Source organism: Peromyscus maniculatus, chromosome 13, assembly GCF_049852395.1.
Source record: "Peromyscus maniculatus bairdii isolate BWxNUB_F1_BW_parent chromosome 13, HU_Pman_BW_mat_3.1, whole genome shotgun sequence".
Classification (NCBI taxonomy): Eukaryota; Metazoa; Chordata; class Mammalia; order Rodentia; family Cricetidae; genus Peromyscus; species Peromyscus maniculatus.
In genome coordinates, this window is record NC_134864.1 from 50,130,022 (window position 1) to 50,274,200 (window position 144,179).

Sequence of the window (144,179 nt, forward strand, 5' to 3'; positions counted from 1 at the left end):
ACAGACCAGCACAGGCCAGCCCAGCGGTGTGGCAAGGCACGTGGGCTTCCCACTTAGCCCGCCTAGCCTTAGCAGGAACTGAGCGGTCCAGAGTGCTTTGCTTCACCTTTCCATACCTCACTATTTTAAATAGATGGACAGCGGTTGGGGTTGTGCTTCCCATGTTATTCTGTGTCTATGACACCAAGATAGACACAGATCCGGGTACATAGCAAACCGTGTGTGTACAGGCCGATTTTGTAACAAGGAGTTAGGAAGGGTACCCCATGTGTTAGATTACAAAACCAAGAACTTAGAAAGACTTTTGATGGTCAGGAAACATGGACACCATGTTAAAAAGTGGCTGAGAACAGAAAGAAAGTCCTATGGTGGGAAAATAATGAGAATGAGATTGTTTTTGCTAACAGCACATGACTTATAGGTTTTTAGCTGGTTATATTTAATGTAAGTTAACCTAAATATACTTGTGAGAATGAAATGAAAATTGCCTTAATAGAAATGCAGTGTCTAACACTGACCCTAAACTAGTGGAAATACATTTGGAATTCCACTTTGTATTCTTTGTAGTTTGAACATTGAAAAGTGAGCACATCTAAAGGAACCAAAATCTGATGGAATAGATGAATATTTTCTCTGAGATTTATTTATTTTTATTTTATGTACATGTGTTTGCCTGAATGTGTGTATATATATGCATGTGTATGTATGTATGTATGTATGTATATGTATGCATCATATGTGTACAGAGCCTGAGGAGACCAGAAAAAGGCATCATAATCTCTGGAACGCAAGATGTTGAGCTCCCATGTGGGTGCTGGGAACTGAACCCAGGTCCTCTGCAAGAGCAACAAGTGCTCTTAACTGCTAAGCCATCTCTCCAGCCCTTAGACACATATCTTAAAAGGATACGTTTGGTTCAAGGAAGAGAAGGCCCTGGGAAGATTTTGTAACTGCCAATATGGTCTTTTGGGGTCATTCAGAAAAGGAAAAGGATATATTGGGGTGAGGAACCTACAGAAGACAGATACACATCCAGTGTGAAGATGTGAGATGTCAGATAGACAGCATCTAAGTCTTAGAATTGACTAAGAAGCTTACTCCAATCAGCTGTGATACCCAAAGTTCTTCCCTTGTAAAGGGGCATCTACTGTTGCTGTCCACTGTTCCCTCACCCTGGGCACTTACCATGCCAATACCGATGCTTCTAGCCTTCTCCCCCACCCCACAATGCTAGAGGAAAAAAAAAAAAAAACATCATCTTGCACATGCTAAACAAATAGTCCAACACTGAGTTCTGCCTCTTAGTTGACTCTTGAGACAGGCTCTTCCTATGTAGCCCACACTGACCTGGAACTTGCTATTCACCCATTTCAACATCCCGTGTGCTGCAAACAGAGGCAGGCACCAGCATGCCTGGTGCAAAGCCAGCTTTTTGAAATTGCTGCAGTTTCTCATCTTCTCACATTTTCAGCTGGGTTTGCTACTTAGCGTCCAGCCTCAGTCTTCCTTCGAGTTATTTGGGTGGCATACAACTCTGTGGATGGCCAACCTTCTCCCTGGCCTTCCTTTCCCTGCAGGAACTGGGACGGGTGAGTTCATCCCGCTCCATCACTTCTTCAGTACCTCCATAGCGAAGGTGTTCTCATAGTTGCCTAGATTTTGTTAGCTCTTAGGGGGAGCGTCCATCCAACACCATCTGGTCTACCTTTGCTGGAGGCACATGGAGCCTTAACGTGGTGTGGAAACACCTCCTAAAAGCCCAGGCTGGGAACATTGAGTTTGAGGGTACTCACTGTAAAAGCCCTGTGGAATCTGACTTGCATCTAGATTTCCACCCAAGAATTTCTTATGATCTTGGCAACTCAGCTATGACTTGTCCATACCCGCTTCTTCTGGTATTTTGCTTGTTTTACAGGGAATCTGCCCTAAGAATCTCCTCAGCGCTGTTACTCTCCTTAGTTTTCATTTAGATCTGTCTTCAACTAACATGTCAGTTCCAAAAGGGGAAGAATCACATTCATCCTTGTAGACCTAATCCCCAAGCCAGTGCTGGACAGGACAGGTTGTCAGTTGCTTCTGAGTAACTGAAATGATATAGCTCTGAATGAGAGAATATGGGCAGTGGCCTTACCAGAAGTGAAAAACCTGTAGTTCAGTGTTCCCTCACTTTAAAAACCAATGACTAAATTCACAGAGGTGAGCTTTTTGTGCTCTAGGGACGTTGATTCACAAAGCAAATTTACAAGGGACTAATTTATATAAAAAAAAATCACAGCGTGATCAGTATTTAATGGGAGTCCTCACTAGAATGATAATGGGAACCTATTATATTTCTTTTCCTCTTTTTCCCTTTATATTTGACTTTTGTCTTTTATTTAAATATGAATAGGTTTTTGTATTAAAGATCTTGTTTTTTTATTGTTATTTATCCACATGAATCTCTGGGAGTAGAAGAAATAATAGGCAAGTATGAACATAAATAAAAATTGATACCATGTGTTTATCCAAGTGTTACCAAGGGCAATCTTGTTTAAGTCAGTCCACTCTGAAAACGAAATCACAGACTAGGAGGTTGCCATGGTAAGGACAAATCAGAAAGGGGAAATTCAAGGTTGCCAAATACTCACTGCAAAACTTCTGAAGTAGATCTCTTTCAAGCCCAAGTGATCTTGAAAGGTCATTTAGTACTAGGACACCTTCCCTCCTGACGATGCGGAAGAAGCTTGTAGTTAACTTTCTTGTGGCTGCCTCCTAGAAGGGTCCATTATCACATGATGTTTTGTAGCGTGGCGATATCAGGATTACAGAGTTTCTCTGTCTGAGTGTATTTGCTGATAGGCTTGTGACATGATTTAGCTTTGAGCCTCCAAAGGTTCACAGGCTAAAGATTGGGTTCTCAGGCTGTAGGGAGCTCTTAAGATAAGGTGGGGCCTTTAGGAAGTGGGGCCCATGAAGGAAATGATATCCCAGGAGAGGTGTGCCCTTGGAGGACACATTGGTACTGGAGACCCTGGTTGTCTCTTTCCCTCTGCTTCCCAGCCGCCAAGAGGTGACAAGCTCTCTTCACATCCCCATCATGATGTACTGTGCTGCCACAGACCCAAAGAGGTGAGGTCCAGCAACCATGGACCAAAGTCTCTAAAAAACCATGGGCCAAAAGAAGCCATTATTCCGGGGCTAGAGAGATGGCTCGGTGATTAAGAGCACTGGCTGCTCTTCCAGAGTACCTGGGTTCAATTCCTAGCACCCACATGGCAGCTCACAACTGTCTGTATATAACTCAAGTTCCAGGGGCTCTGATGCCAATGCACATAAAATAAATATAAATAAATAACATTAAAAGGGATTAATAAAACATAAAAAGAGATAGGCAGAATACTTATAAAAAACCATTGTTCCATTTAAGTTGGTTTTCCTCAGGTAGTTTATCACAATGAAGGGAAGCTGCCACTGAGGAACACCTTATAGAAATATAAAGAGAGGGTAGGTGAACTGGTACATGGCAGCAATCCCAGAACTCAGGAGAATCACACATTTGAGGTAGCCTGGGCTATCTAGTGAGCTTTAGACCAGCCTGAACCATAAAAGGAGGATAGCCTGTCTTTCAAAGCCCAAACAACAACATACATACTGGATACTATATATTAAACATCGTATAGATAGTATTCATACATTCAGAAAAATTAAGCTACCAAATACTAAAATCCCCCAATGCTCAAGGCCCTTATATAAAGTGGTGGAATATTTGCATATAACCTCCACACATCCTCCTGTGTACTTTAAATCATCTCTTGCTTATTCATGATATTAATATGATGTAAATGTTGTGTAAATACTTGTCACACTGCATTGCTTAGAGAATAAAGAAAAACGTTTGTGCATGTTGAGGACAGACTTCTCTGGGTATATGAGTGCCTCTCTGCTGTGTGGTGGGCTGAATCCAGAGCTGCGGAATCCATGTCAAAATCCAAGGTACAGAGATTTTTCTAGAAATCGCAGAACTTCTATATTCTTGAAGTCCATCTGACATCATTTGAAGTGACATTTCCTCTGGCTTATCCAACTTGACAGGAGCTGGCCCAATGTTCAAACACTATTGGAGAAGGAGGAATCTTATTTATTTAAAACTTAGCGTTTTATTGAAAAAGTTAATGAGTTTCATTTATTGTGTGTGTGTGTGCAGTTGTATAATGTACACACATGTATATGTACATATACACAAGTATGTGGAGGTGCTCAGGCATGCACATATGTGTGAGTCCATGTACAGAGAGAGATCAGAGATGGGCATTGTATGTCTTCCTAGATTATTCTCTGCCTTATATAATGAGAAGGGGTCTCTCTCTTGAACCCAAAGCTCACTGCCTTAGCCAGGGTAGTTAGCCAGCTTACCACAGTGATCCCCCACCTCAGCCTCCTGAGCACTGGGGTTACAGGTGGGCTGCAGGGCCCACTGGGTGCCTAAGTGGGTGTCGTGGATCTAAACTCCTGTCCTCAGTCCTGTGGACCAAATATTTCACCCACCGAGTCATCCCTCCAGCCCTAAATTTAATAAATTATTTTCAAAGTAATGTATGTGTTTCTACAGATAGTAGGAAGTTCTCTGTAGGATTACTGTTCTCAAAGCAGTTCCTCTTCCCAAAAGGGTTGTAATGCAATGAGCGTGCAAAAGAATAACCGAACAAAGGAACTGGTTTAAAGTCAGCATTCCTCCAATTGTGAGAACTGGTACTTCAGAAAAACAAAGGGGGCATTCATCTCTGGCACAGGGAGATCGGGTAGCATCACATTTAGATGGCTGGGTGCAGAGAAGACTCTTTCTGGGTGGTACTGCTTTTGGTCTTTGTGAAATGGGACGACCTTGGCTTCCCAAGTCCTGACATCCCAACTTGGATGAAATGTGGGCAAAGAATACTTGTCAAAAAGACAAAATGAAACAACCCTCAGGGTAAAACATGACCACATTTACCTAAAGTAATCCTTGACCATTGTAAAGAGCAAGGAGTGTTGGTTGAGAACTGGGAACAGTCTCAGACAGGCACTGAACCATGATGTCTCCATTGAGACTGCTGGGTAGAGTATCCCAATATTTGCCTGGCTACTCCCAAGAAGAGCAGTAACCACCATTAAAAACTGTGGACTTTTCTACCCATTCAAATAAGCATCCTTGGTAAAGAAAATTCAGGAGAATTCAAATGAGCCACCCGTCAGCAGAAAACTGCTGCTGACATTATTAATCTTCCAAATTACTCAGATCCATCATATACATAAAAACTCATCATCGGGCACTTGTGGAATAGGTATCCTTCACTTAAGAAATGGTCACTGTCAGCAAAGTTTGCAGTACAGAGACTTTCTATCAAATCAATCTTATTTTCCCATTGATTTCCATTACAAAATCCAAGATGCATTCTGCTGTTAACTACCATTAACGGCCTACAAAACCCTTTGGAAATGGCACACTTAAAAGAAAAATGATAATATCCCAATAAAAGTGACATTGATATTTAATATATTAATAATAACATTGTGTTGTATTCAATATGTCACAACAAAAACCATTCAGGGTAAAATATAAAACTGCCTCACATTCACAAAGGGAAACAATTCCTAAAACATGGGAGTTTAATTTATCACTACCTTTATAACTGTCTTGGCATTTCTATCTTCCTACGGCAAAAGTCACATTTTATCGTTTAGAAAAATCTTCTCATTTCCTGCTGGTTTCCTTCTTTAAATCTTTGTTCAGAAACCCTTTAAGGGCCTCCAATACTGTCCCTAGATGAGGAAAATCGGTCTACAAGGTTTAGTCATAGTGCCTTAACCCTGTGGCTGCAGGGATTAACTGAATCTAATAAAGCATAGGGTGGATGTTCCCAGTGCCTTGTTTAATTCCTAAGACAGAGACTACGAATTGTCTAACTACTGTCCAACACTGGTGATATATCTGTGTTTTCCGTATTAATTTCAACTTATATCCTTAGCACAATATGTTAAGTTGGACTGAGTGTTTTACTGAATAGAAGTAGAATTACTGATTGAATTTCAATGACTCTGTTCATTCTTCATTAATGCTTCTATGGTCTAGTTTTTCAAACTAGACAAGTGACTGATGATATTGATTTCCATAGGAATCATGTCATAATGGTGGCATTAAACATCTAAACATAAGGCTTTGGCTGGATATTCTTGACCATGGGCTTTTGCTGAATTTTTGAGTTCCTTACTTTTTCTTCACGGTATATGAAGTTTTGTTAAGCAATAGGTCACTCATGTTGGAGGGAAAAGCAAATTGACTTCCTAGCACACATCTACTACCAGCAATGTACCTAGTCATCCTTTTACCCAATATGTATGATCCAGTCCAATGCAAGCCTCCATATTCTGTGTTGGCTTTGGCATTTTATGTTAAAACATATGTTCTCTTAAACTATTACCCACAGAATTCTGAAACATTAAAAACAGAGGGGTTGGGTTACAGCTTGAAGCAATATCTGTAGGCTATTTGCTAAGAGACCTTGGTTAATTCAACCAAGACCAATTTTTTCTTTTGGCCAAGCATGGTCAGAGTTCTCAACATGTCAGTGTCTCAAGACTGAACGCATATAGAAAGTAAGGTCTACACTAACTAAACTCAGAAGGAATAAGCAGAATTAAAAAAATTTTGTTTTATTAACAATAGCAATCATGATGGTCAGAGTGGCCATTCTCCTTAAGGAGGCACATCTTTTCCCTACAGGCTGAGCAAGTGGGATGCCAAAGTCTAAGTGGAAGGTGAGCATAGAATGAAAACTAAGAGAGAGATTTAATCTCTAGAAATATTACTCTGTGTGTGTGTGGCGGTTTGAAGGAGATATTTCTGAGGCCGTGCTGGAGGAAGTATGTCGCTGGGGCTGTAGCCTGAGAGTTTAAGGCTGCACCATACTTCTGTCCTGTGCTTACAGTTCAGGATGTGAGCTCCCTGTTTTGGTTCCGGCCGTCATGTCTGCCACTTGCTGCCACGTTGTCCTGCCATCATGGACTCCGACTCTCTGGGACCCTGAGCCAAAAGTAAACTCTTCTATACGCGTTCTCGGTCACAGTGTTTTGTCACAGCAACAGAAAAGTAACTAATACAAGAATCCAGAGAAAGCTGACTTTTTCCTTGACTTTGAATCACAGGGACCATTTTCTCCTCTCCTCTCTCTGTCTTCCATTTCAGTCATCAACATTGAAACCTTGTCTTCTCAGTTTTCAATCCACCTCTTGTCGGAGACTCTCGCTTACATGATGAAACCACAGAATGCTGCCTAATTTCACACTTTATTTTAATAAAGAGTGTGAAAGGAAGGAAGTCATGAGAAGTTGAAAGTATTTTTAAAATTTTTATTACAATTATTAATGCATACTAATTAGACACATTAATGAGTTTCACTGTGATAGATGCACGCATGGAAAGTATTTATGAGTGGTAAGACCCTTTGTAAGATGGTCCCTCATTCAAATGGTCCTCATTACCACTCCCCTTCTCCAGGAGGACAAAGACAATATAATGCAAATACATTCAATTCTGTTGCAAAGTGAAACTGCAGCTCTCGCAAGAGGTATGGGGGTTCATAATGCCAATGAAAGTGAGGTCAGGAAAGCCACTGGCAAATGAGGACTGCAGAATTAAACTCAAAATGCAGGTAAAATCAACAGGCAAGGTGACTGTATGGTTGCTGCGGAAAAAGAATACTTCAAAATATGGAAGAACTGAGACCTTCCAAGATAGGCGTGAAGTCGCACATTTTTACAAAATGACCCCCTCTTTGATTATGCCTAATATTAGACCAAGTGACTTAGGAGTTGAGTAGTAGTTCCTCCCTCCCATTGTAAAGTTTTGTGGCCTATGAACTGATAGCAAAAGAGGATGTAGAAGAGAGAGCATGCCGGATTCATCGAATTAAGCAGTTATGTGTGAGATGAGGCTCTTCAGTAGGGAGGACCGGAGGGAAACTGCATTTTTATGCTTAGGGTTGCTGAAGAACGAGCAGCTGTGTGGAGGTCTGACTAGACAGAGGACACATGACCTAACAGTGACAAACTGAGAAAGTAAGCCAGGCTGCTGCTCACAGGACACTCGCAACGTGAGGACCTCATGGAGGACAGTAGGAAGTCACAGGGTGACATCCTTACTTGCTATGGGTCATTTTGGAGGAAAAGAATCCAGTTTTTTTTTTCTTTTTTGCCACAACTGCAGGGGAGTAAGAAGCCAGGGTAACCCAGGGAGGCCTTGCTTCATTTTCAAGCTACTCAGCACAGCACAGTGTCATCCCTTGAGACAGTGTGTGCAGATCCCAGACAAGTGCTTCATTATTTCACAGGCAAAACCAAGTGAATAAAACTGTGATGTGTTATTACTCCATTCCATAATTAGCACAAAGCTGTACCGAAACACACTTTTTTTCTTTTGCTCCATACCACATAGAATAGGTGTCTTAAGACTTTAAGACTTAAGATTTAAATTTTTTTAAATTTCTTTTTTGAGAATTTCACATGTAAGCATGATGTGTTTTGATTAAATATCTCCCCCTTTCTCCCTCCTACAATTTCTCTCCCAACTCCTCACCACCATTCCTTCCTCATTTCATCTTGGTTTTAAAAGCCACAGAGTCCACTTACTGCTACCTGCATTTTAGTTTTAAATAAAATTCCGAACAAACCTTTAATTGAAAAAAAAAAATGTTGCTCCTCAATTCAGTCTCTGTTTTAAGTAGATTTCCCTTGAGGAAGCTCTACCCGGCCTAAGCACAGCAGGGCAAGGCATTCATGTATTAACGAAACTGAACTTACCTGGTGGCAAGGCACACCTTAGGGGCGTCTTCGAGGGATGTGTCTGTATCGGCTACTTCCTCGTCATCACGGTCCAATGCTCACCAACAACTTAAGGGCAGAAACGCTTATTTGGGCTTATGGTGTTGGAGAGCTGAATCCATCACAGCGGGAAGGTAGGAGGAGGGCTCTGTCTGTGGCAGCAGGACCATGAAGAGAGTTGTCACATCCAGTGGACCATGAAGCAAAGGGAGAAGGACCAGACCCAGGCAGTACATTAAAGACCCCACCACTGGCTAACTACTTTAGACAGCCAGGCTTCAACTTTTAAAGGCTCCACAACCTCCAAAACAGTACCATCACCTGGGGAACCAGAAATGCAAAAACACGAGCCTGTGGAGGACATTCAGATTCAAACTGTCTTACCTACATATTCAATTAAGATGTTTTTAAGATTTATTTTATGTGTATGAGTGTTTTGCCTACATGTATGTATGTACACCACTTGTGTGCCTGGTGCCTGCAAGGTTAGAAGAGGGCATCAGATCTCCTGGAAATGGAGTTACAGAGGGTTTTGAGCCACCATGTGGGTGCTGGGAATCAAATCAAGGTCCTCTACAGGAGCAGCAAGCACTCTTAACCACTGAACGACCTCTCCAGCTCTCTCCAGCCTCATGTATAAAAATTTTATTATTTATTAAAATATTCTCATTTCTGAATTCATGGGTTAATATTATTTACTCTTGGGTATTCCCTGTGGTATCACTTCCAAAGTATTTTATTTATTTGTTTTTTTAAAGCAGAGCCTCACCTTGGCAAGGCCGAATACACAGAGGTTCGGCTACCTCTACCTCCCAAATTTTGAAATTAAAGGTATACACCACCACACCTGGCCATTATTATTGGAAATACTATCATCAGTGTTTTCCAAGACAATGTTTACATAGGAGACAGATTTTTGGAGTCAACTTGGAGGGACATCTATATCTGAATTTGCTCCTGGTACTTAATAGACATGAAATAATGAGCAAAATACATAATTCTCTGAACTTCAGTAACTTTAAACAGATCAACACACCACAGAGGTAAAGACCTGACATGAACAACTGTCAGATGTCAGATACTGAAAAGGCATTCAGTATGGGAGTCATTATTATTTTTGTTCCCTTATGATCTTATTGTTGATTATTTTGCATATTGGGATACTTAACATGTGTTCTTGCAATGTGAAACTAAGATTTCTAGGCTATTAAAAAATACCTAACAAAATCCTAATACACCAGGAAGCCCATTGTGAGTTGTCTGTCCGCAGAGTCCAAGAGACTCCCAAAACAATATAGGTTATTTCTGTTGACCTTGGTTGCCTCTTGGAGGTTGATGGTAGGCCCCTATTGCTGAAAACACATTTCAGAGGTTGGACCCAGAGGACTCGAGCTAGATCTCATCTGAAAGACTCCTCCCTGAGGACTAGTTTTCAAAGCACCAGAAAGCACTATGCAAGTGTTCAAGAGAGGGAAGCAACCCTACCTAGCTGGGATGCCTATAGCCACAACAACCACCATGGTGTGGTAACCCTAGTGGCACTCAGCTTGGTGGTAACCAACAGCTTTCTAATTGGACTTAAGGCCCCTTAACAGGAGGAACTCATGCCTGGTACTGGAAACCTAGTCATACCCAGGGCTAGGGGGGTCATGGATCTTTGATGCGAGCCTCTGATTGCTGCTTTATTGGGCCAACTATCCTTACACCCACAGGTGTCAAAGGAATGTCTCTTTTTAATAGACAGATACCATAACAGAAAACCAGAACTGGTCACAACTCAGAGAAGAAGGAATCTTGAGATGCCCAGCCTCAATTGCTATATCTACAACAAAACTCCCGCACTTAAGGCTCAGGAAACATCAAGGAAGAAGAGGCAGAAAGAACGTAAGAGCCAGAGGACCAGGAAATCTGTTGTGAGGTTGTGTCTCCTAGAAATGACAGGGAGCACCACCCATTAAACCTCAAGACTTGAACAAGCACAATACCAAAAGACATGCCAACAGGGAAGGGGAAAAATCTCACAGGGCTCCACCCCGAGACAAAGAATGCTGAGAGAGAGAGAGAGAGAGAGAGAGAGAGAGAGAGAGAGAGAGAGAGATATGTCTCCAGAAATGAGTTTCCTGTTAGTTAGCCAATCCCAACTGGTCAGCTCTAAAATCATATACATATAAGCAACATTAAATGGACTGAGCAGGTTATATTTATATATTTAGACATATATATATATATATGTGTGTATGTATGTATATATAAATGTAACAATAACAAAGAAAAAGAGGCCATGGATTTGAGAGGGAGGGGGAGGGGACATGGGAGGAGTTATAGGGAGGAAAGGGAAGTGAATTTAATAAAAAATAAAAAAAATTAATCTAAATATGATGAATGTTGAAAGCCTCCCTTTTGGAGTACTTTGTTGTATACATCTCTTAGAATGAATTCTTGAATGTCCTATAATACTTTGAAATAGAACTCAAAATGCTATTTGTAAGATTTACTTTGTACAACTTCGTGGAACACGTTTTTGTAGGTTGGGTGTCTGAAAGTTCCATGGAGAAAGCATCAGTGGCAATCCTCCAACCCGCTAGAGCAAATTTTATAAAAACATCTTAACCAAAAACCAAGAAACCCAATGTTTTGCCAAGCAGAGTCTCATGTAGAAGTCTTATACGTCAGGCACTCATGGACTTGAAGCTCTGCCAGGTCACTGCCTGCCTATCTGACCATGGTCCACTTAAATCCTAAGCCTGGAGATCTTCATCTATTAAATCAGAATAATGAGAATCCCTATGTTGGGGTTGTCCTGAAGGTCAAAGGAGATATTATACACATAGAGCATAATGTGTGATAACTATTGACAAAATCTTCAAACTCAAAATTCAAGATATGTTTTGTTCAAAAACAGTAATAAGCTGGGTGTGGTGGAGCACATCTTTAATCCCAGCACTCAGGAGGTAGAGCCAGGCAGATCTCTGAGTTCAAGGCTAGCCTGGTCTACAGAGTGAGTTCTAGGACAGCCAAGGCTACAAAGAGAAACTCTGTCTTGAAAAAACCAAACCAAACCAACAAAACTGGTAATAGTAAAAATACAAAAACTAAATTCCCTTGAGCCTTAAACAGCAAATTATGTGATCTTGCTTTGATGTCTGCCTCCTGTATCCAAGTTCTTTTTCTTCTCTTATTCCTCATGAATATATCTTCTGGCCTAGAGTCTCTCAATGGATTTCTGCCCAAGCCCTACAAACAGATAGTGTTGGAGGAAGAGTGGAGAGTGTGACATCTCCTATCAAATTAATGCAAGGGCTTGCTACCTTGCATTCTTTTTCAAGACCCTGGTCTGTTCCCTATGGAGCCTATTAGCTCAGATACTATTTAATTTCCTTGCTTAAAGTCTGGAGACAGTGACAGCTAACATTTAGTACCTCTAATGGTCACATACTATGCTAGGTGAATTGCAAACAGTATTTTGTCTTTTCTAACAAATCAAGGCAGGGATTTCCATTCTTGCTCCCGTGATGGGTAGGCAGAAGCCTGACTGCCATTTGCTCAAGTCATGCGGCCAATCTGCGTTCTTGCAAACAAGATATCAATTATGCAATTAATTTTGTTACTTTGACCAGTAGAATCTCAGGCACTGAAGGGTAAATAAACCAGCTTTTCTTCAATCTTATAATTTGTTTAATTTCCTTTGGAGAATGGGGAACTTTTGTTTTACAGAACAAAGTCAATATTGTTATCAACGGATGGGAAAGGTATGGAGTCGGTAAAACTGTGTTCTTCCATTGAAGGTACAAGTTTCTTGTCTCTAAGTACCGGATTCTGCAGTCATTCCGAAAGTAGTCCAGCTTTCGGTGTATTTTGGATAAGCTTGTACAACACTAGCCATTTAAGGTCAAGCAATTGGGCAACTCTTAAACACGTGCACTGCGCAGGTTTCCATCTCAGAGTTTGCAGAATCTCGACATCTCTAGAGCCCTGCACCATCCCAGCTCTGTCTGCACGACCCCAGGAAGCTACTGGATAAACCTCGTGTAAGGATCCGCTAGCTAGCTTCCCGCTCCAACCTGCACCCTAATTCTACCCAGGCTCCTTCTATTCTCTTTCACGCACACTCAAGGATGCTGGGCACCAGTTCCCAAGCTAGGTCTATGGCTCGGGTCAGAGGAACCGGAGGGCTGTAGGCGATCGGCGGCGCGCACGGAGACGCGCAGGCCGGGGCGGGGACAGCGTGCGGCGTCGGGGGCGGGCGCAGGCCGCGTCTCGGAGCAGCTCGCCTTTGTTCTCTGCCATTGTGAGGCACTTCCTCTTCTGGCGCTGCATTTCTGCACCCTATGGGGAATTCGGAAGGGGCTTTTGGGGTTTACTTTTGGGTACGTGACGCTGTCCTGAGCTTGGCCTCTCCCTGGCTGCCCTCCTTCCCCATGCTTGGCGGGGAGGCTGAGCGCGGAGAGCCACTTGCCCCCGACGGCTGCGCCACCGCTCAAGCGGCTGCTCCCGCAGGAGGCATCCCAACCCAGCACCGGGGATCGCACCTCCCGATCGGCCACCGCGGCGACCCGTTTCCTCGGATCCGCACGGGGTCCGGGCACCGGCGGCTCGGGAGAGCCCCGCAGCGAGGGTCAGAGGCCAGCGCGCAGCCCGAGCCGGGTCGCTCCGGCGTCCCGGGAGCCAGCGCTACTGTCGCAGCGGCCCTCCCCGGCGCGCTCGAGCTCCCCGGCCGCCCGGCGGCCGCCTCAGCCCCCTTATATAGCCCTCTAAAAATAGCTTGCCTCGCACCGCCTTGTAAGGCAGCAGGGAGATCCGCAGCGCGCCAATCGGAGGCCGCCGTCGGGGCCAGGCCCCGCCCCAGGGCCCGTTCCGAGTGCCGCATTGGTCCTCAGTGACTTCATGAGCCCCCTGTTTACCTTACATGGTCACACGCGGCCTAATGGACGCCCTCCTCCGAGATCCCACGGCTGCGCGCAGAGCCGGGTGGAGGGAGGGAGTTTGGGGAGGGGGGGAAGAGCAGGAGGAGGAGACAAGAGGGGGGGGGGCGGGGGGACTACAAACTAGCGAGGATGGGGTGGGGGGTGGGGAGGGAAGGGAAGGGAAGGGGTGGGGGGGGGGGAGGGAGAGAAGCGATCGCGAGAAAAAAAAAATGCAACCTCCCAAAATAAAGAGCAAAGATTGCATTAGGAGCGAACAGCGCTGCAGATATAGATGGCAGCTTCGTGTCAGTGAGTTTGCGTCCCCCTGCCTGATCCACGAGCTGGAGTGATTAGAGCCCTGGAAGGGAATTGTTACTCCCGTGAAGTCCCCTTTTTCCTGGCAGTCATCTGCACTGTACACGCTGGATCCCTCTCTCCATCCACCCCACTCACTCTCTCCTCTCTTACCTCCTCTCTCTCTCTCTTGCATTGATTTTTTTTTTCCTCTCCTTTTTTTTTTTTTTTTTTTTTTTTTTTAGTTGACTGAAACAAAACAAAACAAAAGGGCCACTGGATGTCTGCCTTCTTGGGGGGTGAGCCAGACAGACTGACAAACAAACAGACCCAGCTGAGCTCGGGGGAGGGTTTCTCCTCCGGTTTTGCCCGGCAGCAGCAGCATGGACGTGTTGGCTAGTTATAGTATATTCCAGGAGCTACAACTTGTCCACGACACCGGCTACTTCTCAGCTTTGCCATCCCTGGAGGAGACCTGGCAGCAGGTACCTGAATGATTTAAATTACTTGTGTAAATCGTGTTGCGGCGGCGGCGGAGACGCAGGGGCTGCGTTGGTGTGGGCTTTGAGTTGAAAATTTTTTTTTCTTATTTTCTTTATTTTCATTTTTTTTTTGTCTGTGTGTTGTTTAAAATGTTTTCTGAAACAATCATTTGCGCTTACCTCCCCACCCACCCCTAGCCCCTTAGTGTGCTGAGCTGAACCGGTCCTAGCTGCCTGCGTTTCTGTCACCAACACACATCCTTGCGCACACGTTGTCGGGCTCACAGTCCCCCAGCAGAGACCTGCTGGCGAACTTCTGGGGTTTAGAGGAGCCGGGTGGGAAGGTGGTTGAGCAATGGTTGACAGGATGCCACGTTCCTAAATTCAGGAGTTCTGACCTTTTGGGTACTTAAATCGGAGTCATCTATTTCAACTGGTGCCGAGGACCGTCAGTTGCGGGGGTGTGGGGGGGGGCGACGGAGTGTTTTCCCCAGTTTTTTTTTAGCGAGTGTCAATAAAGAACAGGAGCTTGATTTTTAGATTAGAAGGTGAGCTGTATGTAGAAAGAGAAGCCAGGTGACAAAAGATGCTTCCTGGCTTAAGTATGTGTACAAGGAAGACGGGAAGATGTAGCTGTCTTAGGCTGACAATGCATTTACATTGTAGGTTCCCCAGCTAACGCCTCCAGAAAGAGCAGCCAATACTGTGTCCTTGTTTTTCTTTTTTGTTTGAGGTGCCTCTCAGGTTAGCACTACCTTGGACAAAGGGTGGTGGTGGTGGTGTGTGCTTCCCTGCTTCTGACTCTGTCTTAGAGGACTAGTTAAGAAACTCCTAGGATGCTGAAGGGTACTGGTGCCCAGTTGGCTTGGCATGGAAGGGAGGTTGAAGCCTGACTGGGGACAAGTTCACTGGGCTTTGGGAAGTGGAATTAAAAAAAAAAAAAAAGTGCTGGTCAGTGGAAAGTGCTGGGTCTGCTGCGGAAGCGGTGGTTTTTCCAGCAGCGATTAGGAGCTGCTGAAGGGACATTCTGCAGGGAAGACGGTGGCAGTGGGGGCGGGGCAGCTGGGGAGAAGGGGACGCGACGGGTGTTTTCAAAACTCCACTATCCGGTGTGCACCCGGTGGAAAGTCCAGGAAGACCGTCCGGATTTGAACGCCCGGAGTGTGAACTTGTACGGTCCATCCAGGAGAAAAACGGCTTGCCCTTGGGGAGGACCGTGTGCCATCCTTGGTGTGCGGCTGGCTGGCTGGCTGGCTGCTCGTGTAACTTCTCTCTGCTCCGTGACAGCAGCTTGTTAAGGCTAATGAACGGCTGAGTTTCCCCTGCCAGGATCCGAAGCAGGATTTGCCAGCTTGAGGCTGGGGTGTCACAGTTGCTGTTTTAGGAAGAGATGTTTAGCTCGTGGTATGGGGGAGCCAGTGGCAAAGGCTCGCTCGCTCGCTCCCTCGCTCGCTCTTCTGACGGTGCCATTGTTACTAGTTGTTCTTGCTTGGCTAGAAGCTGTGAGTTTTCCTCCAGGTATTGGCTTGTGTCTGTGCAGGGCACGGCATTCCGGTCGGAAGACGGCAGCGGATGCTGTCCTTTGCGAAACACACAGCCACCCACCGTGCACACATCATTGCTTGAACGCATCCTTTCCTAACAAGACTAGGTCTCGTGGAGGATCTCACTACATCCCTTTCTTCCTTTTTATTTTGCGAGTGTGGAGTCAGCCAAACTCTTGCCAGAATTTCATCTTTCAAGCAGCCTTCTTTTCACGCTGTCAGCCCATTGGTGTGGAATCAGTTGCATATTAACAACCGTCTAGACTGGTTAGGGAAGGGAATCTGTTGATTTAGTCAGCCTGCCCCAGGCAGCCCTTGTTTGTGACTAACTGTTTAGTGTTGGAGGGAAGAAAGTTGGCTTTATTTGTTACAACGTTCCCTGCAGATGAATCACACAACTTTGTTTTGGTTCAAGTTTTCAAGGTAGTAAAGCCTGCTCCTGGGGTGGGGGTGGGGGGAGTTGGGGTGGGCTCTTTAGAGGAAACCTGCTTTTCTACATCGGCCTAGAGAATCCAGAAGGTACAGCTTCAAGGAAACATCATTGGCTTGACAATTAAGGGATGTATTAGAGCTATTGTTTCCTCAGAAGCCAGCTCTGCTCTTCCTCTTCCCCTCCTCCCCCCTCCTTCCCTCCCTCCTCCCCCTTCTAGAAACCTCTAGCTTAGGTTTTTTTTTTTTTTTTTTTTAATCGCCCGGCAAAGGAATTCTCACCTCCATCCTCTTTCTTATTCCTTGCCTCAACTGTCTCCAACTGCCATCTTAAAACCCTTCTCCAAGTCCACATGGAAACATAACTTGTGGGCAAACACTTGTAAACAAGGTACCACAGCCAGGAGTTCTCTGCTCAGGACTCTATGCACAGCTGCTCTGTATAAAGGTAACCAGGACCTGAGTTCGTGCTGATGACGAAACCTTTAGCCTTTATCTCTTCCTTCCTCCTCTTCCCCATACCCCCCTTGCTTCTGAGTCTGAGGGGTGGTGGTGTAGTGGTGGTTTTATGCAACTGTTAGTTCACAATTAACCAGATGGTGAAATTTTGAGACTCCTTTGCTCAAAACAGCTCAAGAAGGTTGCTACAAAAACCCCAGGCAGGAGGAAGTGTCCCGATGATGCTGTGGGGTAATCAGATTTTAGAGGTCAAATGAGGAATCATTATTAGATGTTGTTCTTAAAGTGAGTAATATACCTGGCCTCGGGGACGTGCGGGGGGAAAATGGAGCTGCTGATAATCTAATTTGGTTTCTAGAGAATGGTTCTGGATGATAAACCCAAGAACATCTATCTGCACATCGGCAAATTGAGGAGGGGCTATTTGTCCACTTTGCTTCGAACTTAGGCTATGGGATAGTTTCCTGTGTCAGTGAGCCTGTGACAAAGACATTGATTGTGACAGATAGGACTATCTTCTGTCACTTTGACATGGATTCTTAGGCAGTGATATTCAACCAGAGTTCCACCTCCCAAAATTGTTGTTGGTGTAATTACAAACCCAAGTGGACATTCCAGCTTAACAGCAGCTCTCCATCTCCGGACCCTCACGGTGTGCTGAAGCACTGGCCCTAATAACATCATTTCTGCCCGTCATGTAACTGTAAATTACACCATGCTTCTGCGCTTCTGTGCTCTGTTATTTTATGGGATTCAGCTGACATGCCTCTGAAGGCTCCCAGCCTTAAGCTCTCTGAAAACTTGCAGGAAATATTTCAAAAGCTGTTTGAACAAAAGTTGAACACAGTCCAGCCTAGGACATCCGGATGCTAGAGTAGGGTTGAGGGTACCATTTGATGGTAAAGCAGGATACATTCATAAGTCACTAGAGGAGTCGGACTCTTTGAACTGGCTGCTGACTCAGAAAATAAGAAGCATTTCATATGACACCTTCATTTTCTTCCAGACTCTGCGGGGACTTAGAATTTTTATAGATTCTTTATTCCCGGCATGCTGTTTCATGAGGACAATCCAAGTAATCACAATGAGTATTCTTTGCACTTAACTTTGCTACATGTCATTGAGAAGCATGGCATGTTTACTTGAAAACTCTTATGGAATTATGCTCATTGTTAATGCTGATTCATAATTGGCAAATGGGGTCAATTTCAGGCCTCCCTTTTGCTTGGAGAAAATTTTCCACTGCTACTGGAAACAAATAAATAAATCATAGAACATTCTTCCCTCCTCCTCCTCCTCCTCCATTCCCTCATTGTTTTAAACTAATGGCATACTTGGCTTCTGTAAGGACTAAAGTGTCCCCATAACTCTGCAATTTCATCTTGGTTTCAGGCGTCCTGAAACACTTTTTATGAGGGCTTTTGGTATGAGGCATCTCTAGGGGGAAAACCTACAGAAATGGTTGCCTTCCAAGAACAGCCTCATGGTACCGGAGCTGGGATTTGGTCTGTGAGCCACGTTGCCGCTGCTGTGTGATCTTGCCTCGCGTGGGCCTGGGCCGCCAGGTGCCCTCTCAAGCAGCAAGACAAAGCAAACTGCAGGATCTGTCCATCCGCAGGTTTGCCACTGTCCCGATTTGCAGAAAACCCTATCATGAATTAGAATTTCTTGGCAACAGCACCACCCTGAGAAATTTGTAGACACAAAGGAGCCTTGGTAACCACGTTAAAAGGATAAAATAGCTGGCTTTTTTTTTTTTTTTTGCTATGTGATTTGTGGTGTTCGTCAGTTATTGTAAATCTATTTCTTTATTTGAAACAGTGTCTTGGTAGAGAGAAAAAAAAAAATCAGGACTGCCCTGATTCTGAAGACTTTCTTTATAAAGATGTAGTCACTAAATACATGTGGCTTTAAAAATGAGAGCACATGCGAATGCCATCAATCACACGCTTCGCCTTTCTGTAATAGATTCATTTTTATGTTCTTTTAATAGACACATCTTCGTGTGGGTTTAGGGACTCACGCACATAGTCTTTCAGTCTACCTGTTTGCAATTTGGTATTTTAAAGTAAGCCACGCTCTCCATGCCGATATTGCTACTACACCTGTCCTTAGTAAGGGAAACGGAACTTACCATTCTTTGTTCTCCATGTATCTCACACCCCTGCTCACCTCCGTGAGGGGAGAGGGATGCTGGGGTCCCATCCATTTAAAAGGCAAAGTAGAAGATACGGAGTGACAGCTTTGCCCTGAGATGATTTATGGATGGGCATATTGGAGACCTTAAGTGTTCCAATGTGGCTCTTCTCTCCCAGCCCCCTGCTAGATAGGAATGCCTTATTGAGGCTAATTTGCTTCTCCACTTAAATGGGGATAGTTTCGAGAGGGTCGGAATGGAGCTTTTAATAGCCATTCTCTGTGACTCTTCAAATTCTCCCTTCAAAGAATTCCCCTTATTTTAGCTGTTAGGGTATAAGCACTACAAGCTTACTTTGTCCAGTCCCGGCTAGCTCATGGTGGTAGGATGCCTGCTCTGATATCGGGTCAGTTAATTGGTAGGTGTTCCTATCAGGAGTCACCTTCACTGGACCTATTACTGGTGAATGTATACAATGCCTCCCTGATGCTAGCTCACTTGTTGGAGTTGGAATTTCCTGAAAGTTTAGGACAGCTCCCCAATTTAACATGAACCACACCAGGATGGAGAGGGCAGAGACTTGGTGTCCTACCAATCTCTTTGTTGTCCTGAATCAGCTAAGTGTTTGCTTTTAGCATAAACAGGTGGAAATGTGTTAGCCAATTCTACCAAGAAAGGAACCAGAACTCTACAGCTACTAACGATACTTAATCATTAATGTGATATATAACACTGACAAGCTGGAAAATAACACTCCTTTCCCTACATTATATGCCCAATTTTAGAACCTCCTCATGAGAAACACATCCTTATTAAATCTCATTTAGGAGTCCCCCAAATAAAATATTGCCATTTTTAAGATGTGTACCCGAGTAGTCTTTCCTGATCCTGCTCTCCAGTTACCTTTACTTCGCAGCGGACTCATTTCTACTGCCTTGGGCCAAAGACCCTGGCTTGTCGTTTGGTGTGAGCCTAAGAGCTTGGTCTGGTAGTCTGCAGTCTGTCTGTCCCACTCTCCGTTACAGGAACTCTGTTTGCCATACCCATTTGTGCGCGTGCTACTGCAGAATCAGCAGCCACCTTGGGGATATGAGTCCCAATTGTCCACCTGCTGGAGATGCAAGGGACCTCCCATTCCAGGGGAAAACCGCTCCTGATTGAGCTGGTGATAGACCCAATGATCCTGTGTGGGATTTTGCTTTTCATAAAATATTCTACATCAAGCCCTATTAAACCTATTCCATGGCAAATATTTCATTTCTTAAGACCTTATTTAAGCAGCCTGTTGTGTTTGAGTCATGAAAAGTTGCATAGGATGCAGATTCCGCCCCACAGCAGCTTCACCCCAGAATGGAACATGTTTAACATTAAATAATGCAGAAAAGGTCGCCATTGTAAAAATGAACTCCTCAGTGCTGTTTTTGAACACTGGTCTGTACCTGTCTCTTTTCACCCATGGACTTGTTTATTTAAGCCAGGCTTGAGATTTGCTCAGCTCTATTGTGGGCAAGCCTTTAGCTCAGGGCATGCTGGGGGCCGGTGAACAACAGTGTGACTTCACATGTTCGTAATGTCCAGGAAATGGCGTCCATGTGTGTGTCATTCGGAAATGACTTGACGTAATTAAAATAATTAATGTAGAGCCACGTGCAATATCTATTTCTGAATATGGATTCATTAACATTTCCTGAGGGTCATCTTGAAAGTCTGGCCTCCAGCTTGTAACAAAGCTAAGAACCTTAAAAAAAAAACCTCATAATTTCAGATCTTGAAAGGGCTTCTGGTTTGCTCACCTCTGAAGTACTAGAGTTGAATCACTGTAGATTGTTGAAGCCAAAGGAGGCATTGAGTTCTTCAGGTTCATGTTAGCTCTGATGACTCCAGAGCCCAGCACTCAGACACTTGGGTACGTTTCAAATAACTGCTTCTGAATATACTTCAGCTCATTTCTTATCCTACCATTCCAAAGAGACACAAAAAACATCTTTCTTTACCTTGGAAACTGGAACAAAAACAAAAGAAAGCAAAACGCGCATGTGCACTCACAAGAACACACACACACACACACACACACACACACACACACACACACACACACACAGGCATTGCCTCAGTCCTAGAACAAACTGTAGAAAATTTTAGGGAAAATTTGTTTAGCTTAATCCTTCTCCCACTCTCAGTAATCTATAGTGATTTTTAAAAATGAAAAACTAGGATCTTTTTTGTGTGTAGGAGAGGCAGGAGCCTCATAGTTATAATGGCATTCTTATAAAAAATAAGTGTTACCATTTAACTATTAACAAATTGGTGGGGAGGGTCATTCAGATACAGGTCCTCAGAGGCCGGATAAAAGACAGACCTGGGGTTGACAGAGACTGTGAAATGGCCCTGTGGCACCTTGCCAGCCAAGGGACTGCGTAAAAGAATCACGTGCTCATGGCCCAGTTCATGACAGTCTTTTCTGAAGTGTTTTCGGTTGTCTGGAAATTTGGACAGATGTGGGGCTGGAACGTTGTCTGACGCTAAACAAAAGATACTGACTGTTCTTTCTAGTAAAGTAGGAAGAGATTCAGTCTCACAAGTGGACTCTGGACATTTGAACAGCTGTTATCTCATTCCAGGGGCCAGGATTCTCTTGATGCCCTGTCGACCCCTTCACCCTCCCTGCTAGTTCTAATGGGAGAAATTCTCTCTTGGAACTCACCTCATGGTTCTCGTTTGCCTTCTGAGAGCTTAGAAGCTGAAGTATCTAACCCACCCCCACCCCCACCCCATAGTTAGAGTCTTCCTTATTTTCTCAGAGCTGTTCTGTTCAGTTCTCTGTCATTCGTGTTTGAATTAGAGTTCTACAAGGGTTTTTAGGTTGTTCACCATTGATTGCCAAAGCTCTGACTTTTCTTCTCCCGTCTTGTCTGTTCCTTTTGTGAATATGGAAACTCTTCTCGTGATCTAGCTTCGAATCACCAGCCATCTTCCACGCCTTTCTGTATCCTCTAAAAGTTCCAGACTGAAAAGTCCTAGGAGTCGGTATATAAAATTAATGTTAAATCTCCTGTTGAGTTGGCTTTGGTGTGTGTTAGTGCTGGCCTTCAACTTTGGGCCCCTTAGGTCCTTGCTCTGGAATTATCTTTGTACCTCAGTCACCTGCTGTGGTCGGCTTTCAAGCTTCTCCTGCCTCCAGATTCCACACAGGATAGGTCTAAGACTGGTAAGTGTCAAGTTGTTGCAAGACCGGGCCCATATAGCATTAGCAGACTCCCCCTGCTCCTAGGAGTAGCAAATGCCATCCAAACGAGATGAGCGGCTTTATCTGCCTTTGCTTGGTTTTTAAATTTAGGGTTCCCCCCCTCCTTTTACCTCATTTCTACTTCTTTCCCCTCCACAATTCTCTTTGTCTAAATTCTGTATCCTTTAACTTTCAGATGAAAGAAACCACCCACCCATCTCCCTTGTCCTTAGTCAATAGCAACTGCTTTACTTTTTTTTTTTTTTATTTACAAATTTGTGTCCAGCTCTTTCTTTCCTCGTGATCTTTTCTTCTTAAGACTATTTTCTACTTCGGTTATATTACTTAAAGCAGACTTGTTCCCTTAATGATGAGTTTGGTAGTTACCCTTTGGTATTGAACCCACTAGGTTTTAGTGAATCCAGTAGAGGTTCCATAGTTACTTGGATGCTTGCTGTGGCTGTGATTCAAGATGTAAGTTTTTTAACAGTGGTTCTCAGTCACACAGACCAAGTAAACAGTGTCCCATTGGAAGGGACTCAGTCAGGCCTCCACATTTGTCAGGCCTCTAGATAACTCCAGTATGTAGCCTCAAACTTGAACCACTGATAGACAGAGGGTTACTTGCAGTCACAAGGGCCTAGTCCTTACATTAGCACCTTTTATTCCTTGTATAATTTGAATGTGAGATTGCCAGATGTTTCCAACAAAGCAGAGCGGAGCTGTTCGGTAGTCCTCATCCAGCTTTGTTGAGATGTTGAGTTTTTGTTAGGAGTAGCTGCCCAAGGGTGGTTCCACCCTTCTTATTTTGTTTTCCCGAACTCGGTATGTTTAAGGCAGTTCTGTCTGGCTCACATTTCCTGTGACCCACCCCGGGTTTGCTTAACCAGGTCAAATTCCATTTCTGGAAGCTTTGAGGTGTTGGGCATTAGTATCCAGTTAAGTGACATTTCAGATCATTTTTCCCTGGTAGGTCCTGCAGTCAGGGTTCTCCACTTAGCTCAGCCTGCTCCGTGGTTTTGAGGGAAGATATGTGTGCATGTAGGCCTGTCAGATGGTACAGAAGGGCATCAGGGACCACTTCTCCATTTTTCTTACTGACCACACTGTTTGAAAGTAGACTCTGTTTTATGAGGGAAAAAAAATTCAAAGGAGCCATCCTTCTAGTAAGAGGAACAAAAATAAACTGCAGAAAAATTACTGCTGAGGACATTTGGGCAAAGAGGCAGCCTCCGGATCCATGGAAGGCTTGGCTACTGAGGTAATGACTGGGCGTGTGGTGATATTCACAAAGAAGCCTTAGAAATGCCTCTTTCTCAAACTGTGATGTTTGCAGAATTGTATCTCCTGTAGCTTTGTCCTTTTATCTATAAACTGTCTTTGAAGGGGTCCGGTTGGCAAGAGAGACCTCCAGGAGAAGCTTAGGGTTCTGAGTTGAAGGGTGCTTTTTGGAAAGCTCAACCCAGCTGTGAAAATGGCAATTAGCCATGGAGCAATTGCCCTGCGAGGGAATGCCCACCTGCTCTTGACCCCACTCACATTCACCTTTCAAGGCCAAATGAGCAGAATTCAATTGAATGGTCATAGTCTTGGGCTTATTTTTGGAGAGGCAGCAGATTTGCTCAATCTACAAAGGAGTGGAAATAGATAGACCTACCCCTGACTTTTGAGCCTTTGTGTTTTGTTCATCTGGAGACCATAGTTCCTGCTCTAGGGGCACAGCTCCTCCTGTGCATTGGAGGTCTTCCATGAGGAGGGTGTACACAAAGCAGTTATCTTGTGATCCATAGGATATCCTGCTCAGTGTCTGACTTGAGTCACAGAATTTTGCATTCAGAAGTTGTTAGCCATTAACTGTAAGTCTTCCCCTGTGACTTGAGATTCTTACCTCTTTAATAATGACCAAGAGATGATTTGTTCCACGGTAAAGAGTTTCACATTTGCTGATGAGCATCTGAACAAACAGATATTGAATTGAAAAGTTCTGAGGGGCTCATGGCCTCTTGTCGTTGACACATTTGTTCTGTAACTAGGAAGCAGGGAAATATTACAGAATTTCCTACTCAGAGGTGAGAACATCGAGGTGGAGATGATTAAGCAAGTTATCTTACTGTGGCTGCGAAGTCAACAGGTTGCAAAAGTGGTGGTAGATACGCTTGTGTCTTTCCTCCTTGCATCTGGTCCCTATTATTATCATAAAAAGCATCAAAATAATTAATACCTAATATATGCCAGGTACTTCCTTTGAGTATATTATACGTATCATTTAATTCTATCTTCTCCACAACTCTGCTTGTCCCACTTTACAGATGGAGTCATTGTGGTAACATCCAGTGGCTTGCCTAAATCACATGCCAGGAAAGTGGCTTGGCAGAATCCAAACCAATGCTTCCAGTTTTTACATGTATACTGACTCTTAGTTTGGTAGGAGGCATGATGGCACAAGTCAAAAGATACAGCTTGGTACCCGTTGACCTGTCACTGGTCTGTGGATCGACAGGTACATCTTGCTTTTTGAACCTTGGTTTTTCTCCTCTCTGCATGTTCCAGGTGCTTCACAAAGGTCTAGTGTTTTGCCCTACACAAATTACATGAAAAGTACAGCTAGAACCTCAAGAAGGTCCCTGCCAACTCCTATTCCTCATCTAGAGTGGAGTTATTGGTTCCTAAGAGCTGGCTCTGTGACCCAGCATAGGGCATATAGCAGTCACTTAGCAAATGCCCTTAGTACTTAGAGCTGGGAAAAGGAATGCATTAGCCCCAGAAACTGGACCCAAGGCGACATCCTTGGAACGTTCTTGGCTTGTTCATGCAGATATCCAGCCTTCCCCCTTTCTTTTGCACCCATCTTATGTGTCACTGACTTCCGAGTTTTTCCCCTGGGTGGGTTCTCCCCTCCCCCTTCTCCTTGGCGCCAGAATTAGGCACATATAACATAATACAGTGCTAGTTACCACACCTCCCGTTTTCAGCTTACCTGATGACTGAGCTTACAGCAGCTTATGAGAGCAAATCAGGTTTTATGAGATCTATAAATATCTCGGATAGGAATTTTATTTCATTTTCCTCCTTCAAATAAGATGTAATGGAAGCACTCACAGACACGAGGAATATTCTTTCTGTGATAAAGTGAGGTGTTTGTGAATAGGCCTCTGAAAAGCAGTCATTTGATAGGGTTGTTCGTGTTGGGAGCTTTCTCTTGGGGAGGGAGCATAGCTACGCATATACTGCCATAAAACTCTTTATGATTTATTATAATCTTTATTATATTTTGGAATTTAAGGTTTGGTTCAGCACCTACAGAGAGGTTGATTTTACAGAAGCCGGCCTGGTGTGTAGACTGCTTTCCTTCCTTCGGTTGATTTTGCAGGTCTTGTTTTCCTAGAGACTAGGAAAGTCCCATTGACCAGTGCAGGTGGTGAGCTCCCTGAAGGCATCCTCAGTTCCCCCTTCCAGCTGACTTCCCTTCTGCTGCCCCTTTCTCTACTTCAAGGGCTGTCCTGGGAAGACGTCAGACCTCTGCAGAGCACCCAGGATGCTGTGTTCGCTTAGATTTAGACTTTCAAAATATATTTAAGCTTCTTCATTTCCTTTAAGGTATATTAACTAATACCCACAAATGGAAAAACTGTTTTTGGGGGCAGGGGGAGGGGTGCTTTGCCTTTCATAGTAGCTGCAAGGAACCGGGAGCCATAGACATTAAATCATGCATTTTATAGTAGATAAACAATGAAGTAGCTAATGTGTGAATATCATTTTCTTATCTGTACAGTGGAAATCATGGGCTTCCTTTGCCATATCATATCCAGAGTCACCTTAGGTATAGATTTAACAGAGGTTTTTTTTTTTGGTTTTGGTTTTTTTGGTATTTGGGTGGAGGGTTGGTTTTGAGGGATATTTTTAATTTAACGCCAGACCAGACCACTAAAGTTATTTTTCTTTTCTTTTTTAGCACAAATTCCCCTTCATCTCATCCCCATTCTCAGTAACTAAATGAGTATAATTTAATTTGTTCTTGAAACAGCAAATCATTTGAACTCAGTATGCACAAACCAGAAGAGGACTTCCCCCCAATGCCATTTATTTATTTTCTGCTGAACTGCGCATCCATGAGTAACACAGTCCCAGGCTTTGTGCTCTGCCACGTACACTTTTTCTTCTGTGTTTCTCCTCGGAAGACGGACTTTTTTTCTCCTCTTCAGTTTCCTAATGCTTACTGTGGAGGTAGAGACAGGCGCTAGATTGTCAGATGCACAGACAGGAAACTGAGGCTACACTGTCTTGAAGCTGTGTCTTATTTGGCTAGCACGCATGTTTCAGTCTTCTTTACACCTTAGATGTTTTGGGACAGGATGGCATCCTGTTTAATTAACCTTGTCTCCGATGTCCCCATTCCCCAACGTTTGTGATCAGCTTGGATTTGAGTTTGACCCCCCAGACTAGCAGCACTCTGGGCCCCTTCACCTCCCAGCAGCTCCTGTTTGGGGGTATCATCCTTGACTTCTCCTTCACTCAGAATCCATTTTAATTCCTGTTTCAATCTCTCCCATCTTGTTGAATGTCTTTCTTTGGGGCTGATTCTATTTTATAAGGCAATTTCCAAATTGCATCTCACTTTTTCCTGGTCACCCAGGTTCTGTTGTAGAGCATGGAAATCTGGGGTGGAAAGGACCATCTGTCTTGCCTCTCCCCCGCCCGGGCTGAACAGTTGCTTCGGCGTTCATCCTTTATTGGTATCCGCAACATTTTCCAACTTGGAAGGAAACTGACTCTGAGTTTCCTGAGCTCTGTAGCCTCTTCTTGTTCTAAGTGGGGGTAAAATGGAATTAAAGAAAAAAAAAGCCGCAAAACAAAACAAACTCCCCAAACTCCTCAACCCCTTCAGTGCTATTTATACCGAAAATTAAAATTAAATGGAATTTATTAAATTAAATTAAAACTCAGAATCCTTTTTCCCCCACCAGACATTGCTTGCTCATTAACAAAAAATGTTTTTGTCAAAACCCTGATGTAGCAACATGTACAAAATTCTGCTGACCGCTCTAGCTGCTGCTGCTGCTGGTGTGTGTGTGTGTGTGTGTGTGTGTGTGTGTGTGTGTGTGTGTAGGCTGACTATGGGGGACTTCAAGAAGTGATGCTCTTTGTGTGAAAAGTCCCGGTATTATAATAAAGTACTTTCTGAGACTCAAGTGCTTTGCACTCTTCCTTCCCTTGGCATTCAGAAATTGCCGGCGAGGCACTTGGCCTTCACTTTTTAGTGCTTTCAGGATGCTGCTCTACATCAGGGGTGCTTAAAGGAATTAGTCTTTTGTGTTGTAATTCCTTATATGACTAAGGGTGTCACCTTTGTTGCCCAGATGGGATTTTTTTTCAGGGTCATTTTTACCCCCTTTAAAGCTCTTCCTTTGACTGACTCAATATGAAGTGTTCCCCTTTCTTTTATCCAGTCTCTAATTATTTATTTTTTCTTTTCTAAATGCCTGATTGCTAAGTGGTGATTCAAGGTCAGTCTCAGTCTCTCTCTCCCTCTCTGTGTGTGTTTGAACAACTTTTCCAATCCAAGTGCCATTTCTATTACTGTGAGAAGGAACTACTATTAGATTGTTTCAGAAAATATTTCTAGCAAGGAAAGGAAAAAAAGAAAGAAGAAAAAAGGAATAGAGACAGACTGGATATGGGCATGAAAGGTGCCTGCAAAACAGAACCAGAATGCAGACTATTTGTTCTACCCAGGATGCGCCTGTTGACTTTGTCCTCCAGCCTTTGTGCCATGATTTTTTTTAAAGGTTAGAACTTCCAGAGCTCTATGCTTTTCATAGGCATCTCTTCTCCTCCCCCTCAATTTGCAAATAACCTGGCTGAGCTCTAGGGGTCATTAAGTCCGAGCCAGGATTGGTCTCTCAAGAATTGTGAGCCCCCTTTGCAATAATGTCAACACATTTGCATGTTGGCTCAATCCGGTGCAAATTCAGCATGGCTTACTTAGGCCAGCGCTTAGCGGAGGGGATGGTGCGCTCTGAGGGGTTTTGTGAGCGGGGTGCTAAATAACGCAGAATCACCTTGGGAGACAGCTTAATTCCCTTTCAGCTTTCTCTTGTCCTTCTAATGCAAGCAAAGCGTTGGAATAGCTCCTGCTTTTAACGTCTCCATCCTTCCCAAATGTGTTCCCTCTTTCCTTTCTTTTGATTATATTGCTAATGCTATTGTTACTATTTTAAATCAAGAAAACGGGTAAGAGATCCAGGGCATCTGGTTGGCAGACATTCGGTTAAAAGTTCATGTTAGTTGTTTTCGTTTTATGATTGTCCCACATTAACGGACATTTTCAATAAAAACTTTTAAAACACTTGCAGCTTTTGTGAGGAATGAGGCTATAGGCAGGTTTGCTGATTTGTTAGAAATGTGTGATGGCGGATGAGACTGAAGTGGTAGTGACGTGGAAAATTTGAGGTATTCAGTCTTGTTGTAAGGATAAACCAAAACAAATCATCCAACTTTTGTTTTCCCATCTGTAGTGCGGTCATTGTCATAACAAGATTACATGGATCCAATGACACATGGATGTGAGCACTTTGTATACCATCATATGGCAGGCCTATACTACTGTTGTCTGGGCTTTGGTAGGGGAGGCTTTGGTTTCAAGCTTTGAACTAATGTTTCTTGCTGATCTCTAAACCACGTTTTTAATCATTAAAGTATGTTGACATATTTAAAAAGCAGCTATGTGTGTATGCGCATGCGTGTGATAGTTTTGTCTGGTAGAAGTAGTGTGCGGGAAGAAAGGCTGGGTTTTGGAGGTGGAAGTGAGAGCGTTGATTCTGAAAGTGGATCTGTGTGGCTAAGTGACTCATTGACACTGTGCTATCACATGGTGTTCCGTGATGGGAAGATGGGGACTTACCTGGATAGGAAGTCCTGGACTTAACTGGGACCTCAGAGGCTGGTTTCCGTGGAAATCTTTTAAGTTTCTTCTGCCCTAGAAGTAAGGCACAGTGACCAATGTGGTGGTATGCCATGTGACCTCTTGTCTCAGTCAAGAGATGACCTTGGTGGGAGTAGCTGAAGGTAGGAAGGAAGCAGAAGCTCTCTGATAGATGGGTCACATTGACCTTGGATAGAATAACTGACTGCAGGTAGGGAAGGACGTTGCGTCCATATTGACTGGGCTGCCAACCCCCTATGAAGCTTTCACTGATGATGCTCATGTCTTTCTGCTGTTCAGGACGGGTCTCATGCTGACAAGGCTTTGGGAGTCCAGTGTCAGTTGCTAAGGACATTCTCAGTCTGTATCCCCAAGCACTGGGACGTGAGGTCACTTCTGGGTCTCGTCTGTGAGAGACTTTCTATCTTCCTGTCCCCAGTGACGTAGCAAGAGTGCTGTATCTGCAGTGGACAGAGCTATGGAAGGGGTTGTCCGTGACTTCTTGGGTAGTTTACAGATTTTCTAGAAGGGCAGGCCTGGGCAGGTGTGAGGTGTGCCTTGGGGACCCCCTTTTATCATGTTAGTCTGGTACCCCAAAGAACGTAACTAATGATAGTGCTCATGGAGAGAGTGATGTCTCTGAGTGGGTCGTTGTTTTTAGCATGGTTTACTTTTTTTTTTGCTCTTCAGAAATCATTTAATACACACCACAGACAAGAAAGCCCACCAATTCTTAATAATCTTTTTAATGAATTTTTTTTTTGTTCATTTTGTATCTTGACCAGTTTACTTCCTCTCGGGTCTCCCCCCCCCCACAATAACCCTTCCCACTTTCATGTCCTATTGCCCTCCCCCGCCACGCCCCCAGTAACTCAGGGAGTTCAGTTTGTGCTGCCTGCGTATACATGCATGTGGGACCGCACACAGGAGCAAAGACAACCTGCCAGGGGCCATACCCCAGAAGAAAACTGACTCTCTCTGCCGTCAATTGCCAATAGCTCCTCAGCTTGGGTTGGGGTGTCTGGTAAACACTTCCCTCCTCCATGCGCTAATGCTGAGTAGCTTGATCTTGAGCAGATCACCACAGCTGCTGTGTGTGCGAGGATTGTGGTCCTGCTATGTCCAGGAGACAGCATTTCAGAACATTTCTCCCCACCCTCCAGCTCTTACAGGCTTTCTTCTCCCTCCCCGTGATATCCCCTGAGTCTGGGGGCGGGGGTGTTGATATTGATGTCCCACTTAGGGCTCTGTACTTGGCTAGCTTGCTTTCTTGGTCTGTCTGTTTGAGTAGACAGACTTCAGGTAGAGTCCAGTGGGGTCTCTGAAGGTCACAGCGCCTGTTAGTCCAGGCTCTAGATTTCCATGAAGAAGAAGAGGTAAAATTGGGCAGGGATAGTCCTCAGCCTCCTGACCCACTTCTGTAGGGATTTGTTGGGGCATACATTTGGCTCAGTTTGCCTAGGGATTTGTTGGGGCATACATTTGGCTCAGTTTGCCACAGGAGCAGTTTATTCTGGGGTCAGGAGTGTAACAGAACACTTAAGCATGCTGCTAGGATTGTGCTACCAATATGATCTTCGGGGAAGTGTGGCCATAAAATGCTTGAGATAAGAGCTGGACAGACTCTTCATCTGAAGAGCTATACCTTTCTGGATAAACTTAAATATTTGTGTATATTCAAGGTGTAGCTTTGATTTTTTTGAGGATTAAAAAGGCTCAACTATTTAAAAATGTTAAATATTTCATATCAAGTAGCAACATTCCGAGCTCATAACTATGACAGTTAACTTCATTTGAAAACAATTTTGTTCTTAAAAAAAAAAAAAAAAAGATAAAATATATCCTAAAATAGTTCAGAAACTAGCTGATGTTGACCCAGGGATCATAGAAATAGCCAGGCCAAGGGTGGTGATGTTTGTATTCAAAATCTTTGCTCTCCTTAAGTAGGTCCCCCTCTCTCCTACATTAGGGCCTTCACTGTGCCTTTCCCCTTAAAGCATGGACCCACTTCACTTTGGAAGACTTTTTATTTTGGAATAATTATAGACTCATGAGAAGTTGCAAAAAAAGAGTACAAAGAGACCTATGTGTCCTTTCCCAGCGTCCTCCAGTGAGACCCACACATCCATCCTAAGGCGGTTTTATTTTGAGGCATTTCTTAGCAGTGTGGGTGAGGCAGGAGAAATACCTAGGAAAGCCATGCCTTTATGAGAAATAAGGGCTGTAGGCTGGGGGGAGGGGGCAGGGGCTGTGCCCTAGCCTCTGCACCTATCAGCTGACAAAATGAAAAACCAAAAAGCCAATCACTTTTCTTCTATAAACAAGAAAAAGAACAAGCAATAAAACTATCTCTTGTGGATGCTGATGCACATAACATTTTAATCTAAAACATAGGAAAACCCTTACTGACAGTTTTGGGGGAAGGGACAAGATGTAGGAGGATCCCAGGAAAGGGAAGCATTGGCTTTTTATAACTTTCTGCTCTGTTCAAATACTTTTGAATACTTCCTGTGGGGGTCATTACTTCTTTAAGTTTTTAAAGAGCAGTCTAGGTAATGGGGTGACGGGACCAACCTGTGCTTGTGTGGGTTTTAAGTCTTACACCTTAGCTTAAACCATAGCAAGATAGTTACCCGGTTTAGTGATTTGGACCATTAAGAGAGCCCCGTAATGGCAACTGCTGCGTTCTCAGCGAGGAAGGGCAGTAAATGGACCTGTCCTCTTCCTATAGACTTCATGGAGTAGACTTCAGGAGCCAGACAGGTGCAAGTCCGATACCAGCTTTGTTATTGACGAAGCTGCATACAGACCCAGCAGGTCCACTCTCAATCCAGCTCCTTATCGCTAACCACTTCCTTGCCCTGGGTTGAGCCCACCAGTGGGCAGATGTAGATCATTGTCCCTGTCCTGCTTGGGCTTCAGGGGGTGAAGCCACTGTGTCTAGGCCCATGCTAGGGGTAGAATAGGGTAGAAGACAGCACTCCGGGACGAGGTAGAGGGTGGATAGGGAAATGACAGGTGGGCCATGCATTGACCTATTGCCTTTTTCTTTTTTCATTTCTTTTGGGCCGCCATGAGTGAAGGGAGTAAAAGGAATTCTGGGAAGCTGAGTTCTCAGGGTGCATTGAAAGAATTTCCTTATGTCAGTGAAGGTCTCATGGAATCATTGGAGATGGGAAAGGCCTCCCGTAAGAGAATGGAGACGAGAAGAAGACAGAGCTTTCCAAGGGCTGTGAAGGGAAAGGTTCAGGAAAGCAAGGGGCACTGGGGGAGAGAAAGGAAGTAGAAAGCAATGCCCACAGACACTGGCCTTGCTCAGGGGCAGGGCTGGAGGGGATATTTCCTCTTAGTATTTGAGAGAGGGGCAGAATGGAGCTAGTTAAAGGGAATGGTTTAGGGAGAAACTTCGCCTGAAAGAAGAAATGGAGGGCAATGAAAGGACTCTTTGCCAGGAGCCTCAGTGGGCAGGTAGTGTAAACGGAGCAGTGAGGAGACAAGAATCCTGCTTCCTAGCCTTTCACTTACCCACCTGCTACTTGCCTGCTCATTGTCACTTTACATCAGAGAGGTTACGCCTAGTCCTGAAGTCAACAGGCCTTGCTAGAAGAGTCCCTCATCCTCCAGCAGAGGGTGGACACGTGAGAATGACCCTACTCATTCATTGGGTGGATGCTTGACAAGAAAGGGGCCACTGCGTGGTCTACAGCTCGCTCTAACTCAGCCTTCCCCTTCCTCAGTCTACAGCTCGCTCTAACTCAGGCTTCCCCTTCCTCAGTCTACAGCTCGCTCTAACTCAGGCTTCCCCTTCCTCAGTCTACAGCTCGCTCTAACTCAGCCTTCCCCTTCCTCAGTCTACAGTTCCCTCTAACTCAGCCTTCCCCTTCCTCAGTCTACAGCTCGCTCTAACTCAGGCTTCCCCTTCCTCAGTCTACAGCTCGCTCTAACTCAGCCTTCCCCTTCCTCAGTCTACAGCTCGCTGTAACTCAGCCTTCCCCTTCCTCAGTCTATAGTTCCCTCTAACTCAGCCTTCCCCTTCCTCAGTCTACAGCTCGCTCTAACTCAGCCTTCCTCTTCCTTTTTGTTCTCTTCCATCCTTCCTCCTACTCTTCCTTCTCTTTCTTCCATGATAGAGGTAAGCTTCACGCTATGTGTGGAGGGTGCTGTAGTGAACCAAAGGGGCCTGGTCCCTGCTCCCACGGAGCTTAGTGTGTAGAAGTGGAAGAAGAAGAGAAGAACAGAAATATGGCGGAGTGAGGTGTCACGGGGATGGGAGGAAAGGAATGGGCTGCCAAGAGGGGATGGTGTTCAGAGACACATCTGACAAAGCCAAGGAATTTTCCTACCCATCTTTCTAAAACTGGTCTCCCAGAACTTTCCCCAGATGTTTATAGTTACTACTCAGAAAGACTCTAAAATGGAACAGATACTTGATAATTCTTGCAATAACTCTCGAGCACCTGCGTTTCATTATTTGGAGTCTCCTGAGGTTGTACAATTCTCTTTCTCTGTATTTCTTTGGAGTTTGCATGTTGCTAAACAAAGATCTTGTCACCCTCCATGTTTTCTGTATGGTGGCCCTTTGTGTCTATTCCAACTATGAGTCGAAACTTTGTAGAAAACAATGGCTGTCACTGAACATGTGCACACATCTTTTTTTTTTTCTTCCATATTTTTCCCCTAAATAACATGGTGTGGTGCAGCAGCTAGTTCCAAAGCATGTCCACTGTAAAAGGTGTTTAGAAACAATCAAGACATTATTTAAAGGGGCCTGCAGATTACATACAAATATCACTCCATTTTAGATCAATGTTTGAGTAGATTTAATGTCTGAGGTAGGGAGGTTATTCTAAAAATTAGCCTCCCTCATTCTAGGGTTGAGTATTGTCCTTAGCATTGAACCACTGTATTGTTATCCTTCCCTTTTGGGGGGGAGGGGAAAATAAAGAAAAAGAAATGTTAAAGGGTGTCCTTATGTGACTTAGTAAATCTTGTCAAACAAAAGGAGTCCCAACCAAGCCCATAAATACAAAAGCAGCAGGTGGTTCATGGTCACCACTGGTGGTAGTTTGTTTCTGAATGTAGATTAAGGTGAGTGTTTCTAGTCCTGAAGTTCTGCTAGAGGCCAGAGTAGCTTGATGCCATTGTTCTCTGTTGACAGATGTGAATGATGTTAATAAGGAGAGCCGGCTGCAGGATTCTGAGTCTACTTGGGCCTTTCTGGGGAGAGAGAGCAATGCTCCTGTAACAGCAGATAGACTGAACGGATATCTGCTTTACAGTAGGGGATGCTCAGACTTCTGTGTAGAGCCAAAAAGCTAGAATCTGAGAAGCTGAAGGAGGCCCTGACTTCATAGAAGTGAGGCATTTGCTTGCCCTGTGTGGAGGAAGGCTGTGGGGATTAATATGCATCCGACAACTCGGTTTGTTTACCTTTTATAACAGTTTGCTGTGTGCAGGCAGTCTCTAGCACTCCCGAGGCTTGGGACAGCACGGATTCTCACATGAAGGCGGAAATGAAGAGTCTTCATTTCACTGGCATTAGGAGCTTTGATGGTGGTTTTGATCTGGTGATGGAGGCGTTTGGATGGGGTCATGAGACCTAACGCAGGGAACAGTGGCTGCTTGGGTGAGAGTCCTGGGCAAAGCGGAAGTGACTCAGGTATGGCCATGCCAGCATCTGGGTGCAGGTTTAGCTTATCGCCTCTGCCCTTTGTCCTGGTGGAAACAAAACAAAACAAAATGGAAAGTGTTTGGTGCTTGAAGGTGACTCAAGTCCAAGTGGAAAATTAGTGACAGTGGGAATTTGTGACTGTAAATGAATGGATGTCATGCTTGTGTGATAGATACACTTCAAACTTTCGCCTTATCCCCGGCATGACTTTTCTCTCCTTGGCATCCAGAGAGCTACCAGGTACTAGCTCTTTGCAGTCTAGACTTTGCTTTGGTGTAGATGTTCTTGGTGCACTGTGACAATACTTGGACCTGGAGAAATTTATTTTTAAGGGAACCCTGGGTTCCTCTGTTCCTCCTTCAGGGCCGCAGCCTCCCTGGCATTGTTAGCTTAAGATGAGGGTAGACGGCATCCTCTCTCGAGGCTGCCAGCCCCTCCCTCCGTCCACCGAGGCGGTGGTGAAGCCCTCTTTCATGATATTGCAGAGTCCATAATGCTGCTGTATTGATTTTGCCAGCTGCAGTCATAGGGAAGCGTGTGGGGGCTGGGCCTGGAGCATGGAGGAGCTGCTTCCAACTCTCTCCAGCCCTGGAGCTTTTGTTATCAGTCTGGGGGCTGCAGACTGGAGCTGGATTTTCAAAGTTCAGGCATGCCTGAGCACTATTCCTGAATGAGGGAGCCTTGCCTCTGGAGCCCTTCCTAGGCGGCCAGCATAAAAGCTGTAGCAAACAGAGCTTTAGCTGCATCACCAGGTGCCCTAGCTAGACCTGATTGCCACCTGCATCTGGAGAGATGGAGAAGGGCCCCCGGGTAGCCGTGCGTGCCCTTGGCTGCCACAGTTGGGTCGGAAACTCCAGACTACAGGAATGGGAGAGGTTTCCTCTTTGCTTAGAAAGCCAGAAAAACATCCACAGCGAGAGGCCACAAAAGAGAAAAACATGCTCAGGCCATGAACCTTTGGTCCAATCTTCGACAAAACCTTTTTGAGGGTTTTGAAGGAACGTGGTTCGATGTAAGAAAAATCTTTTTGTAGGGGACGAGTTTTAATCATTATCTAATTTCAGTGCCCTCTATCTAATTTCAGTGTGTGTGTGTGTGTGTGTGTGTGTGTGTGTGTGTGTTAAACCTAATGGACAGGTCAATGGCTCACTGATAGTTTTTTGGTAGGGAGACTTGCTTAACTCATTGGGGCCTCTGTCTAATTTAGGAACTTTTTAAAAACACTATTTGAGGGTAGGGGGTGTATCTGTATTGATTCCTTACTGTGTTTTGATTCTGTTTTGTGGTTGATTGTGAGTGTGTTTTTTGCTGGGAGTATCAATCTGGAAAAGCAATGGCTAAGAAGGCTTTGTGAGGATACGTTGCTTCAGAAATACCACTTCCCTGAGTTGGTACCAACTATCTAGAGAAGTAGCCAGGACCTTTCAGTGAGTGCCCCGGGAAAGCTGAACCAGAGCAAACTAGCCTGACCTGCAGCTGAAAGCCCTTGGCCTTTGCTGGGCCTTGCTGGTACATTTCTCACTGTTCCTGATCATGTACCAAGTGCCTCAGAAGCCCCTAGATGGGGCATCTTTTCCCAAATACACAGTGTAGCGTTGATGCCTCCAGGCCCTCACTCATGTGGCTTGTACTCCCAGAAGGTCATTGTTCTGTCCCCCACTCTGCCAAAGCTCTCTCATTCCTCAAGGTCTACCTCAAATGTGACTCTGTCACCCCATTTTCACTGACCTCTTCAGGAAGAATGCATGGGTTCCTTTTTCTCGGTTGCCATAGCAACGAATCTATCCCAGGTACTAGTTGCACATAAGGTAGATCACCTTCCCACAAACACAGCCCCAGCTCCATAGCCAGATGTCCTGGCTGGACCTGGCTGGCTGACCAGGAGCAGGAGAAGGGCCATTGGCTGCCATAACCACGTTGCAAACACCAGTATAAGATACCATGGGCAATTTACAGGGAAGCAGTGAGCCACAGAATCCCCGGAAGTCTCCGTCAGGGCCCGATAGAAAGGAGAAATTCAGGAAGTGAGTGGTGAGTTAATTTCAGAGCAGTAAAAGATAGAGTTCCTGCCTCTCAAAGACCCACAATTCAGACAGACACAGGCTGCCATCCTGCCAGGGCCTTCTTTCTCCTATTGAACAGTCCTACCTGTCGGGAGTCTCACTCAGTACCTCACAGTGAGAAATGAACATGGCTGTACTAATCAAAATCTTTAAAATTTTTCATTCAGTTGAAGGAGAATTAATTTTCTCTGCTGAGCCCGCCAGGCTTCAAGAGATAGCTCCAAACCTTCAGACACAGGTAGCCCTAGTTAGTTCTGGTGGGTCACAAAACAAAACAAATAGCTATGAGCATGACAGAGAGATTTGTGGGAGGGGGAAGGATAGGTAGGGCATGGTAGGGGGATGAGAGGTTAGAGTTGTCAGTATGCAAAGTGTACATGTGTGAAATTATTTTTAAAAAGTGTAAAAGTATATTGAATACCAGAAAATGTATGATATTGAAATGCAGTCATCTAGTTCACAACTAAATAATTTCATTAAATATGAAACTTTTTTATAAAGCGTGTAACATTTATTTTACTACATAACTACCAGTTGCGCCAAGCACCAGGCTTTGCCCCCCCAAAAAGTTTAAAGCTTCAAGGCTGCTGTGTGTTGTCATGGTTCCTGCCTGGTATTCCATGGTAACCGTCTCTGTGGTTCATACTCCTGTGCTGGGGTGCTTTGTAAGAACGGGGATTGTGGCCAGGGGTTCCGAGCCAGAGCACTGGCCAGAACTCAGTGCCTAGTGCTGCTTGTTCCATGTTCCTTCCGGTGGGTCTCTCCTCCCAAAGGGTATTTACTCAGAAAATGGGGGAGAGCAGTTCAGGTCTTCCTAGTTGGTTGCTACCCTAAGAGCCAAAGTCAACAGCAGGAAAGAACGGCACAGATGTGCCTGGATTTTATTCTTCTTCTCCATTCTTTTGGAATGGAAGCCTCAGTTTGGCTCCTGTGGACCCTCTGCTTATTCATACACTCTAATTTTTTTACTAGTTTAAACTTTCAGGAGATTTCAGATAACCTTCTTGGAGTTGAAGCTTCTTTAAAAAAAAAAAGTCAGCATTGGGTCCTCATTTCCCATATGATACCAGTGAGCTGAAACTATGTCCTCTCTTTTAGATGGTGTGTGCAATCCAGTTTACCACAGTCCCTGCCCATCCCCCACTGTCTTATTCAGTCACAAATATGTCTTATTTTCCCTGGTCCCTGTTTGTATTTGAGAACTATTGATTTATCAGGAAGAGGATTTAATGCCTCCAGGCAGCTATCCACAGAAATAATACTATCTGCCACAGTGTACCAGTTGGACTTTCTCTACGGGATGGGGTAGACACTGTAGTTTCAAGCCTATCATTGAGATCCCTGGAAACATGGCACTTTTATATGTAGAGGGATCAGAGTGGTAAATCCCATCTCCTTTGTGCCTAGCTTCTTGCAGACAGGAGAGATTTGGCCATAAGAAATTTATTATATCTACAGTCAGAGGATTTTCATGGTATTGAAAAGGATTGTGTATAGCTAGTCCATTTTTATGAACACCTTTAGTTTCTTGGTAAAGAAACTAAAGAATAAGGATAAGGTGACTCACTGAAGGGCACACAGTTAATTAAGTGAAGGGATCTGGTGGAAGTTCTCTTGACTTTGGGTTGGCATTCTTTCCCCCATCTTGCCCTTGATTTTACATGCTTTACAAGTCCTGAAGTTGAAAGACCTTGCCCTTCTGGACAATCTGGTTGTCCCTTTCTCCAAAGTTACTAACAACGGTGATCTACCACCATCCACATCTGAACCACACCCAGCTTCATCTACAGTGTCCCTTTTCCATTTAGTCTGTTACTACCAAATGGCTACACACAAAACGCTATAAAATCAATGTTTGCATTCCAGGTAGGAAGCAAAGCCCAATGTTTGATGGATCTTTACGTTGGTGGCCAGGATTTTTACACCAAAGGGAGAGACTTGCTGCTCTCTTTTCCATTGCTCACACTTCTCTTCTTCTTTTAAAAACGTATTTTTAAAGTCTTATGTTTATTGTTCTGTTTATATGTACACATGTGTATCTGTGTAAGGGTGTGTATGTGTATACTTCAGTCTAAGTGCCCTCAGAGGCTAGACGCATTGGATCCCCCTGAATCTGAAGTTATGATCAGTTGTGAGCTGCATGACATGGTTGCTGGGAACCAAATTTGTGTGCTCTCCAAGAGCAGTGTGCACTCTTAACCAATGAACTGATGAGCCATTGCTCCAGCACCCACCCCTTTGTGTTTTAAAGATTACTTTTATTTGTGTGTGTGTGTGTGTGTGTGTGTGTGTGTGTGTGTATGTGTGTGTGTGTGTGTGTGTGTGAGAGAGAGAGAGAGAGAGAGAGAGAGAGAGAGAGAGAGAGAGAGGGAGGGAGGGAGGGAGGGAGGGAGGGAGACAGAGACAGAGACAGAGACAGAGACAGAGACAGAGACAGAGAGAGACAGAGGGGATGCCCAAGGAGACTGGAAGGGAGCATCGGATTCTCTGGAGCTGGACTCCCAGGTAGTTGTGAGCCACCCAAGATCGCTGGGAACAGAGCTGAGGTTCTCTAGCAGAGAAGCCAGCTCTCTTAACCACTGAACCCTCTCCCCAGCCCCTTTCCTTCTCTTGATGCTCTTTTCTTGTGTTTCTTTTGGCTAGCTGCCTTTTCTATTTGATTCTCGGAGAAAATGGATGAATGACTAATAATATTGGTGTTAAAAATGAGTCAGGAGGACCAGGGAGATGATTCAGTGAGTTAAGGTGCTCGCTGCCAAGCTTGATATCCTGAGTTCAATCCCTAGGACTCCCATGGTAGAAGGGCAGAACTAGCTCACCAGCTCCTGTATGTGGCCTTCAGACCTCCACACATCTGCCATGGCATGTTCACATTCACACACATGCACACACACAGTATTTAAAAAGAGAGAAGGGTTTTTGACAAATAACAATTAGGTTCAACAATTCTGGCCCAAATCCTGAACCTTCAACCAGGGATCTCAGGTACAGTGTAAAACTTCAATACATGATTATCCCTCAGACATTTTGAGGAATTAGAATTCCTGATGAGGGAGTGGGATCTTCTTTTTTTTTTTTTTTTTTTTTTTTTTTTTTTTTTTTGGTTTTTTTCGAGACAGGGTTTCTCTGTGTAGCTTTGCGCCTTTCCTGGAACTCACTTGGTAGCCCAGGCTGGCCTTGAACTCACAGAGATCCGCCTGCCTCTGCCTCCCGAGTGCTGGGATTAAAGGCGTGCGCCACCACCGCCCGGCTTTCTTTTTTTTTTTTTTTTTTTTTTAATTTATTTATTTATTACACATACAGTGTTCTGTCTACATGCCAGAAGAAGGCACCAGATCTCATTACAGATGGTTGTGAGCCACCTCTGGAAGAACAGCCAGTGCTCTTAACCTCTGAGCCATCTCTCCAGCCCCCTCCCCCCCTTTTTTTTGCTTGTTTCTCAAGACAGGGTTTCTCTGTGTAGCTTTGTGCCTTTCCTAGAACTCACTCTGTAGACCAGGCTGACCTCGAACTCACAGAGATCCTCCTGCCTCTGCCTCTGCCTCTGCCTTCCAAGTGCTGGGATTAAAGGCATGCACCACCACCGCCCCAAGTGGGATCTTCTAAATCAGAAAAACCACCAGATCCTGCAGTAGTGGGATGGCCTTTCTGTATGCTATGAATATGTGTTGCTTCCATTGGTTAATAAAGAAGCTGCTATGGTCTTTGGCAAGGCAGAATATAATTAGGTGGAAAATCCAAGCAAAGGACCAGAGAAGAGGGCCAATAACCTCTATTTTGAAGGGCATTGCAGGGGGAAATGTTGGGTTTCATTAATAAAAATATTGTATTTATTTAAACCAGGCAATATTTTTAAAATGTTGGATAGCAGCTTCAAATACCTCCTTTAATATACATTGTAGTTCACATATATCTGGCGTTGATCACATAAATAAAATGAGGCCTTCAGTACACTCAATAGGTTTTCTCTGGCCACACATTAAAAATTTACAGTAGTTTCATTTCTTTACATCTCAACAAATTCCACTGGAAGCTGAGAGACTAGAATGACTAAATCCCATGTACCTTCAGCAGTTTCACCAAAGTATGGAATAACCATGGAAGACTGAGAAATCACATTGTAATGGGGTATTTTTTGAACCAAGGCCACCCATTTTTCTCCCATTTTTCTCAGAAATGAGAGAAAAATATAGTCAAAAGCTTATGGAATGAAGTTCAGGATCTTGTAGCCAGAAGTTTTCCTGTGTCCCGCAGCCGCTTGGTCCCAAGTAAACACACAGAGGCTTATATTAATTTACAAACTGTTTGGCCTGTGGCTCAGGCTTATCATTAACTAGCTCTTACAACTTAATTCAACCCTTTTCTATTAATCTATGTTTTGCCACGTGGCTGTGATGTTGCCGGTCTGCTGGCATTTTGTTCCTCCTTGGGCAGCTGGATCATGTCTTCCTGACTCTGCCCTCTTCTCCTGTATCTTTGCTTGGATTTTCCACCTGGTTCTGTTCTGCCTTGCCAAAGGCCATAGCAGCTTTTTTGTTAACCAATGGAAGCAACACATATTCATAGCATACAGAAAGACCATCCCCCCACTGCAGGATCTGGTGGTTTTTCTGATTTAGAAGATCCCACCACTCCCTCATCAGGAATTCTAATTCCTGAGGGATAATCATGTGTTGATGTTTTACACTGTACCTGAGATCCCTGGTTGAAGGTTCTAGAATTGTTGAACCTAATTGTTATTTGCCAAAAACCTTTGATTCTATTTGTGGTTTTATTGTGATTTGGCTGCTTAGTTGTGGAAATTACCATTTTTCTTACTAAGGCAGGTTCCCTATAAATTGAAATTTTAATCCTTGAAGCTTATAGGGATTCACAAGGGGACTCACAGGTGTGAGACTGTGAGAACTACTGATAAGCATTTTAGGTGGTTTTCAAAACATGAATTCTGTTTGAGGGAAAAACAATTCATCATTCATTTCATATGGATTGAACTTGAGGAGTCCTGGTCTCGCCTGTGTTCTAGTTATGACTTGGTTCCTTATCTGCCAGCTTGTTTGTTTGTTTGTTTTGTTTAGAGAAATGGAAAGTTTCTGTAGATTTCTGAATCAGTAAATCGTGGGGTGGCATCTCACCGTGTGCTTTTAAGAACGCTGTAGATAATCTCCTTTAAACAAACGTGACCCTTCTCTTCACGGGGACATTAACAAATGCTGAGAGTGTAGCATTTGTTACTAATAAGTCACGTGCAAAGGAAGAACATAAGTTATTAAAGACCAAACCAAATATGACCAAACTGTGGCAGTGATAAACACACACTCAAACCATCAAAATTCCCCTAATTAAGGCGGTGGCTCTGCTGGGGCCCACATTCCAGGATTCTCGGTAGAGAAAATATGTTTTCTTTATAGGCGAGTTTTATTAGCAGTGATGTTCCGGTATGCGGTTCAGGTTAATTAATGATGCAGTCACCCTGGTGTCTTGCCATGAGCTTTATTCCAGTAAGCAGGGCACTAGGAAATCACGTTGGCTTATCTTGTCATACCAAAAAGAAATCTGTAGTTTGGACCATTGTAATATGCTTCTGTGAGGTATGTCAACAAAGTAATTTAAGAATTCTTCCGTGAACATGGCCTTTGACTAAGAAATCATTCACTCTAAATGGTAAGTGTCCTGTTCAGTGGCCTCAGTGGTTCTGCACATTCTTAACTATTTTATTGGCTGAAATGATTGAGACCTCAAGGTTCGGACCACCCACAAATTCCAGAGGCACTGACCTTCATTGTATGAGGAGATTTGTACCAAGGGCCATTTTCCCCCCCACGGGAGCTTTTTTATTATTAATTTTTTATCATGGTAATGTTTTAAAACTTAATTTGGGTTGTGCCTACATAGCAACCTTCCTTGGAGGTTGGAACAACAAAGCAACTGGATTGGAAATTAGATTTTCCCCCTTCCACAGCTAATGTAGTTCTCATCCCTTTGGGAGTTCCCCTTTGCATGGGCTGATGATTTCTCTGAAACTCTATGGAAATTGGTTCAGACAGGAACAAAGGGAGAGGGGACGGCAGTGATGATTCAAATTAGTGTCTCTTCTTCAATGAGAGTCTGGTGTGCTCGCAAGTGCATGTCATCTGATATCAGTCAAGCCATCTGAGGTTAAGTGAGGTGCCAGTGTGACTGGAATCCCAACTTCGGGGTCTCTGCAGTTGAGTCTTCCTGTCAAGATGGGTTGGATTGTTCATTTGAAACCTCTACCGTCTTTACGTGGTTCAGAAATGGGCCACACACAATTTTGCTTTTCCTTCCATGATGGAAAGCCATCAAGCCATCTCTTCTTTTTTTTTTTTCTCTCTCTCTTCTGCCAGGCCGCCCGAGAAAGACTCCTAGTGCCTAACATAATGAATTAGGAAAGGGACAGCTTTGTGACCCAGAACAATGACAGCTTTAGGAAGAGGCATCCGAAATACATGAAAAAGAAGATAACACTTGCCGTCAGCGGTGTGCATGCAAACACATACACACGGTCAAGGGAATCCTGTACAGATACTGTTCAGTATTTTTTCACCTTCAGCTCTTGCAGGTTCAAACACCATCCCGTGTTAATTGAATTTTGGCTTACTTCCAATGTGTGAGAGCCCGTACCCATGAAATAATGACCTGAAATAAATAGTACCTCTCAGTAGAGATATCTTTTTATGTAAAATTCTTAAAAGGAACAGAGGGAAAATGAAATGCTTCTGTGTTTGGAAATTATGGAAAGGACAGATGGGCCAGCGAAGGGATTTCGAAGGACCTTGCCTGTGGTAGGAAACAGTAGTTCCTGGAGACTTACAGGTTTGAGTGGCGTTTTTCATGGGAGGACTGTATGGCTGTATGGCTGCTAATGCTCGAGATGAGATTGTCGTGAGCATCATGCTTTGGAGACCAGTTGCCTTTGTCGTGGGCATCCCTTTAGGTGGCAGAAATGGGAATAAGTGATACAGAGTGGGTTGAGCCTCTCTGTCGTTATCCTGTTCCCTCAGGACAATAGTTAATAAGCACCCCTCATGCAGGTGCTGAGAGGGGTGGGTTTTCTCCATCAGAGTGGCACTTGAACTACATGATGCAATCCAGGCTGCTGAGAAGAAACAGGCGGATGTTTGCATCGGTCTGGAATGGGCGAGTGTGAGCAGCCAAGGAGGCTTTGTCTTCTGGAGAGGCCGTTCCCCTCCTGTTTGATGAGTGTGAATCAGCAGGTGCCTTCCAGGTGAAATGATCGAGCCTTTCAGATCAATATGACAGCATTTGGGGATGGATTTCCCAGCTCGAGAGACCGCCTCAAGTGTTACCTAAACTTCCCAGTTGAGACATAGCTTCTTTTATTCATTCAACTAGCATATTTGGGGGGATGGGATTAAAAAGGCATTTTAATGGGTGCTGGGGATTCGTGGGTACATTACAGCCTCTATTCTCTGGAACTACTGTTCTTATAGGAAAAGATAGACAGGTAAACCAAGAGCTGAGATCAGTCCAGGACTCCATAAACACTAAACTGCAAATAAAACAAGGTAGTATGGAGATGAATGAATGGGGTGTTTGAGGCTAGTTTGTCTAGGCAAATCAAAGAAGGCCTGTCTATGTAGATAACAATGAACTGAAACATGATAGGTTAAACCAGGGCTGATGTGCAGTAACCCGGGAGCCCACATTCTGGGGAGTAGGAGGGCAGGTACCGGGGCTTGGAGAGGCACTTGGTCATAGAGAGATGTGTCTGTCTGAGGAGTGGAATGAGTGAAAGAGAGGGGGATAGATGGGGGAGCAGGGGGCATAGGAAAGAAGTAAGGGGGGAGGGGGTGGCAGGCCACTGGTGAATTACCAGAGGAAGCTTTAGCAGAGGGGCCTTTGAATCCGTGGTTCATGCATTCTGTAGAGAAGCAAGTGAACTCCTGCCGGGGGGGAAGTGTGTGTGTGTGTGTGTGTGTGTGTGTGTGTGTGTGTGTGTGTGTGTGTGTGTGGTGTGTTGGAAAAAGTAGACCCTGGACCAGATTCTCAGGCTAGAGTTCTTTTCATCAGAGGGGATGGGGTGAGGAACAACAACAACAACAACAAAAAACAAACAAACAACAACAACAAATACAAACAAGAAGAGCATGGTGTCCACTTGTCCACACTGCTCCTCTCTTGGTGTTGTCTAGAGGCCAAAGCATGAGGAGGTGGCAATTCTGTGAAGGACATGGATGTTTCTTTCACTGAGGTACATCCTCTCAGGGATGTTATCCCATGAAATAAAGTTGCCTCTCAGCTCAGACTATGAGATTCATTCTGTATTGTAAATATAAATTTATCCTCAAAAGGCCTGAAACAGACATGATGCTTGGAGTCAGAGCTGCATAAGAAACAGGAACAGGGATGACCAGTGAGGCATTTTTTGCATCCATCATGCTCTTTCCCTCCCCAGAATTGTGATCAATCACTGATGGCTTTTCGACCGAATCCATTCACTCATTGGACAAATGCAGGAGGCAGGTCTCAAGTCAGGAGTGGGGTCCAGATGTCTTCCAGGCCCCCACACTAGGTTTACATTTCAGATACCGATGAGTCCAATAGCCACATGAAGGCAGGAAACACAAGGTCGTAGCATTCTGTAAACAGGATTACTGAGTGTTCCAGGCTCTGAGTTCATGTTCAGAGTAGGTCTCCTGGCACTGCCCATCTAGGTTCTCCAAACCCCTTCACCACGGTATCGACAGTGAGCCCTATCTCGTGCTTCTGACCCTGCTCTCCATATGCGGCTCCCACTTTCAGTCTTTCCATTACTATTTCAGGGACTGTGCTTACTTTAGAAGTTCAGTCCATTCTTCCAAGGAGATGAGAACACTGATCTCAGAGAGGTTAAGGTCGCTCCGCCATGCGGCCATCTTAAATATTTTACGAAATCGATTCCGCGGGCATACAATTACACAAAATCACAACTGTCCGGGCCAGAAAAGCAGCTCGGGGCTTGCTTTCATTGTGCCCTTGGCTGCCATTTTCTGTGGTCTGGGGAGTACAGCCCTCCTCTTGTACCCTGCATTGTCTGTAACATTCTGCACCAGAAGATTCCTGGAAGCTGTGTTTTCGAAGTGTCCTCTGTGATCATCAGCCACAAGATTGCATCTGCCGCTGAGGGCCCCAGTGGGCTTTGAACCTGTTGTTCTTGGGAAATTCAAGCTGTGAGAGGGAGCGGAGAATGCTGTACGTGTGTGCTATGGTGCTTTGAGTCAAAGAAGTAATTGTGTGTACGTGTATGTGTGTACTATGGGGGGTAGGGGAAGGACATATTTAATTAACCCAACTGAGAAGTACGTAACATAACGGTGTTCTAGGAAGAGTTGGTGAAATGCGCTTACTTAAAAGAAAAAAAGAAAAAGAAGCCCCAGTACCCTGAGTCAGGCTGTGGAGTGATCTGGGAGAGGAACGGGAGATGATGTCATTGTTTCTGCATGTTCCCATCCTGGCCACTGAGAGTAAAGGGGCCCAGGGAGTTTGTGGAGGGTGTGTGAGTGTGTATACAAGGTTAATAGGAACGGGTGGGGTGCGTACGAGTGAGCTGTAAAACAGGATTAATAACCCCTTGTCAGACCTTTCTCCGTTACTGTGTTTTTCGGTCATTTTACTTTGAATGAGAGCTCTCTAGCCAATTAATGTTTATTTGTTTCTTTTGGCAAGGCATGTTGGGGGAAGGGATTGGGATGGGTGAGTTTAAATTTTTGTGTGTGTGTGTGTGTTTTGTTTTTGCATTTTGGAGGAAGTGAGTAGCGTGAGTTGGGATTTTCAATGATGCCCCCCCCCCTTTCCCCTCTCTTCAGAGGCAGGAGGCAAGACATGGCCAGCTGGTGCCTTGAACCGACACAGGTGCAGAGGCTGTGGGGGGTGGGGAGCCAAGAATAATTACAGGTTTCTGAAGCATCAGGCCCTGCCTCACACAAGCGCTCGTCAAGAAAACTGCTCTTTATGGACGATTAATGGCGAAGCTGAACACCCGTCAGGCCGGCCCATCGTTGTTCCTGGGACACCGTCAGGGAGGAAAGAGGCCTTCTCCTAGTCCCATGGGCTCCGAGAAGCCCTCCTTTCCAAAAGGGGGAGAACTGCTTAGCATTGTCACTGGTTACAAGAGACTTTTCCTTCAGGACTATCCCTTAGAGAGTCCTCTTGTTTAATTTGCAGATCTAGTCCGTTGCTCTTGACAGCAGTATATGGCATAATTTTCTTTGACTCTTCTTAAGGCACAAGTTTTATTTCGTCCATGAGAATGTAACAATGACTAATGCTGGGACATCTACCAAAACTTAGTCAAACTACTAAGCAGCAAATAGTACTTCCACCTGCTTGGCCCTGAATGGTGGCTTGGTTGGAAGAGGCAGACAGGAAACAAAGCATCTCCTCCCTGTCTAGCTCTTTGAGAGCAATGGCATCTCTATCACTCCAAAGTTGGCATTTAAGTTTGTTTCATGGTTAAGGAGCAGTGAGCAACCTTTCTGAGGGCTAACTGCAGACCCCTGGACTCGAAATTGTCTTCAAATACGTTTGGCTTCAAATTGTCCTCACGCACATTTGACTTCAAATTGACGCCAGGCACATTTCCAGGTGTTCTGAGAAGTAAGACCTGGAAAGACAGTGAAAGAACCAAGTTTAGAGGGTCTTCTGTTTTGTGCTTGCTCCAACTTGTTCCTAGAACGGATGTTCAGAGCAGGGGAAGGAGGAAGGCCTAGCCTTCCACCTATCAGCTTTGCGTGAGTTGCCTGACTCTAGTGTTTAATTTGGATTTGAGTTGTTTTGGACAGTTTGCTTTATGCATCGAAACTAAAGTTCCCGTGGAAGATGAAAGGGGTATTTGAGGACGCTGCACATCGTGTACCCGGGGAAAGGAATTTCAAAGACACCGTCCTCTTCCCAAGCTTTTAATCTCCTTCCTTCCTGGCTTCCCCCAAGGAAAAATATACAACCAAATATTTTCTGCGTATGTTGGAAATCATTTGGGGGGGGGGAGAAGCCCTTGAAGAGGTTTTGCTATAAATTTCCTAACTTTCATGTTTGCTCAGAATTAAATTAATTTCACAGCATTGTCTCTCAGAATTTACAAATTACTAGAGGGAGATATTTTAATTTGGTTTCAGCTCTAGCAACCAGTTGATGTGAGAAAGAGTCAGGAGGAATGTGATCTTGTATTGTCTATAGTACCCTGGTTGTTTTGTGCAGTTCAGCAGTTCTGACAGCAGTGTGTAATACTATTGTACCTATGGGGTGTGCTATTGATGTGTGGTGGTGTTTTTTTTTTTTTCTTAACCTAATAGCTAAAACATGCAGCAAGAGGTTTTTATTTATACCGTATTCTTGCTTACTCGACTTTTCTAGACAGAGTTCTTTCTTTTCCAACTTTCTGCCAAACTGTGATTGTGATAGAGATCAAGAAAAGGTGAGCATGGACTTGGGACCGCCTGTCTAAGCTGTAGGGGGGAGGGGAGGGGGAATTAGTGACACTGGTCCGTCTGCATATTCTGTCCTGAAGTGTGCTCAGTGTGACAACGTTCTTTCTCAGCCCTTTTTCAAATGTTGAGGCCCTGGAATTCAAGCGCTTGGAAGTTGACTTTCTGCCACAGGCTTCCTGGGCTTGTCGCTGGTAGCTCTCCTCGTCTAGCCACAGAGAAAAATGGTACCAGATCTCTCTGGTTCCTTTTCCATCTTTCAATTCTGACCTAATTTTAAAGGAGTAAAAATATGTCAGCGTCTTTGATCCTATCATTCTTTGAAGAGAACAAAGCTATGAAGGTCCCATCCATATCAATCTTTTTAAATCTTTTTGTTGATTTCAGGGGTTGGATGAATCCTCCTTTTTTGCTGCAAAGTTTAAGTATAAGCACATCCACAAATGTTTTAGAAAATGTCCACAGAAAAGGAATCCAATTCTCTGTGCCCCCACCCCCAGCCCCTAAGTAGCTTGTTTGGTTTCATGCTGAATTTCTATTCTGGGATGTATCTGAAGATTTCAAAGCACGCATGTGTGTGTGCGCGCGCGCGCGCACACACACACACACACACACACACACACACACACACACACACACACACACACACACACACTGAGCTTTAGGGCCCTCCCTGGAGAAAGCAAGTGGTTGGTTCCCCTCTCTCTCTGTGAGGCTCTTTAGGGACTGTGGCACCGTGGTTAATAGCACGTGGCAAAACCACATATAATAATTGGCAGAAAGAGGTTCCCATGGGCAGCCGAGTGCAGTTCACCTGTGGGTAATTACCTGGGTGAACATTCTTGCTCGGAACAGAAGTTCACCCCTTCCTTACCAGGAATGTCCTCCTCACCACTCATTACCATCAATAGCAACATCAGGCCAAAGGCTGATCTCACAGGAAGCACGACTTTGCATGTTTCAAAATGTGGAAGGCTGCATTTCTCCTTATTTTCGCATCTATATGTTTCCCCTAAAATCGTCTTATCTCTGTGTAGGCTTAACTCTTGACCCTTTTAGGTGAGACAAGTGGGATGATTGTAAGAAAGGACAACTTGCCAAAAAGACCACAGATGACCATTGATTGATTAGCAAATTACGTATTGATTACTGGCCTTTTATTTCTTTGACTTTGCATTATTCCAGAAAAAAAAATCATTAGCAAAATGCAATTTATTTTCCCGGTTTTCTTTTTTTGTAATTTAACTTGCTAACTTGAATGCACATAGATCCAAAAACTCCAGGTTACTTGTTCTGCCACAGTTTTTAAGCCGTAGCAAAGATATTTCACCCATGGCTTTGTCTCGTGTCCAAATTGAGATCGAGAATACAAATGAAAACTTTTTTATGCCCTAAACAGTTTGAAAAGGGGTGGACCTGGGGAGCCTAGGCTGGAGCCTGCACTTCTGGCTTTTAAGATCATAATCTTTGGTATCCAGACATCCCACCAATCAGTCCACACTTAGATTCATTTTGCAGATATGTTTCATTGCCCAGGCTTGGGGAGGAGTGTCTTTCAACATTTGGCAATCAGCACATTTTTCTCAGCACCATGTTTTGTTGACCAGGCTTCCTGTGGGAGCTAGACTCCGTGCTGAGATTTGAGTGAAGAATGGTTAGTGGGAGGGAAGGTGAGAGATTGCATCAAGCCTGTGGACTTGGGGGAAAAGTAAAGAGGAAAATGAGTGAGAAAAACCCTTCAGGGAGGTGTGTCGGGGAGATGGTAAGGGTTCCCCCTCGGATTGGTACGTTTGGTATGATTTGTGATGCAGTAGGCCTGAGTGGAACCAAAGCCATTTGCTGACTTTGGCATCATATAACCAAGTGTTTTACATTTCTCTTGACCCCATGGCAGTAACTGTTTACTGCCAGTGAGAGGGGAGTTTTGATAGGCTAGTGTGCTGCAAGACTGGAATTTTCCTGGTCGCCTTCAACTTTGGTTTCTGGGACTTGTCATAGAAGTTGAGGTATGGCAGTAATAGGTTTGAAATCTTTCTAAAATAATTTTTTCTACCATTTATTTATTTGTGTGGTGTGAGACAGAGACAGGGAGACAAAAAAGGGAGGTTCGTATCAAGGTGCCCATGTGAAGGTCAGCTCCCTCCTTCCACACGTGGGTTCTAGGAATCAGACTCGGAAGTCAGATCATCAGGAGTGGCAGCCAGCACCTTCCCTCCCAGAGCCATTTTGCCAGCCCGTTTTTTTTTCTTTCTTTTTCTAAAGCCAAGTCTTGGATTATTACCTTTAACAAGCTTGTTTCAATAAGCAAAAGGGCCGTGAAAGCATGAAGCGAGTCATGAAGGAGCTTTTAGAGTGAGCGTTTCAGGTGATACTTACTAGGAGACTGGGCAGAGAAACCGTGCATTTCAGAATTGGGCTATTCCAGTCTTCACGGAACTCATCTGTGACTTATCAACAGATAAGAAAGTCACTTAGCACTTGGGAACTTTCTTTCCTTTGCCTGCAATTAATGGTTTGTTCAGGAGTCAGGCTGAAGCGACAGAGCAAGTCCTAAGTTGTGTTGTTAGGTCAGGCTTTGAGAGTCTCTGTCACCAAGGTGAGATGGCAGACAGGCATACTTTGTGTCGTTAAACTGACATCTGCTGACCCAGACTTGGAGTTTGTTGGCTGAAGGGTCATTGGAATAGAGAATCATCTGAGCTGTATTCAAATTTATAGCCTAGAGATATTACTAGCTTGCCCTGATATTTGCTCAATTTCCTTCTCCTGTTTCCCTTCATTGTATCTAACTATGATATAATTATCACCATCATCAGGAAATTATCATTGGGAAAAATACCATTAGCTAATTATATACTTTATTTGAATTGCATTATTTTCCCAATATTTTATTGGTCTAAGATCCATTATATTTAAATGTCATATCATATTGTCTCTTATAGTTTATGACCATGACATTTGTAACTGGTCAGTTATTTTGTGTAATGAATTCTATTTGGGTTTGTTTGATATTTTCTCATATTTAGATTGAGTTTATGTATCTTTGGTAGGAATACCACAGAGTAATGTAGTACCCCATTGAGCATAGCATACAGAAGTACATGTTGCCGCTATGGCTTGTCACTAGTATGTAACTAGGAACAATGGTTCAGGTGGTGTCTGCCAGCTTTCCTGACTGGGAAATTATCATTTTTGTCTTTGGATTTAACATCTGATTGGGAGATACTTTGAAAGGACAAATACCTTGTTTCTTATGTTTTCATCTCTTGAGCCTTTATTGATTGGTCTTACGTGGTATCATTATTGCTTTGCTATTTGCATCATGGTGGTTTTTTAATTACTGTCAACATTTCTCCATATAAATTGTAATTTTATTTAAGGAAAAACTGATCTTTCCCCCTCCATTTATTTATTGAATCATTCCTTTATAGTGGTACGGGGTTTTGATTTATTTGGGTTATAATCCATTATCAAAATTTCCCTTCATTGTCCATATTTGGCCCCTGAAGACTCCCATAAGTTAGAAACATGGACTCTCTACTGCACCCTGCTTCCTTCATGAGCAATCCCTTACATTTCCTTGTCTTCTGGGATCACAGATCTTCTAGGCTTAGCTTACTGATTTTACCCCAGTCTATGAAGCAAATATTTTTCTAGAGAATCCTGCCTTTTTTTGCTGGATAATCATAGTTAGGAACCAAGGCCCTTGTGCTATTGTTACTGGGTTATCTTTACCTTTAAGTTTTCTTAGTAGACAGAGTGAGGTGGTACCGTTGTGTATACTTGTACATCATATACACATTTATTTCTGTCTCCATCTGTATGGGTATGTAGAATTGATATATATTAAAATCCATGAGCACATAGTGGTGCCTGATTTTCTCATTAAACATTGAAGGCTTTGGTTAAGGCAGTCTTACAGATCTTTACAAATGACATTGCAAATGGACTTACTGTCTTCGATGTGATCTTGTCATAGTGTTCCGTTAACTCATAGCATTTTAGTTTCTGTACTCTTGACAGTAAATTCTTTAAACTCCTCATCCTAGGCTCCAGCTGAAAATGTGCCTTTTATCCAAGCTTTATTTTTAACAGAAATTACAGGGAGTAGATTTCTTAAGACAGAAATCCCTCCATAGTGACTTGATAGGTTTTTCTGCACCTTCCAATTGACACTCATGGAAGATACCCTACAAATTACAGTGTTTTTGAAGTAGCTCAGATTTTAGAGACATTGATATATATTTCCATGTTTCCAGTGTAAGGACTCCTGGGAGGCAAATCCTGACGTACTGGGAAGGCTATTTTTTAAAATCCTTTTATAATAGTATCTAAATGTGTTTAAAATATTCCAGCTTCTCAGAACTTACAGTATGAAGAGATCTGAGCCTCATATCAATCCATTTATTTCCTGTCTTTGGATTGCAAACTATATAAATAGACAGGGTGTAGTAAAGCTCCATCCATAGACACAGCAACTAGGTGTGTGACATTAATCCTTGCACAGGAGACAGAGAACTACCCGCAGGACATCCAATAACCCATGACTCAGCTGATTTTTACTTGGATCATGTCCACATCTCAAAGCCCTGGTTCTACTCTTTGGGCAAATGAGCATGGAGCATTCTGATTGTGTACCCAAAGCCATGTTTTAGTGGTCATTTCTAAAACTGCCTACCTCAGCAAGCTGAGCCATACTTTGAACTGACTGTAATGTAAACCTCAGTAAATTTAAAAGGCTTGAGATCTATCAAGTCTGTTATTTGATCACAAAGAAATAAACCCAGGAAACAATGATACCTAGAAAAATCTCCAAATATCTGGACATTAACATATGTTTACTTGCTCCCAGTAATGGTGGATTCCTCTACTGAATCAACTATATAATAATGAGCATAATAGAAAAACATCTACACGAAGGTGCTGGAGAGATAAGAGATGCGGATGGATTTTGATGACAAATACTTGAGAGTAGGGGACGAGACAATTATGTTCCAGTTTTTTTGGTGTTTGCTTTGGTTTTCAATCATCACTAGGTGTCAGGGGTGGTGGAGTCGCTGGGGTGACCGACTTTTGAAAAGTGGAGGAGAGAGAGCAACCATGGCAATGGTAGTTGCGTCTTTGATAAACGTTGTGTACTTGTTGGGTGCCGGGCACTGTATTTGGCGGGAAACGGTTTAGAAGGAGAAAGAGGAGCGTAACAGTTTAAAATTAAGATTTTAGAACACAGACCCGAATCCACAGAGTGATGATGGAGGGCTTGGACAGGGACAAGAAGGTGATCATCTACAGCGGTTAGGTGGAGAAAGAAAGGGGAAATGTTCAGGCAGAGAATTCAGAAAAGGGTCCAGCAAGGTAATGCAAATTCTAGACCTGAGAAGGTGGCAGGATTGGGCTATTTGTTTTTTTTTTTGTTTTTTTTGTTTTTTTTTTTGTTTTTTTTTTTTGTTTGTTTGTTTTTGGTTTTTGGTTTTTGGAGACAGGGTTTCTTTGTGTAGCTTTGCGCCTTTCCTGGAACTCACTTGGTAGACCAGGCTGGCCTCGAACTCACAGAGATCCGCCTGCCTCTGCCTCCTGAGTGCTGGGATTAAAGGCGTGCACCACCACCGCCACCACCACCCGGCGGGCTATTTGTTTTTAATATGAACTACCTGGAAGAACTGAGCCAGATATTTATTTAGTCGGCAAGTTAAACATCAGAACTTAGTTTTCAAGGAAGCCTGCTTTGATGAGCACCTCCACCTTAGACATCGGATAGCTCCTTACTCACTGACACCCTCAACAGCTTACAAACAAACACACGTGCAGTCACCTTGCTTAGTGAATTTATGCCCCTTGTAGCTTGTGACTGTTTTACGCTGCACCTACATCACCTGGATCTGTGGCCACATCTTGTATCATATAAATCTCGTATTTCAAGCATGGTAGCTGTATGAATACTTGTAATGTGACTGTCGAATGAATATGGAAACCACCCATTGGCTTGTGGCATTAAATACCAGCTGTGAAGCCCAAAGCTGATTTTTAGTTATGAATCTGGTTCTTATTCAGAAATACAAAGTTTTACCTGGTCTGCCAAAACATCGGCTGGTTTAAATGTTACCAAAATAAAATCCTTTGACAGACACAACCTACCTAGGTATGCCATCGGAATTATGTCCTGAACAGAATAAGGTCCTGCAGCCAGAACCCTGGGTGGATAGAAGCGCTTCAGAGGTGGTAAATCTGGACTGAGTCACATTTTGAATTACCATTAGCATTTCTTTTCTGAAGCCTTTAGAAGACAGAGTGGAAGTGAGAGGCGAGTGTGCAAGGCGAGTGTGCAAGCTAGCAACATCATTTTATAGACGAGTCTGGAGGAGTAAAATTGAGAAGACCTTTGGAATACAAACTTATTTTTGCCATCAAAGTGTCTTACCATCTTGCAAGGACTTAGGAGTACCTTGGTTGAAGATTTGCTAAAACGGACCTTTTTGGTGCCTCTCTATCTACCACGTGAAAGTTTTATGCTCTGCTTTATAATCTTCTATCTTTCATAGGTCTTTCACTCGCTACATAGGCCAGGCTGGCCTGGGACTCAGAGATCTGCCTGCCTCTGACTCCTGAGTACTGGGATTAAAAGTGCGCATTCCCACACCTGGTACCTTTCATAGGTCTTAATCGCTGTCTTTGAAATTATTTTTACTGGATAGTTAGGGATGGCAAGCGGTCGTAATGAGATCCGTGCCTCCTGCCGCACAGTGGAGAGCAATTGCATTTGTTATAATGTACTATGGACAATAGAGGTCTTGTCTTATGTCTCAAAGATTTTATAATAGGCATTCTGTAGAATGATATCTATTTCTTGTGGTCATGGAATCCAGGCGCACGTCAGGGCAGGCTCTGGCTGATGGCTCCAGAAGTTGCCTCTCTGACTCCTGGATTAAACAGGGTTTTCTGTGCAGATCAATTGGTAAAGTTGACTTAGTTTTTTAACTTCTTCAAGTCTGTCTTGAACATCAAAATGGGACCATGGACAATCTTTGCTTCTGTGTGTTGCTGCTACTGGCAAATCCTAGGGGTGTTTGGAGCATCTTAGCTGCTGAATTGATGGAAATGAAAGAGACTGTGTGATTTTGTTATTGAGGTTCTGTGGATTTCGCAGGCGTGAGATAGTCCCTTTTTCGCTCTTCTATGGTAGTTGAAGTCATCCATGTGGTCCTGTTGAACTCTTCAGAGGTGCTCAGGGAGTGAATACCAAGGCATCAGACCCATGGGCAAGAGCATTTCAGACACTGGCCGTGAACGCCTTCGCTACCCTTTGCCTCCCGTGTCCTTTGCCTCTGATGGTTACTTCTCTCCTTCCTTCCCCCCACAGACATGCCTGGAGTTGGAACGCTACCTCCAGACGGAACCCCGACGGATCTCTGAGACCTTCGGCGAGGACTTGGACTGCTTCCTCCACGCCTCTCCTCCCCCGTGCATCGAGGAAAGCTTCCGGCGCCTGGACCCCCTGCTGCTCCCAGTGGAAGCCACCCTCTGCGAGAAGAGCTCCGCAGTGGACATTCTGCTCTCTCGGGACAAGTTGCTCTCCGAGACCTGCCTCAGCCTCCAGCCCACCAGCTCTTCTCTGGACAGCTACACAGCGGTCAACCAGGCCCAGCTCAACGCAGTGACCTCATTAACGCCCCCCTCCTCCCCCGAGCTCAGCCGCCATCTGGTCAAAACCTCGCAGACTCTCTCCGCCGTGGATGGCACGGTGACGTTGAAACTGGTGGCCAAGAAGGCTTCCCTCAGCTCGGTGAAGGTGGCAGCGGCGGCGGCGGCGGCGGCGGCCGTGACACCAGCCGGAGCGGTTAAGAGTGGACAGAGCGACAGCGAGCGCGAACCAGGAGGGGTAGGGGCGGACACATGCCCCGAAAACAAGAAGAGGGTCCACCGCTGTCAGTTTAACGGGTGCCGGAAAGTTTATACAAAAAGCTCCCACTTAAAGGCCCACCAGAGGACTCACACAGGTAGTCGTACAGGTTGGCCGCGGGTCACTTCTTCCTCTTCTGTGCGTTCCCCTTGTGGCGGGATGGGCTGCTCTTAGAAGGGCTTTGCTTAGGGGTGTAGAATGACTCCCACTTCCAACTCTAGGGTCTTGGGTTCTCCCAGCGCAGGACATGGATTTGATTTTTTTTTTCCCACTGCCTGGCTGAAGGGAGCTGGTTGCAGAGGCAAGGCCAACCCCAGCAGAGAAACCAGACAGTTCTGAGGCCGACCGGAGGAGGCCCTGGAGGTGTGACGCACAGACACATGTGACATCCCCCAGTGCCTCCACACGGGCATTTGTCAGTGTTGGGCCAGCGTGGCTCTGCAGGTTGGATCCCCATTAGAAGTTGAAGAGGTACATTTCAAAACATCCGCAGTTCCACAGAGTAGCCAGGGTGTCCCTAGTCACTCTTTCCCCAGCATCCCTGATTTTTTTTTTATCAAAGTCACCAACAGCAGGAGGGTTTCAGAGTTCATTAGATGTGATCATCCTATAATTAATTGGCATCTCCTCTTTTGCATTGTTCTCTGGCGCGTGCTTTATGGAGAGATGGCAGAATTGCTTTTTAATGAGCTTGTTACCGAGAAGAAGTTGTTAAAAGTGATTACATGGCTGTGTGTGTGGGAAGGGTAGTGTTGGGGGAGGAGACTGTATATTTCACTCAGGATCCCTGTGCTGATTCCAAGGAATCGTATTGGTCTTTGGGGTAGTGGGGTCATTTGGAAGTGAGGGGTTCATACAGAAGAGAGGGCGATTGTCATTTCCTTTAAAAAAAGCTGTCTTTGTTTTCAGTCTGGGGGTTGGAGCTTGAGGTGATGTCTCTTCTTGGTCAGCTAAAGTGCCACGAGGAATAGTTACTGGGATTGGTGGTTTGTAAGTGGGTCACTAACAGTACCACTTGTGTGGTTTTGGTGTACTGCTTAGGGAGAATCCCCAAAGGTGTAAGAGAGTAAGAATGTTCTCAAAGTAGGTGATGGCCTGTGAAGTAAGAGAAGTTCCTGGGGCCAGATAGGTTGTGCAGGCCTTTCAATCCCAGCACTCAGGAGGCAGAGACTAGTGGATCTCGATGAGTTCTAGGCTAGTCTGGTCTAGATAACTTGAGTACCAACCAGCCTAGTCGGGGCTACATAGTAAGACATGGTCTAAATACACAACCAAGCAACCCAACAACAATATAGCTCTGAAGATCTCTCTGAGCTCTGATGTTCAGGCAGTCCGTGTGATGTCTTTGTGTGACCATAAACAGTTTTCCTGAAAGAAAAGACGTACAATGTGAGGAGAAACCACCGGTGTGAACCTCAGTGGTCCTCTCATGAAATGAAGATGACTAGCGTTGCTTCCTATGTCCTGACTTAGGCGTACACTTATAGGACTAAGCTGGAAGCACTATGTGGCCCTTGCTGGGTTTCTGGAATGGTCTCCCTAACATAGCTTTTGGATCTCATGGCCTAACTTTAGATTCCTATCAGAATCTGAGCTCAAGTTCTCCAGTTCCAGACACTAAAGCCAAAGCTTCCCTCTGTTTTCAGTCTTTCCCCTTTCTCCCTCTCTGGATACTATCGGAAATCACTTTAATTTTTACTTCTTTCTTTGCTGGGTCAGGGAAGAAAGTAATGACAAGATGCGACAGTACTCCCAGGCTGCAGAACAAAGCTCACTCCTCTCCCCCTAGGAAACCAAAGAAAGTAAAATGAAGCGAGAACGTTGCGATAGGCCAGGTGGTGGAATGTACATCTGTAGCTAGCTGCCTTTCCAAACATTTGACACTAACCAGGTTACCTCTTGTGTAGAAGCTGGGCACCTTTAAGGAACAGAAACTCGGGGAGTGGCAGGGGTGGGGTGGGGGGGGGAATCTGGAGCATTCTCTTCTTTCCACGCTGTGACCCCAGCAGAGGTGTTCGAAGGGTAACTGTGATGACTGGTGCATTATTTGGGCATTTGTTCTTTGAAAATGGCTACTCACAGTGAGTACCAAGATGGAGCTTGTTGTGCACAGCTCCTGCAACCACTTACTTTGTGATGGACCTAAGTGCCAAGATCCCTCACCACAGGAAATTTACTGAAGCGGTCAGTGTGCGGCGGTATGAGCAAGGCAGTATTGGATAGCAGTTGAGCAGGGAGGTATAGTCAAGTCCACTGGGGTTCGTGTTCTGCCTTTACTAATTCCTAGACTTATGACCTGTATACATTGTCTTCTCTGGGACCCATCTCCCCATCTATAAAGAAGGGTGAGTGCATCCGCATCAGAGTTAGTTTCCAAGACTGAATGTGCCAGTTACTTGGCAGACAATAATAGCTCATTAACAGTTGTAGTGAAGTTGTTTTGTGATTATTACTATTGCGGTGATTTGGGTCATTCTCTTGGTCTTGACATTGGTTATTGATAAATGAATGAAACGGCTTTATGTAAACTAGAAATGAGTTAATTAGAGATGAAGAAAGATTGAGTGTCCTCAGCCACAAATCCAAAATGTTCCAAACTCCAAAACTCTTTTTTGGTGTGTATATATGTGTGTTTGTGGGGGTTATGGGTATGTGACACACATGCTTCCATGCCAGAAGTCAGCATTCAGTGCCTCCCTCTGCCTCTTCTCCCTCTTAGTTTTTGAGACAGGGTCTGTTACTGAACATGGAGCTCACTGATTGGCTAAGCTAGCTGGCCAGTGACCACTTAGGATCCTCCTGTCTCCACTTCTCCAGCTCTGGGATTACAGCCCACACTTGATCTCTATCTATCTATCTATCTATCTATCTATCTATCTATCTATCTATCTATCTATCTATCTATCTATCTATCTATCTAGAAATAGATTCTTTTCTCATACAATACATCTTGATCAAAGTTTCCCACCCTTCCACTCCTTCCAGCTCCCCTGACACCTCCCCTCTCCCTCAGATCCACTCCCCTCTTCGTTTCCCTTCAGAAAGGAAAAGCCTCCAGGAGACAACAACCCCACACAACAAAACAAGATACAATCAGACAAGGCAAAAACACTCATATTAAGGCTGGACAAGCCAACCCAATAGTAGGAAAAGAGTCCCAAGAGCAGGCAGAAGAGTCAGAGACGTACCAGCTCCCACTGTTAGGAATTCCACAAAAACACCACACTAACAGCCATAGCATATATGCAGAGGGCCTGGTGTTGATCCATGCAGGTCTGTGCTTGCCTCTTCAGTCTTTGTGAGCCCCTATGTGCCCTGCTTAATTGATTCGGCAGGCCATGTTATCCTGGTGTCCTACATCCCCTTCCCTACAATCTTTCTTCCCCTTCTGAGCTCTGAGGAGAGGGACACCATGGAGACCTCTTACTTAGACTCTCTCTACATAATGTCTGGCTGTGGATCTCTGCATCCTCTCCGATCTGTTGCCAGAGGAAGCTCTCTGATGACTGCTGGACAAGGCGCTGATGTATGAGTATAGCCTAACATCATTAGGAATCATTTCATTGATTTGTTTGTTTGTTTGCTTTATGTAGGTGCTGAAGATCTGAACCCAGATCCTCAGGCTTATGTGGGAAGTGTTTGGCCAACTTGAGTCATCTGTGCAAACCCTCTGCAATTTTTTTTTTTGAGATCCCCCATTTGACACCACAAGTAGATAATTCCATGCCTGGCTTTTTTCACAAACCACGGTCGAAATGCAGGTCAACTAAGAACGATTTGAAGGATTCCCTTCACGCTATGTGTCTACGGTGTCTACGAGACATAAGTGATTCGTTTTTTTTTTTCAACTTGAGCCTTCTACCCAAGACTTCTCACTATGTGCGTGCATGTATTCCAGGATCAGAAAGTACAAAGTCTGGGACACTTGTGCACCCAGGCATTTCGGAAGGATATTCAGCATGCAGTCAAATGACTCCCGTGGCTGATTGGTGGGGGAGGAGGGATGATGCCATTAGACACCAGGGTGCAGGGTTAAGCTGGCCCTGCAGGCTCTAGCCTGGGGAAGTTGGCAGTGATGTAGACTATGGCTTTCCTCAGACAGCAAGGGAAGCAGTCACCCTCCATCCTCAGAAGTGTGCTACGTCTAAACTGTCCTGGAAGATGAACCTGGAGGGACCGGAGAGGGTGCTATAAAAAAAAGAGAAGTAGATGGGAAGAAGAAGGGAGGAAAGGGATGGAGGATGGGAGAGGGAGTATGAATTAATTTGGATTAAATGGATGGGAATTAGAAGTATTTATTTGGAATTGGTGTGAATGGGGCACATGGGGAACTGAAAATGAAGGCGATAATTTATGTGGTGTGGATGAACTAAGAGTAATGAGAAAAGCATGAAGGGTAAAATCAGACTAAGTGCCTCCGTATAAAGGAAATGGGCTGGGGAAAGCTTAGGGGCGAAGGGATGTGGAGGAGCAGTGGGGAGTGGGTTGGGAGAGGGTCTGCTTGCTGATAGCAGGAGCGCGGTGTGGAGAGCGCTAACCAGATGATGAGATGGAGTGTTTGCAAATGGGCGGTGGATGGATCCAGGCAAGCTATTCACGGATAAGATTCACTTCAAGTCAGTGGAAATATTTCTTATTTTTCTGGTGTTTGGGGATAGAAAAAGAAAGGCCATAAGGAAAGGATCCCAGAGAAAGGCGAGAGATTGGCATTTTCTTCTCCCGAGTTATCTATATTTGCCATATCTCTTTTATATGGTAATATGTTGCAAAGGAGACACAGTCGCAAAATGAAATGAAGTAAAATAAAATGTGTGAGCCTCTGTCTCCTCCACATAAAGACGATACATTGTTGGTGACGTGGATTCGCTCGCTCGCATTGAGCAAGTTCTAAAATGTTATTCATTTAGTCTTTATATAGACGGGATTTACGAGGCTGGAAAAGACTTGCACTTTTTTTTTTCTCTCTTTCTTCTGTGACTGTTTTTGAAGATGCTGAATCCTACAAAACTTTTTGGCCCAGAGAATATCAAGCAATGGGGTGTTTTCTTTTCTTTTCTTTTCTTTTCTTTTCTTTTCTTTTCTTTTCTTTTCTTTTCTTTTCCTTTCCTTTCCTTTCCTTTCCTTTCCTTTCCTTTCCTTTCCTTTCCTTTCCTTTCCTTTCCTTCCTTCCTTCCTTTCTTTTTGTAACAGATGTTCAAGTTGGTAACTTGAGCACACATACTGTTTTCTAAAGGAGAAGGTAGAGATGGGGGATCCGGGGTGGAGGGGCAAGATAGTGGGGCAGAAAACTGGGTGACAGGAACCCTGAGGAGATGGATCCCAGTGAAGGGAGGAACCCTGAGGAGATGGATCCCAGTGAAGGGAGGAACCCTGAGGAGATGGATCCCAGTGAAGGGAGGAACCCTGAGGAGATGGATCCCAGTGAAGGGAGGAACCCTGAGGAGATGGATCCCAGTGAAGGGAGGAACCCTGAGGAGATGGATCCCAGTGAAGGGAGGAACCCTGAGGAGATGGATCCCAGTGAAGGGAGGAACCCTGAGGAGATGGATCCCAGTGAAGGGAGGTGTGTTGGAGTTGACATGTCCTTTACTCACATTTTCAAAAGACATGCCATTGCACACCTCTGACACCCCCCTTCTGATCCAGGTTACGGTTTTTCTCAGTCATTGACTTGCTATGATCACAGTTTTCTTCATCCATCTGCCTACAAGTAGCTGAATTATCCTTCCCTTTTGAAACCAGGAGAATGCTCACTCCCAGTGTTTAAGAAAAACCTCTCCATTATGCTCATTTTCAGCAACACACGGTTTCTTCAGACGTGAGCAGCTTTCTGCACAGACACAAAGCTGTTTTCCCCATCGCTTCTTGGTCTCTTCTCAGGAGAAAGATGACTGAGGTGGAAATGGAGCCGTGTCCTTGAAAAGGCCTTTCTTGTTTGGCAATTCCTAGAAAAGCATGTCCACAATCATAATATTAAGAGTGAGTTGGGTAAGGTCAGGACAGAGGTCAGCCATTAAATCATGGGTTCAAGCTCATTCCAGAGGGAGAAATGAAGGAGCCTGCTCTCTTGGGGGTCCCCTTGGGGAATTCTTTCTGTGGGATGGGGTGCTGGAAGGTAACGTGCAGGGGGGCATAGGTTTTACATTGAGGAGTGTAACAGGATACTTTCCAGCTAGCGGAACACAAGGGTGAAGTTTGCTTTAGCATTGAAGTCTGCTTTGGGGCAGTTTTAATTGAAATCGAGGTGATATAGTTTATTTTCAAATGAACAGATGAATAAAAATATTTCACACAGAGGGACGAGCGTGGGTGTTTGGGAGGTAAACAGAAGTGATTATAAAATACACATAGTGAAAGTTCTTTCAAATTTGAGTGTAATTTGTTTATTTTACTTGTTCAGCAGATACTTTAAAAGTACTGCTGTATGCCAGGCATTGTTTACATCCTTAACAAATGTGATCCCTTCAGTTCTCATGTGAAATGGCTTGGGTACGGTCTTGTTTTACATATGAGGAAATGAAGTGACTCAGGGAGGTCAGATAATTTTCCCGGCATCACACAGCTCCTGGATGCTTAGGCAAGGATTCGAATCAAGCAACAGTGCTCAGGTCTGAGATTTTAACTTCCATGTTCAAACTAATGACAGAGGCAAGTAAGGTTTTTTTCATAATCTATTTTGTTGTTGTTGTTTTGTTTTGTTTTTCAAGACCGGTTTTCTCTGTGTAACAGCTCTGGCTGTCCTGGAACTCTCTTTGTAGACCAGGCTGACCTTGAACTCACAGAGACCTGTTTGCTGTGCCTCCCAAGTGCTGGGATTAAAGGCATGTGCCACCACCACCCCTTTTCCTTAAGAGTGCCACCACCACCCCTTTTCCTTAAGAGTGCCACCACCACCCCTTTTCCTTAAGAGGAAAAGGAAAACACAGTTTAAATATAGATGGACAATGAAAACTTCTGTAAATAGTTACAAATTGGGAGCACCTTAAATATACTCTCTTTTAGGTACCTGGGACTCAGAACAAGGAAATATCAAAGCTAGCCACTATTATCCTGGTCATTACCATCTTCAGCTTGAGGATTAAGGAGAGACTTGCTTGCAGATGTTCCAGTTTATGTGTTAAAATGGCAAATATTAATCACTATCCCGGTGGGATAAGAAGGACAAGGAATATCACACATAGGGGAAACTGAGATCCAGGAAAGTAAAAATGGCTTAGTCTAGACCGTGTAATCCCTCCACTGGCGGAATTACAGCTTGACCCACATCTCCTTCCTGTCTTGTGGATTTTCATCCTTTGTACCAGGTTGTCTTGCTTCCTCCCTAATTTGTTCTTCCGCCGTCCCTCAAATGGACCTTCCTTGCTGACGTTACTTGCTGTCATCGTGGCCGTGACCGTTTTGTAGGAGGGAAGAGTGTATTTCGGCTCACGGTTTCAGGGCACAGTCCGTCATGGCTGGAAGATGGTGGCAGGCAGGTGAGATAGATGGCTGGTCCTGTTTGGGACTGCAGTGAGAAGTCGAGAGAAGTGAGTTTGGATTCTTGTACTTTCTCCCTCCCCCACTCCCCCCTTTTTTTTTTAAATTCAGCCTGGCACCGTAGAGCAGGGAGTGGGGCTCCCCACCTGTTGGACATCTAGGAAATGCCCCCGCAGACACACCAGGAGCTTTTTACCCTGGGGTAACTCTAAATCCCGTAACTTCACTGCCACATTGCCCACAGGTGAAGACACTGTGCCCCTGAATGACCATCAGAGAGCAGGGAAGGCCGTTCTGAGGAGTCTGAAGAGAGAACGGGCGTTGAATGAGAGCAAGGGCTTTCGTCAATGGGGGGGAGGCAGCATGGAAGACTCCCAGTTAAGAAGTCACTTTCCCCTTTTTGGACGAGTTGTTTAGTGATGCTGTTCATGTTTTTAAATGACGGGAATGTGATAGTACACTAATTTATATAAATAGAAGACCCAATTCAAGGTCAGGCCTGTCAGTGGGGTGAAATTAAATACCTCAGCATCACACTGTAGGGGGTCTATTGGCTCACTTTCAACGTCCTCGGTGCCTTAGACAGGGCTCCTTTGAATTTATACAATAGCAACTGAAATGGGGACAATTTAAAGACATTAAAGGGGCCTTTAAGATGCTAAGACACATGGCTGCTAATGACGTTTATCCATGTGTTGAGGCGGAAACTCATTAGGCCTCAATTATGGGATGGGAAGTAGAAGAAGGGTTAAGCGCTCAGTTCACAAGGTGGGGGGAGTTTAATAGTCTGGATTTCGCCTGCTCAGGAGCTGGAAAAGAAGATGTATGTAGGAGACAATTGATGGGAGAATTTTAGAGATTCGGAGGAATCTAGACTTCACCACATGATAAGCTCGTAATATGAAAGCTCTAAACATTTATGAAGATAAATTTATCTAAACACATGTTGGGTAGAATGGTTTAAACTCAGCATATACACAATAAGCACATTAATTTTATCATTATAGTATAGTAATAAATATAGGCTTTGTGGGACGCCTATTCCAGATGTCCTTTTAATGGATAATTGGTGTTCACACAGTAAATAAGTATGTGAAAATAAAAGAACTGAGAAGAAAGAAACATGAAATTAATCAGTATTTTATTGCTCTACTAGAAGCTCTTCCTTGCCCCATCTCTGAGAACATGTTTCTTCTGGAACAAAAGCCTAAAATGGGGTTTCATAACAGTGTTCCACTGGAACCTCTTCTCATGAGAGAGCGCAGCCGGGATGGTGGTAGGGGGCCTTCTGTTATGGAAAGCATATTCATAGCCATAGTGATAGCCGTAGTGATCACAGTCATCCTGTGTAGATAGATGTCAGGCTTGAGGGACACGAAGTGGAGCTTTGTAAGGAGTAGAGGTTGAAGGATAAGGTGCTCTCAGGAGAACTTGCTGGAAGTAGACAAGAGATTTTACGTCTCCTGAAGTGGAGCAGTCATGGAGTTGATTATGTTTGCATTGGGGAAAAGAATTGAGCAATTAAAATCACTCAAAGGACGACAACAAATAACTTGGATGTGGTCCTTTTCTAAAAAGTGAAAAGATGACAGATTAAAAACCAATCCCTGTAAAACATGTCTTTGAGGGGATATGTGTGCACGTGTGCACAGGTGCACGTACACATGTGTAGAGGCCACAGGACCACCTCAGGAAGCTGTCTACCTTGTCTTTTGAGACAGGATCTCTCACGGTGACCTGAGGCAGGCTGATGGGACCAGGCTGGCCAGTGGGCCCCATCTTCCCATCTCTTCTTCCCCAGTGCTGAGGTTTCAAGTGCACCCCACCACAGCCAGCTTTTTTGTGGGTACTGGGATGGAACTCAGGGCATAAAGATTGCATAACAAGCACTTAGCTGACTTACCCCAGCTCTTGCAGGTTTTTTTTTTAAGTTACTGTTTTTGTTTATTTAGCAACAAGAAATATATGTATGTGGTATTCTCATAGTAGTTGGCCCCTTCCTTTTCTTCATCACTTCCTGCCTCCTCACTGGTCCAATATATACCCATATATTCTCTTCTACTTCCGTGTGTGTGTGTGTGTGTGTGTGTGTGTGTGTGTGTGTGTGTGTGTGTGTGTGTATCTGTCTGTCTGTCTGTGTGTAGCTCCCTCTGTCTCTCTGCGTATGTCTCTCTTAGTCTCTGTGTGTTTGTGTGTGTGTGTGTGTGTGTGTGTGTGTGTGTGTGTGTGTGTGTGTGTGTAGAGTCTGCATGAGTGACTTCCTTCTTCCGATTACCTTGGGTTGTTCACCCATTCATTCCTTAGACCTCTTCCCCTGTGCCAAGCAAGTCCTTCCCCATTTCATGTCACGTGTGTATTTATACTTACGTCTAGGTTCCACATCTGAGGGGAAACCTGCAGCATCTGTCTGAGTCAGGTTTATTTCATTCTGTTTAGTAAATTTGAATCTAGTGGAAGTTACAGGTGAATCCTTGGCAGTGCATCACTGGGAAACCAGCTTTTCATATACAGTACTTCTGAGGCGCCAATGGAATAGCTTGGGAATCTGGGCTGCTCTGCTGAGGAAACACATACCAGAGGGAGAGAGTTGACCCTTCCCAGCAGGCAGTTCCTGTTGCTACCCTAATGGGGCATACTGAGGGCCCTGGGTGATCTGGTTTCCTCAAATCCCAATTCCTTTCTTCTCCATTCCCTACCCAGACACCTGAGGCGAAGACCTCAGTCCCCTTCCCCAATTACTTTCGTAGCCTTCTTTAAATTAGGATCCAGTAGCAGGAATAAGGTTGACTGGTGACTTACATGTAGCTGAGTATAACAGGATGACTTCTTCTTTGAATTTAAAGAATTCTCAATTATGGACGATTATAGAATTTTCAGTCTTTAAGAAGGTCAGGAGACATGACGGAAGTATTAGAAACGACTCCATCGCTGCATCTTCCTCTCTGGCTTCTCTGACTTCCTAAGACTAGCTGCTCGCCAGCCTTATATACAAAAATATATGGACATGACAGTTACCATATTAAATGTCAGTGCAGACATGACCATTAAAGTAATCAAACGGTAGCCACTTTTTAACATGCTTGTTATTTGCCCCCCACCCCCCAAAGTGGGAGTTACTCCCCATTGTTATATTTCTCAGATACTGTTCTCAGTACTGTGACCTTCGGGGCTTATGCAATGGGTCCCAAACCCCCGGAATCACTTAGGAATGCATATAGTGACAAGAACTGTAGCATGGTTTATTCTGTATTTTCTGTTGCCTTACCTCTTCCAGCACAGTTAAGGCTTACGGAGGAAGTTGACTAGGGATTGACCCAGAATTGGTCCCCATAAGCCTGCAGGGAAAGGAAGATCAAGGAATTAACTATCCCGTTGCCCGTTCCTCAGGAAGCTTAGATCCAGCCTTGCTCTAAGCCCCACCTCCTTGGTAGGCCCTCTCCCCTTGTGCCCTTGTAGTTTCTCCTTTCTGCCCTCCAGAATTGAATCTGCACTCAAGTGAGATCTCTTTTGTTTTGCGATTTCAAAATAAAGTGCCTTTATAATTTGGACCGCTTTTATGTTATAAACCACTCATTTAGTATCCTAACATACACTCAGGTTTCTTTCGTTATTTTTGCCTTCAGAATAAAGCCTCATTTTATCCCCATGATGAACACTAAATATATGGAAATCAGGAAGGTGGCGCATACTGTTTTCAGGAACTTGTGTTTCAAAAATTCCCAAGTGTATTGGGATGAAATGGTTCCACCTACTTCACCAGATGAGCTAAAGATAATAAAAGCTGTCAGTCTCTTTGTTATATCCAAGAAGGTGGACGCTCTCTCCCAACTCTCTTGCCTACTTAGGTGTGCCATGCTTTATGGCATCGTCTTCTGGGTCCATCGTTTCCATAGCCGGGGAGTCTGGAAGAAAGACTATGCGTTGTTCTTATAACTGAGCCATTGTCAAAGGAGGAAGAGCCTAGGATTCTGGTGGGTGCCCTGAGAAAAGTAAAACTACCAGTGTTTGCTAATAAACAGAACACGAGGCAAAGGTTCACCCTCGCATATATTCCACTGAATATCAATGTCAAGTATAGCTGGAAATATATTTTAGATTAACTGCAGGAAAGTCCTATTTAAAAAAGTTTTCTGTCTTCATTTTGTGTGTTCATGGAGTTTGATGTCACCTTAGTGGGATTCATTGCTTGGTTATGAACTGATAACCTGGAGACGATAGCTTCCTTACAATGGGATACACAGCAGCCCCTCACTTCCACTTGACTTGTAGGACGGAAATAATGATTGCTGATATTGAATTCTCAATTGCTCATGAGCCTGTGGAAACTAGTATTGGTATTTTAGAAAGAGCAACAAAAGATACATCTCCCTTCTCTGATACAGGTAATAAGACATTTTATGTGCCTAGTGTTCAGGAGAGCATCAGAAAATCAATATGAATAAATTCAAGCACACAGAGGATCCAACCTCTTTGAAGATGCAGAGCATAGCCAATGATAGTATGTATTAGAAAGACTTTGGTTTCACTCATTTGCAAACGCTTGCACAAAAGGTTTCATAGGTTCCTGAGACGTTTAGGCAGAGGAAGCATTGCTGGCTTTTCTTTTTCTTCATTCTTTGTTGTTGTTGTTTAGTGTTTCAAGGCTTACAGCTAAACTGAATTTGAAACTAAATACTGTCATTACAGAAGATTTTTTTTTCTGAGTTCTTCCAATTTCTCTGGGGACAAAATAATGGTTGCTTGAAGCAGAGGAGAAACAGTAATTAGGGCAAATAGTAATACTGTGCATGATTGAGGAAAATGTGGGGTGGGGGAGAGGATTCAACAGACAGACTTGTACAGCTTGTTACTAGGAAACCACATCAGCATTAAATACAGTGTGCTAATTGGCTATCCTGTTTCTGCCTGGGTACCAGCCTGGGCCTGCTACACAGCTGTTTCTGCTCCTTCTGGTTGCTAGGTAACTGCATCATTTCCCTCCCCCCTCCCCCTTTGTATTCTGGAGGGTAATTGGCTACTTCTGCTCCTGGTGTTGCTGCTGGGTACCAGTCTGGGCCTGCTGCTCTGCTGTTTTCCAGAGGGATTTCGTGGGGGAGGGGAGCAAAGGAGAGAGGAAGCGATGCTGGCAATTAATGGAGCGTAAGTGCAAATTCTACACAATGTCTGGCACCTGCGTCCCCTCGTCCTGCTTTCTCCACTAAACCCTTTAGCTCTGAAAAACACATTAGGCTCTTGAAGTCTTTCCTTTCTCTGCATGCCTTATGAGTACGGTTTAAAAGAAATAAGGCATTTAAAGACCAATCACATAAATGATAGATTGGGTCTTCTTATGAGGGAAAAAAAAAACAAAACAAAACACAAAACCTGGCAGAACATTACACACTGGCATCGGATACAGGCACCAGCAGAATCTGCACAAACATTGAAATCACTGTCACTGACAGAGCAGCGGCTTAAGCGTCTCCAGGGCAGTACCACTTTCTCCCTTACACGGACAGACTTCTTTTGTAAGCCTTCTCCTCAATCCACGGGTGTCGGGGCGCACACAGTACAAAACAAAGTAAACCCAAACATAATAGGATTTCTCCTGGTGGTTTTGTTCCCTACAAAGTGGTAGAGGAAGGCTCCTGGACCCTGCTGACTCGGCATTGTGGGTTTTGTTCCTGTGATGTGCGCAGTGCATATCCTGTGCTTAGGGACAGTGTGTTGTTGTAGCCGCAGAGAATTATAATACGTGTCTTGCACAACTTGATCACTCATGACAAATGACCAAATATGAAGCAAAATAAATCTGTAACCAATTCTGGGATTCTTAATAGAAGTTTTTTGTTTGTTTGTTTGTTTGTTTGTTGTTGTTTTGTTTTTTGTTTTTTTAAAAAAAGCAAAAAGTATAATTACAGTTGTCATCACCCGTTCCAGTAGAAGTTTCTATTTCATCATTACTGAAATTCTCACTGGAAGTATGAGGAGGATTCTTCAGATGTGAAGTCATGCTCCACGCACATTTCACTTTAAATGGTTGAGAAAGTCTTATGTAAATTGGGGCCCCATGAAGAGACAGCTCTCTCCCCTGGGAAGGGGCTGTTTTATTGAGAAAACTCAGAGCATGTTGTGTGACTGTGTGCAGAGCTGGGGAGCAGAGGGGGACTCTGACCCTCACGGCTGCAGCCGGTTTCCCATCCTAATGAGATCACCAGGCCCGTGAGGAAGAGCCGGATGCAGATACAGGCCCTTCCACTGTAAGTTAAGATCAGGCTCCGTGAAATCATTTCTGTTTAACAGGCCTTTAAAATCAGTGGGTGGACTCACATTGGGCTAGGTGGATGGAGAGACTACGGCCTGTCCCTTAGGTCAGTCGCAAGCCAGCTGGCCATTAGTTGCATTCAGTGAGCAAGAGACAAACCTCACCTTCAGAGGGTACCACAAAACAGGTAGAGTGATATTCCCACTGTCTGCATTAAGAGGACCAGTTCTTAATCACTCCTGAGTATTGTGCATTGAAAAGATGCAGCCAGTTGCTCACGTGGCACCACCAGAAGTCGGAACATTCCTTTATTGTTTGACGAGTTTTATATTCCAGTGGAGAGAACATTGTTAACTGGAAGGTTTAGTCATTGTTGGTAGCAAATTGCCAGAATAACATTTTTTGTAAGTGTGCGTTGATTGTCCCTGGTTGACTTAAGCAATATATGAATTAAAAAGTCCCAAGGAGTCCTGAGGGTTTGCCTGGCCCTATTTGTCTTTGTCTGTTACTTGGATATGATAATATGGCCTCACTGTATTTCTGACCAAGGAAGCTCCAAAGTGACGGGGGTGGGGGGGTGGTCTTTGAAGTCGTGGGTGATTGTGGTTAGTCCCAGTGACAGGTGGACATCCGTACACACTTCTGAGTTCCCTTTGTACTCTCCGAGAGAACAGATTTACTGTCTTTGGGCATTTCCATTTCTAAACATGCAGGTATCCCATCAAGTGTGCTTTGGCGTTTGAAGAGAGGAGACAACCACATAGCCCCTTCAGCCTTTTCTATTCTCAGCCTTAAAAAACGGGCTTCCTAATTCTCGTGCTTTACAAAGAAAGCTAATGCCTATTCTATCAGGAAAGGCAGTTGGGACATCTGGACAGAGGAGTCTGATCACCTGAAAGGATCGGTGCTAGCTTACAGTGTGCCTTCGTGGGGATCTGAAACGGGCCCCCAGCCTAGGGAGCTTGGGAATAGAGCTCAATTCTAACCCCTTCAGCCTTTTAGCTGGACACCGTGGGTTTACTGTCTTACACGGTCACCTCCTTACTAGGGTAGTGACCTACCCAGACCCACGTTCCTTCACTCTTAAGCACTGAGGCTAAGGAGGGGTCAGCGGGAACATGAAAGTTTGAGGGGAAACTGAGGCTCCCTCTATCTACATGGCTGAAGAGCCCACTGCCTGTGAACTCAAACCTTTGATTCCAGCTGTTTTCCACAAGTGTGAGATCATCAGTTGCTAAATACAGTGGTTCCCAGCTGGGGGAAGGGGTTGCCCTCGGGGGACATCTGGCAAGGTCTGAGGATGCATTTCATCTCCCGTCTTGGTGGGGGTGGAGACTGGTAATACTAGCATCTGGTGAATGGCGGCTAAGAGTCTGCTGAATATCCCATGATGCACAGAGCAGCCTCACAGCTGAGGTGGAGAGATGGTTGCCTGTTACAGTCTCCTCGTCATCTGCTCCCCGAGTTGCTCTAGACAACTTGAAAAATATTTCCTATCCACTTAAGATCATCATCCAGGCCTTCCCTTCTGTTTAATGGTCTTTGGCAATATGGACCAAATAGATGCATTACATACGTTATTATTTCTGTTGAGACTTGGAACATATGCTGCTTCCCCCCCCCCTTAGGAGGTAAAGGAAATCACCCTGTCTGCTAGATGCTTACCTTTCTAGATTAACATTCGCGAACATCATCCATACTGCGTTTGCCGAAGGCTCCTGACCTGTAATAATCTGAGATTTTGCTGAGGCAAAAGATTTGAATTACACGAGCTTCCAGCTTGCTGGAAGTGGGCCTAGCTCATCAGGCTCTGCCCTGCCACGTGGTATTGTCTTTTTATACCTGTCTGCTCGCGTGGCGTGCCCACAGGGATTGATGATACCCACTTCCCTGCCATCAAAAAGATGAACTCTCACAATGCAGAAATCAGAGAGATGTATTTCCAGCCCCCAAATGTTACTTTTATTGAGGAACCTTTGCATTGTATTTGATTTGCTGCTTCGGTACATTTTCTGTCGCTCACTGTGGAGATCTGCAACAGCACCGAAAGGAATATCCTGGAAGTGTTTGGAATTTGTAGAGAGAACCGTGCTATTTCGGATAAAGACTTTAAGTGGTGCCATCTAATGCACAAGCACTTTCTGTGTGCATTTTGTGAGGAGGTGTGAATTATGCATTGGCCCTTTTAGCTGTATGCACATGCATAGAAAATAAGATTGTCAGCCATGCTAGCCCACGATACAATGGACAATATGCTAGTATAATTGTGTGTCACTGTTCTTGCTGTTCGGACAATAACACTGCTGACAGCGTTGCTCTGTTCCGTGTGGCCGTGGCCGAGTACGTGACATCTGTGGCTTTCCCATGGATTAGCTTCTCCGTTGCCACTTGGAGAGATTGCCATTAGTGATCTGGCCTCGTGGGGTCACAGGAAGGGTCATGTTTTGGATCACAGTTGTTATTGGACCTTGGTTTTAGACCCTGTAGGGAATCAGTAATATTTATCCTGATGACCTATAGATGCAATGGCTATTTAAACCAGCTCCCCAGAGCAGATGTGCCAAAGAAAGGAGACGCTGAGACGTTGTGACTTGGGCTGGCTATGGGGGTGAGAAGGCAATTTGGTGCCAAGTCTGGGGGTGGCTGTTTCTATATTGTTTCATTACCCACGTAAGCCATAATGCCCCTCATATCAACATTCATAGCTTACAAAGCACGCTCTCTCATTCACTCTCTCATTTAGATCTCACCTGCCTCTGCCTATGAGTAAGTTATTCTCCTTCCTTTTTTTGTTTCGTTTTGTTTGTTTTTAATCCTGGCGTGATCGGACACCAGACGGCCTGGGAATTGAACCCAGGGCCCTCTGGAACATCAGTCAGGGCTCTTAACCGCTGGGCCATCTCTCTCCTCTCTGAGTAAGTTATTCTCATACCCATTTTACAGATGAAGCGGACAACAGAAGATGGCTGCATGTCATCCCTGGTGACTGTCACAGAGCTACTGTTTCCCCCTTCAGGGCCTGTTGTTCCTTGGGGGAACCATGGCGACACAGGCTGAGTGCACTTGGTTGTGTCATTAAGGTGAAAATTAATGACGCACTAGCTTTTGTTCTGCTTCATTCACACGCAAGACAACCATCATAAGAGGTACCATCTTGCCCAATGGGATGACAAATTCAGAATAGCTAAGAAAATGGAATGTCTTTATCTATTCTGTCCGTGGGTTTCATTAGGGAGTCCTCAGTCTTAGGTGGATATTCCCAGTCGCAAGTTAGTCTGAAAGATGCAAACAAATGTTAAGGTGTAGATTCTTGAAATGATATCTGATAGCAGAGAATTGGTGTTTGAAAGAATGGTTTCTGTCTGCGCTTTTATTTTCGCCTGTATGGAAAATATGAAATTAGGAATAATTGTGTTTGGTCCCTCCCCTCCCACCCCCACCCCCAGTTTTCTGAGGCTCATTATGGACAAGCTAATTGTCTTCAGAAGAGGAAGCCATGGGAAATACAGGAACTGTGTGTCCACTAATGAGCAAAAGCACTGGCTTGGGCGAGTGTGGACTGTGATCTCTCCTCTGTGTTCAGAGAAAGCACACAGTGAAGAAGAATGGCTGTTCTCTACCACCCTGTTTAAAGGATGTGTAGGGACCGCAAAATGATGGGCGCTTACATTGTCTTCTAGAGATCTGAAGGAAACAGAGATACTAACACCAGCAGACGAATTCCTAGAAGGCAGAGGGAACAGCACACATTACCCCTCAGGGCTCACTCTTCTGAGGACTGCGGATTTTCCTTTGTGTGGTCCTCTATTTTCATGAGTCATTGTGTTCTCCAATCTATTTCTTCCTTTCATTTTTCTCCCCCCTGCCAAGGAAATAAACTTAAGAAGTCATTGTAACTGGCTTGCCCCACCCCCATCCCCATTTGATAGTAGATTTTAGCTTGTTTGCCATGTACTGTTAAGCATTTAGAGGACTTTCTAACCCACCTACATCTCCTCATTCCCCAGCCCGGCTGCCACAGGTTTTTTTGTGCGGATTTTCCTTGGTGTCCCTCCTTCTACCCAAACCAGAATGTTCAATGATCAAAGCCAAGGCCTAGAAAGAATCCTTTTCAGCCAAGGAAAGCCCTGCCATGCACTCTTCCTACGATTGTCGCCATGTGGCCTGGAAGGGCCACGGGCACAAAGCTCATTAGATCAATTACCGTAGACTCACTGTTCACCTTTTTTTTTTTTTTTTTGATCTGTAGTGAGACGAATGCAGCAATACTTAAAATTAACTGAAAAGCTTTCGCTCTATTGAGGCGTTAAATCTTTGTATACACAAGCGCATTGTCCAAACACGAGTCCTTTCAGATGTGATGTAGAGTCCAACCACTGAAATGTTGAGTTCTGTGGGTCAAGGGGCCCGTGTTGACATGGTTTGAAAAGTCACCTGACCATTCTTGTGTGAGTCCTGCGGCAAGGAGGGCAGGGAGCCCATGGAGCTGCCTGCCTGATGCCTCGTCACAAAGAAGATCCGGCTGGCATTTGGCAGATAGCTTGTGTGTGACTGGGGGGTGGGGGGGCCTGTCCAGGAAGCGAGGCTGCTGTATATGGGGGGCCAGTGGGGAGCACTTGGGAACCATTGGGGCCCAGACAATGAGGCAGCCTGGATGTGTAGAAAACAGCAGTTATAAAATATAAATGTGTTTATTATTTCACTGGGCCCGTGCTATATAATTTTACACAGTCATATCTGTGATTTACGGCTGAAAGTCCATATGGAGGGGAAGCTTGCTAATTTATCCAAATTGACAAGGAGGGCTCTGAAGAGGTTCAGAGTGGAAGGAGGAGACGAAGCTGGGAAAATGGTCTCCTGGAACAGCCTTTGAAAGGTGGGGGGCAGGGACTGCTCTGTCAGAGACTCCTTTGTTCATTTATTTTGATAAGCAGAGCTTGGCTTTAATTATTCATGATAATGCCTGCCCTGGAAGGAGCAGGCCTCCGATGTCACGGCAGCCGCAGGCTGGTGTTCGGTTCTCTGCACAGTTAACACTGAAATGCCTGCCCCACTCCTCTTGGTGAGATTTCCTGTGCCTTCTTCACCTGAGCCCCGAGAACTCGTTTCATCTACACCCAGCGCCCTCTCTGGGGATTCGTGTTGGCGGGAGCAGGGGGAAGACGTTGAGTTTCTGGAATGTTCTGAGCAACTTAGGGAGTCCAGTGGTTCCTTACCTGTGCTAGTCCACTGAATTCTTACAGGGAAGGCAGTACTTTTCCAGTTCAGGGGCTTGGCTGACTGCATTTAGCAAATGGTCATTGAGCTGAGCTGACCTTGAAGCCGGAGTATGATTGTGAAGCGTATTCACCTGCAGTGCTGTGCTGCAGTTTCCTAGGAGGGAAATGAAGAAACGGGGTACCAGTAGCAAAGACCCCACCCCTGGCAGCCCAGTGGGTCCCATTCGCTGCACTTTCAGCCTCCTCGTTCCTGGACTTACCGTCAATTACCATCATCATTTCCGGCAGCATTCCAAAGTGGTTCCCGGCTTAGCCAAATCTGTAGCTAGTTGTTCTTCAGAAAGAGAGCACTTTGGAGCAGTGTGTTCTAATTCCACCATCCCCAGGGCATCTCTGATGCATGCCTCTTGAAGGAGAACTTCGTGCAGGCTGGCAACGGCCACCTCGGGTTACTTGATAAACCATGAATATTAGCACTCTAACGCTGAGTGGCCCATCCGCTCTGCACACAGCCCCGATACACACCCCTCCAACCAATGGCCATGTCTGAGGTCACTGCTAACTATGATTTGTATCTACCCACTTTCCCCATCTCTGCTGCTGTGAATGGAAAAAATCTATGTTCTAACCACCATCTTCTTTCCCTGGGATGCTTGGAGAGACTTCTAGAGTCCCTGCCTCTCTTCATCCAAAACCATTGCCTGCTTCCACCCATTCTCTACTGGGTAGTGCGTTACATCTTCAAAGTCATGTTCTGATGACGTCTGGCCTCCATTGAAAACCTTCCAGTCCCATGCTTTGTTCATAGAGTGAATTCCAAGATGTTAAATGTGGCCGTGCTTTTCAATAGAAAGATGATATGGGCATCATATATGTAATTACAATTTTTCTACCACTTCCAATTAAGAAGCAATCGATTGCCCCCAATTAATTAATTCTAATACCGTTTTATTTACTCAATATCCAAAATATAATCTCAGATGCAATCAATATAAAGAATTATTGAGCTGCTTTGTATCCCTTCCATTACTGCTCCTTTCCCCCATTCCACAGACTGCAGTCCTGTGTGTGTTGCTCACTTTGGGTGCGTGTGCGTTCAGATCACTCACCCTGGTAGTGCTCAGGATATGCTGCGCTGGAGGTTCTCTGGATGGTGCCAGTCTGTAAGCCTGGACAGTCTGGGCCCTGCCTGTTCTCCAGTCACAGTGTGTGTCTCTCTCTGGTGTGTCAAGGCTTTTTCTGGGGAGATGGAACAACCCCACGTCTACTCCACAGAATAGTGGTCCACCAACTTGGTGTACCAGTGAGTTTTCTTGAGGTTACTTCCAAGAACAGAAAAGAAAGAACAGCTGCATCACCAAAGTGTACCCCTGCAAGGATGACAGCTCACAAAAGCCGGGAACCTGGTGCATACTGCATTGCCTGCAGGCAGCTCAGCAAGTTGGAGAGTATCCTCTCCAGGTGGCCCAGTGGATCGAAACCTCTTCCGGTTTCTGCTCTCAGTCATCTTTGTAGCTTCTCTTGTCTGAGAGTGACCCTCAGCAGTCTTTATTGTTTATTATTGGGGGGAGGGGCCTAGTGAGTCTGGTCAGTTTTAGGGACTTCCTGAAGCTGTTTGGGGTTGTTCACTTCCCGTCTTAAGGAGCTTCCCTGCAGGATGCAGTGTCTCCATCTGGGAAGACACTGCTACCTAACGCTCTCCCAGCAGCACGCACGCTCCAGTTCCCCGCTTTGCTTAGGCCGGGTGTAGGAGAGGATGTGACTGGGGGAAGGGGAGAGCCTCAGTCCCCATGAAGACCTTGTGGGAAATAGTTTCTGGCAAAGTTTACAGCCATTACAGATATGGGTGAAGAATGAAGGACTGCTTCGCCATTGGCCTTGTGGCTTCCATTTTGGATTTACCTAGAACTGTTCCAGGTAACAAAGATGGGGTAGAAAGTGAAGGGAGGAACATCAGAAAATACTGATAAAGCTGATGTGCCATCTTGTCTAAGAAAAATGGACTACCTACCTCCACTACTGTCCAATAGCCAGTAGTAGTATTCTGAGCACCAAACGTGAGGCTTCGGAGGAGGGCTTCTGGTCTTTGCCAGTTACATTCCTTTGTTTCTTCATGGTTTTTTTTGTTTGTTTGTTTTGGGTTTTTTTTTGTTTTTCTTGTTTTTGGGGTTTTTGTTGTTGTTGTTGTTGTTATTGTTGTTTTGTTTTGTTTTCCAAGACAGGGTTTCTCTGTGTAGTTTTGGTTCCTGTCCTGGAACTCTCTCTGTAGACCAGGCTGGCCTCGAACTCACAGAGATCCACCTGGCTCTGCCTCCCGAGTGCTGGGATTAAAGGCGTGAGCCACCGCTGCCCAGCTGCCCAGCGTTTCTTCATGGTTTAAAAGAACTACAGTATGGCTGCAACTAAGTAGCTCTGTGTTTATAAATGCAGCATTGAGCTTCTGCTGTATGGTCCAAACCCTTTGGTTTTCTAACCAGTGCCGCATCATGTGTTGAACAGCTGGAATATGGAGGCGCATCTCTACAGAATGAAACACCAGTCTCAGAACTTGAACCTTTGCACAAGTCTCTAGACGTCTTCTCATTTCTCTTGGTACTTCACAATAGACCTGTGAGGCTAATCTAAAGAGGGAATGAACCCCATTTTGTTGAGGAGAGCTGGTTCAAAGAGAGTGCACACATAACTCTCCTAAGAATATGTGGTGCTTCCTAGAGCTGGACTAGAACCCAGGCCTCCTGCTGGAGAGGAGTGTCTGGATACATGCATGTGTATGTGTTTCTGCCACGTTGGGCTTTCATAGAAGACACCTTTTCTAGAGATGGGCAGCATGACTGAGGGGGAGGAGAGTCTGCTTGAGTGACGGAGTCATGCTTATGCTGGAGGTCCTGGCCATTTGGACATGTGTCATCTTCATGTGCTTGTCTCTGCTATCATGTGAAGTCACCGGTTCCTAAACAGAGCTCTTGTGTCCCAGATTCAAGCGAGTTGAAGATTACATGTAAGGTTTTCCTTTTCTCTTTTATGAGAAACCTGGATTCTTAGATCTGTTCGAAGAAGTTGTTCAACACGTAGACTCATCCTTGTCCTGTGTTCCCTGGCCTTAGAGCTCACGTTTTAAGAAATTGCTTGTCCCTGTTAGTTAAGATGGCACCCAGCAGGTCTGCTTTCCAGGAACCTAGTTTTGACACAGCTCTTTTGAAAGTGAGAAAGAGTGGGGCTCTCCCAACCTTTAAAAGTGCAGCTTGAAATTACATTTATCACTTCCACTCATCTCTCATCAGGCAGGACTTACTCATATGTCAGCAAGTAACTACAAAGGAACGGAGATCATTCGTCCATCCATCCATCCATCCATCCATCCATCCATCCATCCTTCCTTCCATCCATCTATTAATCATTACTTTTTGAGACCTTTTGAGACAGGGTCTTGCTATATAGCCCAGTGTCCCGTGAGCTTGTAGCCCTGAAGCCTCTGAAATACTCAGGTGGTAGGTACGTACCACCGTGCCTGGTCAAATAGAATCTTGATGCTTGGTGGTCATTAGCTGAACTAAAAGTCAGGGTGCTCTTACTGCAGATAAGAAGTACATAAACGGAGGCGGTAGCTGGCAGTTGGTGCTCTATGCTTCTACCCTTAAAAGTCATTTCTTTTTTAGCCTATAATGCAGACATGCTAATATAAAATGCTTGGCTTGTGAAATTTCCAGTGTGGCACATGGTCAGGAGACAGCCTAGTGCATTGGTGCATTGGGGCATTGGAAATGAGTGTGTGAAAGTTAAGCTTCTGTGAGGTGGCAGAAGTTCTGATTGGAAGTTTAATGTACATTTTGCATGTCACGAGAATAGAGCACTGTTGGTATAGTAGGTAGTGAATACAGTCACCAGCTTGAGAGAGCACGCGTATGGGGTCAGACTGGCCCCACGCTAATATTTCTTGCACCTTTTCTCCCTCCAGAATGCAAAGTCGAATTGCGTTGACATTTTCTTCCCAGGATGCCTTCCTTTTTCAGTAGAAGAACAGAGAGAAAATATTATAGCTGTAGGTTTAGTACTGAGAAAACGCAGGCTGTTTGGGGTTAGGGTTCTGTCGTCTGACAGATGGTGTGGGGGTGCTTCTCTGTATGTGGGTGTTGGGTGTTTGTGGTGATTGTAGATTTGAGGGGAAAGGGAGGTTGAGTGTGTGTTAATGTAGGTCCCGTGGCTGGTTTCATCATGGAGTTCTCTTCCTGATGATCCCTTTAGGAAGCATCAGACAGAGGACAGATGTGGATGGAGGGGACAGTGCCCAAAGAAAAGGTGGAAGACAGAGCAGGCGTGCGTGCATGTGTGCGTGCGTGCGTGCGTGCGTGCGTGCGTGCGTGCGTGCGTGCTTGCGTGCACCCACATCAGGTCAATGGAAGGTCTCCAGTCTTGGGAACATTGAGGTGGATTGTTATTGCCCTTGAAGGGACCGTTGGTTTTGTAGTTCTGTGGCTTGGCAACATTTCTCAGTTTAAGTCTCTTCTAGACCATGCCACACAAGGAAGGAGGGAGGGGAGAGGAGAAGACAGGGGAGAGCATGCCTACCTGTGCTAGTGGCAGCCTCCCAGAGAGCAGGCTTCCAGAAGTATGGAGGTCTTACATGTTGTCAGGTTCTGAACATCCAAGTGTCACACACTGGGCCTCTGGCCTCAGAACCGTCCGTTTGTCATTTAGGTCCCTTGGTCTGACTGTTTCCGTCTGTCTGTCCGCTCTTAGTATTGCTCCTCAGGTATTCACCTTTCACCTCTGCTGTGATACGCCACCCTGCTTGTCTCTGGGCCTTTTCACATGTCCCTTCTCTTTGGAATGCCCTTGGCCTTGGCATTCTTCAAATTTCACTATGTCTGTTCTCCTTCGGGGGCTTCTGCTGTAATGATCCTAATGAGTTATAAGGTGTTTCCTCTCCACATGACAGTACACGCACGCACGCACGCACGCACGCACGCACACATATTTACCACACACACTGGGCCCTGCATCATTTGTGTGCATGCCTGATGCTTTCCCCCTGGGATTTCTCTGATGGCACGATTCTTTCCCACTCACTTTCCTCTCTAGCCATGTAATTGGTAGATGCATGTTAGAACTAATGATGGTGGAAACCCCAATGTGCCACAAAGCAGAGACTATCACTGACTTTGAGAAGTCTAAGAATTGGACCTGGTATGTTTACTGTGGACAGAGATGCAGGAAGGGTTCATTATCTTTAAGATAATGCATCTTAAAGAGGTCTGTGGATCTGGTAGGCAAGGTGGTAACAAGCGTTTATCCTATTGGATTTGGGCTGATGGCTGACTTGTTAATTAGCAAGCGTTGTATTGGGTTCAAACAGTGTATCTGAGCCTGTATTAGGTTCTGAGTGATGAGCGAGGCAAACAAAACGTCTATCCCAGTGCCTGGTCCCACACTCTGCACTTAGTATTTATTATCACATTGCAAGTGTAAAATGTCCCAGTTTAGAGAACACTTTGCGTCTGATGTGGGTGGGGAAAATCAGGACACAATGTTGTGCCATAAAAAGATAACTGTCTACAGGAGCTAGAGGACAGGTGACCAAAGACTGAAGATGTGGAGAAGGCCAAAATTTGGGGGGAGGGAAGACACTTCAGTAGGGGGTAACCTGTGGAAGACAGACATCTTATGAGTGGATGCCCCATGACACTCCAGTAAGTAGAAATCTAGAGAGGTGGTGGTATGTAGAGAGGATGGAGATACCATGTCTTAGATGTGGTAAACAGCTGGTAAGGTAGAAAAGCCGACGGCCTAGTTTCATGGATACCGTCTCTTACCTCAGCAGTGGTGTGGAAACAGAGTCTGCTCTAGGCTGTCATTTGTCACAAAATAAGAAATGTAGATTTTCTCTTCTGAGTTAGTATTTCCTTAGACTTTGATACTAAGGTAAAATAGATGGTTGGGTTGATTTAGTCAGTAAAGAGATTCGACCTCTCGGGGGGAAAAAAAAGTTTGATCATTTTGGAAGAGATTTTTGTAGGTTATTGATGACTTAACCCCTTACATTTTTGACATTTGTCTCTAAAAGAACTAGATCCACACATATTCTGTTGAAAGGTAGCTCGTCTAGAGAAGGTATCTGCCCTCCATTGTCTCTGTATAAATTCTCTAATTTCAGCTTTTGGGAATTTGATAGAATTGTATTTTTTGACTTGTTAAATTTTAGAGGAAATTATCTTTTGAGAATTGGTGTGTTTAGGCTACATTTCCACCATCCAAGTTGTATAATCAGGGAATAACAAAATATCATCATGAACTTAATCAAAACATACTCAGGATGCTGACCCCAGTCATTTTATAACTTCGAAAAGCAGCCCTGCAGTGGCTTTGGATAATCCTGTCCTATTTTTTCAAATACATATTTCTTTTCATATTTATAACATATATAGTAGAAAGCTAACTTCCTATCCCAATAGTAATTCAGGCTTCTATTTTTTGATTTTTAGTTAGAACTAAAGAAAAGAGCAGCATACTAGACACTACATTCGATGTCGTCGACATTGGGTGTGTCATTTGGTGAAGGCCATACATCTCAGCTCTGGCTTGTTCTGATGCGATGTCCTCTCACCTGTCCTGACCATCCCGTCCCCTCCATGTGCTATGATCCCCAAGTGTCAGTCTCCTCACATCCTCCTCAGCATCCTGAAAATCTCCTGTGGGTGTGGGGGAGTGTCACGTAGGCCAGCCCATGCTCAGATTGGATGTACCACAGCTGTCCCTTTTCTTGCTATCAAACTCCAGTCAAGAAGAATAGACTCGTTGCCATACTCACTTGGATGTATGCTCCGGGGCTGTCAGCCTTTGAAATAGATCAGCTCTTTAGGGGGTCCAGGCACTGTCAGGGAGGCTTCCTAATGAATGTCTTCAAGATTCTTTATTCTTTACAGTTTTTGTTGTAGTGAAAGCCTGTTCTTTAGTCCTTTATGAGTATCTTTTATATTTGAAAGCGAATCCCAAGGATCGACCAAAGGTGAATTTAAATAAAGCTCAGATTTTTTAAACAATCAAATTCCTACCTAAATATGAGCGTAAAGGGTAGAAACTTGAATTAGGGAAGAATTGTTGTAGTAGTAAATGGAAGAATTATCTTATGTATTAATTTCAAATTAGTTCACATGGTGGTGAAGTTGTCATGTTAAAAGGAAAACGATGAATGCTCTAGTAACTTTCTCCTTCAAATTTAACATATACCTGGTCTTTATATTAAATATAAATATAATAATATAAACATATTAAATTTCCAAGTGACATCAAGCTTTCATTAGATTAATCTCTAAAATAGTTGATAAAAATCATTGTTAAAAGCAAACTCAAGCTGGGCAGGGGTGGCCTGCACCTTTAATTTCAGCACTCTCGAGGCAGAGCCAGGTGGATCTCTGTGAGTTCAAGGTCAGCCTGGTCTACACTTCGAGATCCAGGACAGGCACCAAAACTACACAGAGAAACCCTGTCTCAGAAAACAAAAAAACAAAAACAAAACAAAAAAAAATGCAAACGCAAACCAAATACAAACAAAAATAGGGAAAATATTTTTCTAAGTAGCTTGGTACTTTAAAAAAATAGCGGTAGTTAAAGTGTCTGAAGTTCAAGAGGTCATGATTTCCCGTTCATAATTTGAGGACATAGAACACCAGATATGGGTGCTGTTGGGGTTTTCACTTGCCCCCCTCTCTTTTTCTCTTTGGGGGGATTTCTTTGAGACTTGGCCATGACCTTGCTGTGTAGCCAAGGATGACCTTGACCTGCTGCTTTGTGCCTAAGTGTGTAAATGAGTCTGCTGTCTTGTGGGAACAGCAGCGCACCTGTCTTAATCGCTGGGGGGTTTTGCTCTGTTGTGTTGGGGTATGCTGCTCACCGGTTGTGCTCTGCCCCGCCCCCCTAGAACATATTAGAACCCTTCATACATTTTCCACTATGACTCTGACTCTGACATAACTCAGTACATACGTCAAACATCCTTTGGCTGATGGGAAGCTTGGTGAGGTGCGTCCCCAGGCACAGGTTGACGACATCACGTGTGCCACGTTGAAAAAGCTCATTAACTTTCAACCGTTAAAACTTACTTCAGCATCTAGGCTGTCGTCGCCTTGATTTCATGACCAACCGAGTTTCCCGCCAACATTTCCAACACAGTCCGCAGGAACCTGACACTTTACCTCCTAAAGAATGAAAAAGTGGAACATGGCCCCCAAGGACTTGTCTGATTCTGCGCATTCCGCCGACCATGCTGTGCAGGGCAGGGTAAGCTAGAGAAGCGCCTCCTTGTGTTCTCTGCACTCCAGTGTAAGTCTCATGAAGAAGCCCCTGTGTCCCTGCCCTCCCTTATGTACACGTGACAGGGTCCTCCGTTCCCACCATCCTCTCTGGCCTCTCACGTGCCAATCCTCTTCTTCTACCCTCATCACCGATCAAAGTAACACCTTCTGTTTGAGTAGGACTTTGTAGTTCGCCGGTCACATTCACACGCTAGGTTTCCTCAGAGCAGGTGAGCGCATGCACCAAAACCCGTGTGGGAGACAGTGACTGGAGTTGGTTTTCACCACCCACCCTGTCGAGGCAATCTCTCCTGTTTAGGCAGCTGTTCTGTGTGCTCCAGGCTAGCTGGCGGTCTATCTTCTAGGTGAGTCTCCTGTCTCCTCCTCCCATCTCATTGTAGAAGTCCTGGGATTATAGATGGACACCACCACATCCAACTGTTTTCACACGGGTTCCCGAGGTTGAACTTGGTCATCAGGCTCCGGGCATGGCTAGGTAGTGCTTTTATCCACTCAGCCGTCTTTCCAACCCCAAGAACTCTGAAGTCTTTAAGAGGTACCTGGTGACTGACGCTGTGAGTTAGTCAGACACACTGTTATTATATGACAGAGTTAGAACTCGAATGATCCCTCTCCCCCTTTGGAACAGTGGTTTCTGAGGCATCGACTAGGAATTTGCTAGACGTGCAGATTCCTCAGTCCTCCTCTAGTGAATCAGTCACTCGGGGTGGAGTCCAACGGTTTTTTCCTAGACCTTAAGAGGGCTCTAATGCAAACCAAAGTAAGAGAACTCCTGCAATAGGAAGATTATCCACGGCAAGAGAGGTTGCTATGGGAGATGCAAACCACTAAAAATAGTAATTATGTTGGACTTCTTATGGCACTTCTGCGGATATATATAATTTAACATATATATGTCAAAATTAACATATATATGTTAATGGCAAAACTCAGTACATACGTTAAACTTTCAGTGGTGAAAGTTAATGTAGTCCTACAAAGAGGCTAAAATATTTTTATACTGCTTCTGTTGTGTGTGTGTGTTTATTCATACACACACACACACACACACACACACACACACACACACACACGAAAGAGAGAGTAAGCTTATGCTATGTTTTGTGAGTAAAGTGAGTAAATTGATCATGGTTCCTGACCTCAACGAAATTTACTCTCTGGCCAGGGGGAGACTCCATCCATCTATTAAGTTTGGGAGATCAAAGAAGTCTTCTTTGAGTCTTTTGATTGAATGAACATTTCCTAAATGCTCCAAACCTGTGTTCCCAGGTCCTTAACACATGCTGCCATTTAAACTTAGAGAGTTTCCATCCATGCACATGTTTGCTGCCTTCACCTTGGCATCTCAACTTGAATATCAACTGATCGGGCTCCCAAACTCGTGCACAGAGCTTCTCCAAGCAGACTCTGCCATAGAAGGCTGATTCAGGCAGCCAGCCCCATTGTAGCAAAAAGGAGAATCCTCCAAATGAGAGGAGCTGCTGTTACATTTGGGGAGTTTGCCAGAGCCTTCCAGACAGAAAGATAAGAGGCAAGAGGGGGGGTAGGAAGAGAAGGGGGAAGAAAGGAGAATAAAGGAGTAGATTTGAGAGTCCACCAAAGCGCAATAACTGAGTGGGGCTGCCAGGTCTTTCTCTCTCCCTTCCCAGCCTCTTGTAGTTGAGAGTTCGTGCAAGATTGTGAGTGTGGGAGCAAGCTTGTGTCTCCCACAGGTAAGAACACAGAAATGTCAACACTAGGTGTGTCAGGCCGTGGGCCGGACAAGGGCAGCAATGTGGTAATATTCGGGAGGATGAACCTTTCAGGCTGAGTTGGTCATGGGACTTGTGAAGTTCAGTCCGGAGCAGAAATATATGTATGCCACCGAGGCCATTTTTTATTTTATTTATGTAAAAAGAAGGCTGGGGAGGGTTAACTCGGTGGCAGAATTCTTGCTCAGCTGGAACAGAGCGCTGCCAAGAAGGAAAAGAGGGACAGGTAAAAATTAATTTTAGCAACATAAACCAATGGACACAAATATGATAACATAAAATCAATATGAAAAATGTATTAATATGTCATATTTTCCACTCCTGGTAGAGTGGGTCTTTAAAATTTAGTCTGCATTACTGTGGATGGCATATTTGAGTCCGTGTGTTAGATTTTCCGTGATGAATATAGTCCTGCTAAAAGCACAAAGCGATTTGACAGTGCCAAAGTTCCTAAGGTCCATTTTATAAACATAGGTTCAAGTCCTTTAGTTTCCTGAGTGCAATTCAAGTATGCACACCACATGCGCCTGTGTCCACTGTCTTGGTCAGCACAGATATCAGAGGCTGTGAGAGTAAGCCAGAACCCCCTCCCATCGCTGTCCCTGTTCTGAAGTAGGACCTGCACATCTTTGAGGATGTGATTTAAGTGATTTCTGAACCGTTGCCTTGAAGGAGATACTCAGGCTACGGAGAGTTTGGCTAACCTAAGCTGGCCATTGCTTTATAGCTGTTTGCAGAATAAATTTGAAAAAAGAATACATAGTAATTTGCCCTGAAAATGGATAAATGCTTTTTGTAAATGCAGTAGTGTAGGTCCTAGCACCTGGGAGGCCCTGGGTGAGGCAGTAATGGGCGAGTGGAGAATCAACGTGGAGCACGGATTAGTGCAGACACACTCTATTTTATGTAGTAGCTATTGGAGATGCTTTCGATATTCTGGGCTAGTACAGTCTTTGTCTTATTTCCTCTCAGTCAGCCAATCCTTTATTGGAGAAGAAGAGAAACTACTTAAGATACAGCTGGAATCAAAGAGAAACCTGGGCAATTCTCCAAAGCAGAGCCCATCAGTAACTCAGTCCTGGTACTTTTAAAACGGCGGTACCGAGAAGCCTGAGCCGGCGTGGCCAAGCTGTGGAGTGACGTTTGCTGGTTGTTCTGTTTCTGGTGTTAGGAAAGCTTCATGGCATTGTCTCTCCTGGTGACTCATTCCCCTGGGTGCCACACTGTAGAGTCTTTTGTGCCGCTGAGTGGGATGTGGAAGCACTTGGTGGGCCTTTGCTGGTGGATGGCCTTTGGTTGTCCTTAAAGGAAAAATGAGCCCCTTTACCATGTTCTCCAACCTCTCCATTTCCCATTCTGAGACATTTCCATGTTCTTAACCCAGGCCCTGAGAGGATGAGAGCCTTGATATACCAGGATCGCATTGCAAATCAGGAAAGATTCAAATTAGCCTTTTGGGAACCCAAGCCATGTCAGAGTTCTCCTCTTTGTAAGATGTGGATTCAGAATGATGCTTTGCAGATCAGGAAGTGGATTTAGAGAATTTGCATGCACGCTGCTCATTTCCAAGGGTCTTTTAAAAATCCTTGAGTGCGCAATTCTGCTGCATGCTCATATTTCACGCCATACCATCTGTATCTTAAAGGTGATCTTGAAGCTTGGTGCATCTGCTCCATCAGGGATGCTTTCTAGTCCAGCCCCAGAGGCAAGCCTTTATAAATGGACTGCATAAGTGGATGCCCTTCACTGTCCAGGGGGCAATTGCTCAGGAGGCCTAGGTCCTAAGTGTGAGATGCAGGTGGTCAGGACTCTCTTCCTTTAGGCTCTGAGAGGTGAGGAAGGGATGGAAATAACCTCTGATGGTGAAGGAATACACATTTAGTCCACCTCCAAGAGGCATCTCAGACGTAAACAGCCAAGCACACGTTTTACCTCTTAAGCCAGCAAGGGATTAGAGCTCACACAAGCTGTCTTGCTCCCTGTGTGGACTCCGGTCTTTGTTGACAGGGAAGATGCAGTAGGTCTGAAGGATTTTTTTTTTTTAATTATTATTATTCATTTAGTGTGTTCTACTCGGAGGGGTGCCACAGCATGCTCAGGGCTGTTAGCATTGCAGCAGGCAAAATGGGTGCTAGCCTAAAGCTGACCGTCTGGCCGAGGACGGGGACAGTAACGCACAGCATCGCCAGGCCGCCTCATTTCAGAGTGAGGAGGTGCCGTGGGTAGAGGGACAGTCTGCACTTTATTTCACGTGGAGACACGGCTGGCTTCCGACTCTGCGTCCTCCCGCCTCCCCCTCCCGCACGCTAGGATTGCAGTGTGCTCCGCCACTGTGTCACCCACCGGTCACCTGCTCTGCGACGAGGCTAGTGAGGGTGGGGCTGCCTTGAGGCAGAGGCTGAGTGAAGAATTCTGTGAAGGAACAAGAACGTTCCAGGCGTAGGGCGAAGCCAGGGCGGGCAGAGGCCCTGGGGTAGAGGCACGTGCGAGATACGGCGGCGTGGCAAGATGGGGATTCCTGGAAGGGGAGGTTGGGAGATAAGATAAGAAGGTTGGCCTGGCCAGGGTTCAGGTCATGCTAGCTGCATACTTTAGGGCTCTGTAGACTTGGGACTTTTTTTTCCCCCTAAGAGAACGGTGGGGAACTAATAAACATTTGCATTTCATTGTAACTTTTTGTTTTGTTTTGTTTTGTTTTTTTGAGGTGGGAATGGTTGTGGTAACCCTAGTACCGTCTGTTGTCACCTTTCACAGAAAAATGGTGTATATGTGCGTGTGCATGTGCTTGTGTTAATCTCTGTGCACGTGTGTATGCATGCATGTGAAGTTCAATATTGGGTATCGTCTTCGGTTATCCTCTGCCTCTTTTAAGACAGTCTCTCACTGACCCTGGAGGTCATTGATCTTGCTAGGCTGGCCAGCCCATGAGTTTCAGGCATCCTGTCTCCACCCACCCAGCTCTGAGATTATGGGGGGGTGGTGGCACAATGCTTGCTTTTTGTTTGTTTGTTTGGGTGCTGGGATTCCAAATTCAAGTCTTTCTGCCTTTGTGGAGCATACTTCACCTACCCAGTCATCCCCTCAGCCCTCAGAACAAGGTTTTCGGATGTTTAAAACAAAATCCATGGAATGTCAAAGAAGCCGAGTGTATGGGTGTAGAACATGTCAAGGTGCTCTGGGAGAGACACGGGCTGTGGTTTTGAATTTTCAAAGGCTTCTGTGACGGCGTTAAGAAGAATTGAGCTGTAAGGGCCAAGAATGGAAGCAGACCAGTAGCATGGGGCTAGAGCAGCTGCTTCCCTTCACCTGCCAGGACCCTGGCCTCAGAAGCTGGCCTGTGCAGCTCCGTCCTTTTGAGTGCAAGAGGGAAAAAAAATGTATAACTTCTATTTATATTTAATTTACAGCCTTTCTGAGTGCGAGAAGAATAATGTATGACTTTATTTATATTTAATTTGCCCTCATTCTTTTTAATGATCGCTCTATTGAATATAGGCTTTACAGTATCCTAACATGCTAGGGCTTTAGTACATTTATATAATTCATGAATGAATCTACATATATTTGGGGTGCACGGTCAGAAAGTATTTCTGACGGTGTCATTTGATCCATCAGGTCTGCTGATCACAATTTAGGGAGAGTGACCCTGGGAGAGGCAGGGAAAATGCCATGCTGGTTGAGAGCACACTCCATTTCAGGTCCGTTTTGTAGGAGCGCATGCATTCTTGCTGTAATTCAACCTCGATAAATGGCAGTTGTGTTCCTCGGGCACCCTTACCTCTCCTTAAGAGCCCTCATCCGGCTGTAAATCACCTCTGAGGTGGCATGTCTCCCCCAGGGAAACAAGTTTCTTGAGGTGATTGCCAGCCAGGCAAAGTGGTTCTTGATATTCAGCCTGAAACCTGGGGGTTGTGGAGGGTGCTCTCCTTCCTGCCCTGGGAGCTGGGTGCGCAGTCGCTGGGTGTGCAGCCACCTCTGTGATGTGTACACCTGCATCTACTCCGTGATCCGCTGGGGACTCCTGACCTAATGCTTTATGTGTCTCTGAATCCGCCTGTCTCAAATGCCCTTCTCCTGGACATCTTTGTTCACTCTTGGGGTGCAGCGGAGTGAGTGATATAACCATTCTGGGTGTCACACACCTGCCGTGCGCTTCACTTTTATACCCTGGTGTAGACAGGAAGGAAGTCGGGGTGAAGAAGAGGGTCAAGTGGGGGAGAAGAACTGAGTGACAGCTTACCTAGCCCATTTAAGAGTTCATCAGCCGCCACCATCCCTCCAGTCTTTCTTACCCTTCTTCTTCTTCTTCTTTTTTTTTTAATATTTATTTATTTATTGTGTATATAGTATTCTGGCTGCGTGTTTGCCTGCAGGCCAGAAGAGGGCACTAGATCTCATTACAGATGGTTGTGAGCCACCATGTGGTTGCTGGGAATTGAACTCAGGACCTCTGGAAGAGCAGCCAGTGCTCCTAACCGCTGAGCCATCTCTCCAGCCCCCTTTCTTACCCTTCTTTTTCCTGCCCATCCTCTTCTCCCTCCCCCTTGATCTTATGCCACCCCTCTCTTCCCCTCCCTCCTCCTTTTCTTGCTCTTCTCTTTCCCCTCATCTTTCCACCCACCTCCCTCCTACCTTCCCCCCCACTTCTCTCCTTCTTTTCTCTTCCCTTCCTTTCTCCCCCTCTCTCAGTAATCAAACAGGGAAGTTCCTTGATATAGAAAGACGGTGAAACCTTTCACCAAGTGAGCAACATTTTCCAGAGGTAGATTAGCAGGATAAGAATTCACGCCTTTTAGGTATCGGTGCTCCGCACCTCAGATCTAGTGAGGTGTTGGGGGTCTGTGGAGGAGCCATCCTGACCACAGTGAAAACTCTAACAAGGATTTACAGACCTGCCTCACCAGTCCAGGCCAGTTTAAGGATCTGGGCACAGAATGTGGGAGACAGCAGCCTGAGTCCCCTGCCCCCAACTCCACATGTCTTTTCTGTTCCTCTGACCTCTGAACCCTGTATTCAGGCACAGCTCCTTCATTCTGCTGAATTCCCTGGTGATTACTTAAAATTCCTCACGAACGAGTATTTGCCAGATTGCTAACTTGAAGGTAAACTGATTAGACATTGAGGAAATCAAAAACAAAAACAGCCCAGTGAGTCACCTGATGTCACTGGGCTGGGATTTCAGGCACAAAGGGCCGACCTCTGCACCGTTCTGCATGGTGCCCGACCACAGCTGAAGACAGTGCCTGCCCGGAAAAAGGGCTCTGAGCCACGTCACGCCTCCTGCAGGCAAAGGAGTCACAGGCACCAGGACGCTGAACTTCCTCCTGCATAGGACAGCTGACCATGTGCAGGGAACGAACCGGGCAAGTGCAGTGTTTCGGGGAAAATAACCAAAATTTCGGAGAAAAAAGCAAAACACTTTCAAATGAGGAAACCAAACCTTAAGTGCCCCTGTTTCTGTCTCCTCTCTTCTCTGTCCTTTCTGGACTCTTCACAGCATCATTACCTATGCCAGGCCAGCCAGTTCCTGTGTGAGATTAATCTGGGACAAAGATCCCTGGTACTAGGAAACGCCAGGCTTTAGATTATTATTATTATTGTTGTTGTTTGTTATTATTATTATTATTACTATTATTAGGTCTTTGGGACTGGAAGGCATTTTGAATTTCTGAACACTTAGGTGCCTTGTTCATATTTACATATGTATTTTTGTACCAGGTCTCCATGTGAAAGAACAGAGAGCCCTGGGAGTGATCCATAGCATTAAATAGCTGATGCCCATTTGTCTTTCAGACAGGGTCCTGGGGTAGCTTGCTTTCCCTGTGGCACCCCTCTCATTCTGAACATACCTGAAGGGCACCCTGGCCTTGTCTCCGTCCACATACATACCGAAGAGCTATTAAAACTTGCACTGTCTCCCTGTTTCTCAATATCGAAGCTGACCACCTTGACTCCAGCCTTGGCTGTCTGGAGCCGTGAGCTTGCTCAGTGTTTTTAACTGACGTCCGATTAGGCCTTTCTCCCAAACAGCTCCTGCAAACACAGGAACTAGGGGAGGAACTGAGGTTCATTGTCTAGTCGTGAACTACCTGGTCCAAGAAATCTGTTGTATATACCATAGTAAAGAATTCAGCACAGTCACAAGTGTGCTGACTCTTAAGTTGAGGACACGTCTCCACTCCTTTCTTCAGCAGATGTATCCTTCCCAGTGTTTCTCATCAAGGAGCTAGCAATAAGGTGAACCCCACACAGCTTGGTGTTACACATGCACACACGTGCGTGTACACACACACACACACACACACACACACACACACACACACACTTCCATAAATGAATCTTTCCTCCTAGGCCCCACTACTCCATGTATCCTTGGTTCCCTTGGAAAGAAATTCATGTCTCCCTCCCCTTCTGTCCTGTGTCTTGCAGAGCAGTGGACTCGCCGGGGCACCAGTTCAATGAAATAATAATTGCAAGCATGGCTGGGTGGTGGTGTCTCAACGCCTTTAATCCCAGAACTCAGGAGGCAGAGATGGGTGGATCTCTGTGAGTTCGAGGCCAGACTGCTCTGTAGAGCGAGTTCCAGGACAGCCAGGGATACATAAGAAAAACTTTGTCTTGGGGGGAAAAAAAGACTTTCAAGCATGTTTGATTTGATTCGAGGTGATAGAAATGGAGAATTGTGAGTGCTTTTTAGTCAAGTTTAAAGAGATGAAAAGGTGGAAAGAAAAAAAATAGGTCAAGTACTGTAACTGGGTAATGTTTTCTTAAATGTTATGTGGTGGGAGATGTAGCTGTTGAAAATGCAGAAAGATGCGTACATCCATTATACTGCAGCTTGAAAGTGTGTGTGTGTGTGTGTGTGTGTGTGTGTGTGTGTGTGTGTGTGTGTGAGTGTGTGTGTGTTGTATGTCTGTGCTCGTGTGGCTATGTCTATGTGTGCATGCATGTACAGATGTGTGTTCATGAATGTGTGTTCTGGCCAGAGGTCAGAGGCCAGAGGCCAGAGGTCAGCATCAGGTGTCTTCTTCAGTTGCTCTCCACTTTGGTTTTTGAGATAGGATCTCTCCCTGAACCTGGAGCTCACCAGCTTGCCTAGGCTGCCTGCCTGGCTGGTGAACTCCAGGGATCAGCTTGTCTCACTTTCTAGTGCACGGCTGTACCCAGCTCTTTGACGTGGCGTCCGGGATGCTAATTTGCATGCCTGTGCTTATGCATCTAGCACTTCAGTGAACCGTCTCCCTGGCCCTCAAATTGTATACTTTATAATATTTACCAATAATATGAGTCTCCCATGTGTCAGCTAGCGTTTCTAATTAGTATGTAACAAATAAGCTAGATTGTTAATTTTTACAAATCTTTTAGGAGTACACGTTATTGTTATCGCTGAGAAAACAGGAGCCCAGAGAACTTTGTAAACTTGCCTAAGGTTAGACAGCCACCCAAGATTAATCACCCTTGCCTGTGGTCAGACGTAGGACCACAGGAAGGTTGACTGCGGACCCTAGACCACTGTACTCACCAGCCTTTCAGCGGCAGGGGCGCCACGTTAGGATTTCATTGGACTTTTAAACATTATTTTTTCTTCTTAATGAGGACCAGCTCGCTATATAGTTAGAAGGATAAATATTTGTCCTATTTGATGACAGATGTGATGGGTTTAAAAAAAAAAAAAAGCCTCAGGCAAAGTCATGCACGTTTTCTTACATATTCCTCCATCTGTATTTACTCTGTGAAAAGGTCACTGGAGCACAAGTACTCAGATTTCATGTTTCTCCGCAGCTTCTCGGCGGCTAAGCCTTGCTCTACAAATTGGCTTCTGAAATATTTTGTGATGATGTATATTGCTGTCCGGTATGAACACTCTGGAAGAGCCCCCGAGTCATGGGGACCTCCTGACAAGGACCTCTGGGAGGGTTCTCCATGAATGCCAGGAATTGGGAAGGGATTTTTGTCTTTCGCTCAGTCGATGGTCCTGCTGTCTGTCCATCCAGTCCCATTTCCTGGAAGGAACACGGGCTCTGGGAGGCGAAGGTGTTTCTCTCGTCCCTTAGCTACCTGGCTATGGTTTGCGGTGGAAGAGCGGGGGAAGGGAGAGAGAGAAAAAAAAAAAAAAGACTGAAATAGTAAATGACTGTAGGTTCTTGAGAAAAATAGAGTTAGAAGCATTTGTGGTCCGGATGAAAATAGCACGTTTCCCTTCTGCCGGGACCATGGGGCTCAGAGTGCTCCGGGGAATAGAAAATAAATAAAAATTGATTCCTCACCAGTTGAAGGAAATGCCCTGACTCTGGGAACTGAAATGACAGCCCCAGAATTGAAGAGCTTGTAAAGCCACTTTTGAAGGTTAAAAAAAGGAAAAAGAGAAAGAAAGAAAACTCAACACCAGGAGGCTAAAAAAAAAAAAAAAAAAAAAAAGTGACATTCTATATTAGGGAATCTAGTCTCCCTAAAATGATCTGAGAGGCTGTTTTCTGAGACCGGCCACCAGGCAGCAGAACCCCGGCAGGCGTGAGGTCCTTCCTTGCTGACCATGGTCCTTCCGTGTCTTCTGCAGGTGAGAAGCCTTACAAGTGCTCATGGGAAGGATGTGAGTGGCGCTTTGCACGGAGCGATGAGCTCACGAGGCACTACAGGAAACACACAGGTGCAAAGCCCTTTAAGTGCAACCACTGTGACAGGTAAGGCGACCTAGAAGCTACCGGAACTAAGGAGGGAGATCGTGCTTATAGGTTGGAGGCTGGTCCAAAAGTGTGATGTAGGACGAGTCACGGGCCGGGCTCACCCCCAGCTCCATGGCCCTAGCAATACCTTTTACGTCTCTACTGCTTTTAAAAAAGTGAGAGGAAGCGTACTCTTACATGGTATAAATTCGGGTTCTCAGTTTGGTAGCATAGCGTTGGCTCAGCCTTGGCCCCCTTCACCAGTGCTGGTCCCTGGGTAGAAACAAGACATCAGCACCACTCCTCCCGCAGAAGTGATGAGTCGGAAAATTAGAGTACACTGGAAAAGGTAATAGACTATCTCATCATCGTTGCTTCTTCTGATCTTTTTATTATCATCCATACCCACCTTCCCTCATCTTAATAGTGAAGGGGCGGGTGTGGATCAATGGGAGAAAGGCTCATTTCTAAGACTTCTTTCTGAAGCATTATTGGAAATGAGTTTACTAAAGGAAGGGCCTGTTCTTTGGACATCTGGACTATTCCTTCCTCGATGAAGATATGCTCAAGGGTCCAAAGATGGCCACACTCTGCAAACTCACCCTGTAATTCAATTTCAGACCTTCAGCATTTGATGGTGGAAGAAGGATCATGTAGCCGCAGATAGTAGCCAAGTAATAGTATCTGACAGCCCTGGCATTATCAGCCGATAAACCCCAAAATGGAGACTCTGCAGGCCAAGGTGAAGGCAGGATTAGGTTTAGACATAATCAAATAATGGGCTTGCATCTGAGCATGTTATCCGTCTAATCCTATTTCTGTGTTTAAAAGGAAGCTTAAGAAAATTAACCATCTTTTTAATGCAATACTAAAGGTCTCAGTTATGATGAGAAAAATGCTTCTAATACAATAAAAGTCCCTGAAAGCCTCAGGGTACCCTGGTTTGGACAGCAGCATGCAGGATGGGGGGGGGGGACGACAGGATGTCCACAGAGACCTGGCTGTCCTTGGGAGGAAATGAGATCTCTCTCACTTCCTGCCTCTCCCAGTCCCTGTGCTCCACACCTGCATCCCCCACTGGCCAGGCCTTCCTCTGAGAGTTTGCTTTCTTGGAGAGTAGAACAGGCATGTCCAGGTCCACACTCTGCCAAGTTGGCCTGGTGTTCTTTGGGGGATGCTTAGAAAGGACAGTTGTGTTTTTCCTCCCCCCACCCACCCCCCATTCTTCCTGAAGAGGCTATTTTCCTCTTATCTTCATCCTCTGAGAACTAAATAAAGACCCCATGCCTCCTGGAGTGCGGAGATAACCTCCCCCCAGGCCTGAGGAAGTGTGCTTCTAGCTGCCATTGTCAGCCTCTGCCTGGAGAGCTGTGTCTGCTACCCAGGTACACAGCCCTCGTTCCACAGCCACTCCCTTCCCTAGAAGGCCTCTCGAGTGCAGCAGCCTTTCTTCCTCAGGGTGTCCCGTCCGTCAGTGTGCCTGTGTTTGACACCATCCTTCAACCTCTGTCCCCCATGGCCCCGGCCCAGTCCTCCCCAGCCCTGGCTAATAAAGAAGCCGACAGGTGTTGGCTCTACCCACCGGCCTGTGAAGACGATAACATCCACTGCCATCAGCTGGGATGAAGATGAATTCTTTGTGAGCTGTCACCATGTAGTGGCAGGAGGTACCCGCAGAAGTCACCCGTCTCTGAAGGGGTGTTGAGGCTGGGACTTGGAGATTGAGGCATTATGGGTTGCCCTGGTGCTTAGAAGCAGACAATGAGCACTTGTGAGGAAATTGCCAGATCTACCCACTGAGGAATTCCTAACTTGGAGCAGCCGACACATTAGCAGCCAGTCACCCCCTTGTGTGACGGGTGTGGAAAAATATTCCAAGCCTGTCGGGTGTTAAGGCAATGGCAGTGATGGGTAATCTGCTTAGTCACTTGCTTAGTTGTCCTCATCAAAATACACCGTGGTCTTTGCAGATGGGAGTTGCCGTGTGGACGGCACCAATCCTGTGATGCGAAACCGAGGGGGCGTTTGAGTAGGCCAGAGTCCCAGGCCCTAGGTCAGGGGTCCGTTTTCAACCTCAGGAATGAAGGAGGGCTGGAACTCGCTAGTGTCTCCTGACAGGCCGTACCTCTCATTTCACTCCTCAAGGAGCTAAGAATAGACAGGTCTGGGAACTGTCGTGAGGCCCCAAGGCAGATGAAAGGGAGCCCTGGAGTGATGGGAAGCTGCTGTTCCTGAGGAGACTTTGACCTTTGGAAACGGAGGCTGTCTACAGCCGGTAGCAGGATCCTGTGCCCTGATGGCTTCACAGTGTGTGTGTGAATGCCTTGCTGCTGGCCTCAGACTTTGAGCAGTCAGCCCCCTCTCTGTAGAGGCTAAATGAGGCTTAACCTCCCTTTTCTTAAACATATACCATGTGCAATGTACACTTTTATTTTGTGTGTGTGTTTTAAAAATACAGGAGGTAATCATATGTATTTCTTTTCTTTGCTCCTGTTTAAGATTGTTAAATGTCAAATACTAAACAAGTCCGTATGTCTGGTTTGATCTAGAACAATTGTAACTGACCACCATAGGCTCATATTCCCAGATGGCTGTCCTGGACTGGAGCTGAGTAACTGTCACATGTTGTGAGGATTGTTTTTCTGCTATCTCCACCACTCCCTATTGCCTCTCCAGCATGAAAACAAGTCATTTGTTGTCTAGCTTCCCCTGCTTCCTGTGTTATCTCCTCTAGCAAGGAGCACTATTTCTTCATGCTTAATGCCTTATCCCAAGTGGAAAGAGAGAGTCTGGCAGTGTTGTGCGCTTTTTTATACTTGGCTCAGTGCACTTCCATACTTCCCCCTCCTGGCCCCTGAAGACACTGAGTTTTGTGACCTCAGGCTTCAGGTTAAGGTTGGAGGGGAAACCAGTGAGGTGACTGTACCACCACATCCTCATCATCAGACAGAACCTAGGATAGCCCATCGAGTGATCCAGGGCCAGAGGGACCGGCCCTGTCCCTGCCAAGAGGGCGTGAGGCTATTGATGGGGGCACAGAGGGCTCAGTTCTGCAAACAACAGGCGGAGTAGCACCCCTCCCAACAGGCTGTTAGCATCCAGGGGGGCTGTTATCAAGGTGGTCCTAAAAGGTCTTGGGTAGTTGAGAGGGAGGGGGTGTTTGGGTATTTATAGCAGTACACCTTTAGATGACAAAGAGTCTCCTAGAGGGTTGCAGTTGTCTTAACACACATTTGACCTCGGAGGGTCCTGACCATAAGCAAGAGAAACGACCGTAGGCTTTGACTAGTCCCCCGCAATAGACCAGTTTCAGTCACTAAAGACCTTGTTCTGAAAGTCGTTAGGCTGTGGTGCCATTCTGAATACTTCCCGGGCTGTGGGAGCCTTCAAATGATTGGATTCTGCACTTCTAGACCTCCAGATGCCCAGTTTATCTATTTCTCTCCTGCTTCTATGCAGAGCTCAGTAAGTATAAATTGATAAATGAAAATTAATCTTGACTGAGTACCTAACCTGGTGTATTGAATTTGAGTGGAAACCTTAATTGTGGGGAATCTGGTCTAAGTCTAACTACCAAACATTTCCTGGAATTTGAGCAAATGAAGATGCTTGTTTGGGTCAGTTGGCACACAGTTGTATTTCATACCAGACTAAAGGGCTTGGCTTTTTTCCTGAAAAAGATTGAAGGATAAGGATAGATAGTTGAACATATATGGCTAGATGTCCTGCCATAGGAGAAGCAGAGGAGAAGCTGAACACACGTGACTGAATAACGTTCTACATCAGGAAGATTTCCCCAGGACCTGAGAAGGAAAGCAAAGAGGCCCGGCCCTCTGCCAAGGCCCCTCCCTCTTCATCTCACCAGTTCAGTATACTAGAGAAAGACTGGACAGACAGACAGACTGCTCTGTTGTTTTCTCTCAGGTCCTAATTCCACCCTAACCACTGATCCTCTGGGTTGATGTTCTGGTTGTTATAACAACCTGGGACCGCAGATGTCTCATGTTTATTTACATTACAAAATTATCCTCTTGCTGGTCTGTAGCCTCCAAGTTCCATAGAAGTTCCTCTCACTGGGCTGTGGTCAAGGTGTTGGCAGCCTTCATTCTACTCTGGAGGTTTTAGGGGAGGAGTCTGTTTCTTGCCTTTTTCCAGGGTCTCATTGCAGGAGACTCCACATCCTCCATCTTCAAAGCTGCTCTGTCTCTTTCAGCTACCTTTTCCATTTTTAAGGACTGTGCTTTGATGATGGAGGGTTAGAGTCTCCGGAAATGATCTAGGCAGCCTGTTGGTGCCAGAAGAAAGCAAATAGAGGTGGGAATTGGGGAAAGGAAGGAGAAGAGACAGTGGGCCCCCATGACAGTATGAGATTGTGCAGGTTAAAAGCTGAGTTCCCCGAAGACTGTTTAGCTATATCACTGTTTTACAATAAACCGAATCTGTTTCAGAGTTAGTGCAGCGGGATTGTCCATATAGCTGTTCACTCCAAATTAGGGCCTAAAATAAACTGGTGGGGCTGGGGCTGTTTTGGGGTGTCCTTGGGTTAGGTTGTTTTCTGCTGTAGTTTTCCCATTCCGTCAGTTTTTCATTGTCTTTCTGTCTTATTTCTCCTCCTCTCCTTAGGTTCTGTTGTGCGTGTGTACCTATTTAAGGAATGGACACAAACAGAGGGTGTGGAGACTGTTGGGGTCAGGGGACAGGGTGGATTTGTGATTTGTTTGTTTTAAGAATGAACAAACACAAGGAAGTCTTGCTTCGGACAGGAAACTCTGCAAACCTGAATGGGTGGCTTGCTAATGTCCTAGCCAGGGTTTTGAGTGTTGGGGCTATCTCAGGCTACAGGGATGCCTAGGAATGTTTTTATAGGCAAGACAAGGGCTGGCTTAAGGAAAGAGGGAGAGAGGGAGAGCACACAGCCAGGGTCACGCATGGCTGTTGTTTTACATGAACGTAGCTGGTACTCCAGCCAGAACCTAAGACTGCACAGTGTTGGAACATGGAAATGCTTATACAATACTAATGGTAAGATCCAGAACCCTGCTTTAGAGTGATGTTAGTGTAAAAGGTTATTTATTAGCTCAGATAACTATCAGGAATGGAATTCAGTTTGTCTTGAAGGCTGGCTGAATCCAGGTTCTCAGATATCATCTGGGTTTTTTTTTTTTTTCTCCCTTCCACCCTCTTCTCTGCCCACTTCCTTCTCCAGCAGGCTTTTCCACAGCTACAGTATAGGCACTAGCAACGCCAAGCTCATCTCATAGCAATTTAGCATTCCGAGTTGAAGGAGCACGTCTCTCTTCCAGTAATTTCAGCAGCTAAGAACTGCCATTGGCTTCTGTGAGTCATGTGACTGTTGCTTAGCAATCAATGCCTCCATAGCTTTCACCTTAGAAGGAAGGTCAGCTTTATACTACTGAGAACGTAAAAGGGTTTCTACCCAAGAGACTATCATGTGTCTACTATCAGTAAAGAGGAAGGAAGATGGCCATAACATCTGCCAAGGAAGGCGCTCGATTATAGAACTTACGCGCCAAGTGTTAGTCCAAAAGCCCCAGTCCCAGTTCCTGTTCTCCACCTAGGTAGCCTCAGCTCAGCTCTTTAACACACACAGAAGCAGACAGACAGATGCACCCACAGAGACTGACTGACTCACCATGGAGATGTCACTAGGGTAGTGTTGAGGATACTTTTGGCATATTCTACATACTAGAACATACTCAGTCTGTGAACACTGTTCTCCCTGCTTTGCCTTGACGTGAGCATATTATGCCTGTGTGAGCCTGGGAATTACAGGTAGTACATTCCTGGGCTTTCGTTGTGAAGCCTGAGACTGCAATCTGGGTGTTGAAACATCAGTGTTCCACTATCTGATGATACAGGCCAATTATTCGTTATTGTATTTACAGTGTATGAGCGTGATGTGCGTCTGGAAGCACTTCCACATTCGTTCCGTCTTAGATAATTATAGTTATAATCATAACAGTTAACATGCATTGACATCCTGCTCCATGTGACGTGATATTCTTATACTCGTTTTGTTTAAGCCTTTGCACAAGCCTAGGCGAGTGCTGTGAGCATCCCTGTGTGAGCTGAGCCATACAGCTCCTGGAAGAGCTAGGGTTTGAACGGAAGCAGTTGAACCCTAGCTGGCTCCTCCAGGACGCTTCCTCATCTCTCCATAACTCATGGGTGCCGTCTCTCTTTAAGACTGACCATTTGGTAAAAGCTGGACCTCTCTAATGAGCTTCTTTGTTTATCATTCTAGGTGTTTCTCCAGGTCTGACCATCTTGCTCTCCATATGAAGAGACATATCTAAACAAAACAAAACAAAACAACAACAACAAAAAAAACAAAAGTAACCACCAACAACAAAAACAACGAAACACCGTAAAGGCCAGAGTTGCCATGGCATCAGCCAGTGTCCGAAGGAAAGGCCGTGAGGCAGAGGGCTGGACTTCAGGCGGGGAGCGTTGCCTCGCAGAAGAAAGTTCTCGCTTACAAACCTCTGTGTACATACCTGTACACGCACACGTACACACACCCTCTCACACACAGACCCACACACAGACCCACTGTCATGCACTCAACTATATTTAAAGTATATACGTCTATTTCTTATGCCTTGCCCTAGCCAGATGGTAGAAGACGAAGAAGAAGAAAGGCAGGCGAACTCAGCGAGGCGCTGGCTGCTGACTCCAGCACTATTGGAATTACTTCCTGCTGTTACCAATGGAAAAAGAAAGAAAAGCAAAGCAAATGGATGTCTCCATGGTGGCCGGCAGTACAAGGGGCTTACATAACTTTGCTTCTCAGTGCAACTTGATAAGAGAATCCAACATCTCATGGTTGCATATGTGTAGCACTAATGTTTCTTTTTAAGTAGTTGGGGGAAATTGACCTAGAAAACCAAATTGCAGTTTGGTAGCCAAACGTAACTCCTGGTTTATTTGTCCTTTGTGTGTGAAAAGTCCTACTATTCCGTGCGTCACGCTTCCTCCCAGAACTGTCGGTCGTTTTGGGTTCTTCTTAGGACCACTGAGATCTCTTGAGTCGGTACCAACGGCCTTAGCGGCGGCAGACTATGGATTCACATCTTAACACCTTTCTGGCCTGCATCTCTCTAGACTTCACTCTCAAGGGAGGAATTTTCTTTTCTTACCTTTTTGACTCTCGCCCATCATATGCACTAGGGATTCTGGAAACTTCTAGCATGACTGCAAAGTGGCCAAGAGAAAAAAGTCCTTGATGATAAGTCACAGTATATCCCTTGAGCCTCACCTCCGTGCCAGTGCTAGATTTTTTCTTTTTAATCTCTCTGATTTTTTGCTAATGGAAACTTGAAAAAAAAAAAAAAAAAAAGCTTATTTGGAAGCTTAAATGTTTTATCTTTTCTCCATGGACTAAACCTCTCCAGGACTCTCCCGGAACCTGGATGTCCAGCTCTCGAAGCAGCCAATCAGATGGGACATCACAGTTCTCTCATCCCTCCTTGAGGCGTGGTGACCTCAGCTCACAGTGAGCAGCTACTGCACTGTGTCCTTGCCGCCCCTCTAACCAGTTACAACATAGATGTCACTAGTCTCAAAGGGCAGCTGCGTATTTAATCTAACTCTGGGTTATGACCTGACAAAAAGCCAAAAATAATCACTCTTTCCAGGAGTGGAGGAGTCTGAGGGTGCCTCCCAAGTCTAGAGGCTTCACAAAACATCATCCCATCCCTTCCCTCTTACCCACTGAGCTCATGGCACCCACTTGTTAAATACATATTTCAACCTACCATTGTGGGAATGAAGGCTGTCCATGTAGGAAAGGATGGAGGTGTCTCTCTTGTGATGTGTCTAGTGGTTTGAGGAGGGGCGCTTTCTTTGTCGGGAGGGGAACTGGTTCTTTTGGCTAGGCCCACCATGACTTGTGACCTAAAGCACCCAGGATCAACAGAGGCCTCATATTTACTCTGAAAGCTGACTCCAAGGGGATTGTATTGCTCACTTGCATTTCACGCACATACATCCAATGTTGATTTCTATCTTCCAGAATTCTTAGCTAGCTGGCACTGGTCTAAACTCCAAAGACTGCCTTTAGGACCATCAAATGTCCTATGCAAGCAAGCGGGGTGGTTATTAGGGCAGATTGTATATTTTGTATATTCTGGGACCATCCCTTCAAGACATGTCTAACAAACAAAAATGGCATTTGGTCCGCACATGGTTGCTGCTCCCGCATACCAGCTGGCTCCCTCCCGCCCTCCTCTGACGGCTTGACTCGTTGACTGTTAAAATGCGACCCCATGCACATTTGGGATGCAAAACTGAAGTCTTTGAAAGGAAATAATAGTAACAATATAAGCAACACAAACACACAATGACAGCAACCTTCAGGATCCTTGGCGCTTGGGTTCTCAGCTTTCTACAGCTTTTGTTTCACTGAAATGCTGAATCTACTCGTCTGAGGGTGAAGGGACCTCCTTGTCACAAATGCTATAGCTTCCAGTTGGACACTTGGAGCATTTTTGAGGTCTGGCCTTTAGAATTTTCTTTTTTCTTTTACTTCTTTTTTATTTCAATTTAGACCAAAAATAAAAAATAATAATAATAAAGAAACCACCCTAAACACATACACACACACATACATACATACATACACACACACACACACACACACACACACACACACACACTCCATTTGCCAGAAGCAATTATGTATATGTTAGTTGGAGGGTATTGAAGAAAAAAGAAATCTGTTTTATCCCAAAGATTTAAAAGTGGACATGACTTAAATACTGGAGCACTGCTTACTGACAATCTCATTCTCGCCTACATTTGAGTGCATTCGGCAGCCAGTCCACCAGGGCAAACCATGGGATGATGTGTGAATGTGTGGCGCATCCTTTTCGGATGCAGGATGTGTGAGGGACCTTGAACCTCAGCTGTATGGAACTGTAGCGCCTCCAGTCAGTGCACTAGATGAAACTTTAGACTACCCAGATTCTGTTGCTTTGTTTCTTCCCCCCCCCCCCGCTCCCCCTTCTGCAGCAGCCCCCAGCATGAATGCACGCACACGCCAGGGATGGCATTAATCCATGGCTGCCACGATTTACAGATGTTCTCTCCCAGGCTGGGGCTGCTCTTGCTCTCAAAATGTTACTACTAAGGTTTATAGTACTTAATTTAAATTTTGTACGGATCAATGCAAGGCTCTATTTAAAAAGGAAAAAAAAAAGAGAAAAAGAAAGAAAGAAAAAAAATACGCAAAAGAGTAACCATTGCTCTCTGTCCCTCTCGTCATCTGTGGTTTCGTTTGAATGTGGCGGAACAAAGGCCCCTTGGTCCTCTTTGGTGTCGGAAATGTTTGGTAATTTCTCTTTTGTATCAGTGAGGTCCTTTGTAATCTGCTCCTGTCCTCTCTCGGAGCAGGGTGCCCTGAAACGCCATGATGGTGCTTGCTTCAGAGTCCTTTGCTGACTGTGGGAATTGGCCTGAGAATTTGGTGGGTGCTAAGCACGTGGCTTTGAATCTGTTCTTCTTGAGCCCCACTGGACACCTGTGTCGAGGATAACCGGCCCTCAGTGTGGGGTGGGCAGCCCTTGGACCTTTTAGAAATAGGTTTGTGAGAAATCACTCCTTTCTCAAATTGTAGAGGTGGTCTCTTGGAACCTCTGGGGGCAGGGGAAGCAGGTTTTCCAAGAAATAACCTCAACATATATTTTGCTCCCAGGAGGACTGGTTACCTGGAATGATGTAATGGACATTTGAAACACAAAATCCCTTTCACTATTTAAAACATTACCTCCCAACAGTCCAAGGGATCTCAAATTTGAAAGGACAAACTTGGCAGAGCGTGTCATAGGCTGTCCTCTTGGGCACTCTGTCCAGGGTCCAGAGTTGGCTGCGTAGAAGACGTGTTTAAAGCCACTGGCAATTCCTTTACTTCAAGTTACGCCTCTGTCTCCTCCACAAGACCGTCAGGGATGTGGAGACCTGACGTTGTAATGCTGCTCCTTGCTCCTGGCCTCCTGGCCCACTGTCGGCTCACTGGCCCAGCTTCATGCCTCACGGTGATGAGCATTTTGTCCAGAAAAAAAAGAGAGAGAGAGATGTTTGGATTCCATGATAAAGCTGCATTTTTGTAAAACTATTGGAGACCCCAAAAATGACCTTCATGCTGGCCATTGCCCCGTCCTTCCCAAATTCCTTCATAGAGTCCTTCCAACACTCCTCTGTCCCCACCATCACCTCCCCACGCACACCTCCTCTACCTTCTTTCATCTTTGATTGCCTGATGATAACAGGGTAAAAAGACAGCCAACCTCATGCCTGATGAGCAGAATGGATTCTTAGGGTTTTGTTTGTTGTTTTTTTTTTTTTTTAATTTTATTTTTTAAAATCTTCTTTGAAATCAGAGAAGAGCTTATTTGGGGACTTGAATTTGGGATAAGCTTCCAAATGATCCATGTCTATTTGCATCCAAGGGAAAATAATTGGGGTTGGGGTTTGGGGCTAACCCATGCATTCAGAACATCTTGCCTGCAGCCTCCACTTCTGCATCCCATGGGAAAGCCCAAAGACGTAGATTGCCAGTGCAGACCTCAGTGATTGTTTTTGATAGTTCGGAGTGATTTCCTTTCTGGAGGTCACTTCGTAATGTACAAGAAGGAACTACTCTTCTCTCCTCTTCTGCATACGTTGCTCCAAAAGGACAAAGATGGGGAGCACACAATCCATTTGAGCACCCGAATCGGTCTGTTTTCTCTCCCTTTAAAAATAAAGAAACGAAAAGACCTCACATCCACATATGACTGAAATCTTGCCCCCAGAATATTGTCCAAGTGGAAATTCAGTAAGTAGGACCTGGCTGAAATAAATTCATGGAAAACTTCCCCTCAAATTTTCTCTAAGCGGCAGAAGTTGGGGCAGGAGGATACCTTGTTCTGAGTGTCCAGGTTGCATTTCGGGAAACATGGGTGATACTTGATTTGGAACTGGAGGGCCCAGCCCGAGTGTGCTTTACTGCCTTCCTGATGGCCTGTTTTTCTCTCTGAGGATCTTTGGAAGCATTTGAGATGGCACGACAGAAATATGTCAAGGGAAGCAAAGTCTGCTCCTATGAAGTGTGTTGTCTCATGACTAACTAAGGCCTGACGCTTCAGGGTTCCTTGCTTTTAACACTTCAGTCTCCTCTCTTGGTTCCTCTCACAGATCCCAGAAAGGGGATGACTAAGCTGCAGTTAACCTTGTGTGCATCCTTCCAATAGAGTACTGTATTCTTCGGGTGTTCAGTATTTGCGTGTAAGTCCTCGGGAAACAGGTATCCAAAATGAGAGTGAAATCAAGGCTGTCACGTCAAAAATATCCCAAACAAGATACTCTTTCAAAACAGGGCTCCCTCTCTGTGGTTATGAGGGAAGGTTGATGTGTTCTTGCTTGGGGACCATTTATACGATTTTTTTTTTCAACTGTGAGCTTTGACCCCAGCTTCGATCCCAGCTTCTGTCTACTGCCATAAACAAAGGACCCCACATCAGAATAATGAGGGTGGTGTGTGTGCACGCACCTTCATGGGTGTGCATATGTACCTACTGTACCTTCACAGAAGGAAAACAGGCTACTGAGGTAAAGAGGGGTAGCCACCAGTGCCTAATCTCTTTTTGGGGGGGATGAATGCTTCTAATACCAGTATATAAAAACCACACCACTGGGAGTTAGTTCCATGTACAGGGGAGGAGCAGTGGGTGGGGGAAGGGGACATTTTAACCCTAGCCCTTGGGACCAGAGGCAGAACACTTTTTTGTAAATCGGGTCCTGAAGATTTGGGGGCTCGTTGGCTGGTTCTTTTGTGTTTGCTTCCCAGCATGCATTTCCTAGCCCAAGCTCCGATAGTTTTGATTTCTTCCCGTTCTCACGTCTTCTGCTCCATTCCAGGGAGGAAAAGTACACCTGTTAGGGCCCAGATCTCCTTGCTTGACACAGAGGCAAAAAAGTAAACGTTGAGCGTTTCCGGGGCCTCTCTTCCTTCCCTCGCGCACCACCACCACGCCACCCCAGCACCCTCACTCCGGCTCATGCGACATGACTCCCCCAGGCACCGTGGCTTTCCTTTCCACTCTCTATCGTCCTCTTCACAGTTGCTTGAAGAAATTTAATTTTGCACTATACATTTTCGTTTTGCCGGACGTGGCTAACAAGCGTGTTTGGAAAGACTTTGCCCCCCAGCCCCTCCCCTCCCCCCCACCTCCCCGTCACATTCTCTCAGGCCTTCTCTGGTATTTATAATATATCACAGAAGTACCCAGTCTTATAGCCCTCGGTTATGCCTTTTTTTGACATTTTATTTTTTTTAAGCTTTTTATATATATATATAAATATATTACTTTGTCAAGTTTTTTTGCTGTACAAAAGTCTTAAGATTTAAAACTATTATTTGTATTATATGATGGTGGTATGTTAATGTTACAAAATTATTAATGAAGAAAAAATTTATTTTTGTTACTGGTCTGTTTCATAATTCTTTTTTAAATTGGTATATTGTAAGATATCTATGCAAAAATGTTATGTGACGCATTTTTATTTAAGAATGTAATATGTGTAATAAACAGTAGAATGTGTTTGGCCTTGGGATGGTTCACTATATTTCCCCATCAGCTCATTTCATTAGTGGAAAAAAGTCATCAAAGAGACACAAATGGTTCCTTACGATCTTCATACAACTTTTCTTGGGGAAGAGGAGGCAAAAGGTGTCCCCCCCCCCCTTAGTGTGTGTGTGTGTGTGTGTGCGCGCGCGCGCGCGCGCGTGCGTGCGCGCGTGCGTGCGTGCGTGCGTGTGTGTGCGTGTGCGTGCACTTCATGGTTTCAGTGAAGGAAAGGAGAAACAGCAAATGGTTAGAGGTTATGAAAAGCAATATTTTGGAATAAGGTCGATTACAGGATGCTATTTGTTTAGGGAGCTGAGAGCGGCTTATTGGAAGTGGGTTATTTGATGAGGGAAAAGGGGCAGTTTGCTCTGTACTGCTGTTAACCAGGAGTATGTTTGGAAAGGATCATTTGAAGCGGTTTGTGGAGGAGGGATGAGGGGGGACGAGTAGAGGGAATCCCTGAGGTAAGGACAGGGAGTGTGTACAAGCCTCGGTGGGTAAGAGAGGGCAGAAAGGAACTAAGCAGGGCAGCACAACTCCAGCGACTCCTCAGAGAAGGAACAGATGCAGATACAAGCACCCCCGGAAGCCAAAGAGGAGAAATCTGAGAGAATCCTCTGAAGGAAGAGACTGCTGACGTCATTTCTGCATTGGGCTTCTAGAGGGAGCATTGAGGTAGGAAGTAAGGTGGAGGATCCAACTGCTGTGTGATCCCAGCGTCCCTTGCCCGGCCATTCCCCCAGGGAAGCAGTATTACTAACTGAAAGCAACAATAAACACTTCGTCTCCTGGGACACACAGCTGCTGGGGGGTTCTTTTCATGCTTTGGGCTTCCTGGAATGGATACGATGGCTAAACATCTCTACCCCTCGTCACATAAACCTGGGGAGAAATTTCAGTAAGTGTCCACATTAGAAACCGTGACTACAGGGACTGAACCTGCCACAGGAGAGCGGCCTGGACAACGAACTTGAGCAGGGTAGGAGCTTCGAGGAGAGATGGTCCTCTTGTTTTCCACGTCAAAGAGCAGTAAGGAAAACAGTGGGTGCTTCGGGGCCAGAGAAACGCTTTGGAAAGTCTAATTCTCAGCCACCACCTCTGAGCAGGCAAGTGGCCCAGACAGGGTGAGAGGCAAGGACTTGACCCAGTGAGGGAACACAGCAGTAGAGCTGCAGATCTCCTCAGTTTCCCCCAGCCTTTCAGGAGCCTCAGCAGGTGAGCAATCGAATTCTCGGAACCCAAATCATTCTCTAGAAACTTCTCTGAGCAAGAAGGGGAGAAGGTAGCTTTGCAGCATTACCTGGAACAAGGATGGCTTGCTCCTCTGCCGCCTTGATTTATGGTAAGGCACCACTCTGGACATTTTTAAGTGGCTCACACCCTGCACTGTGCCGGGATGCTGACAAGAGTGTAAATCTAATCTATATGGCATAAGGAAATGAGATACATAAGGGAATACTCTAGACGGCTGAAGCACCCTTTTATTTTTATTTTTTTTAAGGTTTATTTATTTATTTTGTATACAGCATGTATGACTACAGGCCAGAAGAGGGCACCAGATCTCATTACAGATGGTTGTGAGCCACCATGTGGTTGCTGGGAATTGAACTCAGGACCTCTGGAGGAGCAGCCAATGCTCTTAACCGCTGAGCCATCTCTCCAGCCCCCGAAGCACCCTTCTTTAGAGTCCCATTTTTTCTGCTTAGAATAGGTTGTAATACGTGTTACCTATGTCACAACCTTTTGAACATCCTTTTCAAAAAATTGCATCTCTCTCTCTCTCTCTCTCTCTCTCTCTCTCTCTCTCTCTCTCTCTGTGTGTGTGTGTGTGTGTGTGTGTGTGTGTGTGTGGTGTGATTTATGTGGAAGTCAGAGAACAACTTTCAGGACAACTTTCACTTCCACCATATGGGGCTCAGAGGTTGAACTCAAATGATCAGTCTTGGTGGCAAACACCTTTAATTGCGGACCCATCATGCTGACCCTTGAGCAACCATTTTATGCAGTATAAATTGGAGGAAAGCTCCAGTCTCTGTGTTTTCCTTCCCTGGCACTGGAAGACTATGCTTTATATACAGTAGGAGTTTTACTTTTGTGTGTGTGAGAGAGAGATCTTTGTCCTCTTTGGATGTGACAAAGTTTTTGTTTGACATTTTCTAGAAGTACTTTATCTTCTTGTCAAGTAGCAGATCAGATAAGTGAGATGGGGAATGTCTTTTAAAAAAAAAATCAAAAATGCAACCGGAAGCCAACAGTAGTCTGAGAGTTTGGTCTGGCTGACCTTGGACTTGAAGAGTGTGACCTTGGTGGCATCTGCAATGTGCGTTTGTGTATCTAGTTGAGAATGTCAGACTAATGCTAAGAAGCCTCAGGAAAAAGCAGAGTTCAATGGAACTGATAAATAATTTAGTGATTTTTAGCTCATCTTCCACTTACAGATTTAGAAGAGGAGATGGCTACAATTTTTAACTAAAATAGGATTTTGAGGCTACCTACAAGGGTTCCTGGCTGATCTGTGATGGGCCAGTTTCATCTCCAACTCTCAATGTTTTATCTGATATGTTTAAAACGGTCGGTATTAACTGGTTTGAATTTTATTACCTTTTAAAAGTACATCTGACTTTGCTATAGCTATACATACAACCAAAGCATATTTTTAAATGATGAAATGGTCAAAAAAAATCTGCAAGAGGATGGGAGGCCAAGATTTCTGTTTGCAGAGACTTTTTCATTTCCCAAAGCTGTCAAGACTGTATAGGTTGAATAGGTGCTATCTGCCATTCTAGTCATTTCCTTGCTCTCTTAAGTAGAGAAAATGGTCACATTCAAAGACAAACACTGCAAGGTGTCATTCATAAAGAGAATCCTAAAATGTTGAATTCATAGAAGCAGAAGGCCATCACAGGCTGAACGGGACTGACTGGTCAAAGAAGACAAAATTTCAACTGGGAGGAATAAGTTCAGTAGATTGTTGGGCCACACACTGACTAGTCGATTGAAATGGACTCCTTTTTAAAGTTTTATTTTTATTGTTTTCTATTGTGTGTGTGCGGGGGTGGGGGGGAGGCATGCATGTGTCTGTGTATGTGTGAGTGCAAGCTCCATGAAGTCCAGAAGAGGGACTTGGATCCCCTGGAGCTGGAGTTACAGGCTGTTGTGAGCTGTCTCATGTGGGTGTTGGGAACATAACTCAAGCCTTTTCTGCAAGAGCAGCATTTATCTTAATGGCTAAGCTACCTCTCCAACCCCCAAATAATCATATTCTTGAAAACCCCAAAACAGAATAGAAAGTGTTCTCATCATAATAAACAAAGAAATGGGTAAGTATGTGAAATATGTTAATCAGATTGCTTTGGGTGCTCTACCATGCAATTCAAAACATCATGTTCTATAATAAATATATACTACTTTTGAAAGTTGAAAGTGATTAATAAAAATAAGGAAAGGAACTGGGGCCTAAGCAGGACATGTGATTTTATTGATGCCACATTACACACGGGCCGGAAGTGACCACCAGTTCCTTGCTTCCTAACCTAGTACACTGACTTTTTATTTCCCTGCTTTAGGGAAACCAAGCGCTGCCTTGATGCCTCAAATCACAGCAGGCAACACCGACTCCATCTTCTTGCTTCCTTCCCACCTATCACAGAAGGTTACCCACACAGTAGTTAGAGTTGTCACATGGTGAATTCGAGAGCATCTTGGAGATGCCTGTCGGTGCCACTGTGTCCCCTTGAGTCAAGAGAAGTTTAGCAGACTCTACTTTGCCCAAGTTCACACAGCATGTTCTTTGCACAGTGAAGTCAGCCCAGGGGTGTTGATAGGTCCTGACCGTGGTCCTTCAACTTGAGCTACTTGAGTGTACCATTCAAGAGCCCTGTGATATCTTTACACTAGTAATTATTTCCTTGGTAATTTCCTGCAGATCAATGTGCTTTCTAAGGCATTAAGTATAGATGTTTTAGTTTTGTGCTAAGCAAAACCAGTCCCAGATCATTGGCTTGATAACTGTTTTCTCTTAAAATACAAATGAAAATAAGTAAGTAACTCAGAATACAACTACCCATCTTTGAATGGCATTCAAATGCCCAATTGCTACTGTTGGTACCTGAGAGACGCCATTTGTGGCCACTCTCTGAAGTGCCTGCTGGACCGTTTCTTTTTAGCTCATTGTTAGGTCCCTTTGCCTCTCCTTGGAGCACATTTCAAATTGAATCTAAAAGTAAGTGCATGTGAAAATATAATAAAGACTGATTTGATGCCTAGAAAGGTACTTCAGGGCACAGTGCTCTTGCAGCCACTGTGGCTTATTAGTGAGACAGATGTGCGTGCTCTGCCTCACTTTCCCGTCTTGGAAGGCCCACCTGTCATGGTGAGTTCAAATGTAGCAGTAGCCTGGGGATGGAGGCCACAGCAAACACTCCTCTCCTCCTGCCCCAGGGTCAACAGTCGGTGCCTGGAAAGCACTGCATGCCAGGAGGCTCATTTTCAAAATGGGCTCACCTTCATCCCATGACTCCTGTGTCTCAGGCCAGCACCTCTACCCACACATGTACACAGACACACAACTCAGCCTCCTAAATACGTTTGTGATCGTGTTGTAGATCCTTCACGTCCTACTACTAAATATTTATACTTTGCCTAACATCTTTCCTGTTTTGTAACCTCGACTAGCCAAAAAGAGACAACTCTTTCTGTCTTATCCATTCTTGATATGGATGCATCTTAATACAAACAAGTTTATTCCTCCAGGTGAAAGTTTTTCAAGTACAGAGACAACGAGAGGTATGGCGATTATAGAGAAAAAAAAAAGCCAGAGGCAGTGGCCAACTCTGGAGGTGTAAGCTGCCAGGCAGGCTACACCTTACTCATCATCTCATCACTGCCAGGCCATGGGGCATCCGGGGAATCAAGGGACTGAAGGAGAACCTGTTGCCATTAAAGTCTCCCGTGTGATCAAATGAAGGATCCCTAGGAGCCTGGGTCTGCAGAGCTGATCTCAAGGAATGGCTACTAGGAAATGGGTCACCTCTGGATAAATAACCACGGAAATAGCATGTCCCTGTCATGCAGCTGGGTTTGATCTGTTCTTTGGAGTGACAACTTCCAGTTGAGTCTCTTGGGTAGAAAGTCAACAGGCTATCTTGACTGATGAGGAAGCTTGAGCCCCTGGGGGTATATTTAAGGACACACGGTTGAGGACTCTAAACAACCTCAGAGCCAAAGCGGTTGATGGAGAATTTTCTGTTAGCCCTTGATATATTCTGTTCTTGGCATGAAAACTGCAAACTATTCTGAGAAGTATACATGAGCTCTGCTTACAGAATCTCTCACTCAGAGAATCCCAACTATTAGGAATAAGAAGTGCAGGCAATATTTCCATGCTCCGGTGAACTCATGGGAGGAGGCACACAGGGCCTGACAGATAACAACGCCAAATAGTGGGCAAAACGTAAGCCTCGTCTTTGATTCTGGGAACTTTCAGCGTCTTTCTACCCCTGTCTTGGAACCCTGTTTTTTGTTTGCTTGCTGCTGTTTCCTTTCTCTTTGCATTTACCTCTTCTTCTGGCTTATCTTTCTCACTCCTCTTTCTGTCCCCATGTCACTATGAGGCACACACGGGGCTTCCTCCTCTAGAGTGGTCCCGATACCACGGCCCATCTTTCTTGGGCAGGGCGCTTTTTCATGCTCTTTCCTTCCTCTTCTGTACAAGTCACTAGCTGCTTTTCAGCACAATTTAGGATGGTGATAAATGAAAAATGCCTTTAGCTGGTCTCTTGATTTCTCAAGGTAGAGAGTCATAAAATCGAAAAGCACATGGAAGATTACAGCACATCTTCGCATCTTAGGCACTGTTATGCCAGGCAGTGAGTCTGCCACGTGGAATATATGCTATGTAAGATGAGCCAGCCATAGAGATCTCAATCTTCCTTACTGCACATGGACAATAATATATATATGACAGGAATGGAACCCGACCAAATGTACACCTCTCCCCTTGGTTCGCAATCCTTCCTGACACTGCAGGGTGGCCTGTGACCTGAAGTAATTGGTTCTCAAGCAGAAATGTACCTCTGTTTAAATGTGTGCAGAAGCCTACAGTGTGCAATGTTTTGGAGTGAGAGCCCATGGCCGCCCACATTAGACTCGACCAGTGTTTGTTTGGTGAGGGCCATTTTCTGTTTCATTCCGACTTGATTTAGAGCTCGGTGGCCAGGACTTAGCGCTACCAGCTAGACACGGGTGGTTTAACTGGAGTCAGAAACACCAATATAGAGAGGTCAGCTTGTAAAACAAAGATTTTTTGTAAGGCAAATAAACATTTTTTTCCTGCTTTTGTTCTGTGAAAATAGGGATTTGCAAACAGCTGCAATTGTGATTTGCTAGTTTAGTGCCCCTGTCGTTGGTGCCCCGTCGTCTTGGGGCCTGTCACAGTGAAGAACGAACACACACACACACACACACACACACACCATATACCCCTCAGTACAAGTGACTTCAATAGGTAGCTGTAAAGGGAAAATCTCAGATAGCTCCCTCTGCAGATGCGCTGAAGTGAAACCTCCATGGGTCTCCTCCTTTACGTTTCCCCCCATTCATTTGTCTTGTGTGTGTGTGTGTGTGTGTGTGTGTGTGTGTGTGTGTGTGTGTGTGTGTATCAGAGAACCTTTGGGGATCATTTCTCTCCTGCTGTCCAGGTTCTGGGGTTCAAACTCAGGTCTTCAGTCTTGGCAACGGGCACCTTTATGCAAGCCCTGTCCCCCATCCCTTCTCTGGGTCTTTTCTGAGCATGAACCTCTGTGGGCACAATTCTTTGAGGAGATGGGTTTCCATTTTGTTGGCTTCGTTTTGATCCTCTGGTTTGCACGGGGCATGCGCAGAGAGAGGTGTGCTCTGACGGAGCCATAGCGGGGTGCAGGAACACCGAGTCTGAAGGTCTCCCCGTCTCTGGGGTCTGAGATCACAGTTTGGGCCCCATCCGGAGCTGCAAAGGAGCCAGTGGTACCCCGTCTCTGTCAGCACCTCTACGTTTTTAAACCTTTGTCTCTCTCTCCACCACCAGAAGAAACCTAGGGCCGGGCACTTGAAGGAAACCCCATGTTAGAGAGAGCTGGACGTATGTCTGTCACCCAAGCGTTTTGAGCTGAGTCTAGTTCTATGTCCGGATTTTACCAGTTACATGAGGGGAAGGACTGTGTGTCACAGTTGGAGAATACGGGCTTCTCTGTATTCTGAGAAAGTTACTCTAAAAATAACCTCTCTGGAAGCCCCAAAAGGGAAAAAACAAAAAACAAAAACAAAAACAAAAAACAACAACCCATAAACAGAGGAATTTTCAGGATTATGAACAGTCTTCCTTAAAATATTCACATCCAGGTTCTTGCTTCTCCCCTTCACCTGGCCTACAGGACGGGCATGGTGTGGGTGGGAGCAGAAAGGGCATGCCATAAATCTGAGCTAATTTGGAAAGGGAAGGGCGAGGCAGATATGCAGTAATCAATAGAGCAGTGCCCTGTTCTGTGGTTTACTGGTCCTACTGCGCCTAACCCTGAGCCTCTAGAGGTGACAGGAGTTCACAGAATGTCCTCCCTTGTGCTTGGTGTGCGTGGCTCCTTAGTTTCCCACCAGAGACAACGGTTGTGGGTGAGTCTCTGCATCTTTACTTTTTATTCCTCTGTGTTTTACCATAAAAGAGGAAAATGACCGAGTTCTCGGACACACACACACACCCCCTCCCCTGCTCTGCCTCAAGCCACGTTTGCAGGACGGAATGTACGAATCTGAAACATTTCCTCCTGAAAAATCCCGTCGGGAGAACAAATAGAGAAAGCGAAGCCACAATGGGAACAGGGACTCAATTGTTCCCGCCACTGACTAAGCCAGCCGGATAGTGCCTTGCCCTGCCGCTCCGCTCCTGCTGCTGAAGGAGGACCAGGCAGAACAGGCTTCCTGGCCCTGGAAAGGAAATAGCATTAAAAATGCTTTGACTGAAAAGTGAGTGCACTAATTGATCGTTAATGACTGTGCAGCCCTAAATGTCTGGAATTTGGTTTAGATTCAATGTAATTTGACATTTGCCAACCATTATTAAATCCCTTTGATGCTCTCCCGGTGCAGCCGTGATGAGCAGCTGATTGGCTCTGGGGAGGGGATGGAGAACCCAAGCGGCTGGGCAGGGAGTCAATGGGTGTCTGGAAGTCCGCCACCCTCCCCTCCCCCCACCCTGGGGGTGAGGGTGGCCTTCCCCACACACCCTGTCTGTCATCTCTCTGCTTCCCTTGTTCTTCTGCAGCCTTTTTTTGTTCCCCCTTATTCTCCAAGGGGCAGCTTGTCCAGCACCTGTTCACCTGGCTCAGAGCATCCCCTGTTCCCGTTGCTTCGCTCCAAATTGGAAGTCAACCCGCCCTTTCTAGTAACAAGAAACATACTGCAGTTGTAGCAAGCGTTAAGAAAAAGGTGCAGAGATGGGGCGGGGGGGGGGGGGGGCAGGGCAGGGAGGGTGCAGAAAAGCTACTGTGGGAAAAATAGTACCTGTGGGAAAAGATTTTCCTCTTTCCCTTTTCCTTTCCGCTCCCTCTCTTTTTCCTCCCCCCCCCCTCTTTTCCCTCCTCCTCACACTTCATTTCTGTTTTCACAACTCCCTCGTGGTTCCTCATCCGTTGCGCATGGGGCCCTGGAGCTTCCACCACAATCCCCCTCCCAGATAGCTCCTTTAGTTTCTTTCCTGGCATGACCCTATCATCTGGCTCCCCACAGGAACTGACAGTTCCAGTTTCCCCAGGAAGGAAGAACTTGACTGTCCAGGTTCAGGTCTATGGCTCATCACTGGCAAGGTGCAGGTGGTCATCCTCCTAGAGCTCAGGTAAACCATAGGTAGGCAAGGAGCAAAGGATATAGCACCCAGGGAGGCCTCTGCAGGGCAAGGCACAGGGCCTGTTCTTTCATCTTGAGATTGCTGTGGATATCGCTCTGTATAAATAAAATGCTGATTGGCCAGTAGCCAGGCAGGAAGCATAGGCGGGACAATCAGAGAAGAGAATTCTGGGATGTGGAAGGCTGAGGCAGAGAGATGCTGCCAGCCGCTGCCATGAGAAGATGTTAAGATACCTGTAAGCCACAAGCCATGTGGCAACTTATAGATTAATAGAAATGGGTTAATTTAAGATATAAGAACAGCTAGCAAGAAGCCTGCCACAGCCATACAGCTTGTGAGTAATATAAGTCTCTGTGTGTTTACTTGGTTGGGTCTGAGCAGCTGCAGGACTGGCGGGTGAGAGAGATTTGTCCTGACCATGGGCCAGGCAGGACCAGGAAAAATCTAGCTACATGAGATAAGACTATTAGAATATTCCTTCTAGCCTTGCAAACGGTTGAACTGTGTATGTTGGTAGTTCATGATGAACTCCTACCTTCCATGACAGCGCCCACTCACCTTAGCACAAAGGATGGTTCCTCCTCATTCACAGCTGTTGCATCCATTCATGAGAGGTTCTAGAGGAAAACAGAAGAATTCTTCAGAGCAGCTCCCGAGAGCCAAGAGCAGAGCACAACAGTGAGAGAAAACTCTTAATTCCATTCCAATCAGGACAACGGTTCGTGTCTCTCTTCATGTATAAGACAGCCTGATAGAGGAAAGGGAATCATGACGGATCTAGACTCAGTCCCCTAGCTCTCCGCTGTGCCTCCGGCAGGCTGTGTGTCCTGAGGTCCATTGCTTGGCCTTTCTGGGCCATGTTCTTTCATCTGTGCTACAATAGCTGCAGATGAGAGAAATGGACGGAGTGGAAAGGAGACGCCGGGCCATTGCCCCTCCTGCACCAGATCTTCTAAACTGTACTTTCTCTTGTAGTTTGGAATGACTTCCAAAACTACTTCAAGATGAATTTTACAAGCATCGAGGAGTCTCGGGTACACTCTAATTATGAATTATCTACCACCTGTACTGTTCCAGACTCTCTCAGCTCGTTCAAGATGTTTGCAGGAATCACCTGAGTCCATGCAAGCGAACGATGGTGCATCCTGGCACACTAGCTAGGGCAGTACTCGTTAGCATCCCAAACAGAGATTTTAATCACAGGCGGAGGGGGTGGGGGGCGGAGGGGTCCTAGTCTGTATGTGGTCCTGTCCTGCTCATCTGGGCCCCCAAACACAGTGTCCCCCAACTCCTCACTGAGTCTACCTAGTAGCTGCTTCATTCATACCTGAGGTGGGCTTTTCTCGGCTTCCTTCCGGCCTTCTCTCCAAGTGACTCAGTCCCTGAAAAACTAACCAGCATGTTCTCAGAAAACGGAACCTGGCTGGGAATGCTCGTCATTTTCTTAGCTGAGAGCTGTTTTGTTTGTTTTTCCACATCGGCCCTCTGGCTTCCTACAATTCTTGGACAGCACAGGGAGGAAGAGGCCAGGGAAACGTGTCCCCTGGCGGGGCTGTGGTTGAGTGTGCTTCCTTCCGCTGTTCTCTTCTGGGCTGCAGCGAGCTGAATGCCCTGCATCAGCACCCCAACACACACCACACACATACAACCAGCACCCCCACCACCACACACACACAACCAGCACCCCCACACACACACCACACACACACAACCAGCACCCCCCACCACCACACACACACAACCAGCACCCCCACACACACCACACACACACAACCAGCACCCCACCACTATATACACACACAACCAGCACCCCCCACCACCACACACACACAACCAGCACCCCCCCACACACCACACACACACAACCAGCACCCCACACCACACACACACACACACACAAAACCAGCACCCCACCACCATACACACACACACACAACCAGCACTCTCCACCCCCACTACACACACACAACCAGCACCCCACACACACACCACACACACACAACCAGCATTCCCCACACCACACACATACACACAACCAGCAACCCCGTCCAACACACACACACACACACACACACACACACACACACACACACACACACGCACACACACACACACACAAAACCAGCACCCCACCATCATACACACACACACACATACACACACACATATACAACCAGCACCACTGCACACACACAACCAGCACCCCACACACCACACACACACACACACACACACACACACACACACACACAACCAGCAACCTCGTCCACCACACACACACATACACACACACACAAAAAAAAACCCAGCACCCCACCACCATACACACACACACACACACACACACACACACACGAGGACAGTGTCTTTGATGGTGTATTTTTAGATGATCTGAACAGACTCACCCCTGCACGTCTGTCTCTCCCCAGCAGCAGGACTTTCTGTTTACTTGCTTGTTCAGTGGTTTGGATTTCCTTCCAAATAAAATGTAAGCAAAACCAACGCACTGTTGTTAGAAAACGCTCCTGCCTTGAGAAGTGGCTTTCAAGGAGAAGTGGAGGAAATGAAAAGGCACCGAGGGTTCCAGAAGTAGCCCCACACTGGTCTAAGAAGAACTTCAGTTTTTAATCTGTGTCATATACTTGGGCCCGTGACTGTGGAGGCCAGAGGTCAAGGTCAGGTCTTACCTCTCTCTATCTCTCTCTCTACCTTCTTATCCCCCACCCACCCACCCTGCAGCCCCAAGACAGGATTTCTCTGTGTAACAGTCCTGGCTGTCCTTGAACGCGCTCTGTAGACTAGGCTGGCCTCCAATTCACAGAGATCCACCTGCCTCTGCCCCTGAGCACTGGGATTAAAGACGTGCACCACCACTGCCCTGCAATTACCCTCTTTGAAACAGAGTCTCTCAGTTTGGAGGTCACCTATTGAGCTAAGCTGGCTGGCCACGGAGCTCCAGGAATCCTCAAGTCTTTGGCTTCCACCCCCTCCCCAGTCACAGACGCCTGCATTTTAGCAGGTGCTGTAGCTCTAGACTCAGGTCCTCCTCTTTCTTGCCAGGCTAACACTGTACCAAGGAGCCATATTCCCTCTGAGAGAAACTTGATAGGATCACGGGCGGTAGCGTGTTTACAACTAGGATAGAACGTCTGATTTCACCGCTTGATTACCTGGATTTTAAGTCATCGTTCACATGGCAGGGGACTAGGAAAACAGCCATTATTTAAGCCTAACTCCACAACACCACCTCCCCTTTGTTTCTGAATGAAGACACTGAAGACCACGGAGGCTGTTACCCGGAACCCTAAATAGGCAGCCTGAAGTAAAAAACATTGCTATTCTGATAGTTCTGTTTCTGCCTGGAGTGCTGTCCAGCCCATACTAAGCAAATTTAACCCAACTGTGACGGCTTGTACAAAGATTTGCGCCACTTAACAGATCCTTACGTTCATAACTGAGTTATAATATTCTGGAAGTTTGCTCAAATGGTGTGTTCTACTCTATTTGTATTAAAGCAGGCAGCTTCGTTCTCCGAGCTAAAACACAACCACACCATTGTATTTGGTGCTGTATGACACAGGAATTGGGATAAGGATTAATTAATTTACTAATTTAGCTAATGAGTATACAGTAAGCTAAAGATTGTGCTAAACAGTGGGGATTCAAAGACGCACAGGGCAATTTATATCAGTTAGAACTGTGTGTTTCTATTTACTCATTTGCTTTTGCTAGTGACAGAAACTCACCATGAAGAGGCCGTGCACATAGGGGAGTTCATTATAAGTATCTTAGCACATACATAATTCACTACAGGAATATGGAAGTGGAATGTGACTCCTAGAACCATTAGGACTGGGAACTCAAATGCACAGGGCCTTCCCCTCCCCTCTGTTAGCTCTCTGTTCCCTTTCTAGAGACTTCTACTTCTCTGCCTTCATATCAGAAAATGTGTCTGCTGTAGCTCTGAAGTGCACCCCATCAAAGCCAGAGACACTGACTTCCGGTTTTGGTAACAATACCATCATTCCCAGGGAAAGCCACTCCTGGGCTCTGTTTGGATCAGGAGCTCTTTCTATACCCATTGACTCTTGACTGTCATGAGTGGCTTCCTCCTCTTCAGTCAGGAGCATATCCTCAGCCAATCAGCAGGGGCCCAGTGTGGTTTCACAAAGACACAGGGACCACTAGGACAGAGTCTGTGATACCCACATGAGATCTGCATCAGTGTAGGTGGAAAGTAGCTGTTCCTGGAAGGGGGGAATCATGGGACAACAACCTCAAGATCATGACACTCTGTGTGTGTGTGTGTGTGTGTGTGTGTGTGTGTGTGTGTGTGTGTGTACCTGCACATGTAGAGGCTAGAACTCAACCTCAGGTAGCCTTCCTCAGGTGGTATCTAGGTTGTTTTTCTGTGACATAGACTCTCAGTGGCCTATTAAGGCTTACCTATTAAGGCTAGGCCGACTGGGCACCATGCTTCCGGGATCCACATATCTCTGCCTCCTCAGGACTGGGATCACATATCACCACCACACCCAGGTTTTTTTTTACATGGGCTCCATGGCTCAAGCCCAGTTCATCGTGCTCATGGGAAGGCACTTTGCCAACAGAACAAGCCCCCCTACCTGATGCTGTGATTTTACCATGAGCTTGATGGCCGACACCATAGCTTCACTTGGCTCAAAAGCGTGCGTACGGGTCTTAAAAAGAGAAGCTGCCTTGCCTAAGGAAAGGAACTGGGGAGTGTGTGCAGAGAAAAGTGAGGTTCATTCAAGTGAGCCATATGGAAATAAAATAAGCGAGGAAAAGGTATTCTAGAAAGTGGGAACAGCATGAAAGGAAGCTCAGAGGCAGGGAAATCCAGCACAGAGGCACAAAAAGATGAAATGGAGAAGCAGAATGGAGTCTGTAGCTCTCTGTTCCTTTGACCTATCTTCTGTGGAGCAAAGGGAGTCCTAAGATGATGGGATACATTACATAGACTCCACTCTGATAACATGCTGGACGCTGTTCAAGGTTTGTGGGATACCCCAGCAGGCAGAGTTGACAGGGTCCCTAGACAATACCTGAGGAAAACGGTATGTGAACGTGTTAGCTAGAATTCTGGCGCGGTGTTACAAAGGAAACAGAGAGACAACGCCCTTGACAGCGGACCTTACGATGGTTAGAAGAGTCTTCTCTGAGGCCGTGACATTTGAATGAAGGAGAGAGGGTGCTGTAGAGCTGGGGACAGGAAGCAGGCCTCCGCGGCCGGAGCATGGAAACTAGAGGAAACGAGATGAGGAGAGGCCAACAAATGGCCAGTGGTTCCATCGGCAAGGGGGCACCGTAAAAACAAGAAGGAACGGCCGGCCCCCTGGAACAGCCGCTCACCCTCTTCTGGGTTGTCTGCCAGGTAAAGAACATCCATTCGGCCAGTTCCTTCAGTGAAAAGACTGAGAGATTCTTGTTTCCTCAGTTTCCCTCTCCTGCCCTGTCATCCAGTCTCGAGTTCTTGTTCTCTGAAACAAACCCAAAGTGTCTTGGTTTCTTTCTGTGTTCCACGATCTTGTCCAGGCTGTGGATGCTACCTGAGGTGCTGCTGAGCCGGGGCTCCCCTAAGAAGAGCATGTGAGGTGGCCACGCTCTGCTCGGAAGGGTGTCTAAGGCAGAAGCTGGGACTGAGGGTTATATAAGGCAATGCACCAGAGGCCCCTACCGTAGCACTGGGCTTTTAAAGTGTTTTCCATACGTTTGATCAATTTTTTTTTTTTTTTTTTGTAATTCCTATCTTCCTGGTACATTTCAACATGACAGAGAGATCAAGGGATTTGGGACTGGAGACTTGAATTTATGTCCTAGTTTAAAAGACACGTGGCATTGGGCAAGCCCTAATTTCTCTCAGCTACAAATCCCTTCTCTGTGAGTGAGGATGCTGGATACTTGGCATTCCTATAACACAGGGCTTCAAATAGATGTGGAAAATGTTTTGCAAGCAGAAATGAATTTTTACATGAGCGATCAACTCTACAGAATTGTACTTAATTCCATTTCCTGCTGTATGTGACCTCTCGGGTTCCTATACTGGAAGACACCAGAAAGTAAATTTTATTATCGAGCACTGGGGTCTTTAGCCTGCAGGAGTTCCTGATTCCTAAACTTCAGCCTATATGATGTGCTTCTGCTAATATGGAAACATGTAATTTTCCTGGTCCAAATGTGGTAGCCACTAGTCAGTGTACCACTGTGTGCTGGAAACTCGGCCACTGTAACTAAGAAACAATGCCTATTGTGTTTTTTGCTTTAATCAATTTAAATTTAAACATTCATACGTGGCTGGTGGTTGATGAACAGTCGGTACAAATCCAAGGCCTCTGCATTCTCAGGAGTCCTGGTCAATAAAGCAAGGACCTGCCAAGAACCTTTCTAACTAGGCTTCAAGATACACAATTCAGAAGCAAATAAGCCAATTCAAATACAGTAAGGGCCGCATCCTTAGTCAGGTTTCTTGTTTTTGCATCGAATATAATTCTAGACTCTTTTTTAGGTTCCTAGTTGGCTTATGTATCAACAAGAGGAAAAACTTCAAAACAAGAGTCTCAAGCAAAAGGCAGCCTTGGAAGATAAACTGCCTAAGAAACAGTCTCCTGGGAGTTATATTTGAGCATGGAGCTGTTCCAAATTTAACAGTCTTTCTTTCTCATTAGGAAAAATAGCTATGGAAAACCAAGAGTTGAATTTTAAAAAGGGTGTGTGTGCCTAACCAGGGATTGTTTCATGATGGCCACAGTCTTAAGATCACAAGGGATTTCTCTAATGAAGTTGGCAATATATGTGTGTGTGTGTGTGTGTGTGTGTATGTATATATATGTATGTGTGTATATGTATATATGTACATGTATGTATATATGTATAGGATTATCTTCCTATGTCTGGATATTTAGACCACAATGGACAAGCTGACACAGAGAGGAACGAAAAGAATGTAATGTGGTTGAACTGTTCAGGAGAAAGGGAGGAGAACCCAGCGGAAAAGAATCAAGCAAACGGTGGAAAAGACTAGCGAAGGGAAACTGCTGAGATCCAAGAACAGCTTTTGGGGGGAAAATGAATACAGAGATGAAACCAAGAGGGAGAAGAGGGAACAGATTGGGGTGGGCGGGGTGAGCATCAGAGAAGAAATTGCAGCTCCATTTGTGAAAGACTCTCTCTCTCCCCCTCCCTCTTCCTTCCCCTGGTATGTGTGGGGGGGAGGTGCGGGGGGGGGGGGGGGCCCGGGGGAGATCAGCTAAGGAATAAAAATAAGAATGACCAGAATGAAATTACTTTGTAAAAAAAAAAAAACCCAGGGACAAGTTAGTCTGGTCAAAGAGGGACATCTGTCACCCCATTTAATTAAGGGACTATTAGTGGAACAGGCAGGTAGCCACAGTGAGCCTTTGCTGTTTTAGGAGCTGCTGAAATTCCAGATAATAGTGGAAGGCTGCAAAGTTATTGAGAACAATTGGGGGTAAAAATGCCAATTTAATTGATAATAACATTATACCTAGTACAATGCTTGGGAATTTTTAAAAAAAAAATCACACATTAAATAAATTTAAATGACTCTGATTATCATCCAATTATGATTGTTTAAATAATGTAATATAATTAAATGCAAAAAAAATGTATTTTAAGCAATCACTCTCCTGTTCTGCATTCTCCTTTTAAGCATTTGCTGTTTGATTCTGCAGTCGTGGCTGGGGGTAATACAAGCGCCAGGACTACCCTTTATCAAACAGATGCAACTGTGAGGAAGAAAAATAGTAAAGATAGCTGCAGAGTGCTTTATTATTATTTTTTTCTCCTGTCCTTATTCCATGATCACAATGGTTAGCCTCCTTCTTCAGACACCTTTAACTTCAGAACACACACACACACACACACACACACACACACACACACACACACACACACACACACACACAGAACTGTGGCCACCATACACAACAGCAACAACTCATGGATTCATTTAGGCTCACGGTTTCAAAAGGGGGCAGTTCTTCAAGATAGAAAGGCAAGGGCAGGGCATCTCTAGTCACGTCATGGTGACCAGGAAGCAGGGAACAATACAGGAAGTGGCCAGAGGTAAAAATCCCCACAAGGATCCATGCTAGACATAGGTCCACTGATCTACTTCCTCCAAATGGGCCCCACCTCCTAAGTTTCCAATATCTCCCCAAACAACGATCTGCTGGAATCACTCACAACTTGAGCCTGTAGGGGGCGCTTCACATTCGTAATGCCCAGTTTGCCCTTTCACCTGGGTCTCCCCACCAAGGAGGTTCTCTGACAAGGCCTCCCACGGTCTTCCTGATCCCACTGGCTAAGCTCAGCTGGAAACGCGTCACACAGAGACTCCATCAGGCAAATGGGCTTCACGGGAAACTGTCTGGATGGTGGACTTGAGTTTTCGAGGCCATAGACTGGTGGCCACGGCCTTATCGCTGCCTGAGGTTGTCACCTGCCTCCTTAATGGGTAGCCAATCCCCGGATTCTTCTCAGTTGGAGTTGTAGCCTCATTGTTGGGGGAAAAAATAAGTTGACAAATCTCCAGGTTTATTTGAAATTATCTTCTTTTTTTTCTGATAATATGCAGCATTGTAAATGTACTTTTAAAACCACAGAGAAAGTTAAAGTTCTTAGAACCTATCCAGAAACAAGCCACAATCCCAAATTATTCTACCTATTTAAAAAAATTAACATATACATTAGCCTACTTGGGATCTTAGGTATGGACTGTCTGTAGGATCCTTTTTTAAAACAATGTGTTGACTACATTTCTATGATAATCCATGCTTCATTGACTCAAAGGTGCCTGCAATTTTAAAATTACCTGCCCACTGAAAAGAAGAAGTGCAGCTCATTATCACTGGCAGATTCCTTTAACCATAGGAAACTAGTTTCAGAGGTATTATACTAGATATAAAAAATTATCTTATAAATGATAAACTATCATCCCCCCCCCAAAAAAATCGGACATTTCTGTTGGTTCACAAACTTCTTTTTTTTGTTTATTTGCTTTGCCTTTTGGTGACAGGTTCTCATGTACCTTGACCACAAAATACTACGCAGCCAAGGCTTTCCTTAATCGCCAATTCTCCTCCGCCTCCCTGGGACTGAGATTGCAGATGTGAGCTACCATGCCTGGTTTTCATGAACGTCTAAATGTGTTATCTTTGCACACTTGTATTTTCGCTTCCTAGGGTTAAATGCCTGGAAATGGAGTTGATGGAGTGCAAATGTGAATCAGCTTGGTTCAGGCCTTCTACCATTTATGCATATTAAATATAGACAATTTTTGTTGATTAAAAAAATGATGTAATCCCAGCACTTGAGAGGCAGAGGCAGGCAGATCTCTGTGAGTTCAAGGATAGCCTGGTCTACAAAATGAGTTCCAGGACAGCCAGGGGTACACAGAAAAACCCTGTCTCAAAAAAAAAAAATCTAAATAAATAATAATAAAAACTATTGAAAGGCCTGGCAAATTAAAGTGATGAATCCTGCCCGTTCTGGGTAATGCACATTCGAATGATTACCAGTTGTATTTTGGAGTGCGTGGCCCCTTAGAGCCCTTTACAACAGCTATGTTAATCTAACATACTCAAGTAGGAAAACTCCCAAACCATTTTTCTCCTTTATTGTCCCTACAGTTCCTGTCTTTTGTCTTGGTGTCTCCAGTACTTTGAGACAGTGACACCTGCAGTGGATTCTCTGATAAATGTTAAAGTCTGTTCATCTTTAGGGAGGCGTCCTTAACAACGGGAGTATTTTTGATAATCAACTTGCTTGCCTTTTATCTTGCTGCCAGTTAAGGACAAGGCTGGGGGGGGGGGGTACCATTTGCAGGTGACAACAATCGCAGCACTGGGAACTAGGAGATGCTTTGGGGCCACTTTCCTAAGAGCTCTTGTTCATTCGATCTGGGATCTGGGGTTGCTGAAAGCGCCCCGGGTACTGAACTGTGGGAAGCGAGGATAGCCATGGACAATCCTGTAATGGGGGTGGGGGGAGGTGGGGGGAATGGGGAGGTAGGGAGGTGGGGGCGAAGGGGTGGGGGGGTGAGGGGGTGAGATGCGGTCACATGTAAAGTCACAGAACAACAGAAAGTCATGATCTTTGGTTTTAGGAGACAGGTTATGATTTAGTATCAAATGTGTAGACATTAAGTCCAGAATTAGAATATGATCTGGAGACAGAACTCCCTCTCCCTCTGAAAGGGACCAAGACAAATGCTAATTTGCCGTGACCCTCTGGCAGCTCAAAGATGACACATGGTCTGTCCCTTTACAGGGAGCATCTGTGTCCCACAGTGTCCCTTAGGACTCTAAGGCACATCAGCAAATGCTCGATCTTTTCCTGGAGCATCTGAGGCACAGCTGTATCTCTGATGTCCTATATGTCCTAGAGGGGGGAGCAGGGCCCCTCAACTCTAGTGTGAGGCCCACAGCTCCAAGATGCTGAGAGCGCATGACCTGGGAGCTGCCACTCTAAGAAAGCAGAGATTCAAAGAACACGTTTCCGTGTCCGGTGGCGTAAAATCAAAAGTCTCACGCCCAAAGCAAGCTTCTCTGTGCCTCAGCAATTCAAGCTTGTGGGCAGTGCTTCCCACACCAAATTTCATAAGAAAGGGGGAAAGAAAGATGGGAGGTTCTTTAAAAAAATACAGAAACAGTTTCTGAAGGCAAATTCACATGGCTTTTTAGAAGCCCCACACTGCTGCCTGGCTGCAGGCCTCTGATCTAATAAGGATGGCAAGAGACAGACCACTCACTTGCCCATCCTGAAGACGAACACATGCACCTGCCCCCGGGCCTCCAAGGCAGGGCATATGTCTGTAAATGACAAGCAGGCTGCAAACCCGAGGGTGGAGCCCCAGATGGGGAGGCAGGGGAGACAACTGGGCCATTTGAGTAAATCTTAATCAGAACCATGCACCAGAACACCCCAGGGCATTTCAGTATAGACACAGGTTCCCGAATACACCCCAGACTTCCTGAATCCGAATCTTGGGCCGGATTGAGCTTTATTTTTCCAAGATTCTTCTGGTAACTCAAACACACTCCTGTGGTTAAGAATCACTAAGCCTGGAAAGGTCAGAGAGGGCCAGGCAGCCTCATTTCTTATGTACTGGGGGCTCTTGCATAATTAAAAAATGAAAAGTGAAAATAGAGCTTTAGAATTACCCAAGTAGGTAAGCACGTTTTAGATACCGTAACCTGTGCCTACAGTTAGCCGAATCGCACCGACTATAAATTGCAATGCTGTTTAACATCACAAGATAATTAAAAGGTTTATGAAAATAATTCTTAGAAACCATCGGTAGTGGGATGCAGAAATGGAATGTAAATCTGAGGCTGCATGTGTACGTGATGATGGTTTCTTTCAGTCTTACCAGGTCCGACTGAAGGACCACCGCACCTGGAGAAAGGATTAAAATGCAGTGATGACCTTGTCTTTGCCTTTGTGTTTTTGTTTGTTTGTTTTCAACATTTTTAAACATCTTTTAAGGATTTATTTATTCTTATTTTATGTCCATTAGTGTTCTGCTTGCATGTATGTCTGTATGATAATGTCCGATCCCCTGGAACTGCAGTTACAGACAGTTGTGAGCTGCGGTGTGGGTGCTGGGAAATAAACCCAGGTCCTCTGAGAGAGCAGCGACCACTGAGTCATCTCACCAACCCCTGCCCCCAGCTTTCCCTTTGTTAATGGGAATCCCAGGCTTGGGGGGGGGGAGGTTTCCATCCTGACCCCTCAAGCATCCCTGTCTCAAAAGTCCTGGATTTCAGCCGTAGTGATGATGCCCGAGTCTCTGGCTTTAGAGTCAATAGTAAAGCCTTTGGAGATGACCGTGTTCCTCCATGGGAACATTGTTAAAATGGATTTCAATGAGAGCTGCTCATGTTTGATGTGCTCCTATTATCTTCCAGGCTCTATGCTAGGGTCAGAAAGTAGATCTTCCCTTCCCACCCCAGTGGTCCCGATGTCTGAGAATACACAACTCAAGAGAAGCAGCTTAGCCCCCTGGTACAGGTGTCCTATGAGTCCTGTCCCAATGGCGAAGATGATGCTTCTCTGCCTGGCTTTCACGTGATCATCACACCTGTGTCAAGCACTCAAGTACCATCCAGGTCCTAGGCTGATGACACCAGACGAAGTCTTAAGGTTTGGTGGGCAGAAAAGTACATAGAACTGGAGACACAGAATTCTAAACTGAACAGCGGTTTCAAAATGGAATGAGAACCACAGGCTGGTAGGAAATCTTACAAGTGCGTAGGCTGTGCGGCAGATCTGGTCCTTGTGGGGACAAATCTTTGCCACCTGCTCCTCTGTCTGGAACCTTTTCTTTCTTTCCACATCTTGACCCTTTATAAAGTCAATGCACTTACATTCTCATTCAAGGACGTCTCCTCTGAAAGGAGTCCCTCTGCTGATGAGATATGTCCCTAGCCACATCCTTCAGACTGTTCAAATTCTCCTCCAGGACCACCCCATGGACTCTCACCCTCCAGACCCATGCGACAGCAGCATTTTTAGCTTCCCACTTCTTTCAGAAGGAGGAAACAAGAAAGCGTCTCTCCCCATTGCCTCTGTGTATTTTCACGACATCAGGTGACAATCTGACTTCTGCTCTCAGTGTGCTCTGGCCCTGGCCTCAGTCCTGCCAGCATCCCTGATGATACCCAGCTCCTCCAGGCTTTGCTGTAGCATGTCTTTCTCTGGACCACCAGCCAGCTCCCAAATAATGACACAGAGACATCTTGTTAACTATGAAAGCTTTGCCATTAGCTTATAGCCCACTATCTCTTATAACTGAAATTAACCCATTTATGTTCATCTACTTTCTATCACGTGGCGTTACTCCTCTTCCATCTTGTACCTCCTGTCTCCTCCCCATGTCTCACGCAGGCCCAGGTTCCACCGCCTCTTCCTTTCTCTCCCCGGAAATCCTGTCTATACCTGCTGCCTGGCTATTGGCTGTTCAGCTTTTTTATTACACCAATCACAGCAGTACGTTTCACACAGTGCACAACTATCCCACAACACCTTGCTATGGGATGTGAGCTGCTGAGTTCCTGGCCTCCTCAGCCTGCCATGTTGGTCTCCTTGCTCGGCTCCACTGATCCTTTGCATCTAGTCCTCTTCCTGGTTTCTAGATATCATGATTTGCAGGAGTTCTTCCCTCTTATCCCCTCTGCTGTCAATTTCACCCACTCCCACCTCTTTCCCACTTAGGTTATAAATGACACCTATATCTGTCCATCTCATGCTGGCTCTGGACCAGTTTTTCCTACCTCTTCTTTAAACTCTTCCCCCAAACCACACCTTCTACTATAGAAAGATCAAACTGATCATTTTTCCCACCCTGAAACCCAAGCCATTATTTTCTCCCCGAAATCCCCAAATCTTATTCCCATCTCAATTTTGGAGCAACTTCAGGGAGTTTCAGATGTGCAGGGATGGAGAAGAGCAGACTCAGTTCTGTGCCAGTCAGGGACCAGGTCATGGCCAGGTCACGAAGATGCTTCCATCTTTGATGGGTGACATCCAAAGAAGTCTCAGATGTTGACATCCCAGCGAGGAGATATCTGTACAAAGGCCTGGTTGGACAGCAACACATAGCATTGTGCCTGCATTTCACTGGCTAAATTTGGCCACCCGGCCTAATAGCAAGGAGCTATCTAATGTGACCTCATTGGGGTTCCAAGAGAGTTTCAACGAGCTGGTCTCCAAGTTTCCCTGAAATCTGTATTTAAAGCTATGAAGGGAAGTTCCCTCTCTCTTGAATTCTTCCCCTTTCTGGTTGATCACTAGTTCCTCTTGATCTTTCCTCTACACTAACACTCCCCATATTCAGCCTTATGTTCCCATCCCTTAAGCCATCATCTCTCAGCTCTCAGCATCATCTCTCAGCTCTCAGCATCATCTCTCAGTTCTCAGCATCTCTCAGCTCTCATCATCTCTCACCTCTCAGCATCTCTCAGCTCTCAGCATCTCTCAGCTCTCATCATCTCTCACCTCTTAACATCTCTCAGCATCATCTCTCAGCTCTCATCATCTCTCACCTCTTAGCATCTCTCAGCATCATCTCTCAGCTCTCAGCATCATCTCTCAGCAGCTCTCAGCATCATCTCTCAGCTCTCATCATCTCTCAGCTCTCAGCATCATCTCTCAGCATCATCTCTCAGCATCTCTCAGCTCTCAGCATCTCTCAGCTCTCATCATCATCATCTCTCTAACTTGACCACTGTGATGATCCTTGAACTCGGGCCTTTCTCCTTTTAATCTCTCATTTACCAAACAAACACATGTCAGGCAATGTGTTCTAAACACCAGGTTAAATAGCGAGGAGGAAATGAGGGAATGGATAGATTTATAATCCCGCCTGGAAGGCAGAGGTGTACATGCTCTTATCACTTGCTTCTTGGTGCCTGTGATGGGGAAGGACAGGACACAGGACTTGTGGGGAAGGGCCTCCTCCTTCTCTGACCACTCCATTAAGCAGGATACATGCCTGCCCTACTCACTGCCCCTCACTGCCCTTAGGATAAGTGCCCCTCACTATTTCCATCACAGTCCCCGCCTCCGTGCTGAATTATCACACATGTGCATGTGCATTCTTGCTGAACTTGTGTCTCGTCCCACCAACTGGGTGCTCCACAAGGGCAGGGACTGTGTCTCATTTGCCAGCATGGTCACCACAGAGTGCAGAACAGTGCTGGCACATGGCAGGAAGGAAGCTAGTGTGTGTGTGTGGGGGGTCAGATTAGCTTTTCTAAGAGAAAGGAAGTTTTCCAAGGCTGGTGATGTGGCAAAGGAGATTGGTGGGGGTAAGTGCTTGTCTGAGGCTGGGAGGGAGTACAGCTGAGGTTCAGGCTTGAGGAGGAAGAGAGCTGGGACTGGACACTGCATTCTGTAAACTGTGTGTGTGTGTGTGTGTGTGTGTGTGTGTGTGTGTGTGTGTGTGGTGTGCACTCGCTCATGCGTTTCCTCCGAAGTGATGAGAAGCCACAGGAAGACCCAGTTAAAGTTTTAGATCTGCACTGCTCTTTCTAGAAGCAGTTGGAGGAGAACAGGTTGAGGCTGGACACCTGGGGAGAACTCAGAACAATCTTGGTAGTGTGAGCAAAACAGTTGCAGTGCATTCCACCCTGGCTTGTCAAAGGTGCTGGCTCAGGTGTCCATACAGGGAAAACCTCCAAATGGGGAGCAGTGCAAGAATTTGGGTGATTTCTATACCTTTATGCTTCTATTTTGACTGCATTTCCAAATCAAACCATGCCTCCTCCAAGAGGCTTTCCATGATTGACTCTTACTCCAAAACATTCTAAGCTATCATAGTTAGATAAATCCATTTGGTACAGGTTAAAGGTCCTCTATTTCTGTAACGTTCCTTCAACTTCTAACATTGGCAAAAGTGACCCATATATGTTATTTCATTAAAATACTGCTTATAGTGAGCACACTAACTAATACTTGGGTCTTTGTCACTGATTACGGGCGCTTTCCTTGTTGACCGAATCTTAAGGGGCGGGGGAACTTAGCTCAGTCTTCTTGATAGCATGTCTCCTTGGGCTGTCCCACAGCACACAAGTAACCCATGGCTCTCCTTCAGTTTGACAAATCATTTTTGATGGACTCTCTGGCTCTCTTGGAGAGACCCTTAAGTGAAAGGAGTTGCTGTCTCTCTGCAGACAGTGCCCTCCTGGAGGCCCTGAAGTCAGAGTCTGCTTTCCTGTAGGTCAGGAATTCCCTCTTGCCTGGGGACTTTTCTTGTGTCCACATTCAGGTATTCTCGCAGGTCTGAAATGGCTTCAGGGAGCACATGGCCCTTTGTCTCGGTCTTTGATGGACAAGGCTCACAGAGCAAGGCAGCAAGGGCCCATGTTTTAGTCCCAGGTGAGGCTGGAGGGCTGCTCAATTCTGAAATGGAAATTTCTGGTCCCCCCTCGGCCTCTCTCTTCCTATTTCCCACCTCCAAACTCGGGCCCACCCAGGCCAGCCTGGCGAGGGGAGGACCCAGTGGGGTTTTATTTCTTAAGTGCTTGTGCCGCGATGGAGAGAGGAGAATTCTGTTCGGAGCAAGCAGAGTAATTGACACCTGGGAAGCCAGTTACTCACAAACTCCAGGAAGTAAAAATGAAAAAGCCCTTTGTATCAAGCCCGTGTCTCCCCTGTCAGGGCAGAATGTGCCCGTGATAATTGCAGCCAAGGTGAGGCGCTGGGCTCGAGACATCGTTCATCCCACCCCACCCCCTCCCTTTGTCTTTCAGACCATGCCTCAGAGCCTTCTGTTTTCTCCATCTGCTATTCTTCTTCTTCTTTTTAATAATAATTAAAATCGCAGGCACTTCTGTTTCATAGGACTCTTCTTTGGATGGCTTCCCTTTTTTTTTATTTTAGGTGGCTGTGTTTACATGCACGGGCTCCCCTCGTCCTTTTGAATAAAACCTCCATCCCCAAATGCACTCTGGACCGCAGCATTTGAATCAGGACCACGTCTGCTGGCTTTGGGCTGTAAAAAGACGTGACTGTTCAGAGCTAGCAGAGGAGGGTGTTCACCAGTTTGTGTAAGAAGATAAATAAGGAGATGCACACCAGCTCCTTTACAGCGCGGAATGAAAATGCCCACCGGTGTCCACCAGACACAGGTGTAAACTGGATTTAACTGGAAAGGTCACTAAATCTCATGATTTTTTTTATATATATATTCAAAAGCAATTTTTTGGTGTACTCAGCGTCAAATGCGGTACAGAAGGGCAATGAAAAGCCGCATCAGTGCTGATTAGAGAGAAGTAGTACGTTCCACTCCTAAGGCTGGGCTGCTGGGATTCTGAGTTCTCCCTCATTGCCCACATCTCGGGATAGCATGGACGGCAGGGAGCAAACGGAAGAAACTAGGAAAATCAAAGAATTTTTATCAACCACAAAGTGAGTTGCCCATCCCTGGGGCAATCGATAGTTGACCATGCTTTCTTTCTAGACACACCTCTAGACCGAAGGAGGAGCCGTTCCCACACTTCCCAGAACCCCGGGAGCCTGCGGGGTTCCCCCTTGTGCCTGTCCCCAGAGGCCCAGGTCGCATACTAATATACTACATGGCCTTTTAGATTGTATTCTTGACAGATTGTCATTTCGTTTTCCCAAATCCTGAGAGGAACATGAACTTGATCCATGCCATAAATCAAGTTCTAATACACGGTGAGAGTCTTAACCCTTCGCCCTTTCTCCCCTGTGGAACTCTGAGCTCTCTCTTACGCTTCCAATACTATGGAAATGATTCAGACTCAAACAGACTTTTTTTTTTTTTTTAAATCACTGGGTCTCTAAGGCAAACCCTAGAGCTCACACCCTGTGTTTACATATGGAAACAGAAAGGCCCAGAAAGGGAGAGAGGAATGCTTTGACAAGTCAGTCTTTAAAAAATTAAAATTAAAAAAAAAAAATAAAGCTTATGAGAAAGGAAAGGGAGGGGAAGCCAGTGGGAAGGATGTCACCGGGGTCTAGAAAATCTCCCTTTGTCTGCAGTTATTCCCCTCCCCCAGTTAAAAAGGTTTCTTCTCTTGCTTTTATTACTGTCCTCTGCTGCTCCTCCCTCAGCTTTTAGGTGTGGAAGACCAGAGCCTCCACCTGTTCCAGAGGCTGCCGCTGTCCTGTGGCACCCGCTGACAGAGAGCTCTGTGGCCCAGAGTGCACCGCCCGCGGGCTCCAGGCCACACGACCTGTGCGGCAGACAGAGGGCTGTGTCCACAAGGGGGTTCGCCGTCCCTCACAGCCTCCCACGAAGTCTGGTTGTCTCCCTAGCAATCAGCATTTGTCCTTTCCTGTGTATCTTGAAATGTAGATATTGGGTCCCAATCTAGATATAAATTTTAATGCCTCTAAGCAGATAAGATGCCCTCAAAGGACTAGAATGGAGAGAGCAGTGGTTGCTCCAAAGGCCTGGGGTCCTTAATGGCCACTCTCCAGAATTCCTGTCCCTTCTCAATACAATTAGGGGATGTTATCACAACCTTCAGAGTCAGCATGACACAGGTGTGCTGGTTATGGTTTTCTGTTTGTTTGTTTGTTTGTTTGTTTTGTTTTGTCAACTTGACACAAGCTAGAATCACCTGGAAGACTTCAGAATGTCTAACTCTGTGAACTTTTGTTTAACTCTGTGAAGCTGTGTTACTGTGCCTGTCTAAAACACCTGGTGGTCTAATAAAGAGCTGAACGGCCAATAGCAAGGCAAGAGAGAGAAATAGGCGAGGCTTGCAGGCAGAGAGAATAAATAGAAGGAGAAATTTGGGAGGAGAAAGGAAAAAGAAGGAGGAGCAAGAGAACAAAGAGAGGAGGATGTTAGGGGCCAGCCACCCAGCCACGCAGCTAGCCACAGAGTAAAATTGAAAGTAAGATCACAGAATTAATAAAAGGAAAAAGCCCAGAGGCAAAAGGTAGACGGGATAATTTAAAGTTAAGAAAAGCTGTCTAGAAACAAGCCAAGCTAAGGCCAGGCCTTCATGAGAAATAATAAGTCTCCGTGTGTGATTTATTTGGGAGCTGGGTGGTGGGGCCCCCCAAAAGAGCAAAAACAACCAACAGCAAGGGATCCTTAATTGAGTGGTTGCCTCCATAGGATTGCCAATAGGCAAGTCTGTAGGCCATCCACTGTGGGTGGTTTACCCCTGGGTGGGTGGTCCTGGGTGGTATAAGGAAACAAGGTGAGCAAACCATGGAAAGCAAACAGTAAGCCATGTTCCTCCAGTCTCTGCCTCGGTTCTTGCCGCCAGGTTCGAGCCTTGAACCTTCTTCTTGTGTGGCTTTGACCTGGCTTCTCTTCCATTATTGACAATAGCCTGTCTCAGGTGTCATAAGCCTATTCCTCCCCAGTTTCTTTTAGTCATGATGTTTTATCACAGCAACGAAAAAGCCAACTAGAGCGGGGTGAGGACAGGGTGGGGGGTGTTATAAGCCAAGGGCTCTAAACGAATGCACTTTCAAAGGAATGGGCTGACAGTTGTTACCTGTATGACTGTGTGTGTCCGAGTTATGCAAACGCTCACAGTCTCAGTCTCCCCATTGATAAAAAAAAAGTGGTGAGACAGCAGTGGGAGGGAGGAGCTGAGAATAATCCAAGCGCCCCATGCCTGTGTCTCAAGATATTGGAATAAGCCCATTCTATTATGCAATCAAGCCTCGCAGACAAAAGTGAATGGACCCGTTATTTTGTACAACTAGTATGCAATCAACTTTAAGAAATGAAGACGATCGTAGCGATCGATGCTAAGTTCAGGATGCTTTGGGCAAATGTGAGCCGTGTGCCTGGCTATTGCTACTGGCTGTACCTAAAGATACTGCAGGTCACAGCTGAAGACTGACAGATGTTATTCCGTTTGTTTCTCTCTTCACACCTTTGATTTTTGATGAGTTGACTTGAAATTTGATTAAAGATTTCATCTGGATCTCTGACGCTGAGAGAGCATCAATTTAGATAAAAAAAAAAATGAATCCTCTCGTAGTACTTAGCAGAGGGTAGTTAACAGCAGAATTCACAGTGCACGGGGTGGAAGAAAGGAGAAGCCACACAGGAAGCGGTGTTGCAACTCGGAAATGAACCGGAGCAGAGGGCGCTGCCCTACTTAAGCCGGGAGAAGCCTAGGGAAAGGCAGTGTTAGGGAATCCAGCAAGGGACTTCAGGAAGGCAGCCAGAGCCACAGAGGACACACAGCCATGAATGTAAACCGCTAGCCAAGGCAGACAGACTCACCCAGGGCCCTCCATTCCTCTGGCCCTGGGAGATCTCTCACTGACGGAACCTGGCCTGCAGCCTGGTGATAGTGAAGCCGGGGAAACCTTCAGCTTCCTCAGCTTCGGCAAACTCAACAGAAGTGGGTTTCTACCTGGAAGCTCTTCATGAAAACTATGAGGTTGAGTGACTTACTTGATACCATGTGTAAGATGCCAGAAGGAAGCCACTTAGATCTGGGTTTCAGTTTTTCCCTGGACTGTCTGAAGAAACGGAAGCTTGAGTCAATGTGATTGCATTTGAGGAAGTATGAACAGCAAAGCTAACCATCCCCTACTTTCTGCGACACTTCTTTTTCTCCCCTTCCTTCTAGAGAGTTCTTATGTACAATTGTTTAAAAATTTCACAGTAATAGCTGCTTTTCTGTGACTGAAATCACTGACAGAAACAACTAAAAAGAGGAGGATTATTTTGGCTCACAGTTTCTATGGTTTTAGTTCATCATGGACGTTCGTCTCAGTTCACGGTTATGAGCGTCTTTGGTGGTTCATTCACATCTCTGGACTTAGAAGCTGAGAAAGGCTGGGACTGGAGGCCAGGGATAACTTTCAAAGAAGCCCACCCCCAAATTTCCAGATCCTCCCCAAACAGTGGCACCAGCTGAGGAACAAACATTTAAAACATGAGTTTATGCTGGGACATTTCAGATTCCAACCATAGCACTTGCCCAGAGGCTCCATTCTTAACCCATCCATGCTGGCTGTATAAGGTTTTGGTCAAACCAATACTGCCCACGGTGAAAGAAAGTAATTTTGCCTTTGTAGAAGCCCAACAGTGAGAAAAAATAGCTACTATCTTTGCTTCTGCAGAGCTGTTTCCACAGAGGGCTGTTTCTTCAAAAAATGGTATCGGTCTTCAGTATAAACATGGGCAGTCGATCAAGATTCAGGCTGGTCTCTGCTGTAACTGCCCAACCAACACCTTGCCTTCATCTCTCTGTCCCAGACCCTAAGGAACACTGTTTCTCACCCAGTGCTGGGCTCTGGCTCTCTTCCCAGCATGGGATGGGCTCCTTAGCCATTTCATTATCACAGATTACAGCAATCCTCTGCCTAACTAGGAACAGCATTATCTGAAACAGGATTGGAAGTAAACTAAGAACGTAGGCGGCCTCATCCATGATAGCGAATCAGAAATGTGACCGGCTGGCACATCACATCACATCTGAGAAATATCACAGGTTGCTCTTATTGATAGAAACACCCTGATCGCCACCCACACAGCTGGAAAGAGTGAAGCAGTTATATTTCCTTCAACATAGGTGTTGCTGTGGGGAAGAAGAGGAGGACCAAAATCATCAGGCCTGAAGACTGTGAGGTTCTTATTTCCTAAGGCCTGTGTGTGCAGCAGCGATTTGGTCTGAATCCACGTCAAGACAGGAAAATAATCTGAAAAATGGGACCACTCAGGTCCAGAATAATACCTAGTAATTTAGTGTGGTAGCCGGACACATGCTTCAAGGAAACATAAAGCTGGAGTAGTTACCCCAGTAGAAACCAAGCACCAGAGTCCAACTGTATGTGTACCTGCAAATCAGGTCCCTGCAAATCCAGATGAGTCACAGGGACTGTCCTGGTCTAAGGTCACTGACTCTGACAAGACAAAGTCCCTTCTCTCTAAAGCAAAACAAACACACAGAAAGGGATCACATACTTGCTTGCCATGAGAACAAGATTATCCCGAAGTATGCTGTATGTGGTTATCATTGCAGTAATGAAGCTGTGAGATGGTTGGTAGAAGTTTGAATGGATGCTTTATTCAAGTTAAATGAGCCAGGACCAAGTGGTGAGGCAGCAAAGTGAGTCGCCATATGTTATACACTGAAGAAGGAGGAGGAGAAGAGGAAGAGGAAGCAGAAGCAGAAGCGGAAGCGGAGGAAGAAGGAGGAGGAGGAGAAGGAAGAGGAGGAGGACCTTGACTGTCAGTGGCCATTCTTCAGACTTGTGAGAACTGGTAGAAATTGCACCATGTAGCAGCTGTTGGTTGCAGGAACCAAGAGGAACATTTCTGGACAATGACTGGTAGATGAAGCCAGGCCTGTGACCAGAGGAAGCATGAAGAATAATAAAAAGAAGAATTAGTTTGTATCGACACTCTCCATGCATTAAATATAAGAGCTGTGTCCCCAAATGAATTGCAGCGTTTGACAATGATGTTCTAGGAAAAAGAGCAAATATTGACACTTGAATAATGTTTGCCCAGCAATCAGTGAGTGGTATACAGCTTTCAGGGTATCTATGTTACTGGAATCAATTAGGAAAACAGAGAATTGATATCCTCCAATGAGAAACATATGGTAACTGCTGACATTAGGGATAACGTTGGCTGGGCAAATCATTTCTGAAGTCATAGGACTTTCCACACTGCCATCCACGTGTGTGTAAGGACTCGGGCTGAAAACACAGTCTTCCTTCAGTGCCTACTGCACACTGCACATACCACACACACTCCTCCAGTAGGCAATTTCCACCCCATGCATGCTCTGCCCATCCCATCTAACTCCTCTGTCCTCCCTCCCCTCCTCACTTCCTCCTTCCTTTTCTCATTTCCTCTGCCTTCATCCCCTTCGTTTGCCTCATTGGGAGCAAGCAGCCTTATCTGAAGCACAAACTGGAAGTCAACAGAAAGCGTAGGTGCCCTGTGACAGCCAACCAGAATCGTGACCGTCTGGTGTCTTCCCTCTAGTCATCTTTTTCTGCCTTTCTTCCCATTCTCTCCCCTTCCTTCTTCATCCCCCTCTTTCTTCCTCCCTCTCTCCCGCTTTGCTTTCTACCTCTCCCTTCCTCTCTTCCTCCTCCCCTCTTTTTTCCTTCCTTTCCTTCTTCTCTCCCTCCCTTCCTTTATTCCCCTCCCTCCTCCCTGCCCCCTCTCCTCCTTTTCTCTCCTCCTTTACACATTTGTAGAGAGCCCTCTTTGTGCTAGCACCATTATTTTAGAACGGGCAAAATCTCTGTTGGAAAAGGAAGGAGGTTATGAAAAATAAAAACCACAAAGTAAAACATGTTCATTGAAATTTTTGATAGTCTTCCATACAGTAGATCCAAAATGGAAAGACCTGAGATGTACAAGAGATCCTTCTTACCCAAAGGGATTATTTCAAAACACCCAGGAGGTGCAACCACAGGTGGTACAAAGCCCTATATACCATGTCTTTCTGTATGTGTGTGTGTGTGTGTGTGTAACTACTATATATGTGCGCATGTAAATATACACACTGGATATATATAGTGTTTAAATATGTGTAGATCTACTATAAGTTTTAATTCATAAATGAAGTGGAGCAAGAGATGGTGACAGGAATTAATGGTTACAGAATAATTAAAACAATGGGCTGCGGTAGAATTGCCAACCACATTACTGTAGTTCCTTGTGGCCGTTATTCAACGAAATAAAAGGTTCTTGAACTTAAGTCCTGCGTCATCCAGGACAGTTGGCCCGACGACAGGGACAGCTCCCAGGGGACTAATGGGTAGATGGCACACACACCTGGACCAAGGTGTCATTCAGGTAGGAAGAGGCAAGACAGTGTGAGACTTCATCACAAACACCATTCACACATTACACGTTACTTATTTCCAGAATTTTCCACTGAATATTTTCGGACCGCAGTTGACTGCAGGTACCTGAGGCTACAGGGAAATGGAAGCTCGTGTTAGGTCGGGTGGATAATGTCTCTTTAACTGGGCTCTCTGGTTTCTTGGGGAGTTTTAGCTGCTCCTTGTCCCTCAGGCTGATTGCTTCTGTTTTCTTCCCTTCCTCCTCTCTTCCTGCCCCTCCCCCTGCCTTTCATTTTAATGCTTATCTAACTGTCCTGTCCTGGTGTTTCCAGGAAGGTTATAGCCATGAAAACTCTACTAGGAAAGACTCCACTCTCATTGAACTTGTGTTATTGTTGTTGGTGTCTTCTCTTCCTCCCTCCTCCTTTTCCCTTCCTGCCTTCTGCCCAACTGGATTTCAGCTTCCTTAAAAATAAGGATATACTCATTTGTCTCACTTTTTTTAAAAAATAGATTTCCCCAAGTGGTGAACACACCATGGGGCAGGTAGGAAAGGTTTTATGTAATAATTATTGACCCAAACTGAAGTGTTTCTTGCTTAAGTTTGTTGAGATAAGTTTGCCCACTTATGAGATGTCTTCATGACTGCTGCCCTGGTTGTCATATTTATTCAGTGTGTCTCTAGGAAGCTGAATTTTCAAGGTACTTTTTGGTCTTGGACATTGCCTTTGGTGTATCAAGTCTCATCCTGTGAAGTCACTGTGAACATCCGTGGGTAAAGGCAGCCCAGCGACAAGATTTTAAGCAAGGGGTATATATGTACAGTGCAGTCAGGCTGGATGAGGCTTACAGACAAGAGTTCATTAATTCCTCTTGATAAGAGGTAATTCTAAAGAGCTAGCATGGTATCTGTGGAGTCTGGGGGAAGCCCAAGTCCTCAGCTTTTGGTGATGGTGAAGTTTTATTGTCTTTTTTCTTTTTTTCCCCCCCTCGCTCCTCTTTTGTTAGGGAAGGGAGTGTCTGGGTGTTACCGGGGTGGAGGTGAGAGGTTAGTGTAATCCTCAGCCTGCAGGGTTCAGGATCACAGCTCCGGCCAGGCACCCTCCACCCCACGTAGATGAAGAGGGTTTTCACAGCATGGGGTGGCGCTGTAGCGGGAGCAGGCTTGCTAAGGATGTCATTATCACTCTGATTGCAGGAACCGGTGAGTTAATTGGCATGACCTCATTCAGGTCCTCGGGGGCCTACCTGTTCACAAGTTATAAAGGAGACAAAAAGTTGATCTTTTTATAGTGTCACGAGGCAGCACCTGCTAGCATTTAGCAGAGCGTTTCAGAGAAGCTGGGGTACACAGCACTTACCCACCGGCACTGTTTCCCTGGCGCTGAATAGCCTCCAGACATAGCCTTCCAAAACTTTCTTCCTGGCTTTATTTTCCTTTGTTCCCTCTAGAGGAAGTGGGATTTTTTTTTTTTCCTGGTGGGAAAAATCAGCCATTAAACTGAGGAAGGCTTGAGGAAATGAACTGTAATGTCTTGGCGGAAGAAAAATAGCACTATGAAGATGAAAAAGAACCGGAGATAATGGAGATTGATCGCTTGATCTATCTGTGGCCTCAGATAAAACTGATTGGATTTAGCATGTTGGGTTACAGTTAAAAAGCGCCGGTGTTTCGGTCGGGGTAATGTAGTTTCAGATTTTCACAGGGAGCCATTTATTTATTTTTGCATTTGTGAGTCATTTAGTCATTCCCTTGTGAGTGAGAATACATTTATTTCCCTACTCCCTGCTGTTAGGCGTTCTATTAATACCACACTAGTTGAAATAAATGGAGCAAGAGAAACTGTTTGGTGGTGAATTTGTTTTTCAAAAAAAAAAATTTTTTTTTTGAGCGGCTATTTTGGTAAAGTCGGCTTTCCAACCCTTCCCGTGGTTTAAAAAGAGATAACTTCTCACCCTTTTCGCATCCCCCCCGCTTCATCTTTTTTTTTTATTTTACTTTTTTATTTTTATTTATTTATTTATTTGCTTTTGTTTCAATACGGACAGCATCAAGGCCCTGCGAAGCCTTACAACGCCATCAGTGCACGCAGGAGAACTGACTGGCGGGTGGTAAACTACCCGATCAAGCGGTCGGATTGTCAAAAATTACGAACCAAGTGGCAGTTTTCTGAAGCACAAGTTTTCTCGCCCCACCTTTTGAACTGTGCCCCCAAAGGAAACTCCAGCTTGAAAAAACAGGGGCTGGTCCTGCGGGTTGGAGGGAAGTGGCCCGGGTCAGGTCACTGGGACTGAGTTCAGGCGCAGTGAGCTAGCTGCTTTGCTCATGCGCAGTACAGCTGAGCAAAGTAGACCGTCCTTGTTATTCTGGAGGGCTAATTACTATCAGTATTTGTTTGGGGGGCCATGAACACAGTGTAGGATAAAGACACGTTTGGGGTGTGTGTGGGGTGTTGTTGTTGCTACTGAGGGGAGGAGGCTGGGTACCGCTCTCTGCCCTGAACCACATCAGCCCAGCAAGCTGATTCCCCAGAAGGCCGCTGGGAACCGGTTCGGAAAAAGCCCTGGAGGACTGCAGAGAAGCACGTGAGGCAGGCACTGTCCCTGCCTGAAGAAAGGCAGGCAAATCCTGAAATCTCTCCCTAGGCCTCCGCTTTCACATTCCTGACTGTTCGGATGAGGATGGGGGAGGGGAGAAGACAGGGTGGTAGTTGGTGTCCCTCTCTGGCCAGGGGCGGGGAAAGGGGCTGGCTAAGGACATTCCGTCCATTTGCTCCTTTCCCAGAAACCTTGAGAAGCGACAAAGAAAGAAATGGCGTCCTAGAAACACATGTTCTTCTCTCTCTCTCTCTCTCTCTCTCTCTCTCTCTCTCTCTCTCTCTCTCTCCCTCTCTCTCTCTCTCTCCCCTTTCCCCTCCCTTTCCCCTCCCCCCCTCCTCTCTACCTTGCACTAGAGTCAATAATAGCAAAGATAATTTACAGTTAAACACCAACCCAGGAGTATAACGAAGGGACTGAGGAAGGACTGAAGGCCACCCTTCGCATATCTAAGTATTTGGCTTCCTCCACGGTTTCAAATTATGTACATCCAAGTTGGTATAAAGAGGGCATCGCCCGAAACTGAACAGACAAGGACTCTGAGGCTCAGAGTTCTCCAAGGACACGGGTGGGTCACACATTCAGGGACAGGGGGAACGGGGACGAAACCTGAGGTCTGCATCGTGAGCTGATGAGTCCCTGAGGCTACAGGGTGCTGAACAGGTGGCGGTAGATAAGGACAGCCTGCTTCAGGAGAGAGGGCAGCAGGGGCCTGGGCAGCCTCCTCCGCCTGCCTCCTTCCTGAAGATGCTTGCCTCTTGGCCAGGGTGGTGAGTTTGCTAATTTCTTACACTTGTTTTATGAAACCAAGAAAGCCAAAGGCAAGAAACTCTTTCCTGGCAGATCTGGGTGTGTTTTAATTGGCCTGTAGATGAGATTCCCATTAATGCCAGGGAGAAATCCAACCGCTCCAATGCCCTGAAAGTGACCTAGGGTAGATTTCTGAGGCATAAACAGGAACAGGGGTGGAGGCTTAGCATCCCAAAGCCATTTTCTTTGACTGGGGGTGAGGGAATGGAAGAGTTTTTGCCGTTTGTTTTCTACCTGCATTCTTAAAACTTTCATCAAATTCCTAGACCTCTCAGGGCCTGTCCCTTTCAGAGGTAAGCTATCACTTTCTGCTCACTCCTCAGGCTGGCTGCTGGCCTGGGGGCGCGGGTCTTATGTTCCCTTGTTCCAGCCTCTCAAGGTTGGTGAATGGAATTGAAACAAAGCTCCCCTAGCCTCATGCCCGAGGCCACGGTTACTCTGCACTGTGCTGGGGACAAGGAGGGCAGTGCTGACTGGCAGTGGCTCTCACAAGCGAATGTCACGGAGGACAGTTGGAAGGAGTGCGCTTTGGTGAACTCCGCCACGCTATAGGGACCAAAATTAACTGGGAAAGGGGGAAGAGACAAGAGTTTTCTTTCTTATTGTTCAAGGGCTAGTCTTTGACTCAAATCATCGTGTGTGTAGATTTTTGAATCTTGGTCAAATTATTTCACCTCTTTTGTTCCTTAGCTCCTTCCTCTGTAAAAGGAAAGGATACAATTAATACCTAATTTGCAAATTTATTATGAGGACTCTATTATGTTGTTTGTACAATACATTTGCAGAGCCTGAAATATAATTAGTATTTAACTAATGTTAGTTGAACAGTCTTCCTCTCTACACATCTGGTATTTCAGCTGTCCAGTCATATCATATATGTGATGGTTAGTAATTGAACTTGACGAGAATTGGAGTCACCTAGGAGACACACCTCCAGAGACGTGTACCTGAGAAGGAAGACCCACCTTTAATGTAGATGGCACCACCCTGTGGGCTGTAGTTTCAGATGGAATAAGAAGGAGAAAAAAAGAAGGAAAGCAACAGAATACCACCATTCATCTCTCTCTCTTTCTCTCTCTCTCTCTCTCTCTCTCTCTCTCTCTCTCTCTCTCTCTCTCCTTCCTGGCTGCTGATCTATAATGATGAGCTGCCTTGCACCATCCCTTCCCAGCCATAATGGACTGTATCCCTTCAAATGGAAACACATAAGCCCTTCCTTCCTTAAGTTGCTGTTGCCAAGTGTTTTGTTAGCACAATGATAAAAGTAATTGATGCAATATAAGCGGAATTTGTGAGGGAAATAAGGGCTAAACCATGGTTGAGGTTTTGTTTGTTTTTATGGTGCATTGTTGATGTTTCTTCTGAAGAGCATCCATGGAAGCTGTAGAGGGAATGGCTAATGCAAACTGAGGTCACTAATGCGAAAGGAGGGGGACTTGCTTGCCAATGTTGACTCCCTGTTCTGTTGAAGATAAAATAGGGCCATATAATGGAATCCAATACAACACAATATGGGTGATGGGTTTGTTGTTATTAAGTAAATATTTTCAAGGACCTGTGTATCCTCACATGTGTTTAGTGTCTTGGCAATTTTGTGATCAAAAATGAGGAAACCCATTTTGATGGGGTCAAGACAGGATGTTGTCCCATAGAAGCTCCTGGTACTGGAGAGAGCTGGAGCAAAAAAGAAGCATCAGAGCCTTGCTTCCATATGCCCTAGGCCCAGCTGCTTATATAAAGCCCATCCATTAGAGATGGCTGTGGCAGGTGATATAGCCCTACCACTTGCCATCTCTAGAGAAGTTAAGCCAGAGGGTCAAAGATGACACTCTGAAGGGCTGAGGAGACAGCTTACTTGGTAAAGTGTGGGTCATGCAGGCCTGAAGACCCAGGTCTGGATTATCATCAAGCATGTTATCATCAAGCATGTAAAAATCCCCAGCCTGTTGGTACACACCTGTAATCCTAGCAGTGAGGAGGTGGACACAGAG

General features: G+C 45.4%; 1 protein-coding gene and 1 long non-coding RNA gene across 4 annotated transcripts; one reads left to right on the plus strand and one right to left on the minus strand.

The window, feature by feature from the left end:
* The first annotated feature begins 13,071 nt into the window (after positions 1–13,071).
* Positions 13,072–106,581, plus strand: Klf7 (KLF transcription factor 7). Of its 3 annotated transcripts, XM_042260231.2 has the most exons (5): positions 13,087–13,202; positions 14,279–14,518; positions 55,768–56,416; positions 93,864–93,987; positions 100,235–106,581. In XM_042260231.2, exons 2-5 carry the CDS (start codon positions 14,417–14,419, stop codon positions 100,284–100,286), a joined length of 927 nt encoding a protein of 308 aa, XP_042116165.1. In that variant the 5' UTR covers positions 13,087–13,202; positions 14,279–14,416; the 3' UTR covers positions 100,287–106,581. The 3 variants fall into 3 exon arrangements, with proteins under 3 accessions (XP_076406365.1, XP_042116165.1, XP_076406364.1); XM_076550250.1 differs by lacking the exon at positions 14,279–14,518 and having other exon boundaries at positions 13,072–13,202; XM_076550249.1 differs by lacking the exon at positions 13,087–13,202 and having other exon boundaries at positions 13,947–14,518; positions 55,768–56,404.
* Positions 106,582–112,859: 6,278 nt separating this feature from the next.
* On the minus strand, positions 112,860–116,959 carry LOC143268366 (uncharacterized). The gene is made up of 3 exons (XR_013044220.1): positions 116,801–116,959; positions 116,032–116,090; positions 112,860–113,668 (listed from the first exon to the last, which is right to left on the minus strand). It is a non-coding gene; the product is annotated as an uncharacterized LOC143268366 (long non-coding RNA).
* Positions 116,960–144,179: the final 27,220 nt, after the last annotated feature.

Coding starts and splice junctions, on each gene's coding strand:
- Klf7 (XM_042260231.2), top strand. CDS start 14,417: ATGGACGTGTTGGCTAGTTATAGTATATTCCAGGAGCTACAACTTGTC. Junction 14,519..55,767: donor TGGAGGAGACCTGGCAGCAG/GTACCTGAATGA, acceptor TTCCCCCCACAG/ACATGCCTGGAGTTGGAACG. Junction 93,988..100,234: donor AAGTGCAACCACTGTGACAG/GTAAGGCGACCT, acceptor TTATCATTCTAG/GTGTTTCTCCAGGTCTGACC.